At 51.4% G+C, this 140982-nt stretch overlaps 1 protein-coding gene across 3 annotated transcripts; it reads left to right on the top strand.

Annotated features, from left to right (window-relative positions):
* The first annotated feature begins 22540 nt into the window (after window positions 1–22540).
* On the top strand, window positions 22541–90802 carry PAMR1 (peptidase domain containing associated with muscle regeneration 1). 3 transcript variants are annotated; one of them, XM_054400411.1, is made up of 12 exons: window positions 22541–22578; window positions 23514–23545; window positions 32356–32532; window positions 34312–34440; window positions 43891–44005; window positions 50973–51190; window positions 57231–57338; window positions 82815–83027; window positions 84577–84643; window positions 87654–87886; window positions 88560–88855; window positions 90266–90802. In XM_054400411.1, the coding sequence occupies exons 3-12, from the start codon at window positions 32403–32405 to the stop codon at window positions 90800–90802; spliced, it is 2046 nt and encodes a 681-aa protein (XP_054256386.1). In that variant the 5' UTR covers window positions 22541–22578; window positions 23514–23545; window positions 32356–32402. The 3 variants fall into 3 exon arrangements, with proteins under 3 accessions (XP_054256386.1, XP_054256387.1, XP_054256388.1); XM_054400412.1 differs by lacking the exons at window positions 22541–22578; window positions 23514–23545 and adding an exon at window positions 32042–32053 and having other exon boundaries at window positions 32358–32532; XM_054400413.1 differs by lacking the exons at window positions 22541–22578; window positions 23514–23545; window positions 43891–44005; window positions 50973–51190 and having other exon boundaries at window positions 32364–32532.
* Window positions 90803–140982: the final 50180 nt, after the last annotated feature.

The following is a 140982-nucleotide window of genomic DNA, read 5'->3' as shown; positions in this document are numbered from 1 at the left end:
CACAGGCTGAGCATTGATTTAAGTGCTGGGAATTAGTGAGATATCAGTGGTTTGCAATGTGGTGTCTTATCTGGGAGGAGAAGAGGAGATCCAATGCCCTTAAAGAGCAGGGGACGCAGAGGTAGCAGACAGGCAGCCTCCTGCTCCGGGCTGCTGGCTTTCCTCAGAATCCCTCTGGCCACTCAGCTGACATGACATGTGGAAACTGAGCTCTCCTCCCATTATCCCTTTTTTCCCGGAGCCTCCTTCCCGGTCACGTGCTGCAGCCCTGGAGGAGGGAAGCATATCTGTGCGATTCGTTAAGCCGGGGACAGGAGGTGGCGGTGCTGCTGCTGCTGCCAAGCCAGCCGCTGCTGAGATTCCTCCCTTCCCTCAAGAGCAGAGATTCTTCTCCACTGACATCTGACTCTCTGCTAATCAACAGCTCCCTCTCGGAAACGAGGGCTGCGTGCAGGGTGTGCTGGGCTGTGCCACAGTTTACCCTGCTCCTGGGGAAAACGCTTCACAGGTCTCCCTTCACCTCCTGAATCCCTGGCAAGCAGATCATTTCCACATGCAGACCTTCTGGCTCCTATTTAAAGGAGCCCAAAGGGAGTTTTCTTCTCATTTCTGACTCAAAGATAATCATAGAATCAACCAGGTTGGAAGAAACCTCCAAGATCATCCAGTCCAACCGATCACTCAGCCCGAAAGCAATCAACTAGACCATGGCACTAAGTGCCTCATCCAGGCTTCTCTTGAACACCTCCAGTGATAGTGACTCCACCACCTCCCTGGGCAGCACATTCCAATGGGCAATCACCCTCCCTGTGAAGAACTTCCTCCTAACATCCAGCCTATACCTCCCCTGGCACAACTTGAGACTGTGTCCCCTCGTTCTGCTGCTGGTTGCCTGGGAGCAGAGCCCAACCCCCACCTGGCTACAACCTCCCTTCAGGCAGTTGTAGAGAGCAATGAGGTCTGCCCTGAGTCTCCTCTTCTCCAGGCTAAACACCCCCAGCTCCCTCAGCCTCTCCTCACAGGGCTGTGCTCCAGACCCCTCCCCAGCCTCATTGCCCTTCTCTGGACACGCTCCAGTACCTCAACATCTCTCCTGAACTGAGGAGCCCAGGAAACTGGACACAATACTCAAGGTGTTGCCTGAGCAGTGCTGAGTACAGGGGAAGAATAACCTCCCTTGTCCTGCTGGCCACACTATGATGTTTTGAGCTGGACCTTCATGCAACCCAGGGAGGTGGTGGAGTCACCAACCCTGGATGTGTTTAAAGGTGATTTAGACGTGGTGCTTGGGAGTATGGTTTAGGGGGGAACCTTGTAGAGTAGGATTCTGGGTTGGACTTGGTGATCCTGAGGATCTTTTCCAACCTGAATGTTTCTTTGATTCTCTGTTTGGGGCTATGGTTTAGGGGTAAACCATGTAGAGTAGGGTTCTGGGTTGGGCTTGGTGATCCTGAGGATCTTTTCCAACCTGAATGTTTCTGTGATTCTGTGATTCAAAGCAGCTGGAGCTGTGGGTCTTGCTCAGAGCAGGATCTGTAGTTCTGCCAGGTCAGGTGGACATGAAAAAGTTTATCAGCTCTCAGGCTTCAGGGCTTCAGGCTGACCACAAGCTAGAGGCAGGGTAAATGTGCTCTTGGTAGGAAGCTGCATCTTCCTTCTGGACATTAGGAAAATTTTTTTCTCATCAAGAGTGGTCAGGGATTGGAATGTCCTGCCCAGGGAGGTGGTAGAGTCACCAGCCCTGGATGTGTTTAAAGGTGGTTTGGATGTGGTGCTTGGGGATGTGGTTTAGGGGTGACCCTTGTGGAGTAGGGTTCTGGGTTGGACTTGGTGATCCTGAGGGTCTTTTCCAACCTGAATGTTTCTGTGATCCTGTGATTCATGGCACAGCAGTTTCTAGCAAACACCTGGAGAGGAGAGACAGGTAAAAAGTATTCTGAAAGAGGTCACTGGCAGGCAGTGGCTTTTGAAGTTGGGACAGAGATCTGCATTTAATGTGGTTGCAACCTTCCTTTTTGCTCCTTGACAAGGCTTCCCCTTTTTGCTGTGCCTCCAAGCTCTGAAATGCTCTGCTTTAGAAATGTTATCACCCACCCGGGAAGGAGCCTCTGCTGTGTGCATCTCCAGCATCCTCCAGAATGAGGCTCATGGGTGAGGGGGAGCTGGCGTGCAGTGTGTGTGGTGGGAGGTGTGTGCACAGCACTCTGCTCACAGCAGCCACCACACTGCACCACACAAACCTGCCCTCTCCTGCTGACACAACCACACAATCCTCTTGGCTGGGCAGCACCTCTAAGACCATCCAATTCAACCAGTTTCCAGCTCTACCCAGGCTGGGCCTAAACTATGCCTAAACTCAGCACCACATCTCTGCCTCTCTGAAACACCTCCAGGGATGGGGATTCAACCACCTCCCTGGGAAGCATGTGCCGGGTCTTGAGAACCCTTTCAGGGAAGAATTTTCTTCCAATGTCCTTTCCTGGTGCAACATGAGGCTGTTTCCTCTTGTCCTCTTGTCTTGTTACTAGGGAGAAGAGAGCTAATCCCACCTAGCTCCAGCCTCTTTTCAGGGAGCTGTAGACAGCCAAATCTTCTCTCAGCCTCCTTTTTTTTTTCCAGGTTAAACACCCCCAGCTCTCACAGCTGCTCCTTACCAGCCCTGTTCTCCGGAGCCTTCAGCAGCTTTGTTGCCCTTCTCGGTTCATGCTCCAGCACTTCACAGTATCAACCAGGTTGGAAGAGACCTCCAAGATCATCAAGTCCAACCTATCACCCACTCAATGTCCTCCTCAGAGTGAGGACCCCAAAACTGAACCCAGGACTCAAGCTCTGGCCTCAGCAGCGCTGAGCACAGGGGGTCAGTCACTGCCCTGACCCTTCTGCCACACAGTTCCTGATCCAGGCCAGGCTGCTGGTGGCCTTCTTGGCCACCTGGGCACACCCTGGCTCATCTTCAGCTGGTTGTCAATCAACACCCCCCAGGTTTTGCTGCAATGGGCAGATTCCATTCACTCTTCACCAAGCCTGGAGTGTTCCTGGGGTGGTTGTGACCCAGGTGCAGGACCCAGCACTTAGGCTTGCTGGCTCTTGCACTGCAGTGAGCAGCTGTCATCAGCCCCACAGCTCAAAAGTGACAGCCATGGACTGTGAGGCCATCCTGGCTTCTTTGAGTTGCATCCAGCAATGTTTCCCAGCTTTTGGAGGTGATCTCAAGAGAGGAACAAATGGGTCCAGGTCTTTAATTTTCTAACTATAAACAGAGCCTGAAAGAGTTCTCGTGTTTCAGATATTTTCAGAGACCTTTCCAGCAGATACTTCATACAGGAAAAATTCAGATCTCATCTCTGCTGTTCTTCCTGATAGGCTCCATGGACAGCTAGAGAACTAACATGAGAAATAGACAACACAAACAGCTGAGAGAGGAAGTGGGTTCTGTCTAGGCTGTTTAGGACACTGGGGGTTGTTAGCACATCTTTAGTGAACCCTCTCTACAGACAGCTGGAGAAAAAAAGTAAATATCCATTTGCTAAAGATTCAGCTCAAGTCTTCTCTGCACAGCCAATGTCACAGGGAGCCAGCAGCTTCACAAGAAAGAGCAGGGAAGAGGAGCCTTGACCTTTCTGAAGCTTCAAAGGTTAAAAATACCAAAAAAAACACCCCAAACCAAACCAAACCAAACCAAAACAATACAAAACAAAAACAAACCCCAAAACAAAAACAAACAAACAAACAAAAGAAAAAGAAAAGAATGGGATGGATCCTTTTCAGAAGGCAGGGAAAAGTCCCATTTTTCAGGCCTCTTTCTTTTTGTCTGCCTCAAGAGGAGCACAGACTCATCTTGCACTTCCTTTTGCCATTTCACCTTTTTCTGCTTCTGATAGCTCAGGAAATGCAAGAGAAGAGCCCAGTCAAGGCAGAAGTTTCTGGCTGGAAAGTCACCAGGTGGCAAGCAGCCCAGCTGTGTGGCTCCCCCTCAGCCTTGAGAAGCCAACCTTCCAACTGATCCTAGCCTTGAAACATCCCAGAACAGTTGAAGCAATGAAACAGAAACAAAAAGCAATGAAACAGGAACAAATCCACAACTGCTCAGACAGGAGGGGGGCTCTGGGACCACTGAAAGCCCCTGGACAGAGCCACATCATCCAAACAACTCTTTCAACCAGCCCTTTGCATGGCTTGTACCAAATGACACAAAGGGAAAGCTTTGCCCGGTACTGCCTCATGGTGTTTGACCAAAGGTGGGAAGCAGTGAGACCTCTGCCTTACAGCCTGCAGAAAGGAGCAGGGTTGTGGAGAATGAAATCATGGAATAGAAAGGGGTAGGGGTGTGCCTTCTGCTCAGAGAAGCAGAATCCTGCACATTTTATCCACAGTTGTGCTTTAGAGTCTCACAGAAGACCCAAACATCTCATCTGGATTCCTTAAGCTGAGCTTGTCAACTATTTCCATTTGACTCATCAAGGTTCCTTACTTGCCACCCCAAGGTTTGACCAGCAGGAGGGTGAGGGCTAACAGAAGCCAAGGGGAGTGTGCTCTGGCACTGCTGGAAGAAACAGCAGGATTTAAAAGTGAACAAACCAAGCATCTCATTTTGAGCCACAGAAACAAGTCCCCTCCTGATCTTCACAGAATCACAGCATCACAGAATCAACCAGGTTGGAAAAGACCTCAGAGATCATCAAGTCCAACCTATTACCTAATACCTAACACCTCCTGACAACTAAACCCTGGCTCCAAGTGCCACATCCAACCTTCCTCTGAACACCTCCAGGGATGGGGACTCCACCACCTCCCTGGGCAGCACATCCCAATGGCCAATTACTCTTTCTGGGAAGAACTTTCTCCTCACCTCCAGCCTAAACTTCCCCTGGTGCAGCTTGAGACTGTGTCCTCTCCTTCTGTCTCTGGTTGCCTGGGAGCAGAGCCCAACCCCCACCTGGCTACACCCTCCCTTCAGGCAGTTGTGGAGAGCAATGAGGTCCTTTGGGTTAGGGCTGAGGTGAAAGGCACATGGACAGAGGCCAGCCCTGCCAGGCAAGGCTGTGATGGACCACTGGGCAACAGGCAGAGGGAAAGGGCAGGAGAGCCTAAGAGGGAGTCCAAAGGAATCCCAAACATTTTTTCCCCTTCCATTGCTTTGCCTTTCTCTGTAGCACACTTTATGACAACGCTATCTGCTCTGGAGCTCATGAATAAATGCTTTCATTTGCAGCTGATTCTCTCCTGGCTTGAATTAAGAGCAGTTTCAAGGCAGCTGGATAATGACAAGGTGCTTTTCACCCAAGGCTGAGCCAGCTGATAAGGTGGGGTGCAGGGGATGCTTCAGTGGGCTCCCTTGCTCCCAGCATGTTCAAGCCAAGGCACAGAGAGGAAATAGCTTTTGTTACACCAAATGCAGTGGCTGGGGGAAAACTGACAAGCTTCTGCACCCACTCATGCTTGTGTGCTTGAAATTCAGCTTGCATGTTGTTTGTTTTTGTGTTTTTTTTTTTTTCCCCAGCTGTATCACTTGGCCTAATCAATAATTTTCCTCCTCCTGTGAAGTGTGTGATTTTAATCATGTTGCTTCCCTCTAGTACTCGTGGATAATATGTTCCAAAAGGGCTGAGTTAGGAGAGCAAAAAGCAAAGGATCAAAAACCCCCAGTGGCTAATCCCTTAGGCTGGGGATATGAGGCAATTATACTTCTGGAAACATTATTTGAACACTTTTTAAGCCTCACATTTGACAGGCCAGTTGGAACCAGACTAGGATCTTGATGTGACAGTTCTTCATCTAAGGATGGAGCACCAGCTGTGGCTGGTGAAGGTGTTTCAGCTCATCCCATCCATGGAAGCATTCAAGGAGCCATTCAGTTGTGAACATCACCCTTGTGAAGAGGAGCCTCTATCTGAGAGCTTTTGGAGCTGTGTATGCTCCACCAGAGGATGAGGTTGCTTGCTTCTGGTGCAGTTTCACAGCATCACAGAATCACCCAGGTTGGAAAAGACCTCAGAGATCATCAAGTCCAACCTATCACCTACTACCTAACACCTCCTGACAACTAAACCCTGGCTCCAAGGGCCACATCCAAGCTTGTTTTGAACACCTCCAGGGATGGTGACTCCACCACCTCCCTGGGCAGCACATCCCAATGGCCAATTACTCTTTCTGGGAAGAACTTTCTCCTCACCTCCAGACGAAACCTCCCCTGGTGCAGCTTGAGACTGTGTCCTCTTGTTCTGTCCCTGCTTGCCTGGGAGAAGAGCCCAACCCCCACCTGGCTACAACCTCCCTTCAGGCAGTTGTAGAGAGCAATGAGGTCTGCCCTGAGCCTCCTCTTCTCCAGGCTAAACACCCCCAGCTCCCTCAGCCTCTCCTCACAGGGCTGTGCTCCAGACCCCTCCCCAGCCTTGTTGCCCTTCTCTGGACACCTTCAAGTATCTCAATGTCCTTCTTGAACTGAGGAGCCCAGAACTGGACACAGCACTCAAGGTGTGGTCTAACCAGAGCTGAGCACAGGGCAGAATGACTTCCCTGCTCCTGCTGGCCACACTCTTGCTGATGCAGGCCAGGATGCCATTGGCCATCTGGTCCTTTTGCTTCCCCTCCCTCTCTTGCAGAGAAGCTGGGGGAGCTAATGAATGCTCACAGCCAGCCCATCCTCTCAAAGTGTTTCCCCCAGGCAGTCTGTCAGTAAGGTTTCATGACTGACACCTTCCTTTGCTGGTAGGCACTTTCTGAGATGCCCACAAGCCTACTTTCCATGGCAGAGCAGGTCTGGAAGAGGAGAATACATGAATCCTTAACATGCAATACATATACAGGAAAAATCCCCCAAAGCCTTCCCCCAAACAGACTAAACCACAAGTCCCTAGGGCTCGTTTTCTCCCCATCTGGGACTTAACATATGCCCCAGGGCTCTTTCTGAGCCCCAGACCAAGCAGCCACCTGGCAATTGATGCTCAGAGCACCCCTGGGTTAGTTTCTGAAGAGTCAGAAGAGAGTCCAAGAAAGGTAAGTGAATGCCTTTCATGGGAAAGCCACTCTCTAGAGAGTGATCTTCCATAAATACATTCCTCATCTGGCTAACCACAAAGAATGACAAAAAAAACCCCCAAACCCAAACCCCAAAGATGCAGTTCTGCTGACGCTGAAATTAGATGTTCATTGCCTGTCCTCTCCAGGGAGCTCCTATTTATTTTGTTGAATGTTTTACTAACACTGGGAAAATATTCCCTTCTCCTGAATGTTTGCCCTTTATCACGTTGCCAAAGCCTTACAGAGTGATGAATCACTCCTCAGTGACAGCAGTGCTGCTATTGCTCATTTCTTACAGAAGCACTATTTTTGGTGCACCTCGTGGTGATGGCCTGCTGGGACCCAAAGCCTGTGGATTTAAGCAGATGGGCAACAAGAGTGTGGAGCACCTGGAATATTGCATCCAGTTCTGGGCTCCCAAGTTCAAGTGGGACAGGGATCTGCTGGAGAGAGTCCAACAGAAGGCTACAAGGATACTGAAGGGACTGGAGCACTGCCTGGTGAGTAGAGGCTGAGAGCCCTGGGGCTGTTCAGTCTGAGGAGGACACTGAGTGGGTGATACGTTGGACTTGATGATCTTGGAGGTCTCTTCCAACCTGGTTGATTCTGTGATTCTGTGAGGTGCGGGAGCATGAACCAAGAATCGCATGGAAGGGGCCTCAAGGCTCATCCAGCTCCAACCCCCCTGCCATGGCCAGGGACACCTCACACTACAGCAGGTTGCTCACAGCCACATCCAGCCTGGCTGCAAAAACCTCCAGGGATGAGGCTTCCACCACCTCCCTGGGCAACCTCTGCCAGTCTCTCACCACCCTCATGGGGAACGACTTCTTCCTAACATCCAATCTGAATCTCCCCACTTCTGGTTTTGCTCCATTCCCCCCAGTCCTATCACTCCCTGACACCCTCAAAAGTCCCTCCCCAGCTTTCTTGGAGCCCCTTTCAGATCCTGGAAGGCCACAAGAAGGTCTCCTGGGAGCCTTCTCTTCTCCAGACTGAACAGCCCCAACTCTCTCAGTCTGTCTCCAGAGCAGAGCAGCTCCAGCCCTCTGCTCATCCTCATGGCCCTTCTCTGGACACCTTCCAGCACCTCCAGATCCTTCCTGTAGTAGTGGCTCCAGAACTGGATGCTGTACTCCATTCACCTTGGTCTTTAGGAACCAAGGGGTAAATTAATGAACTAGAAGGTTTCCAGTTCAAATCCAACCAGAGAAATGATTCTTGCTGCCATGTTCTTGGTGTAGTTAGATAATTGATTGCTTCCACTGCATGCCTCTGGGAGCAAAACCTTAGCAAGTCTGAAAGAGCATCAGGCATGTGTGTAGGTAGCACGAGGTAAGGAGTAGAGTTGCTAAACTATGAGCACTTAATGAGCTGAGTTATTCTTTATTCATAGAGAACAGGATAGAACAGGAACAGGTTGTCCCAATGAGTTCATCTGGTCCTGCTCATTTCTGGAGGCAGAACACTCTTCATAGAGGAGACTCAGTCTTGCCTGGCCTGGCTGTGTTTAGTGACAACATTCCAACAGACCTAGGAACCCTAGACTTAAAAGAAAAGGAAGGATTGAGAAGTGAAGCTTTTTGGTGGAGCAGTTGGGAGTTCTACAATGAAAGAACAGGGTTGGTCCTGAAGTGCAGTGCAAGAGCCATCCAGTCAGAGAAGCCATCCATTATCACTCAGGCACAAATATTTTGAGCGGAAAAACTTCTGGGCAGGGTGGGAAAAGCTGGATGGTTCCTCTGCTCATCCTAATGAGATTTCCATAGAGCAGGTACAGCACCTGCCAAGTTCTAAGCCATCCCCTGGCAGCCAGCTGCTTTATTTCGCTCCCCACGCTGCCAAAGCTGATGAGCTCAATTGTGAAGCTATGGCCTGCCAGATTGCATCCCCAGTTAATCACACTGAGCACTCTGACCTTACAAAAGATTCCTAAACTGACCTGTTGACTTCATGCTTATGTACAGATGGAGGGGGGGAAATCAAGTCTCACCATCTTCCTTTGGAGTGCTCTTTACTAGGGCAGCCTGCTTCTGCTTTCCTCCTTTTCTTTTGCAGCTGACATGCCATACTTCAAAGGGAAAGGCTGCAAAAGAGAGCAGTGGTTCCACCTGAGCTGTGATCAGAGGGAGGAAGGGGAGGATGCAATGCTAAATACACTCCAGATAGCTGAGCACATGCAGATCTGGAATCCACATCTCATCACTGCCATCTCTTTGTTTCCATTGTGGTCCAGGCGGCTTCCAGTGGCTGAAAAATACAGGAAACATTTCAAGCAGCTCCTCTCTGCTGGCCTGCAAGGCTTTCACTCTGCTGGAACAGCAAAGAAGGGCTGGCTGAAGGGCAGACCCAAGCCTGGTACTGCCTGACACCCTCCTGGATTCTGTACTCTGCAGAAGCAGACATTATTCATAGAATCATAGAATTTTCAGGGTTGGAAGGGACCTCAAGGCTCAGCCAGTTCCAACCCCCCTGCCATGGCCAGGGACACCTCACACTACAGCAGGTTGCTCACAGCCACATCCAGCCTGGCTGCAAAAACCTCCAGGGATGAGGCTTCCACCACCTCCCTGGGCAACCTCTGCCAGTCTCTCACCACACTCATGGGGAACAACTTCTTCCTAACATCCAATCTGAATCTACTAATTTCTATTTTTGTTCCATTCCCCTCAGTCCTATCACTCCCTGACACCCTAAAAAGTCCATATTCTCAGCTCAAGAAGGACCTCAGGGAACTGCTTGAAAGAGTCCAGCAAAAATGATGAGGTGAGTGGAACATCTCCCTCATGAGGAGGGACTGAGGGAGCTGAGGGCTCTGTAGCTTGGAGAGGAGGAGCCTGAGGGTGACCTCATTGCTGTTGATCAAGATGTGCAGAGGGAGTGCCCAGAGGCTGGAGCCAGGCTCTGCTGGGGGATGCCCAATGACAGCACAAGGGGCAGTGGGTGGGAGTTGAGGCAGAGGAAGTTCCATGGAAAGATGAGGAAAAATTATTTCCCTGTGAGGGTGACAGAACCCTGGAAGAGGCTGCCCAGGGGGATTGTGGAGTCTCCCTCTCTGGAGATATTCCAAACCCACCTGGCTGTGTTCCTGTGTGATCTGCTCTAGGTGCTCCTGCTCTGGCAGGGAGGTTGGACTGGATGAGTTTTTGAGGTCCCTTCCAGCTCCTAACATTCTGTGACTCTGTGATATTCATGACAAAGGACAACCTGAACCAGTGCCCTCCAGCTGATCAAGTACAGGTTTGCAGATTAAGTCAATATGGCATTTTACTTTTTTTTTTTTTGTTTTATATGGCATCCAGTCCTCACATAAGTTGATCAGACAGGGTTTGGGTTAACCTTCCCTAACATCAGAAATTCTCAGTGCCAATGTTTACAGCAAAGGCAACCATCTAAAACTCTTTCCAGTGCATGGAGAGGAACAGAAAACTCATCCTCCTGAGGATTTTTAAGTGAGTGCTAATATTGGCAGAGCAGAAGTTTCTAGTTCTCTCACTTTGTAATAGAGAGCATCTAAAGCTCTTAGGCTTAGACTTAGACATCTACCTACAACAACCTAACACAGGATTACAGAATGGTTTGGGTTGGAAGGGACCTCCAAAGGGCATCCAGTCCACCCCTCCTGCAGTCATCAGGGACATCTTCCACTACAGCAGGTTGCTCACAGCCTTGAATATCTCCAGGCATGGGACCTCAACCACCTCCCTGGGCAACCTGTGGCAGTGTCCCTACACCCTCCTGGTGCAGAACTTGTTCCTTGCATCCAATCTCAATCTGCTCTGCTCTCATTTCAAACCATTGGCCCTGGTCCTGTCCCTGCAGGCCTTTGCAAACAGTCTCTCTGCAGCCTTCTTGGAGCCCCCTTCAGGTCCTGGCAGGCTGCTCTTAGGTTTCCCTGGAGCCTTCTCTTCTCCAGGCTGAACACCCCCAGCTCCCTCAGCCTGTCCTCACAGCAGAGCTGCTCCAGCCCCTGATCATCTTGGTGGCCTCCTCTGGAGCCTCTCCATCAGGTCCATGTCCTTGCTGTGTGGAGGGCTCCAGAGCTGCACACAGCACTGCAGGTGAGGTCTCAGCAGAGCAGAGCAGAGGGGCAGAATCCCCTCTCCCCATCTTTGGCCATGCTGCTTTGGATGCATTCCAAGTTGCCATTGGCAGCTTCAGCCCCCTGACCATCTTGGTGGCCTCTTCTGAGGCCTCTCCATCAGGTCCATGTCCTTCCTGTGGCACTTGGTGACATGAATGCTCTCTTCATGTCTGAAATGGAAGACCCATGGAAGAGTAGAGCATTGTAGACACCAGGGCTGAGACGTGCCAGCTGACTTCCACCTTACATCAGGAAGAGAAGAGGAGGCAGGAGAACCAAATTTCTTTCACTCACAGCCTCCCACTGAAAGAGCAGAGATGCCATGTGTCATGGAAAGGCAAGTGATTGCTGTCTCCCTTAATCATGCCTTGTGCCATTCCACCATGCACAACAATCCCATTAAGTGGGTCATTGAGTTGCTATTGTAGACCTCTGCCTAAGATCTCTTACTCATAATGACACCTTTGACAGTTGTAGGTTTAGAGCAGAGAGATAAAAGCTGTGTGTGAAATCTAATTAAACATTTTGAGGCGCAGGTATTGGGGAGAGGGGGGCACTTGAGGCCAAGTCTGTTTCACTTGCTGAGAAGAACTTCCCTTTAAACATCTGTGTGAAGTTCAAACCTGCCTTCAGCTGAACCTTCTGGTTGGAGAATTGCATCCAGTTCTGGGCTCCCCAGTTCAGGAGGGACAGGGATCTGCTGGACAGAGTCCAAGGGAGGGCTACAAGGAGGATGAAGGGCCTGGAGCACTGCCTGGTGAGGAGAGGCTGAGAGACCTGGGGCTGTTCAGGCTGGAGAGGAGAGGACTGAGAGGGGATCTGAGCAATCTCTGAGGGCTGGGGGTCAAGAGGGAGGGGACAGTCTCTGCTCACTTGCACCCTGGGGTAGGACCACGGGCAATGGATAAAAACTCCAGCACAGGAGGTTCCACCTCAACATGAGGAGGAACTTCTTCCCTGTGAGGGTCCCAGAGCCCTGGAACAGGCTGCCCAGAGAGGTTGTGGAGTCTCCTTCTGTGGAGCCTTTCCAGCCCTGTCTGGATGTGTTCCTGTGTGACCTGTGCTGGATTCTCTGGTCCTGCTCTGGCAGGGGGGCTGGACTGGAAGATCTCCAGAGGTCCCTTCCAACCCCTAACATCCTGTGAGCCTGTGAAATTACATCTCAAAAGCGAAGGAAATGAAATGAGATGGGAAGTGAACTTGTGAAGCAAATGCAAACATCTTTAACACTGCTTTTTAAATGCTGAAGGCTTGCTCTCACTCAAATTGTATTCACAAGCCTCATGGATTTTGAGGAGAAGAAAACCCAAGACTCCTGCAACTAACTTTTCTTGAGACTAAAAATGGGAAGTGTGGTGTCAAATTCAAACAGTTTTCCAGGCTGGACAGATGGGCAGAGTCCAAGCGGATGGCATTCAACAAGTGTGAGTGCTGGGTGCTGCATTTTGGCCACAACAACCCCATGCAGTGCTACAGGCTGGGGACAGAGTGGCTGGAGAGCAGCCAGGCAGAGAGGGACCTGGGGGTGCTGGGGGACAGCAGCTGAACAGGAGCCAGCAGTGTGCCCAGGTGGCCAAGAAGGCCAATGGCATCCTGGCCTGCATCAGCAAGAGTGTGGCCAGCAGGAGCAGGGAAGTCATTCTGCCCTGTGCTCAGCTCTGGTTAGGCCACACCTTGAGTGCTGTGTCCAGTTCTGGGCTCCTGAGTTTAAGAAGGACATTGAGATACTTGAATGTGTCCAGAGAAGGGCAACAAGGCTGGGGAGGGGTCTGGAGCACAGCCCTGTGAGGAGAGGCTGAGGGAGCTGGGGGTGTTTAGTCTGGAGAAGAGGAGGCTCAGGGCAGACCTCATTGCTCTCTACAACTACCTGAAGGGAGGTTGTAGCCAGGTGGGGCTTGGGCTCTTCTCCCAGGCAAGCAGGGACAGAAAGAGAGGACACAGTCTCAAGCTGTGCCAGGGGAAGTTTAGGCTGGAGGTGAGGAGAAAGTTCTTCCCAGAAAGAGCAATTTGCCGTTGGGATGTGCTGCCCAGGTAGGTGGTGGAGTCACCATCCCTGAAGGTGTTCAAAACAAGCTTGGATGTGGCCCTTGGAGCCAGGGTTTAGTTGTCAGGAGGTGTTAGGTAGTAGGTGATAGGTTGGACTTGATGATCTCTAAGGTCTTTTCCAACCAGGGTGATTCTGTGATTCTGCTTCCCCTAACATCCTGTGACCCTGTGATTAACACTACAAAATGTTTGGGAAGCACAGCAGAGGACATCAACAAGAGAAGGATTCCCCTCAGAGATGGAAATTTCCCTCAGAGATGGAAATTTCCCTCAGCTGGATGTGCTCAGCCATGCTCTTGTCTTTGACACTGGTTGCTTCTTGAAGGCACAGAAAAACCAGCTTTGGATAGTTGTGACATAAAGATTCCACACAGGAAATTTCTTCTTAATGTTTGTTTTGGATAGTGGAGGGGAAAATGATTGTTCAGGAGCATGTTTAATACAGGAAGAAATACTCTGCTTAATTCCCATTTTGCCTACAGTCACATGGACCTAGATGATAGAAACATCTGAAGTGGTGCACTCAGAGAATCATAGAACTGGTTAGGGCTGGAAGGGACCTCAAGGATCAGCCAGTTCCAGCCCCCCTGCCATGGGCAGGGACACCTCACACTACAGCAGGTTGCTCACAGCCACATCCAGCCTGGCTGCAAAAACCTCCAGGGATGAGGCTCATATTGTCTATACTAGCTGCAAAGGATGGGCCCAGGACTGCTCCAGGAGGTGAATTGCCTATCTGTCACAGGGTGAACTTCCAGGCATGGCCTTAGGTACATCTGGAGCACCATTTCATGGAATCACAGGTTGGAAAAGACCTTAAGGATCATAGAGCCCAACCATAACCCAACTAGCATGAGCACTAAATGCTTTCCATCATCTCTAGGCTCGTCTGCATGAGCCAGGACAGGATGGCATCCAGAAGGACAGGATGGCATCCAGAGGGACAGGATGGCATCCAGAGGGACCTGGACAAGCTAGAGAGGTGGCTCAGGTGAACCCCATGAGGTTCAACAAGAGCAAGTGCAGGGTTCTGCACCTGAGCCAGAACAATCCTCACTATCAATTCAGGCTGGGGAAAGAGGTGGTAGAAAGCAGCCCTGAGGAAAAGGACTTGGGGGTGCTGGGGGATGAGAAGCTGGCCAGGAGCAGGCAGTGTGAGCTTGCAGCACAGAAGGCCAAGGGCAGCCTGGGCTGCATCCAAAGCAGCATTGCCAGCAGAGCCAGAGAGCTGATTCTGACACTTTGCTCTGCTCTGCTGAGACCTCACCTGCACAGGAAGGACATGGACCTGATGGAGAGGGGCCAGAGGAGGCCATGAAAATGCTCAGGGGGTTGGAGCAGCTCTGCTGTGAGGACAGGCTGAGGGAGAAGGCTCCAGGCAGACCTAAGAGCAGCCTGCCAGGACCTGCAGGGGGCCCCAAGAAGGCTGCAGAGGGACTGTTTGCAAAGGGCTGCAGGGACAGGACCAGGGGCAATGGTTTGAAATGAGTGCAGAGCAGATTTAGATTGGATGCAAGCGACAAATTCTGCACCAAGAGGGTGCTGGGACACTGCAACAGGTTGCCCAGGGAGGTGTCTCAAATTAAAAGTGCATGAAGAGAAAGCTAAAACAAATGCCAGCAGCCAAGAGATTGTTCACAGAGAAGAAAGTAACAACCCAATAGAAACAATGGAACTATGGACAGGAGAAAACCCCCACAGCACTCCATGCTCTTTTAGCACAACCTAAAAGCTGTCCCCTGGATCCAAGAGCAGCCCTTCTGAGGTCCTTCCTGAGAGCAGCACAGACCATATGGAACAGACTTTTCTTGCCTTGCACACTTTGGTGTGTTACAGTGCAATAGGAGTTCAGGAAGGTCTCCAGGAGCCATGAATAGGCATCAGGAGTTTAAAGCCATGCTGTCACCAGACACATGCTCTCATTTTGGTTTCAAGACAGAGAGATAATACCAAAGATGGGGCAATGTGAATTTTCTAGCAGGACAGAATGCAGTGGTGTTGACTACTCCTTCCTGCTACTGCTTCAACTTGTCCTGCTGGAGAAAACAAGAATGACTGTTATTTCTTCTCTACTCCTTTTTGTTGCTTCTCTTCCACCAAGAAATGTTCAGAGTCACACAAATCAATCCCCTGACTGCCTGCTTGCCTGCCACTGCAAGCTGGCAGAAGGGAGGAGCGACAGTGATGGGATAAAATATTTTATTAGGCTTTAACTCAATTTTTGCAGTCCTTCAAGGGGAGCAGCAGAGCTGGTTTCTAACCCTGGAGGCTGCTGCTACAGAGATTTGTATTACAAACCCTGGTGCAGGGTTTGTTAGGCTGTCTTGGTTGGAAACTCCTTCCAGTATCAGCACAGTAGTGGTCTGGTGCTAGGCTGTTGGAAATCCCAGTGGGAGGTCTGGTCTGCTGGATCTCTTTATTTCTTGTACACTGCAAAAGGAAAGGTTCATTCCTGCTTGCTGCTGAGGGTGTCAGCTGCAGTAATGACAGTGATGCTCCTCATTTCTAGAAGGACAGAAGTCCAGCAGCCCAGAACACAGCAGTAAAGCTTTCCATGTGACCCCTGACATTGTCACTTCTCCCAGTTTCAGTCACAGCTATTCACTGAGACCTTTAGGCTTCACAAATGTAAGCATCCTCCAATCACGGAAAGGTTTGGGTTGGAAGGGACCTCCAAAGCCCATCCAGTCCAACCCCCCTGCACTCAGCAGGGACATCCTCCACTACAGCAGGTTGCTCACAGCCTTCTCCAGCCTCACCTTCAACATCTCCAGGCATGGGGCCTCAACCACCTCCCTGGCAACCTGTTGCAGTGTCCCAGCACCCTCCTGGTGCACAACTTGTTGCTCACATCCAATCTCAATCTGCTCTGCTCTCATTTCAAACCATTGTCCCTGGTCCTGTCCCTGCAGGCCTTTGCAAACAGTCCCTCTGCAGCCTTCTTGGAGCCCCCTTCAGGTCCTGGCAGGCTGCTCTTAGATCTGCTTGGAGCCTTCTCTTCTCCAGGCTGAACAACCTGAAGCCCAAAGGACAAAGTATACTCCTAATACTCTTGGATACATAAAATATTCCTCAGATGTTGCCCTAAAGTCTGGGATTTCCTTCAAAAGCTCTGTTTTACGGACAAGCACTTTGTAATCTCTCCTCTCAATGCCCCCTCCCCCCCTTATTTGACAGCCCCATGTGAGGGGAGGGATAAAACATTAGTGCTGATCTTTCGTTAACTGCTCTTGCTGCTATCCTTAGAGGTCCAGGTCTGAGTTTCATTTGAACTTTATTTCCCCTCTGAGACACAAACCCTTTCCAGCCTCTCACTGAGTCCATTTTCTTTTGCAATGGCTTTCCAATGGCTTCTTCAGAGGTTGTTTGAGTGGGATGGGTATTACTGGGCAGTCACCCTGCTGGGAGCATGCTTGAGCTCAGATGATTCAAACTCTTTCTTTGGCAGAAGACTCCACAACTTTCAGTGGAATCTTGCCTGTGAGAAGAGAGAGAAGCAGGCTCCAAGTGTTCTTGTAAGAAGGCTGTCCTGTGAAGGCATCCAATCTGTAGCAGCCTAAATGAGTAACATTGAAAATCACAGATTTCCTTCCAGCAGAACCTCTGGAAAATCATCAGGGCCATTTGAGATGGAATCAGAAGTCACAAAAGAAGAAAGTTTTCTGGTAACAATCCAGTAATAGAAACAAGAGATTGCAGCAGTCTGTGAAAATGGGAGGAAAGAAAAAGTTCACTACAATTGCAAAGGGAAAAAAGTCCTTCTGTCTCCAAGAGAGTGATTTTGGTCTGAGTCCAGACTGATTTGAATGGTTCTGTGGTTGTCTGGTGGGCTTGGGGAGAACAAGGGTGAGCTTTGAGGGGGACATGGTGGGTTTAGGGAGTATGTGGTGGGCTTGGAGACAAATGGTTCTTCTTCTCTTGCATTGTCCTCTTTTGTGTTGTCCTCTCCTCTTTTTCATCTCCTTCTCCTTCTCCTTCTCCTTCTCCTTCTCCTTCTCCTTCTCCTTCTCCTTCTCCTTCTCCTTCTCCTTCTCCTTCTCCTTCTCCTTCTCCTTCTCCTTCTCCTTCTCCTTCTCCTCCTCCTTCTCCTCCTCCTTCTCCTTCTCCTCTTCCTCCTTATTCTTCTTTTTCTTTTTCTTCTGCTGCTGTGTCATACCCTTCTTGTTCTTCTGCATCATTCCCTTACACGTTGTGCCCTTCTTCTGTGTTGGACTTTCTTCTTCTTCCTCTTCTTCCTGCTGTGTCATCCTTTATTGCATTGTGATCTTCTTCTTTCACCTTTTCTTTGAGGAGAATGTGGTGGGGTTGGAGGGAACATGGGTGGCCTTTTGGGGCAAATGGGCTGCCCAGGGAGTGTCATCATCCCTGGAGGTGTTCAAGAATCTGTAGATGTGGTGCTTCAGGATATGGTTTAGTGGTCATGGTAGTTGGGTTCTGGTTGGACTTGATGATCTTAAAGGTCTTTCCCAGCCTCAGTGACTCTGCAGTTCTATGATTTATTCTTTACTGTGTCCTCTCAAGCATGACAGTCCAGAGCTTCAAGTACCAAACAAAGGTCATGCTACTGTGTTCCCTTCTTGGCTTGCCACCACTTCAAGATACCAACCTCAGCTCCTCTCCCTGCATACCAGTTTTTCCCTACCATAAAATAGGAGTGTTCTTTCTGTTCTGGCAGACTGGACCACACAGTGTTCTCATGTCTTGGATCTGATGGTAGATGATTAGCAATACAAGTGAGTGGCATTAGTTATGCATGAATGATTCACTCAATAATCAATTATTAATGATCACAGGGCTTGTTTCACTCTAAGCTGAAATGCATTGCTCAGTGCTTTGGAATGGTTATTCAAACAGGATCACTCCATTTTTGCAGCATTCTGGTTTACAGTCCAGGTCCAGGGAAATTCAAGTTTCAAGCCTTGGCATAAGGAGGAAGTTCTGTGCAAGGAGAGTGGTGAAACACTGGGATGGGTTGCCCAGGGCTATGGTTGAGGACCTGTCCCTGGAGATAGTCAAGATCAAACTTGATGTGGCCCTGAGTAGCCTGCTCTAGTTGGAGGTGTTGGAGGGGGGTTGGACCTCCAAGGTCATCAAATCCAACCTTCTAACTCAACACTTCTATGATAACTAAAACAGTGCCACATCTATTCATTTCCAAGCCCCTTAAGTGTCCTCCAAGCCTTGCATGGGACAGGATACAGCCCAAAGATAGAATCCAAACGAAACAGTCTCCTTTGGACTGAACATTTCCTCAGCATCAACATCTTCTGACAAAACATTTGCCATTTGGCCAAAGCTGCGTTTCCTGCTCTCTGTTGAAAGGTTCTGACTAGCCTCAAGCCCATGTGTGCCAAGTGATTCCTTTTGTGTCTTGTGGTTTTCCCCTGCTCTGGAGTGAACTTTGAGCAAGCCTCATTCATTCATTCATTCATTCATTCATCCATCCATCTGCCCCACCATAAAAACAATGCTTGGCTATTTTAAGCACATCACAAAGTGGAACGTTGTCACTTGGCCAGGCTTGCCCAGTCACAGGAGCATGGGCCAGGAATCCCCCTCTGCACCCACCCCAATGCCAGCCCTGGCCCTTAGGGCAAGCCCAAGGGGAGCCATGTGCAAAGTGCCTCCTCCTGGAGACATCTCTGACTTCAGCCCACCCACGGCAACTGGGATGGCTCAGCTCAAGAGCTATCTGCATTGCTTTTTTCTTCCCCCTTTACGCTATCTTTCCGTCCGAGGTGAAAATCGCTGTCTCAGAGCTGAGCCCTGAGCCAATCAACCCACCAGGAAAGGGACCGGCTGCCAGAGTCCAGAAAGGGTTAAGGCAGCAGTTGCAGAGGTTTGGGGTGACGTCGTGCTTCTGGACGCCTGAGAAGTCTCTTGAAGGTAGTTCCCCTCTGGTGAGGATGGGAGCGAGCCGAGGTCTGAAACCCGAGATCCCTCTCAGCCTGGAGCTGCTGAGGTCCCAGTAAAAAACTGTTTGCCTGCTTTCCCTTCCCGAGCAGTCAGAGCGCTGCGCTGGCCCGGGCAGCATGGAGCGAGCCCCCTGGACACATGTGGGACTCATTCTCCTCCAGCTCCTGCTCATCTGCTGCTTGCCAAGAGGTACCGTAAGCGAGCGTGTGCGTCCCGGCACGGCCGGACCAGCCCCGGCCCCTCGGCGCCGGCGGAGGGGTTTGAGCTCAAGCGCTGCCCTGGGAAGTGGAGAGGTCTGCAGAGGTCTGCAGGGATGGCAAGAAGGGGCTTTGGGGTCTTTGTTTTTCTTTTTCTTTCTTGCTGGCACGGAGTCCGCGGAAGGAGGGGTAGGGGTGAGGGTAGTGGGGGGAGGTTTGCCCAGGGATGTGATTTCCAGGCAAACTTAACAGCTTTTAAAGAGAAACAACTGGCTGGATTCCTTTGCCAATGGCCATCAAGAACAGGGTATTGTGATCGCTGAGCTTTGCCACTGCTTTCTTTCCTCAACACTCAGTGCTAAGGAAATGATGATGATGATGATGATAAAAAGAACCGGGTAAGTCTCCGAATTGGACAGCGTAATTTGTTTACTTTGGCAGGACAGGGACTTCCCAGCCCCAACACCAAGAGTGAAGGCAAGGGAGGGGGGGGAAGAAAAAAAAAAAAAAAGAAAAAGCAAAGCCAAGGAACAAAAGAAAACAAAAGCCACACATTGTTTCCAATCTGGGCTTTAGTTCTGCCAAAAGGCTTCTTTCGAAGGGAAAGCCTCTTTAAGGCAGAAGGATCTCCTTTATGCTGCAGGCTCACTCCAGTTCCTGCTGAACCAGCATCTGCAGCTTCCTCTTGATAAGATTAAGCAAAGAGCTTGAGTGCTGAGCACAGCTTTGCTGTGGGGCTGGCCACAAAGGTGGCCTCTTCACACCTGCAGCTGGCCAGGGCTCCTGGCACTGTCACAGGCTGCTTTCTGCAGAGATGGGGCCCTGAGGGTGGTGGGTGAGGTGCCCTCAGGTCACCCACCCTTGGAGGTGAGGGCAGTGCCTCTTGGCAGGGGAGCTGTCAGGGACAGGGGCACTCTGATCGCAGCACAGCAAGAAATCATCAGTGCTGAGCACGGCCCTTCAGAGCCTGCCTCACCAGAAGCCCAGAGAGGCTGTGGAGTCTCCTTCTCTGGAGACTCTCAAGCCCCATCTGGATGTGTTCCTGTGTGACCTGTGCTGGATTCCATGGTCCTGCTCTGGCAGGGGGGTTGGACTTGATGATCTTCGAAGGTCCCTTCCGACCCCTAACATTCTATGATCCTATGAAGCCATGGCAAAGGGTCTTCCCTGCTGGCATCTTGGGGCCCAGGGCCCAGGTGGCTGGTGGTGACCAAGGATGCCTGCCCACCAGGGACACAAGCACAGATAGCTTCTCCACACATCTGTCCCCCATGTGCTGAGTTGTCCCTGCAGTGGCCTGTCCCACCTTGCAGGCTGGCCAGGTGAGGTGGCTGTGTGGCACATGCAGGGCCACAGAGCAGGCAGGGCTGCTGGGGGCAGCTGGCAGCAGCCATGGGAGTGGCAGGAGGTGAGGCAATGACAGGCAATTGGAGGTGAGGACTGTGGGGCTGTGGGCTTGGAAGGGAGAATGCCTGTTCCTCCTGACACCAGCTGCTGACGTGCCTGGTGCAGTGGCAGAAGGAGCAGGGGGACACATGCAGGAGAGCCATCCCCTTCAGCTCCTCTTCTTCCTCACTGTGCATGCCCTGCCTTGCTGCTGGTGGAGAGACTGGCACAGGCACTTGCCCAGCAGAGAGCTGGCAGCATGAGAAAGGGGCTGGGAGGTCCACTCCAGCAGTGGCAGGAGAGGAGCTCAGGAGAGCAGCTGAAAAGCGTGGTGGCCTTAGCATGTCAGGGCAGGTTGGGAAATAGCATTTTGCCTCCTCCCCACAGATGTATTCAATTTTTTTCCACATTTATCACACCCAGTTGCACAGGGCCTGCTTCAAGAGTTGGGGGCAGGAGTCGGGGAGGTTTGGGAATTATGTTTGGAATAAACTTGAAGCACAAGTGACTCATATTTCCTTAAAAATATATGTGTGTTTGTGTGTGTTTCTGCCTATCTAAACCCTTCCCAACCTCCCTTCTCCTCCTCCCTCCAGCCTCTGTCTGGAGAAGTGAAGGCCAGATGCACTCAGACGCATCCAGATGCATTCAATCTTAGCAAACGGGTTACTTCAGTTCACATGCTTGGGGTCCTAGCATGGACAAAGGGAACCAGGCTTGCTTTTTATTTCAGAGAAAAGCTGGGGTTACTAATTCTTGACCCCAAGGAAACCTCGAGGGACTCTGAGGAATCCCCGTAAGCCTGTTGGTGCCCAGGATTTGGCTCTTCGTTGGCACAAGCTCCCCTGGGGGCATGGACATCTCCCTCTTTCCTGCAGGACAAGGGGTGTGGTGCAGGGGCAAATGGAGAGGGAGGGCAGAGAGGCAAGCTGCCTGCAGGGACAGCCCTGAAGGCATCTGCCATCCTTGCTTAGAGCTGGACTACATATCCTGTGGGAGATGTAAGGAGTAAAAGGGGAGCTGGAGGCTGAGGAGTTTGGCTGCTCTCTGTGTGGGTTCTCTCTAGCTGGGTGACATTAAGTGCAAGGAAACTGCCAACCTGTCCCAGGCAGCAAGCTCTCCAGACATGTCCAGCACCACTCCCCCATGTTTGTAACACAAGCACATGCTCATGTGATGCTGTCAGCAACTGCACTGCTGCAGCTGCTGCTTCTCCACATGTTCCCAAATATTCTCCCCTGTTGCCCTCTCCTGCTTCGCCCCCCAGACTCCATTAGCAAAGCCTGGGCTCTCTAACCTCATCTATGCTGTCACTCTCCTCCTGATCAAACCAGAATAAGGTCCCCTATCCCAGAAAGAAATCAAGGCCTGAAGGGATATATGGTAAGATCTGAGCTGTAGCCTTACCCTTGTTATTTTAGCCTGTCACAGCCTTTCTCAGATGAAGACACAAAGCCACAGTGCTGACAATATGATCACAAATGCCAGCTCATCATTACAGAGCAGAAAATGAAGGAGGGGGATGGTTGAGTCTTCTTTAGGTTGCTGCAGATGCTAAAATCCCCCTGGCTAGTGGTGGCCCTGTGACTGAGATCCAGCTATTACAAAAGGATAGAGTGAGGGGAAGCTGGGAGGTGTTTTAAGGGCAAGGGGAAGATGCACACAGAGGAGAACGAGGTTTAAATTGGAACTGGATATGAAACATGGTGGAGACATGAACACATGCAGCTCTCTGGGCCTGTCCCTGAAGGGAATGGAGGAGACAGAAGGGAAAGGAGGGATATGGAAGGGAATTATTGCTCATATAAGTAGAATGAAAAGGGGAAAGCAGCAGAGATTGAGCTCAGGAGGCATGCAGGGTGTTAAGCTAAGCACATCGGGAAGTGTAGAGCGTGTTAAGTTTACCAACATGGGACAAAGCCTGCTGAAGTATAGGAGGAAAAAGAAGAGGAAGATTCCAATAGGAACAAGCATCCTGCCCCAGAGCTATCTGTAAGGCCCCTCTGTAGCAGTGGGTACTGCAGTGGCTGCAGGGTATGTGGGTTTATTGGACCACAGGCTCACAGGATGTTAGGGGTTGGAAGGAACCTCTGGAGATGTCAGAGCCCAACCTCCCCTGCCACAGCAGGACCAGAGAATCCAGCACAGGTCACACAGGAACACATCCAGACAGGGCTTCAAAGGCTCCAGAGAAGGAGACTCCACAACCTCTCTGGGCAGCCTGTTCCAGTGCTCTGGGACCCTCACAGGGAAGAAGTTCCTCCTCATGTTGCCCCTTGTCCTATCACAGGGCACAACTGAGCAGAGCCTGTCCCTGTCCCCTCCCTCTTGACCCCCAGCCCTCAGATATTTATAAACATTTATTAAATCCCCTCTCAGTCTTCTCTTCTCCAGACTGAACACCCCCAGGGCTCTCAGCCTCTCCTCACCACACACTGCTCCAGGCCCTTCAGCATTCTCATAGCCTTCTGTTGGACTCTCTCCAGCAGATCCCTGTCCCTCCTGGACTGGGGAGCCCAGAACTGGATGCAATATTCCAGGGGAGGTCTCATCAGGGCAGAGTAGAGGGGGAGGAGAACCTCCCTGGCTCTGCTGGACACACTCCTCTGAATGCACCCCAGGACCCCATTGGCCTTCTTGGCCACCAGGGCACATTGCTGTCCCATGCAGAACTTGTTGGCCACCAGCACTGCCAGGTCCTTCTCCTTGGGGCTGCTATCCAGCAGATCCCCTCCCAACCTGTCCTGCTGCAGTTTATTCTTCCTTCCCAGGTGCAGGACTCTGCACTTATCCTTGTTGACCCTCCTTAGGTTCCTCTCTGCCCAGCTCTCAGTCTGTCCAAGTCTCACTGAATGGCTGCACAGCCTTGTGATGGTTTGAAATTGTCTTCCTTCTGGTGTCTCAGCCAAGCCTCCCAGTTTGGTACTATCAGCAATCCTGCTGAGCAGACTCTGTCCCCTCATCAATGTCATTGAGGAAGGTGTTGAACAGGAAGATGTGGGGATGACACAGCTTGTTGGGCATCACAAGGGAGGTACCACTGGCTGAGGGGTGGTGGATTGCTGGGGCTTTAACACAGACTGAATTGACCATCCTGGAAGCCAGTCCCCTAGAGCTAGTTGTGTTAATGCTGCATTAGCTCACCACTACAGCTCTTAGATGGGCAAAGCCTAGACCTCAGCAAGAGGCAGCACAGTTTTTACTTGGCTTTTCTTTCAGTTACACCAAGACACTTGATTTTATTTTCTTTTATCATGGGCAGAGGAAAACAAGGCAGTGTGGAAAGAGATAGAAGCTTTGGAAGTCACATGGGAAAATTCTGCTGAGGACTCAATGGAGATCCCCCAGAACATTTATTTTATTGAACTAACAGTTCTCCTTGGAGCACAAGTGTTGGGGGTTTATGATTTCTATCCCCTCCTCCCCCAGCCTGTATGGATAGTGAGGATTGTTCCAGCCCAGGTGCAGAGCCCTGCACTTGCTCTTGTTGAACCTCATGAGGTTCACCTGGACACCACCTCTCCAGCTTGTCCAGGTCCCTCTGGATGCCATCCTGTCCCTCTGGATGCCATCCTGTCCCTCTGGTGTATCAGCTTGGTGTCATCTGCACCCTTGCTGGTGGTGTCCTCAATCTCCCTGTCTATAGCAGTGATAAAAATATTGAACAGCACAGGTCCCAGTGCAGACCCCTGAGGGACACCACTGTCACTGCTCTCCATCTGGACTTCAAGCCATTGAGAACCACCCTCTGGATGCAACCACCCAGCCAATCCCTTATGCACTGAACAGTCCATCATGTGCACAATGCATTATCTGAGGCAAAATGAGGCTATGAAACACCTGCAATTTCCTTCTTTATTAGGCTGAGGGAGCTGGGGGGGCTCAGCCTGGAGAAGAGAAGGCTGCAGGCAGACCTAAGAGCAGCCTGCCAGGACCTGAAGGGGGCTACAGGAAGGCTGCAGAGGGACTGTTTGCAAAGGGCTGCAGGGACAGGATGAGGGCCAATGGTTTGAAATGAGAGCAGAGCAGATTTAGATTGGATGTGAGGAAGAAGTTGTGTGCCAGGAGGGTGCTGGAGCACTGCACCAGGTTGCCCATGCCTGGAGATGTTGAAGGTGAGGCTGGAGAAGGCTGTGAGCAACCTCCTCTAGTGGAGGACGTGCCTGCTGACTTCAGGGGGCAGTTGGACTGAATAATCCAATCTAAACCTACTCTTTTTTTTTTTTTTTTTTTTTTGGAGGACTGTAGAGCACATTTAGAATGTAAACTGTTCTCTTTTTTTTTCCCTCTGATTCCTCCACATAGCAACTAATGCCATCCAAAGATAGGGAGTGAGAATGGGATGTCAGGGGGAGAAGGGAGGCAAGTGTTCCTTCTCAGCAGCAGCGTGGGCTTGTATCAGGCTAAAGTCACTGCCTGAAAAATGTCATTCTCCCAAAGAAGTGGAAAACACAAGAGTTAATTGGTTTAATCAGGCTTGCTTCAATTCACCTTACCTCTTAGCTATGCAATTTTCCCAGCTCTCAGACCTCTCCAACAAAAATCACCTTCCTATCTAGCAAGGTGTCTATGACAGCTTCTCCCTGGCAGAAGACAAGGGTGCTGAAGCTGAAGTTTGACCACAATGTCCTACTGCTAATGGCAGCAGTGTGCTTGTCAATCTGTTCCCCTGTCACCTGAAGTTTAAGCCTGACCCAGTAAGATAAACTGAAATTGAAGGTGGTTTGCTGCAGTCTCCCAAGGTGCAAACTGCAGCTGGTGAGAAGCTCCCTGACATGTGGATTGCATTTTATTTAATGCTTCCACACACTCAAACTCTTGCACAGAGGTTCCCCATAAACAACATCTCTGCAGATGGAAGCTAGGAACATTCTCCACCACAGACTTAGAATCACAGAATTGTTCAGGTTGGAAGGGACCTCAAGGATCAGCCAGTTCCAACCCCCCTGCCATGGCCAGGGACACCTCACACTACAGCAGGTTGCTCACAGCCACATCCAGCCTGGCTGCAAAAACCTCCAGGGATGAGGCTTCCACCACCTCCCTGGGCAACCTCTGCCAGTCTCTCACCACCCTCATGGGAACAACTTCTTCCTGACATCCAATCTGAATCTCCCCACTTCTAGTTTTGCCATCTGCGTTGTCAAGCTTATAGATGTTGCCCAAAGTGTAGTACCTGAGAACTTCAAAGGGAATAGGATTGTCAGGAAGTCAGAAGCCTGTTTTCATTGTCTCTGTTGGGACAAGAGCAAGTAAGCAAACAGCATTTCTAGGTGGCAGCAACGTTATTTTCACAGTTCTTTAAAGGCCAAACTCTGCTGCTCCCATCTTAACACCAAAGGTTGCCTCAGACTCAGTTTGCACTACAAACACACCCCTTGGATTCACAGAATGTCAGGGGCTGGAAAGGGACCTCCAGAGATCATCCAGTCCAACCCCTCTGCCAGAGCAGGAGCACCCAGCACAGGTCACACAGGTGGGGTTGGAAAGTCTCCAGAGGAGACTCCACAACCTCTCTGGGCAGCCTGCTCCAGGGCTCCAGCACCCTCACAGTCACAAAGTTTTCCCTTCTGTTCCTGTGGCACCTCCTCTGCTCCAGCTTGCCCCCAGTGCCCCTTGTGCTGTCCTTGGACATCCCTGAGCAGAGCCTGGCTCTGTCCTCCCCTCACTGCCCTGCACATCTTCATCCCCAGCAATGAGGGCAGCCCTCAGGCTCCTCTGCTCCAAGCTCCAGAGCCCCAAGCTCCCTCAGCCTGTCCTCACAGGGAGATGTTCCACTGCCTGCAGCAGCTTTGTGCCTCTGGGCTGGACTCTTTCAAGCAGTTCCCTGAAATTAGGGGCTCAGAACTGGACACAATATTCCAGATGTGGCCTTATTAGGGCAGAGCAGAAGGGAAGGAGCATGTCTGTGGACCTACTCACCACATCCCAGGTTGCCATTGGCCTTCTTGGCCACCAGGACTCATGTCTTCCTCATCCCTGTGCAACTTTGCCTGTGAACAGGTCTATCATTTTAGAGAGCAATTTCTCTTGGGCACTTTAGAGCTACAGAGCAGAGGAACAGAGCCATTTTATGAATGAGCTTTAGCAATCCTGAGAGAAATAACATTTCTAACTTGAGCCTGGACACAGGAGAATTTCAGGAAGCTTTGCAAAAGCTCCTGAGTCTTGGATAGTTGTTTATTCCTTAGACTTGGGGAGTCCTTCTCCAACAAAGATTAAGATCCCTATGGCCATATAGCCCAGAAATGGCAATTTCTAGTGGGGTATGTTGAGATGTTTCAAAGTGAGTGTCAGGTCTAATAAGATAATTAGACACGTGCAATCAATTTGCCCTGGAATCTGAATCAGATACAGTTCACAGATAAATGGCTTCATTAAAAGAGAATAATGGCCACAGGTTACAAAGTCTCAGCTTGGCCAAGCTGATTGACTGCTGTTCTGGGAATTGGAAGGCATGAGGATAATTCCTTGCTCTGCTACTGTTTTTCTCTGGGACCTTGAGCAAAGTCACTTCACTTCCCATCCAGAAAAAGACTCTATAGAGCATGGGACCTGCAGACAAAAGGCTACAGAACTGCTGGACACTAAGGTCATTTTGATGCAAGAATTTATTATTGGAAGAGAAGATTGCAGAATCTTTATTGAGTGGCTGAGGTCATTGGGATGTGCTTCAAAAAGGCCAAGTGCTGGGTCCTGCACTTGGGCCACAACAAGCCCATGAATGCTCCAGGCTTGGGGCAGAGTGGCTGGGAAGTTGCCAGCAGAAAGGGACCTGGGGGTTCTAGGGGACAGGCAGCTGAACAAGAGCCAGCAGAGTGCCCAGGTGGCACAGAAAGCCAATGGCATCCTGGCCTGGATCAGCTGTGGTGTGACCAGCAGGAGCAGGGCAGGGATGGCCTCCCTGTACTGGGCACTGCTGAGGCCACAGCTGGAGTGCTGGGTTCAGTTTTGGGCACCTCAGCACAAGAAAGACTTTGAGGGGCTGGAGAGGGTGCAGAGAAGAGCAACTAAGCTGCTGAAGGACCTAGAGAAGGAGTCTGATGAGGAGCAGCTGAGGCAACTGGGAGTGGTTAGTGTGAGGAAGAAGAGGCTGAGGGGAGACCTCATCACCCTGTACAACTCCTGAGATCACAACAGAGAGGTTGGTGCTGGTCTCTTCTCACAGCTCATTAGTGATGGCACAAGAGGGAAGAGCCTCAGGCTGCACCAGGGGAGGTTTAGGCTGCACATTAGGGAAAGCTTTCCACTGCAGGAGTGGTCAAGCACTGGAACAGGCTGCCCAGGGAGGAGGTGGAGTCCCCATCCCTGGAGGTGTTTGAAGGTCCTTTAGATGTGGTGCTCAGCAGTGTGGTTTAGTGGTGACCTTGACAGAGCAGGGTTAGTGGTTGGCCCTGAGGACCTCAAGGGTCTGGCCCAGCCTGAATGGTTCTGTGAGTCTATGCTTTGATGATTTTATGACAGAAGCAGCTTTTTGGACTGATTATGGATGTGGGGAGGGGGAATTTAAAGGTTTCAGCACAAACAGCAGCCTGGGTTCCAAAGTCAGAACAGTGGTGGGACTCTGCCCAGCCAGTAACACAGGCAGAAAGGAAAGGCTCAGTTCTGAGGAGTGTGGAGGGCTGAATTTCATTTCTCAGCCAAAGGGGAAAAGTGAAGAAACAGTTTGGTGGTCCCTTGTTTTGTGGAGCCAGTAAATATCGTTAGGGGAAAAGATAAGCTTCCAGGAAGCAGGCTTCCTGAGGCCGTGGGAATCAAGTGAGCTAGAGCAGGGGTAGGGAGCTCCAGCAGGCAGGGTAATTGGCCATGAGGCAGAACGAAGCAGAAACAAGCAGTGAGAAAGAAGGGAGCCAGGTACAAGGTTACAAAGGGGAGTGCTGTGTCTTGGAGATGTATGGCTTGTGGGAATGAGAAGGCAGCTCTCTTACTCCTAGTTGAAAACAAAAGGAAAAAGGATGTTACTAACCAGAATCAAAAACAGAGGGGGGAAAAAACACTGAAAGGCAGGAGAAAGGGGAGAAGAAAGGTCGTTTAATTAAGTTTCTTTCATGTCTCATCCTTCCAGCCTGCTCTCTCTCTTTCATCATCGCCGCCCCTGAAAGCAGGCACCAGGGCTGTCGGCTGGGGAGGAGACACTCTGACAGCACCCTGCGCTCCTCACATCTCCCTCTGCAGTCCGGCCAGCGCCCTGCTGGAGGAGGGTGGGCTCTGCACTCCCTGTGGCAGCCCTTCCACGGGCTGGGGGGGGCTTCCTAAAGGGCACTTCCAGCACAGGTTAAATTATCAGCGCCTGACCTGCTCTAGGTCCACAGGCTCACAGGATGATAAGGATAGGAAGGGATCCCCAGAGATCATCGAGTCCAACCCCCCTGCCACAGCAGGACCAGAGAATCCAGCACAGGTCACAGGAATGCATCCCGGTGGGGCTTGAAAGTCTCCAGAGAAGGAGACTCCACAACCTCTCTGGGCAGCCTGCTCCAGGGCTCTGGGACCCTCACAGGGAAGAAGTTCCTCCTCCTGTCGAGGTGGAACCTCCTGTGCTGGAGTTTCTATCCATTGCCCCTTGTCCTATCCCAGGGTGCAACTGAGCAGAGCCTGTCCCTGTCCCCTCCCTCTTGACTCCCATCTCTCAGATATTTATAAACATTTATTAAATCCCCTCTCAGTCTTCTCCTCTCCAGACTGAACAGCCCCAGGGCTCTCAGCCTCTCCTCACCAGGCAGTGCTCCAGGCCCTTCAGCATCCTTGGAGCCCCCCCTTGGACTCTCTCCAGCAGATCCCTGTCCCTCCTGAACTGGGGAGCCCAGAACTGGATGCAATATTCCAGGGGAGGTCTAAGCAGGGCAGAGTAGAGGGGGAGGAGAACCTCCCTGGCTCTGCTGGACACACTCCTCTGAATGCCCCCCAGGACCCCATTGGCCTTCTTGGCCCCCAGGGCACATTGCTGTCCCATGCAGAACTTGTTGTCTACCAGCACTCCCAGGTCCTTCTCCTTGGGGCTGCTCTCCAGCAGATCCCCTCCCAGCCTGTCCTGCTGCAGTTTATTCTTCCTTCCCAGGTGCAGGACTCTGCACTTATCCTTGCTGACCCTCATGAGGTTCCTCTCTGCCCAGCTCTCAGCCTGTCACAGTCTCACTGAATGGCTGCACAGCCTTCAGGTGTCTCAGCCAAGCCTCCCAGTTTGGTATCGTCCTGCTCAGGTGGTCCTGTTCTGGCAGGCAGGTTGCACTGGATGACCTTTCAAGGTCCCTTCCAAGCCCTATTATTGTGTGATTGTGTGATAACGAGGCTATGCTAAACAATGATAAGGAATTCAGAAGGTTACCATGTGAGAAACAACAGAGAGAAGGAACTTCTGAAAGCCAGGAACAATCTTTACTTTGGCAGCAAAGCCAAGTGTAACGCTGTGTGCTTCTGAATGGAAACAGGGAGTGAAACCAGCCTCAAAATTGTCCTTTCCTGGTGGAAGGAGCAGCAAATAAAACCCCCAGGAATATGACCAAAGCATGCTATCGTGGTTGGAATGATCTATACCACACATGAGGCTGGAACTCAGCCCTGTAGCCTGAGGAAGACATTCTTATCTGACATTCTCCTCTGTGCCTTTTCCAAACTCTTTGTGTTTTCCCACACCACAGAAGTGGAAAGTCCTTAGAGAGAAGAGACTGGACTGAGCATGTCTCTTCCCTTTGATTCCCCCTCTGTGATTTCCTACTTGGTAAAAAATCAGACATGTGCAGATCTCAGCAGGAGGTGTTCAAGCAGCGTGTGGACCTGGTGCTTAGGGGATGGTTTAGTGTTGAACTTGCAATTTCTGGGTCAAAGGTTGGACTGGATGACCTTGAAGGTCTCTTCCAACCAAATATATTCTGTGTTTCTGTGTTTCTGTGTTTCTGTGTTTCTGTGTTTCTGTGTTTCTGTGTTTCTGTGTTTCTGTGTTTCTGTGTTTCTGTGTTTCTGTGTTTCTGTGTTTCTGTGTTTCTGTGTTTCTGTGATCCTGTGTTTCTGTGATCCTGTGTTTCTGTGATCCTGTGATTCTGTGTTTCCGTGATCCTGTGTTTCCGTGATCCTGTGTTTCCGTGATCCTGTGTTTCCGTGATCCTGTGTTTCCGTGATCCTGTGATTCTGTGATTCTGTGATTCTGTGATTCTGTGATTCTGTGATTCTGTGATTCTGTGATCCTGTGATCCTGTGATCCTGTGATCCTGTGATCCTGTGATCCGTGATCCTGTGATCCCGTGATCCTGTGATCCTGTGATCCTGTGTTTCTGTGATCCTGTGATCCTGTGATTCTGTGATCCTGTGATTCTGTGATCCTGTGATTCTGTGATCCTGTGATCCTGTGATCCTGTGATCCTGTGATCCTGTGATCCTGTGTTTCTGTGATTCTGTGATTCTGTGATGCTGTGTTTCTGTGATGCTGTGTTTCTGTGATGCTGTGATCCTGTGATGCTGTGATCCTGTGATGCTGTGATCCTGTGATGCTGTGATCCTGTGATGCTGTGATCCTGTGATCTTGTGATCCTGTGATCCTGTGTTTCTGTGATGCTGTGTTTCTGTGATGCTGTGTTTCTGTGATGCTGTTTCTGTGATGCTGTGTTTCTGTGATGCTGTGTTTCTGTGATGCTGTGTTTCTGTGATCCTGTGTTTCTGTGATGCTGTGTTTCTGTGATGCTGTGTTTCTGTGATGCTGTGTTTCTGTGATGCTGTGTTTCTGTGATGCTGTGTTTCTGTGATGCTGTGATCCTGTGATGCTGTGATCCTGTGATGCTGTGATCCTGTGATGCTGTGATCCTGTGATGCTGTGATCCTGTGATGCTGTGATCCTGTGATGCTGTGATCCTGTGATCCCGTGTTTCTGTGATCCTGTGATCCCGCGTTTCTGTGATCCCGTGATCCCGCGTTTCTGTGATCCCGCGTTTCTGTGATCCCGCGTTTCTGTGATCCTGTGATCCCGCGTTTCTGTGATCCCGCGTTTCTGTGATCCCGCGTTTCTGTTTGCCTCCCCTGGCTGGCACTTCAGATCTGCCTGTGTGTTCTTTAGGCACCTGAACTGAGTTGGTGTTGCAGTCACACATTACCACCTAGTTTGGAATATCCTGGGCCAAAGACCTTGGGCTAGCCTCATGCCATATGTGATCTGACACCTCTCCTACAAAGAGGGGATGAGAAAGTTGGGGTTGTTCAGCCTGGAGAAGAGAAGGTTCTGGGGTGGTCTTATAGCAGCATTTCAATATCTGAAGGGGGCTTACAAGAAAGCTGGGGAGGGACTGTCCAGAAGGACTTGTGGTGATAGGATGAAGGGCAATGGTTTGAAACTGGAACAGGGGAGATTTAGGTTGGACATTAGAGGAAGTTCTTTACTACGAGGGTAGTGAAGTACTGGAACAGTCTGCCCAGAGAAGTGTTGGAGGCCTCATCCCTGGAGACAATGAAAGTAAAATTTGATGGGACCCTCAGCAACCTGCTCTAGTTGAGGATGTCCCTGCTGACTGCAGTGGGGTGGACTGGATGACCTTTGGGGGTCCCTGAGCAACCTGCTCTAGTTGAGGATGTCCCTGCTGAGTGCAGGGGGGTTGGACTGGACGTCCTTTGAGGGTCCCTTCCAAGACACCGCACTCTGACTCCCTGAAAGAGCCAACTGTTGGCAGTGCTCAGCTGCTAAGGGAGGGTTTCCCTGTGCCCCTCTCTGTGCCCTGCTGGCAGAGTACACGGTGATCAACGAGGACTGCCCGGGCGCCGAGTGGAACATCATGTGCCGGGAGTGCTGCGAGTACGACCAGATCGAGTGTGTGTGCCCGGGGCGCCAGGAGAAAGTGGGCTACACCATTCCCTGCTGCAGGAATGAGGACAACGAGTGTGACTCCTGCTTGATCCACCCAGGTGTGTTTGAGACTCCTGCTTGATCCACCCAGGTGTGTTTGAGACTCCTGCTTGAGCCACCCAGTTGTGCTTGGGGCCATGCAGCTCACACTGCGCCTTGGGCTCCTCCATCAGCACCTAAGGGTGGCCACTGGGCATGGGGAGGGCATGGGCAGGCGCATCTCACCGGGGCGTGGGGTTGACATGCAACTCCCTCTGCCACCCTGCAATTCCCTCTGCCACCCTGCAACTCCCTCCCTCTGCCACCCTGCTGACAGCAGCAAGGCAGAGCTGCTGCCAGAAAAAACAGCCAAACTGTCTACTGGCAGTCTTGGCCTTGGGCGGTCTTGGGAGCTGCCAAAGGGTGGTGTTGAACGTGTCCAGAGTAGGGCAACAAAGCTGGGGAGAGGTCTCGAGCACAAGCCCTGTGAGGAGAGGTTGAGGGAGCTGAGGGTGTTTAGCCTGGAGAAGAGGAGGCTCAAGGGTGACCTCATTGCTCTCTACAATTACCTGAAAGGAGTTTGGAGACAGGTGGGGGTTGGTCTCTTCTCCCAGGCAACCAGCACCAGAACAAGAGGACACAGTCTCAGGCTGCACCAGGAGAGGTTTAGGCTGGAGGTGAGGAGAAAGTTCTTCCCAGAAAGAGTAATTGGCCATTGGAATGTGCTGCCCAGGGAGGTGGTGGAGTCACCATCCCTGGAAGTATTCAGAGTAAGATTGGATGTGGCACTTGGAGCCAAGGTTTAGTTGTCAGGAGGTGTCAGGTATTAGGTGATAGGTTGGACTTGATGATCTCTGAGGTCTTTTCCAACCTGGTTGATTCTGTGAAGCTGGCTACACACCAGGACTGCTTTGTGAGTGTTCTGGGATGATTTACATCCTCAAAGCAAGGCTAGAAAGGAGGAAAGGGCAAAGTGGAAGGTGACAGCAGGAGGAGATAGGATCAGGTTAGAAGACATTAGGATCACTTGGGCTGGTCCCAAGCAGCACCACCATCCACGTTCAGACCCTCAGGAGAGGCATTTACAGTCAGAACAATAAGATTCGGAGGTCTGGTGTGGTAGTTTTAGGCTATGCCTTTAAAATTTTTTTACAGACCTTGAACAGAAAGTGGTAAAATGCAAATAAATCACTACTGGGTGTAAAATGTAAAATAATGATAGTTCCAAGAAATCCCATTGGAGAGATATCTACCATAAGAATTAGTTTGGTAAATGATCTCTCTTCTCGCTTCCTTGGGCTGGGAGATATTAACTTGCTTCTGTTTGACCTTAGCTGCATTGTTTTGGCTAAGTTCTAAAGTCTCTCTGCCCTTTCCCTTGTCCCTTTTGTGTAGCAGGGGGCGGGGAGAGGAGCAGGGAGGTAGAAGCTATCAGCTTCCCCTGATCTTTGGCCAGAGGTGTCCTTGTGTTGTTCATTAATTGCAAATCCCTGTAAATATTGTCTATTTTGTACATATTCATTGCATTTTGTTGTAGATTGTAGTTTTGCTTGTAAATACAGCTTCCATTTGCTTCCAACCATGCTGGTCTGGCAGATTTAATGTTGGGGGAGAAATTTTCAACCCAGCCCATCTGGGGCAAGTCAGACTGGGAGTTTGGCTCCAGATAGCAGAGTCTGAGCTACCCAGGGTTTGTGGGTAGAGGTTGGGTATGGCTGACAGCAGGGAAGCTGTCAGCAGCACAGCAGTCACTAACGTCACTGGCATGTTTCACGGAGCAGGGAGAGGCTGCCCCTCTCCCCCAGCACACTGCTCTCCTCTCCCCTCTGCCCTCCTCTCACAGCTGCCTTCCCTTTCAGGCTGCACCATTTTTGAGAACTGCAAGTCCTGCCGCAACGGCTCCTGGGGAGGGACCCTGGATGACTTCTACATCAAGGGCATCTACTGCGCAGAGTGCAGAGCCGGCTGGTACGGAGGGGACTGCATGAGTAAGTGTCCTGCTGGGGCAGGGAGGCATGGCAGGCACAGGGAGCGCTGGGGTGGAGCCAGAGCCATGCTGTGCCTTTCTAGCTGTTCCTGTGTGGTGGTTCTTGGGAAGGGTAGAGGCAGGAGAGGGCAAACACAACCAGACCTACAGTGGGGAAAGCTTCTTTCCCAGCGCCCATCTGCTAGGGATTAGCACAGGCCCAAAGCCACAGGAGGTTACAACCATACTGAACTTCTGGTCTGTGTTGGTTTATTTTAAAACTTTAACTACTGTGACTCTGGAAATCTTCTGTCCTCTTCATTTCCTGGACACATTTCAGCATAGCTGATTCCCTAGAGGCCTTCAGCAAAGCGTAAACATTTAAAAGAAGCTATATCAAAGAGCTTCTCCTCTGTCCTCTTTCAACCCCTGGGCTGCAAAACCAGCCCCAGGGTAGTCCCAGTTCTCCTTTGCATAGCTTCAATGCACTCCAAGACAACTGGAGAACAGTGTTATGAAAGTGCTAACAGCTCTGTGATAGACCAGGAGCATTGCAGGCTCTGGTAGTGGCACCTGAAGGTTTTGCTCCTGACAGCTTACAAAAGCTCCTGCTGCTTGGATTTTGCTAAACTCTTGGTCCCAAGGCTACCTTTCAGTGATGAATTCATAAGCTAATTGGATACAATTTAATACTAGTGTTTCCTTTACAATTTCCCCCTGGTGAAGGTTCTGTTCTGCCATTATTCTCCAGACCTTAGTCTTGTCTTCTCTTAGTCACTGATTTTCAACCAACAACTGAACCTGCTTTCCTATTGCTGCCTGTGGCCATTCAGGAGGTGAAAGCAAACAAAATCATTGCTTCAGACAGCAGAGTATGGGCAATCAACACATTTCAGCAACAACCTTGTTGCTTGGGATGTTGATGAACTGAGTGCCTTGCAGTTTGTGGTGGAATTTCAGATAACACTCTCAGGTCCTGTTTGCTCTGGGTCGATGCTAGAGCTCCCCTGGCACCTTTCACAAGGGCAGAGCTGAGAAGGAATCATTAGCTCATCTAATCTTTCCTCCCTCTGCCTGAATACATCACCTGCAGTCTATTTCAGCCTGCTCTGGCTGCTTGTGTTTTAAGGCAAACACAGCCTCACACTGCAGTCTGTGTGGATATTTTTGCAGTTGTGGAACTTTGCTTTCTCTTAGAGTGTTTTTCCTGCTGCTTGCTCTTTTGAGGGGAGCAGTGTGACACTAAGGATGTGCTATTTTGGGTGCTTCTGCCACAGTTTACAGGCTGAATAGGATCACAGAATCCCAGAATGGTGGGGGTTGGAAGGGATCTCTGAAGTTCAACCCCTCTTGCTAGTGCAGGGTCACCCAGAGTATATCACACAGGAACATGTTCAGGCAGGGTTTGACTGCCTCCAGAGATGGAGACTCCACAACTTCTCTGGGTAGTCTGCTCCAGGGCTCTGCCTCCTTCAAAGTGAAGAACTTTTTCCTTACGTTCGTGTGGAACTTCCTGTGTTCCAGTTTGTGTCCATCGCCCCTTCTCCTGTCTCTGGGCACCACTGAAAAGAGTCTGTGTCCACTCTGCTGACACTTGCCCTTTAGATATTAATCAGCATTAATCAGATCTTCTCTCAGGCTGCTCTTCTCTAGGTTAAACAGCCCCAGGTCTCTCAGCCTTTCCTTTTAAGGTGGATGTTCTAGTCCCCTCAGTATATTTTGGGCTCTCTGCTGGACTCTCCCCAGTAGTTCCTTAGCATTCTTGAACTGGGGAGTCCAGAACTACACAATATTCCACATGAGGCCTCCCCAGGGCAGAGTAGAAGGGGAACAGAACTTCTCTCAACCTGCTGGCCACACTCTTCTCCAAGCATCCCAGAACACCATTTTTCTTTCTTGGCTGCAAGTCCACATTGCTGGCTCATGGTCAGCTTGTTGTCCACCAGCACTCCCAGGTCCTTTTCCTCAGAGGTACTCTCCAGGATGGGCAGATAGCATCTTCCACTCTTAAAGAGGAGCAGAGTGGACAGATGTGAACCTAGCACACTCCTGAGCTCCCCTGCTCTGACTCTCATGGCTATCTCACATTTTGAAGAGTGAAGGAAGAGGCTTAGGTTGGATATTAGAAGAAGCTTTTTCCCTGAGAGGGTCCTCAACCACTGGAATAGGCTCCCCATGGAGGTGGTTGAATTCCCATCCCAGGAGGGGCATCAGAGAGGCAGAGATGTGGTGCTGAGACCATGGTTTAGCACCAGGCTTGGTAGAGTTAGAGAACAGTTGGACTGGATGATCTGAAAGGTCTTTTCCGACTGAAACAATTCTGTGACTCTGTGTCTCTTTGACCCCTATGTGCAGGATCACATTTGGAACCTTGCAGCCTGCCATGGGCACCTCACGGTGGTGAGTGCCAATAAATCCCGGGAGCACAAAGAGCACAACCACAGAAACTGGGGGATGCAATCCGTCTGCTTCCTCCGGCACTGCCAGTGCGCTTCGCTAAGGAGCGCACAGCTGGCCCGCCGGATCTGCTTCACCCCGCGGCAGCTTGGGGGCTTCCCCGGACACGGCTGCCCTTGCCAGGCTAGCCCAGCTGAAGCTTCTTCCCCAGGCTGCACCTCCGCCTGCCAGCGAGACCCGAGTCTGTCTTGGCGGGGCTGGGGACAGGCAGGGGACAGGCAGCAAGCGGGCTGGCGGTCCCCGGGACCCGGCAGACTCCCGGGCAGATCCCGCCGCCGCCGCCCGGGAGCGCCGGGCTTTGTCTCCCTCTCGTGGACAATGGGGGCGTTGCACCTGCCGCCCGGTCCGGAAAAGAAGAGCACAGGCTCCCGGCGGCCTCCGCAGTACAGCCGAGACCTGGCCAGGCTGGAGAGTTGGGCGGAGGGAACCTCATGAAGTTCAACAAGGGCGAGTAAAAGGTCCCTGGGGAGGAACAACCCCTACAGGTGAGGGGTGACCTGTTGGAGAGAGCAGCTCTGCGGAGATGGACAGGGGAGTGCCGGGGGACAAGTTCCCTGTGAGCCAAGAAGGGTTCTTGTGGCCAAGAAGGCAAATAGTGTGCTAGTGTGCTGGGATGGATTAAGAAGAGGACGGGCAGCAGGCTGAAGGAGGCTCTCTTGCCCCTCTACTCTGCCATGGTGAGGCCACATCTGGAATATCACGTCCAGTTTTAGGTTCCCCAATTCAAGAGATTCAGGGAGCTACTGGAGAGAGCCCAGTGGGAGCTACAAAGATGCTGAGGGGCCTGGAGAACCTCTCTGAGGAGGAAAGGCTGAGAGCCCTGGGTCTGTTGAGCCTGGAGAAGAGCATCCTCAGAGGGGATCTGAGCAGTGCTCAGCAAGAACTAAAGTGTGGGGGGCAAGAGGATGAGGCTGTTCAGTGGTGCTCAGTGATAGGACAAGGAGCAAGGGGCACAAAAAATTTTGGTGTGAGGGTGCAGGAGCCCTTGCCCAGGCTGCCCAGAAAGACTGTGGTGTCTCCTTCTCTTCAGAGACTCCAAACCTGCGTGGACATTGTGATCCTGGGCAAGCTGCTCTGGGTGACCCTGCCTGAGCAGGTTGGACTTAGAATCATAGAATTGTCAGGGTTGGAAGGGACCTCAAGGATCATCCAGTTCCAACCTCCCTGCCCAAGGGACACCTCACACTAGATCAGGTTGCTTAGAGCCGCATCCAACCAAACCTCCAGGGATGAGGCTTCCCCCACCTTCCTGGGCAACCTGTTCCAGTGTCTCACCACCCTCATGGGGAAGACTTTCTTCCTAACATCCTATCTGAATCTACTAATTTCTATTTTGACTTGATGATCCCGGGGTCCCTTCCAAGCCGTACCAGGCTGGGATTCTGTGCGCGTTCTGGAGGCGATTAAACTCCCCTCCGGCTCCATCCCTTCAACACCGGACCACCCTAAGAAGCAGTCCGCAGCCCGCCCCTCCCCGGAGAAGCCGCGACGGGGGCGTGGCCTCGGCTCGCCCGCAGGCGCCAGGGGGCGCCCGGGGCCCTGCCGGAGGGCGCGCAGCGCTGCCCCGGCCTGCTGCCCGGCCCGGAGACGGCAGTGCCCGGGATGCGCTTGGATCAGCAGCCAGCTGAACGGGAGCTAGCGTGTGCCCAGGGGGCCAAAGGTAGCCCGGCATGGATCAGCAATGGTGTGGCCAGCAGGCGCAGGGCAGGGACTGCTCCCGGCGCTCAGCACTGCTGAGGCCACAGTTGAGTCCTGGGTTCAGTTTTGGGGTCTGCACTACAAGAACGACCTCGACGTGCTGGAGCAGGTCCAGAGAAGGGCAGCAAAGTGGGGAAGGGTCTGGAAAACAGGGCTGGTGAGGGGCAGCTGAGGGAGCTGGGGGTGTTCAGTCTGCAGAAGAGGCTGAAGGGAGACCTCCTTGCTCTTCACAGCTCCCGGACAGGAGGCTGGAGCCAGCTGGGGGGCGGTGAGTTTTATCTCCCTAATAGAAGCGATAAGAAGAAAGGTCTCAACTTGCACCGGGGGAGGTTGAATTTGAACATTAGGAGAAACTTCATCCCTGAAAGGGTTCTCGAAGCCTGGCACAGGCTGCCCAGGGAGGTGGCTGAATCCCCATCCCTGGAGGTGTTTCAGAGAGGCAGAGATGTGGTGCTGAGGGCCATGGCTTAGCACCAGCCTGGGTAGAGTTAGAGAGTGGTTGGACTCAGTGTCCTTAAAAGTCTTTTCCAACTGGAAAGATTGACTCTGTGATTCCATACTTTAGTCTGTTGCCAGGATTAATGCCCATTGAATACTGCACTGATGTTGATGGGGTGGGGGGCAGCTGTGGGCCAGTCCCTGGTTACCCCAAGGAGAGCACTGTGGGCTTCTGGTGCTGCTGTGGACATGGGGTGGTGGTCAGGGGCTCCCCACACTCAGGAGGGTAGGGTGAGCCCTTGGGAGCAACTTCTGGGAACTGACAGCAAAGGTGCTGATGTGCCTGGAGGGCCACGGCAAGGAAGATGCAGCATGGGCTGGCCCATGGGGCTGTCCAGTTTGCAGTGTCTGCTGGCATAGCCAGACACGTGGACATATCTGAAGGCAGCCCAAGGCCACCATGTCCTTTGGTAGAAGAGGTGTGGTATGGGATAGCCCAAAGCAGTGCTGTTAGGAAACAAAGATGCTGAACAGTGTTAATTGGGTGCTGGGACTGTTCCCCGTCGGGCTGCTGGGCTATTGTGGCCTAAAAGACACATTAGAGTCTGAAACCAGAAACAAAATAAGCCTGCAGGACCCTTTCCTATGTAGCCTGCACCCCAGCTGCCTTTGTCAACCTGAGATTTGTCCAGTGGGAGGACACATGTCCCATCAAAGTGGGGTAGAAGGTGGTGTTACCTGGGAGCTGTCCTTGCTGTGTGAATGTGATTCCTGTGAGGAACAGTGCTGCTTGTAGTTTTAGAGACATAGGCATTTTCTGTGCCACATAATACTGGTGTCCAACAAGTAACAGCCACAAGTATCACAGTACCACAGGACATTAGAGGTTGGAAGAGACCTCCAGAGATCATCAGGTCCAACCCCCCTGCCAGAGCAGGATCACCCAGGGTAGTCTGCACAGGAATGCATCCAGGTGGATTTGCAATGTGTTCAGAGAAGGAGACTCCACAACCTCTCTGGGCAGCCTGCTCCAGGGCTCTGTCACCCTCACTGTAAAGAAGTTTCTCCTCATGTTGAGCTGAAACCTTTTATGTTCAAGCTTGTACCTGTTGTTCCTTGGCTTATTAGTGCACACCACTGAAAAGAGCTTGGCCCCCTCCCCTTGACCCCCACCCCTCAGATATTGAGAGACATTGATCAGATCCCCTCTCAGTCTTCTCCAGACTAAACAGCCCCAGGGCTCTCAGTCTCTCTTCATGGGGGAAATACTAAAGTCCCCTAATCATCCTTGTGGCCCTCCCTTGGACTCTCTCCAGCAGGTCTCTGTCTCTCTTGAACTGGGGAGCCCAGAACTGGACACAGGATTGCAGCTGTGGTCTCAGCAGGGCAGAGCAGAGGGGGAGAAGAACCTCCCTAGCCCTGCTGGCCACACTTTTCTTGCTGCACCCCAGGAGTCAAGGCATGGCAAATGACAGCTGCCTTCCCCCAGCAGCCTGTTTGTGAATACCAGTAAAGTTTCTGCTCTCATTCTGCTCTGTTTCAGTGCTCTTGGGCTTTGCAGGAGCCCCACGTCAGCACTGCAGCCCTTGAACAGCAGGTAGTGAGTTCTTACCAGAGGTCTCCTCAGGACCTCTCCCTCTCTTGACCCATGGGTCTCTGTGGGCTACAACTCAGAGGTCTCCTGAATTGTTTTCTTTTCTGTTAGGAGCAAACCTTAGAGGAAATCTTACTGTGGCCCTGAAAGCTGCCTTTTTTTCAGGAACAGGAACGGAACAAGGATGTTGAGACCCTGCCAAAGTGGATTATATTTTTGTTAAGTGAGGAAGAATTGGCCAGCAGTTGTGTTTGGGATGCAAATTATTTTTGAGAGCTTTCCAGGTCTCCTGCAGATTCAGAGTGAGAAGAGGAAAAGACTCCTTTTGATCAACAGATGAGTGAACTGTTGGTCTGAGGAGTCAGCCTAACTTCTCCTAGAAGGACTGGAGATAGAAGAGTACAGATCTGACGGGATCACAGAGGTGCTTCATGTGGAGAAGGGCAATAGCAAATCTGAGAAGCTTCTTTTGGAGGTGGTCATTGAAAGGCCCTTCTTTAGCCTCTGGACCACCTGCTTTGCTGGCCAATCCTACTTCCTTGGCACTAGTGTTCAGAGAGTTCAGGCTGTACCCCTGCAAACAGAAAAACGTGTTTAGTATGCTGTGCATACCAGCATCTCTGCACCAGTTCTTTGCCTTTCCTTTGTTGAAGGCATCAGAAACTCAAAAGCCCTTTGGGACGAAAGGGAAACTTTCTTTGAGGTGGTCCAAGCTCCCTGTCAAACCATCTGAAGATTTCTAGCAGCTTTGTCTCGGGTTGTTTTTGAGGCAGGAGCCAGCAGCAGCACAAGGTCCTGTTTCTTGCTGTGGGAAGGAGCATTATCATGTGCACCACAGCAGATCCTGCTGTCCTCACTGAATCCTAATGTGCTTGCCAGGCACAGCCATCAATCCTTGCCTTTTACAGAGGGAACTAAGCAAGCCACAGAGGAGGATGAAACACTCTTGAGGAACTCTTAGGAGCTGGATTTCGGTTTCCTTGGGTCCTCCTTAATGAAGGGTAACTGAGGGTAAATGAACAAAGGGTGTTTCATTGGAGCAACACTTTCCTGAGAAGAAAGAGGAGCAACTGACCTGCAGTTTGCACGTTTCCCCACAGACCAGCTGCAGCAGGACTGATTGCCAGTTGCTCAGATAGATCAATGGGAGCTGCAGATGCTTGGTGCTTCACCAGATCAGGTGACTGTCACCCTCTTTTCCCAAAGGAAAAAGGCCCTGAGGCGAGTGTTAAAACTCATCATTGATTTCAGCAGGAAATTTTATCATAGAGTCATAGAATGGGTTGGGTTGGAAGGGCCCTCCAAAGGTCATCCAGTCCAACCCCTGTTACTGGTGAAAAGTTTGGAAGCAGATGGCAGGAGCAGGGCTTTCTGTTGGACTAAAGAGGTAAAAACAAGCCAAGAGAGTTGCTGTGGAGGTCTTTTGGGTCATTTGTCTTTGCCCTTATTGCCTGTGGTGTAGAGCATAGCAGAGCCCCCTTGTTGAGTGGTGCTGTTGGACTCAGTTGCACTTCCTGGCCTATGGATACAGCCTCATTCTCCAGCAAAGCAGCAGAAGGCTTCCGGGGAACGGAGCCATGTGCAAGGTTCCACGTGGAAGGATGGAGTCAGGGAAGCAGCAGCTGAGAAGTTAGCTCTGTTTGGTGTGCCATGACTGAACTCTGTGGTTTTGCTGCCACTTGTGTTTGCAGATCACAGCAGACTCCACAAAATGAACTGCTCAGCTTTCCTTCTCCCATAGAGGAGGACACCATTAGCCATGTTTTATAGCTGGGGTGAGGGGGAGAGGGTACTGCAGGTGAGAGAACTCTGGGCTGCAAAGGTTTGGCATCCAAGGTGAGGAACTAGGACAACGATGCCTGGACAGCTGCCTAGGGACAGTTGCAGGATACCTATGCAAAGATTCTGCTTCCTTGAGTGTGACCTTGGCTGCTGTTTGACCAAGCCATTATCCTCTGATGGCTTTCCCAGGCTGGGCACAAGTAACTGGGGTACTTCATCTTCTTCTGTTGGTGCTGGGTACCAAAGCACGTTTCATAGCATGGTGAAAAGCTGAGAGCCACATGTGCAGAGTGGGCCAGCAGGAGAGGAAGGAACTTGGGAGAGAGGATGAGGGCTGTATATTATCTGTGTGTTATACTGAGTCAGTGATGGAGGAGCTGAAATGAGGATATGTCTCCATTGGCATGGGGGCATTGACTCCTGGTGAGACCTCCCCTGGAATACTGCATCCAGTTCTGGGCTCCCCAGTTCAGGAGGGACAGGGATCTGCTGGAGAGAGTCCAAGGGAGGGCTCCAAGGATGCTGAAGGGACTGGAGCACTGCCTGGGGAGGAGAGGCTGAGAGCCCTGGAGCTGTTCAGTCTGCAGAGAAGACTGAGAGGGGATTTAATAAATGTTTATAAATCTCTGAGGGCTGGGGGTCAAGAGGGAGGGGACAGGGACAGGCTCTGCTCAGTTGCACCCTGGGATAGGACAAGGGGCAATGGAGAGAAACTGCAGCACAGGAGGTTCCACCTCAACATGAGGAGGAACTTCTTCACTGTCAGGGTCCCAGAGCCCTGGAGCAGGCTGCCCAGAGAGGTTGTGGAGTCTCCTTCTCTGGAGCCTTTGAAGCCCTGTCTGGATGTGTTCCTGTGTGACCTGTGCTGGATTCTCTGGTCCTGCTCTGGCAGGGGAGTTGGACTCAAAGATCTTCAAAGGTCCCTTCCAAGCCCTAACATCCTATGTAAGGCTGATGTGGTGATTCCTGAGGACAAGTAGACATCTCCTCCTCAACCTCAGCTGTTGTTCCTTCAAGAGTCTCCTCATGAAGGGCCTGAAATGATGATATTGGGTGCAGCAGCTCCTGCTCTCATTGTTGCTCTCACATGAGCTGATTCAAGGTTTCATTGTACCCCTGGCACTTCCCACCAGCTTCCTTGGCTTCAGTGATGGCTCAGGTCAACGTGAGCTCCATCAAACCTGCCGTGTGCTGGAGTGTCAGCCAGGCGGGTGAGCTGACCAAGGGTGGGGGCCAAAGCTGTAAGAAATGATTTCATGGGGCTGTGCTGCAAACCAGGGAGAAGCAAACAACCAAAACTTCTCTAGGGGTGCTCCTAGCCTGGACAGTTAAGAGAGCCCTGGCATGGCTGTCCCCTTGGTTTGTACAGTGCCTTGTAAGCAAGCCTGTGCCTTCCTAAGCCACTTTGCCTTCTCATTCTGCTCTTGTTTCTACAGGAATTTTCTTCAGATGCCTCTTGAAGGTCCCTCACACAGATTTCTTTTTTCTTCTTTTGCTGCCCAGGGTGTGGGCAGGTTCTTAGGGCTTCTAGAGGGCACATTCTGCTGGAGGGGTACCCCCTGAACGCACGATGTGAATGGACTGTTCACGTTCGAGCTGGATTTAACATTGAATTAAGGTAGGTCACACTGCCTTGCAGCCAGCACTGCTTGCAGGTGAACACTGGGGCATGTGGATAGCCAAGAATCAGTGAGGGCCAATAGCTGGGAGCCCGGGGCAGTGAAAGTCCTGCCACCACTTTGCATTTGGCACCTCAGCTCTTTCCCCTGGGTCTAGCCTGTGACGGGCACCCACTGCAAAAATCGTCAATGCTGTGCCTTCAATTCCCATTTAGGATAGCTGGATACTAAGAGTCTCTCACATGTTGGGCACAGTCTGTTTCTCTAGAGGTCTCCTCAAGGCCTTGACACCAAAGCACCCAGTATTCTCTACCAGACTGAATGAAGATAGTCTTTGAATGTAGGAACATTTTGATCTGTTGTCTTATGCCACGAGACAGCTGCCCATAGGACCTGCCCTGCCTATGGCCTATCTTTTCCCTCTCAGATTTTTCTTTCCCTCCTCTTACCAGCCCTGTCCTCTCCCAGCCTCAGCTGTTCCTCCTACAATTCTTATGGCTGCCAGATGTGATCAGCTCTCCTGCCAAGTCATTGCTCCTCTGACCTGTGGATGCTTAAACCTGTTAACCCCCACTGCTGACTCACGCTCACAGTTCTCCACTGGGTGTTCTGTCCAGTGCAGAAGAGCCCCAGATGAGGACAGTGGACATTTTCCACTGCATGGAGCAGGGAGATCCCACAGGCAGCAGGAAGCTTGTCAGGGATTATGTTTCTGTGTTATTTAGTATCTTCAATGATGAGTTGGACATAGTGGACTCTCAGCCAGTTTGCTGGTGATACCAAATTGGGAGAAGTGGCTGACACCCCATCAGGCTGTGCTGCCATTCAGCCACATCTGGCCAGGCTGCAGAGGGGAACCTACATTTGGCTGGGTGTGGGTGTGGGAAGGGATCCTGTGCAGGTACATCACAGCTGGCAGCAGGCTGGCAGCCAGGTGGCACCAGGCACAAGGTCCAAGGAAGGAGGAAAGGCTGTTTTCAGCAAGGAGTGTGTGGTCTGCTGGACTCACCTGAGGGCAGGGATCCATCCAGAAGGATCTTGACAGGCTTGAGAAGTGGGACAGTGCCAATTGCATGAGGCTCAACAAGTCACAGTGCAAGGTCCTGCAGCTGGGTTGGGCCAAGCCCAGGCACAAATCCAAGATGGGTGCAGAGTGGGTTGAGAGCAGCCCTGAAGAAAGAGACTTGGGGATGTTGGTTGCTGAGCAGCTCCCCAGGAGCCAGCAGTGCCCTCATGCAGCCCAGCAGGCAGCTGTGTGCTGGGCTGCAGCCAGAGGAGTGTGGGCAGCAAGGTAAAAGAGGGGATTCTGTCCCTTGACTCTGCTCTGCTGAGACCCCACCTCCAATCCTGTCTCCAGTTCTGGTGTCCCCAGCATAAGGACACAGAGCTGGTGGAGAGAGTCCAGAGGAGGCCACAAAGATGATCCAAGGGCTGGAGCACCTCTGCTCTGAGGACAGGCTGAGGGAGCTGGGGGTGTTCAGCCTGGAGAAGAGTAGACTCTGGGGGGACCTTAGAGTGCCTGCCAATACCTGAAGGGATCCTACAGGAAATCTGCAGAGAGTCTTTTCCTGAGGGTGTCCAGAGACAGGACAAGGGGGAATGGTTTGAAGCTGAGGGAGAGCAGGGTTAGACTGGAGCTGAGGAAGTTCTTCAGGAGGAGGCCAGTGAGACTCTGGAACGGCTGCCCAGGGAGGTTGTGCTCTCTGGGGGTGTTCAAGGCCAGGTTGGATGAGGCCTTGAGCAGCTGAGTCTAATTGAGAGGTGTCCCTGCCCATGGCAGGAGGTTGGAGGAGATCATCTCTGAGGTGCCTTCCAACCTGAGCCATTCTGGGATCCTATGAAAACTGTAACAGTCTCAGTTCTCTTGGACGTTAGGAAGCTGAGCGTAGCAATTCAGTGCTACAGGTCATCAGATACAAAACGGAATGCTAAGTATTGTCTTGATTTCATCAGCTTCCACAGCATGAATACATTCTCCAACCCCTCTGAGGAAAGCTCCCAGCCAAAGGAAAATATTTATAACTGCATCTCTGCTGAGGCATTAAAGAAAATGACTAAAAGCTGGGAGCTGCTTCTGCTGTGCTGTGACCTCTTGCTGGGGGTGGCTGGGGCTGAGGGCACCTCTGCATCTGCTGTGCTGTGACCCCTTGCTGGGGGTGGCTGGGGCTGAGGGCACCTCTGCATCACAGCCTAACAGAGAGAGAACAACTCACCAGCACCAGCTGAGCACCATTCATCAGAACACCTCTGCCTAGCCACCCCCAGGGGGGCTGTGTGGCACGCAGGAAGATTTATCTGTGCTCCTAAGAGTTCTCCTGCCCTGTCTAAGCAGAGACAAATCACTTTGCTCCCCATCTGTGCCACACAGCCCCCACCCCTGCCCTTGCGAGCCGTCAGAGCGGCAGCAGGCGGGAGCTGTGCAGAGAGAGGATGGAGACAGGAGCTGCTTTGTGAGCAGTTGTGCTGACTCAGCACCACCCTGGCTGTGTGTGCAGCCCCGAGCAGTTAGCACCCACAGAGGAGATCCCTGCCTTTCTCTGCAGATGCACCATGGATGGCAGACCCAGCAGGAAAACTCTGGTGGGCTGCTGAGTGGTACCTGCCCTTCTGTGTAGGAAGGGCCTGAAGGAGAAGTTCTAGATGCAGTGTATCAGTTTTCCACAGGATCTAACTGCTGAGACACCTCAATGGCCACCTTGAAAGGTGGTCTACCTTGAAAAGCTCAGCTGATTCGGAACATACTCCAGGATTACCTTATGGGAGGTAGATAGAGGTCCTCATGGTCTGTGTTTGCCCTGCAGGCTTTCTCCTGTGCCTCCTGACTTGCAGGATGGCAGGGGGCAGAATCCCCTCTCTTGCCCTGCTGGCCACACTCCTCTGGATGCAGCCCAACACACAGCTGCCTTCTGGGCTGCATGAGGCTGACCATGAGCCAGCAATGTGCTCTTGTGGCCAAGAAGGCCAATGCCATTCTGGGGTGGATCAGAAGGCGTGTGGTTAGGAGGTCCAGAGAGGTTTTCCTCCCCCTCTACTCTGCCCTGTGAGGCCACATGTGGAACTTTTTGTCCAGTTCTGGGCCCCTCAGTTCAAGAAGGACCTCAGGGAACTGCTTGAAAGAGTCCAGTGCAGAGGCACAAAAATGATTAAGGGAGTGGAACATTTTCCTCATGAGGAGAGACTGAGGAGGCTGGGGCTCTGTAGCTTGGAGAGGAGGAGCCTGAGGGGTGACCTCATTCATGTTTATAAAGATCTAAAGGGTTAAAGTGCTCAGAGGCTGGAGCCAGGCTCTGCTGGGGGATGCCCAATGACAGCACAAGGGGCAATGGGTGGAAGTTGAGGCAGAGGAAGTTCCATGGAAACAGGAGGAAAAAGTTTTTCACTGTGCAAGTGAGGGAACAGTGGAACAAGCTGCCCAGGGGGGTTGTGGAGTCTCCCTCTTTGGAGATATTCCAAACCCACCTGGCTGTGTTCCTGTGTGATCTGCTCTAGGTGATCCTGCTCTGGCAGGGGGGTTGGACTGGATGATTTCTGGAGGTCCCTTCCACCATTCTGTGATTCTGTGTCCTTGCACTGTGACTTGTTGAACCTCATGCAGTTGGCACTGGCCCACTTCCCCAGCTGCTTCACAGCTGGGGGAACAGAGATCACAGCACTGGCTGTACCTGGGGTTTAAACAGCAGCAGACCTCGTGCTCTGTGAAGGGTCCTGTCTCCTGGGCCCTAGCCAAGAGGTTTTTCAAAGCTTTGGCAGGTTTCCTGAACTGCCAGCTCTGATGTTAATGCTGGGATCCCATGTCATCAGTGCAGGGTATCTGCGTCTCTGCTAAGTTAAACAGAATGCAGGCCAGGACCCCCTTTGCCTTTCACATCTTCCACTCTGGTTTCAAACCCTTTTGAAGCAGAGTGAGCAAACAATTAAAACCAACATGATGTGTATGGCTCCTTCCTTCTGTGACTCCCCTGGCTGTACCTCTTGATAGTCTTGGTTCAGAAACATGCTGCCACACAGAGCTCATCTTTCCATCTATAAATAACACTGCTGCCACTATAGAGCCATCATGGAATTGTTTGGGTTGGAAAAGACCTCCAAGAGCATCCAGTCCAGCCATCAACCCAACAGCATCATGGCCATTAAACCATGTCCCCATGTGCCATGGCCACACATTTCTTGAACAACTCCAGGAATGAGGACTCCACCACCTCTCTGGGCAGCCTGTTCCAATCCCTGACCACTCCTGCAGTGAAGAAGTTTCTTCTCATATCCAACCTAAACCTCCCCTGGTGCAACTTGAGGCCATTTCCTCTCATCCTGTCACTTGTTACTTGGGAGAAGAGACCAACCCCCACCTCACTCCAACCTCTTTCAGGGAGTTTTAGAGAGTAATGAGGTCTCCCCTTAGCCTTCTTTTCTCCAGGCTGACCAACCTCAGCTTTGTTGTTCCTCACCAGCCCTGTTCTCCAGACCCTTCCTCAGCTTTGTTGCCTTTCTCTGGACCTGCTCCAGCTCCTCAATGTCCTTCTTGGAATGAGGGCCCCAAAACTGAACCCAGGACTCAAGGTGTGGCCTCAGCAGTGCCCAGTACAGGAGGACAATCCCTGCCCTGGTCCTGCTTGGCCACACCACTGCTGATCCTGGCCAGGATGCTGGTGGCCTTCTTGGCCACCTGGGCACACCCTGGCTCATGTTCAGCTGCTCTCAACAAAGCTCTCCAGGTCCTTTTTCACCAAGCAGTTTCCAGCTGCTCTGCCCCTAGCCTGGAGTATTGATGGGGTTGTTGTGGCCAAAGGGCAGGACCAGGCTGCATTCCCTGTCACACCAGACCCAGATATCATAATTCTTACATCTTCCCTTCTGTCCTTCACTTCATTCCCATCAGAAAGGTGCTGGTGCAGAGAACTGGGCAGTGTTTTGGGGGCTGAGTGAGGATAAACTGTAGCCTCCTAAGTGTGACGAGGATGAATGGGTTAATTTGTATGGCTCTGTAGCTTCCATCAGGGTAGGCCCCTGGGGTATGTTCTGCCAGTTAAAGAGTGTTTTGGAGATGTAGTGTATAACCTGATGTCTGTGAGGATGTCTCTGGCAAGCCTGACAGAACTAGAAGTCAGCTCATGCATTTTATGCAAAGCTACGTTGAATTAATCTCTCTTCAATGCATATTTAAAGCAGATGTCATTTTGTTCTTATTCCACATTCCAGCAGATGATTTCAAGAATGGGAGGCCCTGCTGCACTGGTGCAGCTGCCTGTGACTGCTCATTCATTTCTCTGTGTGCTCCTGATGCTCTAAACCCAACCATATAACCTGAACAAAGGGCTCTGAGTCAAGAGGCCTCTTAAGTCAGCTCAGGAGCTGTCAAAAAAAGGTCATTTCATGTAACATGTGGCCCCCTTAGCAAGGAGACCTGAGTCCCAGGAAGGGAAGAGCAGGAAATGGGCTCCAGTACTCCCTTGCCACTTCAGACTGAGAGATCCAGCAGTGGATCTAAAACTTGTCTCACCTCTTTGGTGTAAAACTGCAGTCTTTGCAAGTCCCTGAGCCCACGCTGCACCAGGCAGTGTGGGAGACTCATCCTGATGCCAGAGATGACTGTCAGTGGCACTGGGAGCTCTGGGGCAGGCTGAGCACACAGCTGGCTCTATTTGAGAAACATTCTGCTGAGCAGTGCTCACAGAATCACAGAATGTTAGGGGCTGGAAGGGACCTCCAAAGCTCATCCAGTCCAACCCCTTGCCAGAGCAGGATCATCTAGAGCAGATCACACAGGAACACATCCAGGCAGGTTTTGAATATCTCCAGAGAGGGAAACTCCACAACCCACCCTGGGCAGCCTGTTCCACTCTTCCCTCATCCCCACAGAGAAAAAAAATTTCCTCCTGTTTCCATGGAACTTTCTCTGCCTCAACTCCCACCCAGTGCCCCTTGTGCTGGCATTGGGCTTCACCCAGCAGAGCCTGGCTCCAGCCTCTGGGCACTCCCCCTGCACATCTTGATCAACAGCAATGAGGTCCTCTGTCCAGTTCTGGGCTCCTCAGTTCAAGAAAGATGTTGAGATGCTGGAACGTGAGAAGGGCAACAAAGCTGGGGAGGGGTCTGGAGCACAGCCCTGTGAGGAGAGGCTGAGGGAGCTGGGGGTGTTTAGCCTGGAGAAGAGGAGGCTCAGGGCAGACCTCATTGCTCTCTACAACTACCTGAAGGGAGGTTGTAGCCAGGTGGGGGTTGGGCTCTTCTCCCAGGTAACCAGGGACAGAAGGAGAGGACACAGTCTCAAGCTGCACCAGGGGAGGTTTGGGCTGGGTGGTAGGAAGAAATTCTTTCCAGAAAGAGAGATTGGCCATTGGAATGTGCTGCCCAGGGAGGTGGTGGAGTCACCTTCCCTGGAAGTGTTTAAAAAGAGACTGGATGAGGCACTCAGTGCCATGGTTGAGTTGATTGGATGGTGCTGGGTGAGAGGTTGGACTTGATGATCTCAGAGGTCTTTTCCAACCTGGTTAATTCTGTGATTTTGTTCCTCCTGCTTTGCTTGTACTCCTGGTTGCTGATTTCTGACCATGACAATGGAAATAGCTTTTGAGCCTTCTTCATCTTGGCTGCTGTTTCTTTTAGTACTTGGAGCTTTATTTAGGGGAAGTGGAAGAACTTTTACCAAACGTGCCCCAGACAGCATCTGACCTTAGGTGAACCTTCTAGCACTTTATGTGATGCACATGAACAGACTGCATGACTTCAACCTAGCCTTCACTGTTCTTCCACTTAAATGTTCTCCTGGAGCAGCTGTGTAGAGCTGAGCTGGCTTCCAGGGATCACACTGCAAAATATGAGATGAAGTGAGGAGGACTTTGTGTGATTAGGGAGTTGTCGCTTCCCCGGGTGGAGGGGAGGCACTAACACAACCAAACACCTGAACAAATCCAGTCAGTGTGCACGGAGGGGAGCGTGCAGCCTGTCTCCCTGTCCCTGTTCCCCTAGGTTCTCCATGCTGAGCCTGGAGTTTGACTACATGTGCCAGTATGACTATGTGGAGGTGCGTGACGGGGACAACCTGGACAGCAGAATCATCAAGAAGTTCTGTGGCAACGAGAGGCCGCCGCCCATCCGAAGCACCGGCTCTGCCCTCCACGTCCTCTTCCAGTCTGATGGATCCAAGAACTTTGATGGATTCCATGCTGTCTTTGAAGAAATCACAGGTAAAGCAAGCCCCCAGCGGGTTCTCCTGAACTCCCTGTCGCTTCGTCTCCCTCCCTGGTTCGCTTCATTAAAAGCTTCCACGCCGCGCTGCCAGCAACAGCCTACAGCAAGGCAGCACAGGGGAGATTGGAAAGCTGCCGGGTGGCACGAGGAGTGTGAGGGCTGAATTCCTTCTGCCTGCGTGAGGAGCAGGCACACCAGGCAGCAGAGGAAAGCTGCTGCTGCGTGAGGCTTTTCTGCCTGAGAGCACAGAAGGAAAAAGGGAGGAAGGGGCGGGGTGTGTCTGTGATCGTGGGGTTGCTCCACGCTGCCTGCAGGAGCAGGGTCACTCCCTTCGTGCAAAGCCTCATCATCAGCTGAGTGAAAATGCCCTGATGTGACTCTTGGGTTGCCTCATGTATCACAATTAGGGCTTAAAAACCAAGGGCTGTACAAAGAACAGTGGCATTTCTCATTCTGTGATGAACTCAGTGTTATGAATGACAGAAGCAGGGCTCCAGAATTATTTTGGGTTTGGTAGTACTCAGTGCTTGAGTCCCCCACACTGCTTCCCATCCTTCCTTTCTGGCTGCAAAACAACCCTGGAGGTGTAGCTGGCTCCTCATTTTGCCCTTGCGTTGGTAGCAGGCTCTACACTTCTCCTGGATCTTCCTTGTTTAGCTGTGTAACAAATTTTGGTCAGATCTGCCCACAGTTCAGCACAGCAGGCTGAGCAGAGCCTGCAGCTTTGCTGTAGGTAAATTCTGCAGGATCCTAACTCACCTTCATCACCTGCCTTCCCTACACCTTGCTGACCCCCATCTCTTGGCATCATCCTGGGTGTATCTGGCTTAGGATATCACAGAATCACAGAAACATTCAGGTTGGAAAAGACCCTCAGGATCACCAAGTCCAACCCAGAACCTTACTGTACAAGGGTCACCCCTAAACCATATCCCCAAGCACCACATCCAAACCACCTTGAAACACCTCCAGGGTTGGTGACTCCACCACCTCCCTGGGCAGCACATTCCAATCCCTGACCACTCTGTGATTTTTTTTTCCTACTGTCCAGTCTAAACCTACCCAGTCGTAGTTTGAGGCCATTTCCTCTTGTTCTATCACTACCTGTGAGAAGAGACCAGCACCAACCTCTCCACAACCTCCTTTCAGGTTGTTGTAGTCAGCCATGAGGTCTCTCCTCAGCCTCCTCTTTTTCATGCTAACCATCCCCAGCTCCTTCAGTCACTCTCCATCAGATTTCTTCTCCAGGCCCTTCCCAGCTTCCTTGCCCTCCTCTGCCCTGGCTCCAGCACCTCCACATCTCTCTTGGATTGAGCTGCCCCAAACTGGACACAACACTCCAGGTGTGGCCTCCCCAGAGCTGAGTCCCAGGGGACAATCCCCTCCCTGCTCCTGCTGCACACAGCATTGCTGATCCCAGCCAGGATGCCTTTGGCTTTCTTGGCCACCTGGACACACTGCTGGCTCCTCTTCAGCTGCTTGGCCCTTAGCACCCCCAGGTCCCTTTCTGCCAGCAGCTTTCCAGCCACATTGCCCCAAGCCTGGAGCCTTGCTTGGGGTTGTTGTGCCCCAAGTGCAGGACCTGGCACTTGGCCCTGGGGAAGCTCAGGTAGTTTCTATAACCCTTCTGCAAAGACACAGAGCTGTTAGCAATGATCGGTGGGGTGTGTGTGTGTGTGTGACCAGCACCCTGCCAGCTGTGAAGCGTTGGGTGCAGAGCCTCCAGGTGTAACCCTTCCTACCTGTTAGTAGCACGGCAGAGCAGTTAGCTACGGACGGCTGGGCCGGGCTGGCAGCAGGAGAGGCGATAGAGAAGCAGTGGCTGCGGTGGGGGCTGCGTTGCGTAAGGGCTGCCTACACTCCGGGAGCTAAGGTTCTCCATCTGCTGGGAGCTGCAGCCGGCCTGCTTCCCCTGCCCAGCAGGGAGCACTTGGTATTCAAAAGCTGCTCGGCGCTTTATTTCCGCCCCATTTTCAGCCGTAATTATTCTGAGGCTGGGTGGCTGCGAGTGTGGTAATCCACACAGAGCACGTTGCAGAGGGCTTCTTAGGGTTTGTGAGGAGCTCTTATTGTGCACTTCATTATGAGGCTGTTCTGGCCCCGTGTGAAAAGCTTTTAAAACACTCCCAGTGTCTTTTTATGTGGAGCATTAACCTGGCCAGCAGGACAGTTTAGGGGGAGAATACAGCGTGCATGGAGCAGCACAGAATGAAAAGCAGGGGCAGCACAGCACTGAAAGCTCTGGCAGCACACTGCAAGCTTAGGCATTGCTCCTGAAATTTCCTTCTGTGCACAGCACTGTGGAAAAGCTGAGATCCTTGGAACTGGCTGCAGAGATCTTGCTAGAGCAACTCCTTGTGCTGCAGGTGACAGGAGCAGCAGCAGCTGCTGCTTACAGGATGTGGACCAGGCCACAGAGGTGATCTGATGTCCCCAGCACCATAGTGGTATGATGGAGAAGGCTGAAGAATTGTCTTGTGCTGTCAGAGTCGAGTTCCTTCCCTTTCTGTCTTCCCTTCCTCTGAGCCATGTGCTGGCTGATAATTCTCAGCTTGCTGAGGCAGGGGCCCTGACTGCACAGGCGTTGTTGGTTTGACTGCCTGGAAGGTTCTGTTGCTACAAAATAAGCTGCAGAGCCCCTCTAGGGGAGGCCACTGCACCTGGACTTACCAAAGGACAGCACCACACAGCTTGCTGCACTGCCTACTCTGGAAGCAGGTCCTACTTCCCATCCCATTCCCAGGGTCAAGTGGCACCCAGTAATTGGCATGAGTGAGTAGATTTCCCCCAGCAGACTTCAGATGGGTGGCCAGATGGGGAGGGTCTCTCGGAGATGTCTTCTGGATCTAGTTAGATGAAAGCCTGCTGCTGCTTTCAGCAGCACTTTCCTTTGTGTACCCCCAAGCCAGTGATCTTTGACACAGCCTTTGGCAGTGCTGTCCCATGTGGTTTGACTGGAGCCAGGAAATCACCACTCCCCTCAAAAAGAGAAGTATTTAGTGCTCCTGAGCACCAGGCCTTTTCAGGGAGTGTCTGGCACTCATTCTCCTTCCCTTGGCCATGCTCACTGTCACAGAATCAGGAGACAAAGCTGAAAGTGCCCTGGCTTCAAACCATCAACTGCAACATGTCAGCCTGTACAGGTTCTTCTGCTGCTCCTTCCCTCCCTTGGTGAGATTTGATGTCAGCTGGAAGCTGGATACAGTACAATTGCCACATATTTATTCCCTGTAACAAAGGAATTCCTGTCCTTAGTCAGGCCTCAGTCCTCAATGAAGTCATTCATTGCCCAACCATGTATGAATTGCTGTTTCAGCCCCCCCCTGAAAACTCCAGAGAAATCCCTGTGTGGCAGCTATATAATTCTTGCCTCTTGCCATCTGGATATAAGATGAAGCAAAGTCTTTGCAGGAAAGACTGAGGATTCTGCTCTCTGTCACTCTGGACTGCAGCAGAGGGAATGCTTTAAGTACAGCAGTAGACAACCTCAGCACAGGTGCCCCAGGGAAGGTTTGTTATGCTTGCAAACGCTCAATGGCTGCTGGCAAAGATTCATCTCAAAGTATTTGGGCTGTTTAGTGTAGAAGGACAAAGCTGCTCTGCAAAGGAATTGGAATGCAGACCCTGCTAGCAAGTCCCATTTCCAAATTGAATCTGGAAGTCACCAAGCATACTTGGATTGTTCTTTAAGAGTATGTTTTTGTAGTCAGTCTGAGCTGGAGCACCTCTGCCATGAGGACAGGTTGAGGGAGCTGGGGCTGTTCAGCCTGGAGAAGAGAAGGTTCCAGGCAGGCCTAATAGTGACTTTCTGGTACCCAAAGGGAGCTACAAGAAGGCTGCAGAGGGACTGTTTGCAAAGGCCTGCAGGGACAGGACCAGGGACAAAGGTTTGAAATCATAGAATCATAGAATCAGTCAGGGTTGGAAGGGACCACAAGGATCATCCAGTTCCAACCCCCCTGCCATGGGCAGGGACACCTCACACTAGATCAGGCTGGCCAGAGCCATATCCAGCCTGGCCTTAAACACCTCCAGGGATGGGGCCCCAACCACCTCCCTGGACAACCCATTCCAGGCTTTCACCATTCTCATGGTGAAGAACTTCTTCCTCACTTCCAGCCTGAATCTCCCCAAATGAGAGCAGAGCAGATTTAGATTGGATGTGAGCAACAAGTTCTGTACCAGGAGGGTGCTGGAACACTTCAACAGGTTGCCCAGGGAGGGAGTTGAGGCCCCATGCCTGGAGATATTCAAGGTCAGGCTTAACAACTCCCTGGACAACCTGCTTTAGTGGAGGATGTCCCTGCTGACTGCAGGGGGGTTGGACTAGATGCCCTTTGGAGGTCCCTTCCAACCCAAACCATTCTATGATTCTATGATTCTATGAAACTGAACTGCTGTGGATCAAGATGTGAACTTTGCTGCAGAGTCTTGTTCTGTTAAGACAGAGTTGAAGCAGGGCACTAGATCTTGAGATCCCTGGTGTTGGAGATACTTAAAAACTGGTTCTAAATCTAGAGATTTTAGGTTTGCTTTCTGATTGCTAAAACTCACACTCAGTCTGGAAAATAATCCAAGTGGAACTGCTTTCTTCATCTGTGTTTTTGTGGATCAGTGCTGCTCTAGCTGCTCATCTGCCCAGAGAGCAGGCACACAAAAGAAGCCTGGCTTAGTGCACGCTGGAATCTGCTGGTGTTCAGTGGCACCACTGCACATTCTGGTAGTCACTCATCCTCGTTTGGACAGGTTGATCTGCATCACTGCTAGATTTGTGGTGTGCAAAGGCTTCTCTGGCAGGCTTGGGGTCAGCATGGCCAGTCAGAGCTTCCTTAAGCTCTTCCACACCAAAGAAGTGCTCCTCAGGGGCAAAGCAACTGTCAAAGTCTGTGATGAGAGAGCACATGTGTGATGACAGGGTCTGAGGCTCAAAAAACCCCCACCAGAACCGTGGGTCCCAGAACTTATCCTAAGCTCTGGGGTGAATGGCAAGAAGATAATATCTGAATATGTGAAGGGGGTCTGCAAGAAAGCTGGGGAGGGACTTTTTAGGATATCAGGTAGTGATAGGACTGGGGGGAATGGAATAAAGCTGGAAGTGGGGAGATTCAGGCTGGAAGTGAGGAAGAAGTTCTTTCCCATGAGGGTGGTGAGAGACTGGCAGAGGTTGCCCAGGGAGGTGGTGGAAGCCTCATCCCTGGAGGTTTTTGCAGCTGGGCTGGATGTGGCTGTGAGCAACCTGCTGTAGTGTGAGGTGTCCCTGGCCATGGCAGGGGGTTGGGACTGGCTGACCCTTGAGGTCTCTTCCAACCCTGACTGAATCTATGATTCTATGATAAATTGATGTTAAGCTGCTTTAGTTTAGGTGAATCTCTAAACACTGTTGGAGCTTGCTGCAAATTGTTTTTCTTCCACAAACCTTACTCACCACTTGACTCAGTTAAAGGGAAATGTTAAGAGTGAGTGAGGAATGTGGGGAAAAGAACTGCCCAGCCCTGTAAGATCCCCTCTCCAGTAAGCAAGAAGAGCAGAAGGCTTTTGGGCATGCATTAGGCCCTTTACTGTGTCTTAGAACCATAGACTTATAGGGGTTGGGAGGCATCTCCAGAGATCATCCAATCCAACCCCCCTGCCAGAACAGGAGCACCCAGGGCAAGTCACTCAGGAACACATCCAGGTGGGTTTAGAAAGTCTCCAGAGAAAGAGACTCCACAACCTCTCTGGGCAGCCTGCTCCAGGGCTCCAGCACCCTCACAGCAAAGAAGCTTTCCCTCATGTTGAGGTGGAATTTCCTGTGATTGAGTTTACATTCATTGCCCCCTGTCCTGTCCCTGGGCACCACAGAAAAGAGCCTGGCTCCATCCTCCTGACAGCCACCCTGCAGAGATTTGCAGGCATTGCTGAGGTCTCCTCTCAGCCTTCTCTTCTCCTCGCTCTTATCCAGAAGGTGTGCTGTGAAACACAGCTGTGGTGAGGAAAGCCAGACAGGCCTCCCAGCCTACAAGAGCCCCCATGGATGTTCTTGCTTTTGTCTTCTAGCCTGTTCCTCATCTCCATGCCTCCATGATGGGACATGCATCCTGGACAAAAGTGGTGCCTACAGATGTGCCTGCCTGGCTGGCTTCACCGGGAACCGCTGTGAGAGCTGTGAGTACAGGCCCCCTGTGCAGGGGCTGGCACTTCCCATCAGGGGCATTGATGTGTAACTTAGGTCAGGCATGGTGCCAGAGAGCACATTCTGCTTCATGGGGCCCACTCTGGGACGTGTAGATTTCCACTCAGTAGTTCCATTCAAGAGCCTTGTAGAGCAGAGTTGGGGCTGGGAAACAGCATGCCAGTAATCTGGTGATGGTCTGGCCTCATCAGACAGAGATAAGCCTGCCTGCTGTGTTCCACTCTGTGGCTTAGAACACCCCCCAGCTGAGCTCTGGGCAGAGGCAGTCACAGTATCACAGTATCACAGGATATCAGAGGTTGGAAGGGACCTCCAGAGATCATCCAGTCCAGCAGGACTGCCAGAGCAGGAGCACCCAGGGTAGTCTGCACAGGAATGCATCCAGGTGGGGTTGGAAAGTCTCCAGAGAAGGAGACTCCACAACCTCTCTGGGCAGCTTGCTCCAGGGCTCCATCACCCTCACTGTAGAGAAGCAGGTGAAATCTTCTCTGTTCAAGTTTGAACCTCTTGTTCCTTGGCTTATTACTATGCACCACCCAAAAGAGCCTGGCCCCCTCCGCTTGACACAGTCCTAGGAAGGTTCTCTTCCTTCACAGCCACCTGAAAGGTAGGGCTCTGGCACCGTGGGTGACAGAGACCTGGGATCAAAGGAGATGAAAAAGAATAGATTCTGTGCATACCCCACTACATCTGGTTCTGTCCTGCTGAGTGAATTGTAAAGTATCTGAGTTCAAATGAGTTCAGATCAGTTGTCTGTTCTACTGATTTAGTTCTTCATGCTTGAGCAGATGTCTTTATCTAACAGGCCTTGAAAGAGCAAGAAGGGGTAAGAGTTGTGCACTGTATGCTATGATAAAGGCTGTGTCATCTCTGCTAGCTGAAAGGAGCTTTGTGCAGCATTTAAAGTCACTGAGCTAAAGCTTCAGCTGCCCCTGGAGGATTTCAGTGATGCTAGTCAAGTCCACTTGGGATCATATATGGCCCAAGCCAGAAGCATGACTTGCTGTGGCATCACTCTGGCCACAAGGCACACAGTGCCTTGCCAGCTTCCAGAGTGTTCAGTTCTCTGTCAGGAGCAGCCAACCTCAACCTACACCAGCTCACTGCTTCAGAATCTTTTCCCTGCACGTGCCTGTGTCAGGAGTGGGTTAAACCACAGTGACAGTACCTCCTTGCAGGCATCACAGTGAGATAAAAGCCCTTGTGATACCTCCAGATTCAGAAGCAGCTCCTCAGACTTGACTTTTCTCCCAGCAGACCAGAGGTAGTTTGACATTCTCTGTAAGGCTGAGAAGGTTTGGGTTCTGCATGCCACATTCTGCCACACTTCACAGATTCCTGGTATGGTTTCTACAGGGCAAGGGCTGCTGAACACTGAGGGTTCCAGCCCTCCAGGACTGGTGTGGCTGACTCTTCTGCTAACCCCCTCTTTCCTGGCAGTTATTTAGGCACTGGGAACTCCTGAGCTCTCTGCAGCTGCTCAGTGAGATTAGGAGAGAGTTAAAAAAGGTTTCTGTCTGCTTCAAACCCAACCTTCAATTTCAAATGAATTGCATTTCCAGCAAGCCTCAGCCCTAGCTTTGGCAGGCTCTGCACTACAGTCCAGGCAAGAAATGAAGCTCACATTCTTTTCCTAGTTTGCTTTTGTGGCTCCAGTGTAGAAACTTCATGCATGCAGCAGGCAGAGCAACCAACAGAGGAGACAGGCACAAAAGATTAGGATGAAACTCCTGTCTTAGTGTAAAGCATGCAGGGTGTCTGTGGCACCAGGATAGAAGGGAGGAGACACTTCAAAAGCTGCACAGTGAGATTTTTAACTTGACAGGCATCCTGTAGTTTGGTTTGTGAAAGAACACTTTAGAGGGGATAAAATGCCTCCTGATGCTTGTGGCTGTGGGCTTGCAGTTTGCTGACCTTAGAAAATGCTTTTTCCAGCACCTATGTTGCTGCCTTCCATAGCACAGGGAAAGGCTGGCTCTTGTCTCTTGTATGTGGGAAAGCACCATGGCAAATCTCTGTTCCCCCTGGCTCGAAAGAAGCTTTTCCTTTAAGATTTTTCCTTCAGTTTTGCCAAAGCGTATCCTAAGTATTTTCCAGTGTATGGGGAGAAAGAAGTAGAAAAAAATTTTGAATTATTTTTAAGAGCAAAAGGAAGACCTGGGGGAAAAAATAATATCTATGGCAGTAACTCTTTAAAAGTTGGTGGTGTGATTTCTTGAGCAGCATTTCAGGTTAAATGCTACAACAAGGAGATTGTGGCATGCTCAGAATCCCTCTGTCTGCAGCACCAGGGCTGCCCTGGGAGGTGGAAGCAAGGGAAATCCATTTCTTTCCGCAGAAAGAAATCATCAAATCATAATTTAGGGAGTACTGACTACAGCTGTGGGCATTCTGTGGCTGATTCTCTCAGTCTGGTTTTCTTGGAGCAAGTCAGGTGCCATCCCATGAAAATCAAGGGATGAAAAACAGATGTAAGGAAGGGAAGAAATGGAGCCCCCCTTAATGGAAAGTGCATGTAGAAGATTTGAGGTGCTGCAGCAGAAGGTCCTCAGAAAGATAGGAAGGGGTTAAAGAAATCCAAGGGCCAGAGGGAGGCTGTGGGATTATATCATTATGGAGTGAGTTGAGGGTGAATTACAGAACTTCAGCAATGGACATTTCATGACAGAATCAGAGATCTTCCAAGTCCCTCACCAACCCATTGCAGCTTTGTCTTTTTTGTCTCTTACTCAGATTAAAGATGTGGGAATCACTGTTGGAATTATGGAAAGCACCACAATCAGATAAACCACAAGGAGCCTATTTTTTTCTGCTATTACACTAAATTCCATGTATTTACCAGGATGAGCAGCACTGGTCAAGCTGCTTTCCTGGAGTAAGATTAAATCTTCATTGCTCTGTCAGTTACAATCTGCAACACTAATAAAATAATTAAAGGCACAGGTTGCTTGTAATGAGCAGTCTGGTTTGTCCTCTGGGATGGCAGCTTGGAAATGGTCTTTTGCTTTGCAAACTGAGGGGCTAACCATAGAATGATACAATGGTTTGGGTTGGAAGGGACCTCCAAAGGTCATCCAGTCCAACCCCCCTGCAGCCAGCAGGGACATCCTCCACTACAGCAGGTTGCTCACAGCCTTCTCCAGCCTCGCTTTGAGCATCTCCAGGGATGGGGCCTCAACCACCTCCCTGGGCAACCTGTTGCAGTGTTCCAGCACCCTTCTGGTGCAGAACTTGTTCCTCACATCCAATCTAAATCTGCTCTGCTCTCATTTCAAACCATTGCCCCTGGTCCTGTCCCTGCAGGCCTTTGCAAACAGTCCCTCTGCAGACTTCTTGGAGCCCCCCTTGCAGGCTGCTCTTAGGTCTCCCTAGAGCCTCCTCTTCTCCAGGCTGAACACCCCCAGCTCCCTCAGCCTGTCCTCACAGCAGAGCTGCTCCAGCCCCCTGATCATCTTGGTGGCCTCCTCTGGAGCCTCTCCATCAGGTCCATGTCCTTGCTGTGTGGAGGGCTCCAGAGCTGGACACAGCACTGCAGGTGAGGTCTCAGCAGAGCAGAGCTGTGGGGCAGAATCCTCTCTCCCCATCTCTGGTCATGCTGCTTTGGATGCAGCCCAGGCTGCCAGCCACTGCTGGCTCCTGTCCAGCTTCTCCCCCACCAGCACCCCAAGTCCTTCTCTGCAGGGCTGCTCTCATTCTCATCATCCCCCAGCCTGGACTGATCTCTAGGATTGCCCCAACCTAGGTGCAGGACCTTGCACTTTGCCTTGTTGAACCTCATGAGTTTCTCTTCAGCCACCTCTCCAGCCTGTCCAGGTGCCTCTGGCTGCACCCATCCTGTCCTTCAGACTTAGCAACCACAGCACCCAGCTTGGTGTCATCTGCAGACTTGCTGAGCGTGCCTCAATCCCACTCTCTGTGTCACTGATGAAGACATTGAAGAGCCTTGAGGGTCACCACTTGTCACCCATCTCCACCTGGACACTGAACCATTGACCACTATCCTCTGTTTGCCATCATCCAACCAATTCCTTATCCACTGGACAACCCACCCATCAAATCCACATCTCTACAACATCTGCACTGGAACACAGTGAAGGTAGATGCTACAGACCAGCAACAAATCCCTTCTTACAAGCAAGCATGCTCTGTGATGGTGCTGCAGTAGGTAACCAATTCCTATTTTTCAATACTTGGGCTTCCTTCTTGTCGTAAACTGAATTTCCAGTGTACCTGCATGCCCCTGCCAGTAAGCCCTTGGTCATGCTGACAGTCACAGAATCATCATTTAGGCTGGGAAAGACTTCTATGGTCATGACTCCAACCATTAACACAACACTAGCAAGTCCACTGCTAACCCATGTCCCTCAGGACCACATCTACACCTTGTTGAAACACCTCCAGGGATGGGGATTCAACCACCTCCCTGTGCAGCCTATGCCAATGCTTAAGAACCCTTTCAGTGAAGAAGTTTTTCCTAAAATCCAACCTAAACCTCTCCTGGTGCAACTTGAGGCCTTTTCTTTTCCTCTTATCATTTGTTACTAGGGACAAGAGACCAACCCCAGCCTGGCTCCAACCTCCTTTCAGGGAATTGTAAAGAACTAGAAGGTTCCCCCTCAGCCTCCTCCAGAATAAACAGCCCCAGGTGCCTCAGCTGCTCCTCACCAGCCCTGTTCTCCAGACCCTTCCCCAGCTTCACTGCCCTTCTCTAGGCACGCTTCATCCCCTCAATGTCCTTCTTGGAGGCATTAAAGAACCCCAAACCAACAAGTCCAGCTCATCCTGTTCTTGTAGCCTGTGAAAGCCTGCCACAGAGCAGCAACTCCTTCAGGAGATGCACCTTAGGGACAAAGTACCAAACTGAGTGGGCTCATCCCAGCTCTCTGCATGCTAAAAAGCATCCACTCAAGTATCACAGCCTGAGTGACTCTGCAGAGGCTGACAGCTGCTTCTTCACCTCCTGCTCTGAAGGGTCTTTGCCAGAGGCTCAGCGCTGGCTTTGCCTGCTGAAGATGCAGCTGTAGCGAGACAGTACTGCTGGTGCCCCATGGCAAACGCTCTCCCCCTCTGCTTGTCCTCCTGCTAGGACAGGGTGTTCTGACCCCTGAGTCCTCCCAGGGCTGGCTGGCTGCAGAGCAGGGCCCTTAACCTCCTCCTGCCCTGCGGCTTCCTGTTACCTCTCTTTGGAACAAAGGCGGCGAAGCGGAGCTGCTGCGGGAGCAGGAGGAACTGGGCTGAATGGGGAGCTCAGGGCGCAGATCCCAGGGCCATTCTGATCCTCTTCCTCGCTCCTGCCTGCCAAGAAGAGGAGGTTTGTTCTGCATCCTAATGAAGGATCCAACCCAACAGGCTAAGCTCTATAATACAACTCCTTGTTGCAGCCTTTGATGTTTCTAGGGCTGCCCTTACCCTGTTCCAGGGGGCCTCTGAATATAGCTTTAAGGCCCTGCCCCACTGCAGGTCTAATCCCTGTCCATCCTTCTCGGTCCTCCAGAGCTGTGGCCTGGGCTGGTTCTTCAGGATGCCCTCATCCTCAGCAGACTGAGTGGCATATTTCATAGAATCATAGAATCATAGAATCATAGAATCATAGAATCATAGAATCATAGAATCAACCAGGTTGGAAGAGACCTCCAAGATCATCTAGTCCAACCTATCACCCAGCCCTAAGCAATCAACTAGACCATGGCACTAAGTGCCTCATCCAGTCTCCTTTTCAGACACTGCCCCCCCTGCCTTGCTCTGCTATGGGAGAAATGAGCCCAGCTGTCAGGCAAGGCAGAGTTTCAATCCCAGCAGAGGCTAGGGTGAAGCACTGGGCAAAGGCTCTGGACATTAAACGTGGTTTTGTTACCTGACCATGGGCATGGCCTGCAGTCTTCTAAGGGAACGTTTGGACTTTGTTCCACCTTTGCCAGAAGACTCTCAGTAAACAGGTTTCAGGCTGGGGGCAGAGTGGGTTGAGAGCAGCTCTGAAGAAAGACACTTGGGGTGTTGGTTGCTGAGCAGCAACTCAGGAGCCAGCAGTGCCCTCATGCAGCCCAGAAGGCAGCTGCGTGCCTGGCTGCAGCCAGAGGAGTGTGGCCAGCAGGGTAAAAGAAGGGATTCTGCCCCTTGACTGTGCTCTGCTGAGACCCCACCTCCAATCCTGCCTCCAGTTTCTCAGGAAATGAAAGGCTGTAACCCCCTCATGGTATCCTCCCCACAGCACAGCCTCAGGCATTGCTATCAGCTAAATAAATCAGAAGCTGTATCTCTGTTCTTGTCATCCATCCCAGAACAGCCCTGACCCAGGAAAAGAGGTGTGTTTCTAAACCACATGAATTGATTCATAGGGAATCTCCACTTGCCCCACCCCAAAACCATCCTGAGCTTTTCACCCAGTCTGCTACCAGGCCTTGGAGACAAAACCATCCACAGGATTCTCCTTGCAGAATCTCCTTGCAGTGTGGAACGATGGGTGTCCAGAGAAGGGCCACGAGGATGAGCAGAGGGCTGGAGCTGCTCTGCTCTGGAGACAGACTGAGAGAGTTGGGGTTGTTCAGTATGGAGAAGAGAAGGCTCCCAGGAGACCTTCTTGTGGCCTTCCAGGATCTGAAGGGGGCTCCAAGAAAGCTGGGGAGGGACTTCTGAGGGTGTCAGGGAGTGATAGGACTTGGGGGGATGGAGCAAAACTAGAAATGGGGAGATTCAGACTGGATGTTAGGAAGAAATTCTTCCCCATGAGGGTGGTGAGAGACTGGAACAGATTGCCCAGGGAGGTGGTGGAAGCCTCATCCCTGGAGGTTTTTGCAGCCAGGCTGGATGTGGCTGTGAGCAACCTGCTGTAGTGTGAGGTGTCCCTGGCCATGGCAGGGGGGTTGGACCTGGCTGATCCTTGAGGTCCCTTCCAACCCTGACAATTCTATGATTCTTGATAATTCTATGATTCTATATGTCAGTGTTGCTGGAGGACAGGTTGGGCCCAGGTATTCTTGCCATGCTGTTTACAGGTCACTTCCTACCCAAACTGTTCTATAATTCTATGCTTCTATGACTTTATGAATGTAAGGTTATTTTTATACTAATGCAATAAACATTTTAATATTAAAATACAAAAACTCCATTAATCCAAAACATATGCACAAAACTCCTATGTCAAATATAGAAGTCCAGAGAAGGGCTATGAGGATGATCATAGAATAGAATCATAGAATCAAGAAGGCTGGAAGAGACCTCAAAGATCATTGAGTCCAACCTGTCACCCTAAACCTCATGACTATCTAAACCATGGCACCAAGTGCCACGTCCAATCCCCTCTTGAACACCTCCAGGGATGGTGACTCCACCACCTCCTTGGGTCAGAGAAAACTGCCCTGTTGTTTCATCACTCAGTCACTGTCTTCCTGACAGGTCTGCTCTGCAGTGTGGCAGAAATCAGCTCTTCAGTACAGAACAGCTGCACACAGAGGCCAAACCCCCAGCACACATCCCTGCCACACTTGGGGCTTCACCACACCTCTTGTCAGAAGCTGCTCCTGGAGGTGTTGTCTGCCTCCCAGCTGAGGGGCAGGAGACATAGCTTTTGGGGTCTTTGGAGCTAGAAGAATCGAGAGAAGGGCTTGGAGCAGATGCTAGGTTTGGAGTCTTGCCTCTGTCCGCTCCTTGTTCTCTCTGAAGACCACAGATTGCTGTCGATATCTTCTGGGGTGCCAGCACACAGACTGCTTGCAGTGCTTTGGGGCAGCCTTAAAACCGCTCTGCAGGTATGCTAGAATCACAAAGCACCTTTCAGTGCTGGCTCTTTCATTCTCTTCCCCCTCAAAGTTCATTCCAAGGCTTTGTTCCTCCAGGAGGGTTTGTCACTGACACATCCCTGAGCAAGCTCCCTCGCAGGCTCCCCGTTACTGTTCTCATGGGCACAATTTCAGTGTCCTACACATTGTTTGAAGCTGGAACACACCACTGCCAGGGCAGAATGGCCCCAGGAGGTAGGAGTGATGACATAAACAGCCAGCCACTATCCCACTTGCTCTTTCTTATGGCTCCCATACCCCTCTTTAGTTTCTTCACAAGCTCAGGAACTGCGTTTCACAACCAACCAAATTGCCCTGCTGCTTCCTTAGTACTCTCCTCCTCCTTAGTTCCCTTAATTTTCTTTTTCCCTACTCTCTCATCTCAACACTTGGTAATTGCCATCTCCTTTTCTTAAACAGGCAATGCCAGGCCTTCCTTTCTGTCTGAACTCCAGCTGAGATCCCTGCAAAAGGCTGGAGGAGCTGTTGTGTCAGCTAGGCGAGGGTGAATCCCCCCCATGAGGTGATGTTCTCCCGTTCCACTTCATGCACCTTCACAAACATGGCCTCACAGCAGCAGCCACTGCCTCAGAGCATCTTTCTCATCAGTGCCTGAGCACTGTCCCTCTTTAGCTAGATGCTGAAACATCTTGAGTTGGCCATGAAAATGATGAGGGGGCTGGAGCAGCTCTGCTAGGAGGACAGGCTGAGGGAGCTGAAGGTGTTCATCCTGGAGAAGAAAAGGCTTCAGGCACACCTAAGAGCACCCTGCAAGGGGGGCTACAAGAAGGCTGCAGAGGGACTGTTTTGCAAAGGCCAGCAGGGACAGGATGAGGGACAATGGTTTGAAATGAGAGCAGAGCAGATTTAGATTGGATGTGAGCAACAAGTTCTGCACCAGGAGGGTGCTGGAACACTTCAACAGGTTGCCCAGGGAGGTGGTTGAGGCCTCATGCCTGGAGATGCTCAAAGTGAGGCTGGAGAAGGCTGTGAGCAACCTGCTGTAGTGAAGGATGTCCCTGCTGGCTGCAGGGGGTTGGACTGGATGCCCTTTGGAGGTCCCTTCCAACCCAAACCAGTCTGTGATTCCATGATTTACTCTCCTTTGTAATTTGATGTCATAATGAGCACAGCAGCAGCAGTGTTGCCCTGCAGTCCCCCTCCTGAGCAGACAGTGTGACACTGTGATGTCTTTCAAGGGACACATTGGGGAACTTCTTCTAAACGTTGATCTTTTTGTCACTGCTACAGAAGGGGGTTGATGAGGACATGCTTGGGATTTGACTCACTGCAGCATCGCATGCACAGGCAGGGCCAGTTGTGTAATTAAATAGGCCAAGCAAGGACCAGAAAGGTTGTCCCCGGGGGACACAGCTTTCTGAGAGCTAAGAACAATGCTGATAAAGATCGAGTGGCTAATTGTGAGCAGCAGCCTCCAAATTGCCTCCGGATGAATAACCCACAGTGGGTGATCCAAGCATATTTTCACATGGATACGGTCTCATTCACAGGAGCAGGGAGCTGGAAAACACCAGAGGTGAGCTCCCATTGGCTGGAAGGGAGTGAAAAGATTTGAGTTTCAGAAAGGATTACATCATAGTTTTGTGTGAGTATTCCTAGCTGCTGGAGCCACTGCAGAAGTAAAGAGGCTCAGCAAGCAGGGCTGGAAATGTGCTGTCTCTGGTACCTGGGGCTGGCTGGTCAGCTGCTCTCCTGATGATTCCCTGTGACATTTCCAGCATCCATGTAAGGAGTGGCAAAAGGAAAGGGCCAGAGATTTGAACTTCCAGGAGTCCTTCATGGCAGGAAATCTTTGTGGTGAATTGTCTGCCCCAGCATTTCTGCCTGAGCTGTGGCTGGAGCTGGGCATGGAGCTGGGAGAATATGTCCTGAGGCATCACAAGAGGCATGGAGGAAGGTGCAGTTTCCTCTCTTTTGAAACACGAGGGAGGGCAGAGATATTTATCCAAAATCCTCCCTTGCTAGCAACCTGAATGTACTGCAGGAGGGCACTTTTGGGGAATAATCCTTTTTGCCCCTCTAGGACCTGTATTTGATCCTGAAGGCCAGCTCCTAAGTGGCATCTAGGCACCTATTTCACACCTACTTCACACCTATTTCGCACCTGTTTAGGCACCTTTTCACCATGACATGGCCACCTTTGTGGTGCTGGCTGTTAGCACCTTAGCTTTGAGGGCTAAAGTGCCTCAGATCAGGTAGATGTTGGAGCTAGCTGTGAGATCCCTGCCTCAACCCTCCCCCACCCCGTGCTGAGTTTGTGGTGACAGGCAGGACCAAGCCAGAGCAGTGCTGCTCGGGTGTGTGACTGTTCTGCAAGCTCCCAGAAGCTCCTTGTTCCAGAAGACACTCCGACTGCCTTTGCACCACACTGGTTTCCTGTGCAGTGTTTGCATGCATTTGTTCCCTGCTCTGAGAGTCTGGCTTTACAGGCATCATTTCCAAACCCAACCTTGCCACTCTTGGCTTTCCTTCTAATTTCTGGCTGTAAAAGTTGCAGCCACTCTGTTTTTGTCATCCAAACTGCAGAGCCTGCCAGCCTCGAAAGGTAAAAGTTCTGAGGGACAACAAGGAAGGCAAGCAATCAGCCCCCTGGGCCACACACCAGCCCAAAAAAGCTTTTCCTTCAGAGTTCTGACTGAGACCACCTGTCCTCCAGAGCAGCTCAGCTGCCAGCAGGCTGTTCCTGCTGTGGAGAAGGGTGGTGGTCACATAGCAAAGCTAATGGCACTGAGCATTCCCCTGCTCTCCTTCACAGCCAGCTCTTGACAGGCTCTGGAGGAATCACAGAAATATTCAGGTTGGAGAAGACCCTCAGGATCACCAAGTCCAACCCAGATCCCTACTCTACAAGGGTCACCCCTAAACCATATCCCCAAGCACCACATCCAAACCACCTTGAAACACCTCCAGGGTTGGTGACTCCACCACCTCCCTGGGCAGCACATTCCAATCCCTGACCACTCTTGCTGGGAATTTTTTTTTCCTACTGTCCAGTCTAAACCTACCCAGTTGTATCTTGAGGCCATTCCCTCTTGTTCTATCACTAATGACCTGTGAGAAGAGATCACCTCTCTACAGTGTCCTTTCATGTAGTTGTAGAGAGCCATGAGGTCTCCCCTCAGCCTCCTCTTTTTCACGCTAACCATCCCCAGCACTTTCAGTCACTTCTCGTCAGATTTCTTCTCCAGGCCCTTCCCAGCTTCCTTGCCCTCCTCTGCCCTGGCTCCAGCACCTCCACATCTCTCTTGGATTGAGGTGCCCAAAACTGGACACAACACTCCAGGTGTGGCTGGAAAACAGCTGAGTTCCTTCTCAGTGTGTGGCTTCCTAGTCAGCAGTGCTCAGGAGAGATGGGAGGTTGGGGGAGGTGGTGGCAAGAAGGTGAATGTCTTTGTGGTGGATCTCACAGTGTTTGATGCCACTTATTCAGGTAATGATAGAACTGGAGGGAATGGAGAAAAAAGTAGAAATGGGCAGATTCAGATCGGATGTTAGGAAGAAGTTCTTCCCCATGAGGGTGGTGAGAGACTGGCAGAGGTTGCCCAGGGAGGTGGGGGAAGCCTCATCCCTGGAGGTTTTTGCAGCCAGGCTGGATGTGGCTGTGAGCAACCTGCTGTAGTGTGAGGTGTCCCTGTCCATGGCAGGGGGGTTGGAACTGAATGATCCTTGAGGTCCCTTCCAATCCTAACAGTTCTATGATTCTATGATTCTGTTCAGGAGAGCTTGAGCTGAGTGTTGATCTTGAGAGCAGCAGCAGCAGACGCCAGGCTCTTTGCTGAGGGTAGCTACCAACACTCTGAATCCAGCTCCTTTTGGGAGGAACAAAGCCTGTGCTGAAATGATGGCAGGCTCAGGAGAAGCATCAGCAGTGTCACAGTGGGAAGGACATTCCCACCACCATTTGCACAGCCTATTCTGTCAGGCTCTACAGGACTCTGCCAATCCAGTGCTGCTACCAGCAGGCTTATGATGCGATCCCAGCGTGGAGGAACACCTGGAGGCAGGCAGGAGCCAGACAAGAATGCTGGGACTTCTGAAGACTCAGTCTGGAGCCAGGGCTCCTGCCACACACAGAGGGTGTGCCCTGAGACATCCAGGGCTGGCAGCCCTGAAGGGGCAGAGCCACCCTGCCTCAGGATGGCCTGATGCCCCTTGGAGCTTGCAGACGTGGGTGATAGGTTGGACTAGATGATCCTGAAGGTCTTTTCCAACCTGGTTAATTCTGTCATTCTGTGACTGTCTCATCCAGCCCATGGCCAGGCTCCTATACTTGCTTGAAAAACAGAAAGAGAGATTAGCCATTGGCATTGGGCTGCCCAGGGAGGTGGTTGGAGTCACCATCCCTGGAAGTGTTTAAAATCAGACTGGATGAGGCATGCAGTGCCATGGTTTAGTTGATTAGATGGTGTTGGGTGATAGGTTGGACCTGATGATCTTGAAGGTCTTTTCTAGCCTGGTTAGTTCTGTGATTCTGTGTGAAAGCCCTGCCCACTGCTTAAGGAAAGGAATAAAAGAGCAATTCTCCTAAGCACTCTGAGGCACAGCTTCCAGAAATCCCTCACCTCATTCCCTCCTTGAGGACACAGCCATTCCAGAATCATTTGACAGCCAATGGTCTTTATGCTGTTGGCTAAAGTTAGGCTCTGTGGGCTTATGTGTTAGGCATTAATCCTCTCCAGGCTGCTCTGCCAAGCTGCAGAGGGTTGATGTCTCAGGAGAGCCATCTGAGTCCTCCCCCACATCAGTTCTTTCCTGCCAGCAAACTCTGGGAGGACCTGGGGCGTCCTCAACTTGTGGATGAATGTTGGGGAGTGAAGGGCTAAGCGTAGGAGTAAACAGCAGCAGTCAGAGATTCACATGGGCTGGCAGAGCTCATGGGCCAAGCTCAGCTCTGTGATGGGTGAAGACAATAACTTCTGCCAGTCTGAATTCTGAAGAGCTCTGGGCCCAGAGGGCTTTGCAGAGGGCACCCCAACAGCCAGCAGGAGCTGCTAAGCTGCTGGTGCTGGCTCTATCCCTAGCTCCTGTGCGCTCTGCTCCCACACAGGAGCTCCAGCTTCTGCCAGCACAGCACCGCTGCCCACTGGCTTTCGTGGTGGGAGTCACTCTTTAATGCTGATTTCTGCACAGAGCTGGGCCACTTCACATCTAAACCTGCTGAGAGTGTCAGGAGATGACAGAGTTGTTCCTAGCTCTCTGCCCCTCACTCACTGCTTGCCTCCAGCTGAATCACCTGACAGCTTCCCCAGCAGTAAAATGCAGAGGACACCGCTTCTCTAAGAACTTTGGAAATACAGGGATGCTACACTGCCAGCACTGTTCTCTAGGGATGCTCAGGTAGCCACATAATCAGACCTGCCCTCCAGACTAAAGTTCAACCAAGAAAAGGAATGGGATCAAAGGAGAGCCCAGAAGGCAAACCTGATGGGACTTAGCTCTGCTGGCTTCAGCAGGCTGGGCCTGAGGCAGCAGCTGCCAATATTAGTGAGCTGCCTGCAGTTTTTTTATTAGGATGGGTTCACAGCAGTCAGTTTTAAAAAGAAATGTCTGTTCTCTGCTGGATCTGAGGTTTCACTATTATTTTCTTAATCAGAGAGAGAAAAAAACCAAGCAACCCAAGAAACCAGAACTTCCGTATATACTGCATGGTGTGCACCCTCCAGCAGCAGCATCTTGGAGCTGTGATTATCTGGGGCTTCCACCTGTTCTGGCTCCAGAGTTCCTGCCAGCCATTGCCCTGAAGCCAGGAAACCTCAAAGCTCAGCATCCAAACTCCTGTTGCTGAGGTTCCCTGTGCAGCATTTCTCTGGTTCAGGGGCTGCTGCAGTGTTTAGCTGCCTGCTGGGGCACAATTACATCAGCTGGAGAAAAGATGGCCAGGCTCTGCTCAGGGATGTCCAGTCACAGCACAAGGGGCACTGGGGACAAGCTGGAGCAGAGGAGGTGCCACAGGAACAGAAGGGAAAACTTTGTGACTGTGAGGGTGCTGGAGCCCTGGAGCAGGCTGCCCAGAGAGGTTGTGGAGTCTCCTTCTCTGGGGACTTTCCAGCCCCACCTGGATGTGTTCTGTGTGACCTGCCCTGGGTGCTGCTGCTCTGGCAAGGGGGTTGGACTGGATGATCTCTGGAGGTGCCTTCCAGCCCCTGACATTCTGTGATTTAAGCTTTCTCCTGACAAAATGTCACTTTTCTGAGAATAGTTATTTACCTTTCTTCAGCTTCAGGCTCCATCAGGCTTTCTCTGACAGACTGATTTGGGTAGGATGGTGGCACCTGGTGCCTAGAAGCAAGCCTACAGCTCTCTCTTCTGCTGCAGAAGACATCTGCTAGTATTCCCAAGACCAGAAGCTGCTCTGCCTGTTCCCAAGTGCAGTTTCTATGGCCATTTTCAGTGCTGGGTCTCCACTGAGCATGCCAGCACACGTTACATGAAGCAATATTCTGAGTGTGTAGCAAAATGTTCCCCAGAGCCACTACTCAACGGCCAAAATGTGCTAAGAAATATCAGCATAGGTCAGCCTCTGCCCTGGGAATATGCATCAAGAGAAATCCCTTTAGCAGGAGCAGAAGCATTCAAAAAACCCTGTAATCAGGCTGAGAACAAAACCCCAGCCAGTGAGAAGCTCTTGAAGCTCCTCTGTCCAGAAGGGATAAAAATGGAAGTGCAAACTTTTATTAGTAGCAGCAATGAGAAATGAAAATTGATTTCAGGCATGCAATTTATTATTGAAAGGATGTGCAGAATTTAGAGCTGATGTCTGATAGATGTGAGGGGCTGTCTGGAATGGAACAGGGGAACTGGGGAGAGGAAGGCAGAAGAAGGAAATGATCTTCATTTAATAAAGGGACCCGGGGACAGAAGCAAATGATAAATTGGTCAGGAAGGACTGGAAGGATGTTGAATCAAAGAATGGTTGGGTTGGAAAGGACCTCCAAAGGTCATCCAGTCCAATGCCCCTGCACTCAGCAGGGACATCCCCCACTACAGCAGGTTGCTCACAGCCTTCTCCAGCCTCACCTTCAACATCTCCAGGCATGGGGCCTCAATTCCCTCCCTGGGCAACCTGTTGCAGTGTCCCAGCACCCTTCTAGTGCAGAACTTGTTCCTCACATCCAATCTCAATCTGCTCTGCTCTCATTTCAAACCATTGGCCCTGGTCCTGTCCCTGCAGCCCTTTGCAAACAGTCCCTCTGCAGCCTTCTTGGAGCCTCTTTCAGGTCCCAGCAGGCTGCTCTTAGATCTGCCTGGAACCTTCTCTTCTCCAGGCTGAACACCCCCAGCTCCCTCAGCCTGTCCTCCTAGCAGAGCTGCTCCAGCCCCTGATCATCTTGGTGGCCTCCTCTGGAGCCTCTCCATCAGGTCCATGTCCTTGCTGTGTGGAGGGCTCCAGAGCTGGACACAGCACTGCAGGTGAGGGCTCAGCAGAGCAGAGCAGAGGGGCAGAATCCTCTCTCCCATCTCTGGCAATGCTGCTTTGGATGCAGCCCAGGCTGCCATCTGCCTTCTGTGCTGCAAGCTCACACTGCTGCCTCATGTCCAGCTTCTCTCCCACCAGCACCCCAAGTCCTTCTCTGCAGGGCTGTTCTCATTCTCATCATCCCCCAGCCTGGACTGATCTCCAGGATTGCCCTGACCTAGGTGCAGGACCTTGCACTTTGCTTTGTTGAACCTCAGGAGGTTCTCCTCATCCTGTCCAGGTGCCTCTGGCTGCACCCATCCTGTCCTTCAGACTTAGCAACCACAGCACCCAGCTTGGTGTCATCTGCAGACGTGCTGAGGGTGCCTCAATCTCACTCTCTGTGTCACTGATGAAGACATTGAACAGCACTGGTCCCAGGACAGAGCCTTGAGGGTCACCACTTGTCACCCATCTCCATCTGGACATCATTGATGAAGACATTGAACAGCACTGCTCCCAGGACAGAGCCTTGAGGCTCACCACTTGTCACCCATCTCCACCTGGACACTCAGCCATTGACCACTACCCTCTGTTTGCCATCATCCAACCAATTCCTTGTCCACTGGACAGGCCACCCATCAAATCCACATCTCTCCAGCTTAGAGAGAAGTATGCTGAAGGGAGCAAAGTGTAGCTGAAGAGATCATCTATCTCAATGGAGATAAAATGGGCAGGAAAACTATTTCTAGATGGCAGATAATTCTGACCTGAGGAATGGCTCCTGCATAAAAATTAAAAGGGAGAGGAACTGGCACTGTTAATAATGAAACATTGTACTTAAAATTGCAGGGACTCACTGTTCCTCTAGTCTAGTTTTTCTCAGATTGGGGAATGTTGTCTGTGACATGTGGAGCCATTTTAATGTTTCATGTGGGACAGAAATAGTCAGAGAATCACAGAATGGTTTGGGTTGGAAGGGACCTGAAAGATCACCCAGTTCCTACCCCCCTTCCATGGGCAGGGACACTTCTCACCAGCACAGGTTGATCAAGGCCTCATCCAGCCTGGCCTCGAAGCCCTCCAGGAAGGGGGCATCCACAACCTCCCTGAGCTACCAGTTCCAGTGTCTCACCACCCTCACTGCAAAGAATTTCTTCCTCATCTCCAGTCTCAATCTCCCCTCTTCCAACTCAAAGCCATTGTCCCTCATCCTGTCACTCCCAGCCCTTGTCTAAAGTCCCTCCCCAGCTCTCCTGGAGCACCTTCAGGTACTGGAAGGCTGCTCTAAGGTCTCCCTGGAGCCTTCTCTTCTCCAGGCTGAACTTTCTTTGAAAGACTTCAAGGTAAGAAGCAAGAAAGGTAGTAAGTTTCCTTGGGAATCTGTGAATTTGTTATGTGGACACCTGAGGCAGCTCTGGATTTTGTTCTGTTTGTCACAGCCAAGCCTTTCTGCCAGAGGTGCCTGTAGCCACCTTGTCTTACACCTTCCTCCTGTGCTCTCCTGGGAGCTGTACTGAGCTGGAGCACATCAAACCTGCAGCAAGGTTTAGACTGGATCTTAGGAAGAAGCTCTTCAGTGCCAGGGTAGGGAGACTTTGGAACAGGCTGCCCAGGGAGGCTGTGGATGCCTCCTGCCTGGGGGTGTTCAAGGCCTGGCTGGATGAGGAGCATCCAACCTGGAGCAGCTGAGCCTGATTGAGAGGCCTCCCTGCCCATGGCAGGAGGTTGGAGGAGATGATCTCTGAGGTCCCTTCCAACCTGAGCCCTTCTAGGATTCTATGATTCTATGAAATCTCCCCTCAGAGCCTGCAGTGACAAGTGTTGCCTTCATGCCTTTATAGACGCATTGCGGAACTCCCCAGGAACAAGGTAGTGTAGCAAAACATGGAAAAATGAAACCCAAGAAGATCTCTCAGCTCACAGTGGGCTTGCCAGTGCCTTCCTGTTCTCTCCAAAGGCTCTTCCTTGGTTGTTCATTATTTGTTACTTACCTGGAGTCCCAGCTTTCAAAGGATGAAACTCATACAATTTCCACTTGTGTCCTACTCTGCCTTTCAAATGTTTGCCAAGCAGTTTCCCTTGAATAAGTTCTCTTGATTTTATCCTGCCTGTGCACACCTCTTTTCCTTCCTTTCAGTATTTTTCTGCATCCCTGCTGATCTGAGCTGCTAGATGATTATCATGTTTAGCTTTTGCTAACCAGGGTGCTTGTTCTCAGCTCTTAGTCACTCTCAAGCTTGTGTTTTCCTCACACTGGTTTCCCTTTTCCCTGAAATCTTTTCTGGTTTCCTATTGCTTTCTAGCTATAAATCCCCTGGTATCTTTAGAGGTACCATGGCATGAAGAATGGGATCAGCCTGACCTTCATGGAGTCTTTGGGTTGCTCAGATATTTTTTTGGCAGACCTTGAGCTAATGTCTTTCATATTTGGCTGTCCATTGCCATCTCATTGTAGAATTCTGCAGCCACTTAGTCCATTTTCTGGGTTCCCGGTGGCTTTGTTCTTCTGTTTGTAGAGAGTAGGGTGCAGAGCCTGCAGAGCTGAAATCCTTGACACTCCTAGTTCCATTTTGGCAGGGCTGTCTCCAACCTTCCAGTTTGGGGTGAGCCCTGCTGGCTTCGTGCTATGATCCATAGCTCATTCTGTCTGAAGCTCTCCGCCTTATCTTTTGCTTCTTCCTCTGTCTGCCTTGCAAGGTGCACTGAGAGAAGAGGTGAAGCATTCCTCCTGGGAAAAGCTGGGCAGGGACTGCTCTTCAGAGGGCACAGCACTAGCAGAAGGGAAATGTTGGTCAGGCCTTTAAGTTGGGTAAGAGCTATGGATGCCAGCTCTCACTTTTACCCCTGCTGTGGCAGGCAGAAGGTCCTCCTGTGGCTTACCAAGACAGATTTGTTATGGCTTCCAGGCTAGAGAACCTAGCTAAAAACAGGGAGCTCTGCTGTGGCACTGAGAGTCAGGGAACATTGCAAGACTCAAACCCACATTTAATTTGTAGAGAGAAAGAACAAACTCACAAAAGGCTCCAAAGGGGAAAAAAAAATCCAGTGAGTGGCTGTGCCTCCAGTGGCAAGGTTTAAACAGGACAGAGCATGAGGGAGGATCTTGTGTCAGAAGAGAGAAGAGAAGCAGTGGATAAAGGTGTGGGTAACAAGAGGGACACATCTCTTAGTAATACTGAACTGCTTTGTCCTCTGAGAAGCCCCAGAGTGACTCTGTGACACAAGTGAGGGTCAGCTAACGCTCATGGAATCCCTGCAAGGAAAGGGTGCTCCCATTCCTTAGATGCAGCTGATGAAGCAACTTACCCATGGCCACAGTTCTATGGCTATGATTAGATCCCACGACCTTCTGCCTCTATATCCTCTACTCTAGGCCATAGTTCCAGTGCTAAACAAATGTGTGCAGGAAATCCTGAATTCCCATCATAAATAGAACCAGAGCTGTTCCAGCTGGGCCATGCTGGCACAGAGAATCCACGTCTGCTCTGGCAACCAGAGCAAAGCAAGAGGACCAAGCCTCTGAACAGCTCAGGAGACTGAACAAGAACACATACAGTTTGGGGAGAGGGGGCAGGAAAGGAAGTGTAACTTGGTGACATTTTTTCCAAGATAGACCTAGAACACAAAAGCACCAAAACATTTGTTCTGCAGAGCTGAACTGGACCACAATCAAACCAGAAAACCTGTACTTAGGACAAGAACTCTGAGTGGTGCATAGATGGTTCTGATCATCTTCTCATTTAATGAGCTGAGTGTGACTTTACACTGAAAGAGAGAAGCAGAAATCACAGAATGGGTTGGGTTGGAAAGGACCTCCAAAGGGCATCCAGTCCAAACCCTGCAGTCAGCAGGGAAATCCTCCACTAGATCAGATTGCCCAGAGTCCTGTCCAGCCTCACCTTGAATAGCTCCAGGCATGGAGCCTCAACCACCTCCCTGGCAACCTGTTGCAGTGTTCCATCGCCCTCCTGGTGCAGAACTTGTTCCTCACATCCAGTCTAAATCTGCTCTGCTCTCGTTTCAAACCATTGCCCCTGGTCCTGTCCCTGCAGGCCTTTGCAAACAGTCCCTCTGCAGCCTTCTTGGAGCTCCCTTCAGGTCCTGGCAGGCTGCTCTTAGGTCTTCCTGCAGCCTTCTCTTCTCCAGGCTGAACACCCCCAGCTCCCTCAGCCTGTCCTCCTAGCAGAGCTGCTCCAGCCCCCTGATCATCTTGGTGGCCTCCTCTGGAGCCTCTCCATCAGGTCCATGTCCTTGCTGTGTGGAGGGCTCCAGAGCTGGACACAGCACTGCAGGTGAGGTCTCAGCAGAGCAGAGCAGAGGGGCAGAATCCTCTCTCCCATCTCTGGCAATGCTGCTTTGGATGCAGCCCAGGCTGCCATTGGCCTTCTGTGCTGCAAGCTCACACTGCTGGCTCATGTCCAGCTTCTCCCCCACCAGCACCCCAAGTCCTTTTCTGCAGGACTGCTCTCAATCTCATCATCCCCCAGCCTGGACTGATATTTAAGGTCTCTTCCAAGCCAAACTATTTAGTGAGTCTGTGGGACTCAGGGTTTAGTATCTACACAGTGATCCATCTCCTTGTGTGTCTCTCACTTAGCCTGGCCATTCATTATGGAACGTGGTGCTGAGGGACATGGTTTAGCCTTGGGAGAATTAGATATTCAAGGCCAGGCTTGAGAAGGCTGTGAGCAACCTGCTCTAGTGGAGGATGTCCCTGCTGACTGCAGGGGGGTTGGACTGGATGCCCTTTGGAGGTCCCTTCCAACCCAAAGCACTCTATGGTTCTATGATTCTGTGGTGTGCTGCTTGCAGTAGTGAAGCAGAGCCTTGTCTGTAAGTGCTGTCCCAGCAGACAAACCCTGTGGACAGGGTAAATATCAAGGTTGATGTTTAATGTCATGCTGCCAGTGTTTGATGCACACAAATAATTGTGCTTTACCATTTCAGTGAGGTTATCTGGAAGGCTCCAGATGCAGGTAATTGGAAGGTATTTCAATGTTTAGACTTTTCAAGGATCTAAATTTCTTTTCTTGCCCCCAAGCATGGTAGCTCATTCAAAACTCCTGTTGAGATGGGAAGGGCTTCAAACACCAACATTGAGAGCAGCTGAGCCCTGCTGATAGGGACACACCTAGATGAGCACTTTGCCCTCCTGAGTGGCTCCAGCTGTGCTTGGCCAAGCAATGTCTGTGTCAGAGGGTGCAGAACTGGTGGTCTAAGGAGCTTTGCTGAAGATCAGCATATTCCTGTCTGGTAATCTCAACTCCTCTGCCCAGTTAATTGTGGTTGGTTGTTTTTTTGTTGTTGTTTTGTTTCTTTTCAATGTTCTAAGTAAAGAATCACCTTAACACAGTCCTGTTTTTGTAATAAAGTGGATTTTTTTGAAATATCTGAACTGTCAGTGGTGATGTGTAGGACTCCAGGTGCTCCTGCTCATGGTATTGTGGAAGGAGATGACTTTAAATACGGGGCCCAGGTTTACTTCAAGTGCCACGCAGGTTACAGCTTAAAAGGCAGCCGAGTTGCCTCCTGTCAGCTTGATGGGATTTGGTCAGCACATCATCCTGAATGTGGTAAGGTCACTTTAAGTTTTGATTCTTATGAACTGTTTCAGCCAATGTATCCATGTGAAGCTCCAATATCCCACTCTGGGGTGGAGTTTGGCAGATCTCTGCCTTAACCTGATGCTCTTTTGCCTTCCTGTCTCTAAGAAGCAGCCAGGGATTCTTCCGTTTTTGTTTTTCCCCTCTGCTGGAGGCTTGCTTGCCTAAAGGGCTGACTGAAGCATCAAATGACTGCAAAAGAATCTCCTCAAAGACTTCAGGCCTGCAAGCTTCTTGCACACAGAGGGAGAGTGTCTAGGACCAAAACCAAGGGAGGGGCATTGTGCAGCAGGGAACGGCTGCTGCCATGACTCTGTACCTCTGATATCTGCTCTGCAGGTGGCTGCTGCACTCTGTGGAGGTGATCAGGGGCTTACTGCATGAAGGCTAGACTCCTATTTTGGCACAATCCCCCATTCTAGAGAAAATTTGATGTCAAAAAAAGAAACTTCCATTCACAGAATCACAGAATGGTTTAGGTTGGAAGGGACCTCAGAGCTCATCTACTCCAACCCCCTGCCATGGGCAGAGACACCTCTCACCTAGACTCAGCTGCTCAAGGCCTCATCCAACCTGGCCTTGAACACCCCCAGGCAGGAGGCATCCACAGCCTCCCTGGGCAGCCTATTCCAGAGTCTCCCCACCCTCATCCTGAAGAACTTCTTCCTCAGCTCCAGTCTAACCCTGCTCTCCCTCAGCTTCCAACCATTCCCTCTTGTCCTGTCTCTAGACACCCTCAGGAAAAGTCTCTCTGCAGCCTTCCTGTAGGATCCCTTCAGGTACTGGAAGGCAGCTCTAAGGTCTCCTCAGAGTCTTCTCTCCTAGCTGTGCAAGTTTGCTTCCATTCACATGAATTCTGCTGTGTCATTCCAAGCCCCTTCTCATCCTTAGAGGCTTTTACTTTTTCTTTAATTGCACAAGTTTGTTTCCATATTCCAGCATAACTTGTATCAATTGGAAAAGTGCTTTCACATGTGTGTGGTGGCAAACAAGGAACACTTTAGGGGGGAGGAAGTGTTGTGAAACAGGTGTGAAACTTAGGTTCATCTGAAAGAGCAAGCAAGAGGCATTCTTCTACCTAGAGAGAACATCTCTAGCTGCAGTAAATGCAGTGTCAGGGTTGTGCTGGCGTCCCTGCTGCATGACGACCCTGGCTAAAAGATCTATTGAAAGGTTTGTCTCTAGAGCTGGCTGTTACTGAACTGCTGGGTGCTGTAATTTGGATCTCTCCTTCCCAGATGTTTTTTCTTTCCTTTGGTTTTAATCCATCAAAAAAGTCATAACCCTGAGCTTAGGGAAGAAGAGAAGTACTGATCAAGTTATTGATAGGCATAGGCTAAGAGAAAGCCTTCACTGACTGACTTGCTCAACCTTTGTAGGTTTGGAGGCATGCACTCTGCTCACCAACTGATGCCTCTAGGCTAGGTCACAGTGCAGAAAGCAGCTCTCAAATAGAGCACTGTACTGTGGGTGATGTGCCAGAGCTGAGCAAACAGGAGGATAATGAGGTATTGGCACACAGGTCCCTAGAGTCAGTGAAGCTGCCACACGTGGTTTTGTGCAAAGAGAAAGAGAAGGGGAAAGGTTCAAGAGGTGAGCCCTTGAAAACACAGCCCTGCTGAGAGTTTCAGAGGAGGGTGAGGCTCATGTCTCTGAGCATCCCTGCCAGTGTTTTCCAGGAGAATATGAGCAAGTTAAAACAGAGAAAACAAAATATTCTTCACTTAATAAGTGATGGCTGTTAAAGGCAAGGACAACACAGATCGCTGCAGGCTGTGTTCCTACAGTTGTCACCACCACAGCCAGGACTGATCCCTGCCAACAACAAAATAATCATCTAGCTGGACCTCTGGCAGAAGGGAACGTGTGACCAGGAGAGTCCAGGAGCAAAGGGACAGAAAAGGATGCCCTGAGGGACTCAAGGATCTTTTCCAACACAAACAGTTCTGTGATTCTCTGTAGCCTTTAGCTGATACCAAGTTATCAGTCTCTTGTGTTTCACAAGTGAGAGAGCCTGTGGGGTACAGAGAAGAAAAATGGAGCCAAATTTGAAGGAGACAGGGCTTTTCCTGGTTCCTGGATCAGATGTCCTCTTTGTCTCCTGATTGTGACTCATGGAGAAGTATTGAAGTGCATATATATAACCTTCAGCACCTGCTGAAGTGCAGTGTTGTTAAGGAAAGCACTGAAATATGTGCTTAGATTGAACCCTGCACTCAAGGTGAAGAGCTCCTCACTGAGCTTGCACTGCTGGAGGTAGCTCTGTGCTTACAGCTGAGCTGAGCTGGGCTCTGCCTGCTGACAGCAGGAGATGGAGCAGGACAGGGCCATACCTCTGCACTGCAACTGTGCTGATTCCACAAACGTGGAACTGCTTTGTTCCATGGTGGTGAGCTTGTGAAGCTGAAGCCCAGCCCAGCTGAAGGCAGCTGAGGCTGAAGCCAGGATGTGGAGAAGTCATTTCTGGTCAGTTACAGAATTGTCAGGGTTGGAAGGGACCTCAAGGATCATGTAGTTCAAACTCCCTGCCATGGGAAGGGACACTTTCCACTGGATCAAGTTGCCCAGAGCCACATCCAGCCTGGCTACAAAAACCTCCAGGGATGAGGCTTCCACCACTTCCCTGGGCAGTGTTCCAGTGTCTCACCACCCTCACAGGGAACAACTTCTTCCTAACATCCAATCTGAATCTCCCCACTTCTAGTTTTGCTCCATTCCCCCCAGTCCTGTCACTCCCTGACACCCTCAAAAGCCCCTCCCCAACTTCCTTGTAGCCTCCTTCAGATCCTGGAAGGCCACAAGAAGGTCTCCTCAGAGCTTGTATGACCTTAAGCAAAGCAGCACCAACACTACCTGTCCAAACTGGATGTTCACTGGTGAGGGTGCAGTGAAGCAGCAGACAGAGGGCCTGAACAGAGTTGCCTATTACTGCCAGCCTGACAGGAAAACCCAGATGAAATCCAAAAGGAAAACCAAACCAAAACCAGCAATAGCCACCAAACCAAACCAAACCTAAAACAGCAACAAAACCAACAAGAACAAAACAAACAAACCCCCCACAAACAAAAAAAACCCCAAACCCAACAACAAAAAAAACCAAAAAACCCAAACCAAACCACAAAACAAACAAAACCCCAACAAAACAAACAAACAAAAAAACCCCAAAACACAAAGAAAAACAGAACAAGCAGAAAACCCCCCACCAAAATCAAAGGACCATTGCAGCTGCTAAATAGAAAGAGCAAAAGAGCTAAAAAATAGAAGGCAAAGCATTTATTAGCATCACACAGGGGATACTGACATCCAGATTTAGGCCAAAAAATTCTGTCTATTGAGAGAAAAAAAAAAACACAACAACAAATAAGAAGAGGAAAATACTGGGAAGGAGGAAGCAAAGGAAGTTTTCTATGCAGAACCCAGCATGAGGAAGCTTTCCATACAAACTGGTTAGCAGAAGTAAAAGCAACTCTGTAAGTTCTCTCTCAGGTCCCATCCTCCCCTTCCTCTCAGTGCTGGGAAAGCAAAATGCAAGCAGACATAAACCCAGAAGGAGAGAGTTTGCTTTCATTAGCTGAGTCCAGGCAGACATTGGAAGTGGAGAAAAGGGAAGAGAATGCCAAGGGCCTGCTCCCTGCAGATAGCTTAAGTGCATCCTTTAAGGTGTCCCTTCCAACCTAAGCCATTCACTGAACCTTTTAGCCCTGTTAATGTGAAGGGGATACCAACATCATGTTAAGCCCAGGTTCTTTTTCAGGGTTGCCAGCTGCCTTTTATTTTTTTTTAAATAACAGTTTGAGCATCTTAACACTTTTAACAAACTGAGATTCTTTGGATGAAGACTTGTGGTGGGTTGAAACCCCCTTCCCACATGAGCCACTCCAGACTAGCTCAGTTTGGAAGCAAATGAGGCTGTATTTACAAGCTAAAACTACAGTCTACACTGGAATGCAATGAATATATACAAAACATACACTGTTTACAACATTTACAGATATGTATAATTAACAGAAACAGCACAAAACCTTCCTGGCCAAAGCCAGGAAAGCTCTCCTCTGCTTCCCCCTTCCCTGCCTTCTCCATACCCCCCTTGGCAAAAGGAAGAAAAACAAGAAGCAGAGAAGTTGTTAGAACTTAGCTTTCAAGGTCAGTACGTTACCTTCTTCAGTGAATAAAGCAAGAAGAGAAACACAGAAGCACTCTGCTAGACTGCCCAGCAGAAAAACACCAGACAGACTGAACTTTGTTTTGAGAACTGAATCTTAAAGGTTTCTATCTCCCCAATGGAAGTGTTTAGAATAATCATTATTTTGCTTTCTTACACCCAATTGTGATTCATTTAAATTCTTTCACTTTTCTGCTCAAACTCTGTGAAAAGAAATTAAAGGCATAGCCTGAAAACCACCACAAAACTAAAGGGTGTGTTGTCTGTACAGACATGTATATGTTAGCCTTGCTGCCCTCATATTTCATCTTCTCAAAGGCAGAGCTCCCAGGTGGGTCTTGAAAAGACATTTTGGATGGAGTGGAGGTTGTGTGGTAATGTCTTGAATGAAATGCCAAGCAATCTGGTGGGTGGAAATTATGCTGTGAACCTGATTAAATGGTTGCTTTTTTTTTTTTTTCCCCCCTTTTCACCTTCCTTATCATTAGTTCTAGATGAAAAAACCTGCTCAGATCCTGGGGGCCCACTCAATGGCTACAGAAGAGTGTTAGAAGAGACCGGGCTCATAAATGGGCGCTATGCAAAGATTGGCACAGTCCTTGCTTTCTTCTGTAACAACTCCTATGTGCTTAGTGGGAATGAGCAGAGGACCTGCCAAGATAATGGAGAATGGTCAGGGAAGCAGCCCATCTGCATCAAAGGTACTTCCCAATCTTGTTTTTTTATGATACCACAGCTCACCAAAGCTGCTGGGGTTTTACTGGAGTTTGGGTTCTATCAGCATTGCTGAGAAGAAACTGACTGACACCTGATACTGAGGGATGGGCACTTTGCCAGCTCTGCTGGCTGCTTAAGCTCAGCCAGGCAAGATGCCAGTGATTCTAGGAGATTTTTTTCATCTTTAAACATGGAAGGGAATGTTCCCTGAGACCCTTATTACCCTCATTCTGTGTGAGATCAAAATCAAAGGAGATAAGGAGGGAATTGAAATAGAAGGAAATAATTGCCTGAGAGCTGCTGTCATAGGGCCCAGCTCTCCTCTCACAACTCTTTTAAGCCAATGGGACCGGTAAAAGACCAAGCCTGGGGATTGCAGCCTCGAAGCTTTGGTTCAGAAAACCACTTGAGGACATGCCTAAGCTGTCTTCATTTATCAAAACACAGCATTAGATATTTTGCTAGAAAGGGAGTGACACAGCTGACCTGGAGGCACTCTGGAGCACGGCTGGAGCTCGGAAAGGATGAATGGATTCAGGCTGGGGAGCTGCCAACTTCATTTTTCCCAAGCAATTGTTCAACACAGATTTTAGTGGATTGCTTGTTGAAACTCGAGTCCTGCTAATACATCCCTGTCCCTTGGGGAGTTAGCTTTGTTCTCTTCCTTGAGGTGGAAATGCTGTCTCCCTGGGGCATGCCATGCTCTGGGGAAAGCAGCACCATTATGGATGAGAATCATTTGTGGAAAGTATCTTTATTGATGTTAGCCTTGATAGTGACACAGAGGCCAACACAGGCAGTAACCACAAGGAGCTGGCTGCTGCTGGGTCCCATACAACACCAGTGGTTATGCAAACAGATAAACCCCATCCTGCAGGATTCCACTGTCTGGAGCAGGAAAGAGAAGCTGGGAGAGTTGCTTGAACTGATAAACCTGAATATTCTGTCCTGCTCTTTAAGTAAAACAAACTGAAACACAAAGTTAGAAATCCTGGACCTTTCTTGTGTTATTCTGTGCATATTCAGGTAACTCTGAGGTGTTCCTTTGAATCTCAGTCTCCAGCTCCTTCCAATGAGTGCTCAAGAAACAGACTCTTAAAAGTCTGTAGCACCTTGCAGCCTTCCTCTGCCTGCCAAGGACTGAGATAAGCTGTGCATGGCAATTAACTACTTTTAATATAATTCCATGATTACAGAAGTTGGCTCAGGTTTCAAACCACCAGCTGTGGTGGTGCAGATCTGGCATTCACTGAGGGGCAAAAATCTTCCTCTGTGGCTGGAAGTGCCAGTGCAGAAGACACTCAGTCACTCCTGCCACTATAAATGGGATGGGTCTGGTGGACTGTGGGGAAGTATTTTTGCAACGCTTTCCAGTTTAGGGCCTAGCTTTGTTTTAATGCATGCAACTGGTTACCTCTGTTCTTAATCCAGTGCACTAAAGGTAGTGAGAGGACAGAGTGGGACTGGGTATGAATCATAGCACTTGAGCTGTGCATGTGCAAAAGTCCTGTGCAACCTTGTGTTTTTTCCTAGCCTGCAGAGAGCCAAAGATCTCTGACCTGGTGAGACAGAAAGTGCTTCCAATGCAGGTTCAGTCCAGGTGAGAATGCAATATCTCAGCTACATCTGAAAGAAAAAAAAATATGATTGCTTTCCCCCTCCTCTCCTTTCCAGCTGTTCCCACAACTCCACTGGCAACAGAGCAATGCTGGGAGGGGAGGTGTGGTGGAGCTGCTGGATGCAGCCAGCAGAAAATGCGCAGCTACAGGTGTGCAAACTACTGGGTGATGCTGGAAGCAGGATTGCAAGCTTGTGACAGGCAATGAGCACAGTCTGAGAAAGTTCCTTGGGGCTAATGATGTCATAAAAGAGGAAAGAGTGTCCTGAGTGAGGAGAGCATCAAGAGGGAAGGGGGCACAGCCGTGCAAGCTGCTCCCTTTAGGTTCTCCTCCCAAAGCAAAACAATATAGCTGTGTTTGGGCTGGCCATGGGGGAGAGGAGGAAATAAAGGAGGAGGGGAGGAAGGAATGAAGGGCTGAATCCCATCTGGATGTACCCTTCTGCTGGTTTCTTGAAGCAAGTCTGATCTGAGTCAGTTATGCTGCTATCTTCAGGTTCTTTTTTTGGCCAAGCAGCAATTTCTCATGTCAGGTTTTTCTTTTTTGGAGTACATGACTCATTTATCTTTAGATGCAGTGCAAGAACTGTCCTCATCTTTGGTCTTAAGAACCAAAGCTCAGGAGTGAAAGGAAGCACTTTGGCTGCACTGGGAGCGTGATGAGGAGGACAGCAGAGGGGTCTAACTGTCATCTGTCACTTCCCTGTCTCAAAATACATTAGTCAAAGTTTTTCAAGAGTGCAAAATCTGCATGTTTTAAGCCATAAATGAGACCAAAATCCAGGAATCACTACAAAAAAAAAAAAAAAAAATCAACCAACCAAACAAAAAAGCCAGGAAGGGACTTCTGACAAGGGCTTGTAGTGATAGGATGAGGAGTAATGGATTGAAGGTTGAGGAGGGGAGATTGAGACTGGAGATGAGGAAGAAATTCTTTCCAGTGAGGGTGGGGAGACACTGGAACAGGTTGCCCAAAGAGGTTGTGGATGTCCCCTCCCTGGAGGTGTTCAAGGCCAGGTTGGATGAGGCCCTGAGCAACCTGGGCTGGTGGGAGGTGTCCCTGCTGACTGCAGAGGGAATGGACTGGATGACCTTCAGAGGTCCTTTCCAACCCAGACCATTGTGTGATTCTATGATTCTTCCAGAACACAAGAACCCTGCCATTGCTCTTGTTCTGAGCTTCCCTGTCCTTGAGTGCTCTTAGGAAGTACCTCTGTCTGTGTCTCTCTGCAATCCATAGTGGGACTGCCACGTGAAAAACGTTCTTAGGGCTTTTCTGCACTGCCAGAAATCTCAATGGAAATTCATTCCCTGCTCAGTTTTTCAGACAGAAATATTTTTTTCCCCCTATAGATAAGTGCTCTTAAGCATTAGAGCAAGGGACATGCTTGACATGATGAAGGTTTAAGCATGGCTGTAGTCGGGCTTCTGGTCCACATCTAGGCTGGTGCATGTATTTATTCCTGTAATAATGTGCTGTGTGTCAGCTAATCAGTACAATTTCTAAATGGAAGGTTATTGCCATTATGAAGTCTCTGTGGTGAGGCAATTAGCTCAGTTAATTGCTAAATCAAGCAAATTTATCACCAGGATTTAGTCTGACTCGATTCCTACCGCTGCCTGTTCAAATACTCACTGGAGACAAGCGGTGCCTGACTCCTCTCTTCTGAGAATTCCTCACACAGCAGTGTCAACTCCCCCCTGGCATGTCTTTAGTTAAAAATGTGGTGTCCCTGGCCTTTGGGGAACAGCAAAAACTCTTCCACGTTCAGAGGCAACTGGTTGAGCTCCAGAAACTGTGAAATGAAAACAAAAAGAAAACAAACAAACAAACGAGACACAAATAGGAACTTTGTAGCCACGGGTGCACTGCTGTGTCTGTGTGTGCAAATGCAATGGCTGGGAGGTGAGCAGGAGGGCTGCTAAATGATGGTGGAACCACAGAATGGCTTGGGTTGGAAGGGACCTTAAAGATATCAACTTCCAAGTCCTTCCCACTGAGGCTGCTGAATCCTTCCAGCAGACATTTGGCCTTCACCTCCAGCTAGTGCTGTGAGATGGTTTGGTCACTCTCATAATCTGGAAGTCCTGCATATTTCAGGGTGTTGTAAATGACTTATCCAAGAGCTGTTACTGATTCATAGATTCATGGAACAGTTTGGGTTGGAAGGAACCTGAAAGATCATCCCCACCATGGCCAGGGACACCTTCCACTAGCCCAGGTTGCTCAAGGCCCCAGCCAGCCTGGCCTTGAACACTTCCAGGAAGGGAATATCCACAATCTCCCTGGGCAACCTGTCCCAGTGTCTCCCCACCCTCACTCTAAAGAATTTCTTCCTCATCTTTAGACTCAATCTCTCCTCTTCCAGCTCAAAGCCATTGTCCCTCATCCTGTCACTCCCAGCCCTTGTTGAAAATCCTTTCCCAGCTCTCCTGGAGCCTCTTCAGGTACTAGAAGGCTGCTCTAAGGTCTCCCTGGAGCCTTTTCTTCTCCAGGCTGAACAGCCCCAACTCTTCCAACCTGTCCCCATAGGAGAGGTTTTCCAGCCCTCTGATCATCTTTGCGTCCTCCTTATTGTTTCACAAGCAAACTTTGTGTGTTTTTAAAGGATGCTTAACACAGCTGGGGCTAAAGCTGTGGCACTGATGCTTTTTTTAATTTTATTATTATTATTATTGTTGTTGTTGCTGTTACTGATTCTTTCATATCATTATTATTATTGCTGTTGCTGTTACTGGTGCTTTTATATTATTGTTGTTGTTACTGATGCTTTTATATTATTAGTATTATTAGATTTGTTACTGATGCTAATATTATTATTATGTTTATTACTGATGCTTTTATATTATTATTAATGGTTGGTTTGTTACTGATGCTTTTATATCATTATTATTATTGTTGTTGTTACTGATGCTTTTATATGATTATTATTGTTGCTGTTGTTGTTCCTGCTGCTGCTGTTGTGGTTATTATCTTTGTGCTTTGGAACAGGGAAACACCTCTGCATCAGCTTTACTCATCTGCATTCAGCAAACAGAAGCTCCAGCTGTACCCAACCAAGAAGCCAGCGCTGCCCTTCGGGGAGCTGCCACCAGGGTACCAGCACCTGCACACCCAGCTGCAGTATGAGTGCATCTCCCCTTTCTACCGCCGCCTGGGCAGCAGCAGGAGGACCTGTCTGAAGACAGGAAAATGGAGCGGGAGAGCACCTGTGTGCATTCCAAGTGAGTCAAGGGAAAAAACAAACAAACAAACAAACAACCTTGCAGATAAGCTGTGTGTGCACTGGACTCGCTTGAGGGCAGGGATCCATCCATAAGGATCTTGACAGGCTTGAGAAGTGGGCCAGTGCCAATTGCATGAGGCTCAACAAGTCACAGTGCAAGGTCCTGCAGCTGGGTTGGGCCAAGCCCAGGCACAAATCCAAGATGGGTGCAGAGTGGGTTGAGAGCAGCTCTGAAGAAAGAGACTTGGGGGTGTTGGCTGCTGAGCAGCTCCCCAGGAGCCAGCAGTGCCCTCATGCAGCCCAGCAGGCAGCTGTGTGCTGGGCTGCAGCCAGAGGAGTGTGGGCAGCAGGGCAAGAGAGGGGATTCTGTCCCTTGACTCTGCTCTGCTGAGTCCCCACCTCCAATCCTGCCTCCAGTTCTGGTGTCCCCAGCATAAGGACACAGAGCTGGTGGAGAGAGTCCAGAGGAGGCCACAAAGATGATCCAAGGGCTGGAGCAGCTCTGCTGTGAGGACAGGCTGAGGGAGCTGGGGGTGTTCAGCCTGGAGAAGAGAAGGCTCCGCAGAGACCTTCTGGTGGCCTTCCAGTATTTGCAGGGGGCTATAGGAGGGCTGGAGGGGGAATTTGATGAGGAAATGAGAACACCACCCTCCTGGTTCCCCTTTCTTCAGTCTGTGGGAAAGCAGAGAACGTCACCCTTCAGAAGACTTCGACCCCTACCAGGTGGCCCTGGCAAGCAGCGATCTACCGTGCGGCCAGCGAGGGGAAGGAGAACAGCCTGCGGAAAGGGGCCTGGATCCTCATCTGCAGCGGGGCCCTGGTCAACGAGCGCACTGTGGTGGTGGCAGCTCACTGTGTCACCGACCTGGGCAAGGCCATCGTGCTCAAGACAGCAGAGCTCAAGGTGGTTCTGGGCAAATTCTACAGAGATGATGACAGGGACGAGAAGAGCATCCAGAACCTGCGGGTGAGTAAGCCTGCTGGCAGCAGAAGGTGGCCTCTGCTGTGGGCAGGGAAAGGCTGGGCTCTGAGCAGGGCCTTGTTTTACACCTTGCTCTTTGAAATGCACAGCTGCAGGCTCAGCTGAGGGAACCGGCATGGCAGAAGAGGGATGCATGTCCTCTGGCACTGCCCAACACCTATGTTCACCTCCTAACACAGATCCTTGAGGGAACAGCTCAGCTTCCAGGAGCTGTCATATCCTGAGGGTTATTGCCAGAAAAGACAAGCAGAAGGGATGCCAGCTACTGTCTGAGGTCATTAGCATAACTTATGAGGGAAATGCTTGGGCTCTAGATCCTGGTTTGATGCCATGAGCACATTTCATATCTCAGCCCCAACGCTGGACAGCTCCAAAGTTTATGTCTGATTCCAGCTCCAAAAATAGCACCTCAGGGAGTTGATTTTTTTCTCTTTTATCTCTTTTATTTTCTTTTTTCTTTTCTTTTCTCTTCTCCTCTTTTCTCTTCTCTTCTCTTCTCTTCTCTTCTCTTCTCTTCTCTTCTCTTTTTTCTCTTCTCTTCTCTTCTCTTCTCTTCTCTTCTCTTCTCTTCTCTTCTCTTCTCTTTTCAAGTAGAAATGAAATCTGAAGTAAAAATGAGGAGAAATACAGCAATTTTGTCTGTGTCTCCTTTTTTGAAGTGGAGGGTATGTCTCAGATTTCTTGGGTTTAGGCAAGGAATCACAGTTAACATTATTATTCCCCCATGCCCCCCTTTTTTAAGTTTCTTTGTCTAATCCCAGCTTTTCCAGACTTTTTCTGTAAGGAAATACCTTTTATAACATTTCCTTGTAGGAATACTATTTGCTCTTGGACCGTTTCATCAAGGTAGCTAGCAGGAAAGGTTTGTCCCCAGTATGATGTAAGGCATTGCTTCTATTCTATTTTTGATGGGAAGATGGTTGATTTTCCATCAGAACAGGACAATTTAATTCAAGGGCCCCACTCTCTTCAGGTTCTGCAGGCTGAAGGTGATGTGACAGATAAAATCTCTTCAGAAAACAAGTGGCAAAACTCAGACTGCCTCTTAACTGCCCATATTGCTGAGAGTGTCCTCAACTTGCTTTTCATTAGGAAGAGTTTCTTGCCATGAAAGCTTGTCCTGAAACCCAAGCCCAGACCACAAGTCAGAAGATGCTGGAGCTCTTTGCATGCTTCTCGCTGGACTGTGCGCCCTGGTGAAAGGATGGTTTGGGAGCGGGGGGGTGGAGGAGAAGCAGGGGGGTTGGAACTAGATGACCTTTAAGGTCCCTTCCAACCTAAGCCATTCTATGAATCTTTGCAAAATAAATGAAGGTGTCATGGCAGCACAGGAAGAGCGCTGCTGACCTGCCATGGCTGTCAGCCCCACGGTTCTCCCTTGTGTTTCCTCCCCAGATCTCTGCCATCATAGTGCATCCCAACTACGACCCTATACTACTTGACTCTGACATAGCCATCATAAAGCTCTTGGACAAAGCCAGAATCAGCAGTCGTGTTCAACCCATTTGCTTGTCATCTTCTCAAGACTTGGTTTCCCCTCCAGAGGATTTAAGGATAATGGTGACTGGCTGGAAGGTGCTGGCTGAGGCCCGGGACGCAGGGTACAAGAACGACACGATCCGCATGGGAGCCGTTCGGATGGTGGATTCCCTGCTGTGTGAGCAGCAGTATGAGGAGAATGGGATACAAGTCAGCATCACTGACAGCATGTTCTGTGCCAGACAAGACCACACAGCCTTCTCCAATATTTGCCCTGCTGAGACCGGTGGGATCGCAGCCATCACTTTGCCAGGAAAAGCGTCTCCTGAGCTCAGGTGGCACCTGATGGGATTAGTGAGCTGGGGTTACGATAAAACCTGCAGCCTGGAACTCTACAGTGGCTACACCAAAGCTCTTCCCTTCAAAGACTGGATTGAGAAGAACCTAAAATAAAAAGCTGTGCCCGGAAATGATCTTTTATAACTCTCATCATATCTCTCTCAGTCTCTGCCACTTTAGGCTTCTCATCCCGGCGATAAGCTGGGATAAGTTTAAGGCAGAAAACCTGGTAATTTGTCCTAGGACCAGATGTTCCATCAGGCTACTTTTGCTTAACCCAGGACAGAGGGTCTTAGTGCATGAGAAGTGTTGCCATATTTCACCTGTCTCCCCTGGAGGGAGGACAATGCTCTGCTCCCCAGTCTGACCTACAGACACAGGCCACCAATTCCGACTGAAACCAGCCTGTAGCGAGGGGAGGGGTCCCCTGGGGAAATGGAGAGCAAGCCTCTCCTGGAGATCTGTGTGGCTGAGGGGATTAGCAGTCTGGAACAGAGCAGCCTGCATTCATTAGGATGGATGAGCTTGTTACAATCTGTCCTGTCTATTGCCATACTCCAATGTAATCTTTCACACATTTAAATAAACCGTGGTTTGGGTTTTTAACCTCCACACCTATGTCTGCCTCTATTTGGATTCCTCACCGATGCTTTAGTGGCCACCTTGCAGTGCTGGACTAGATGATCTCGAAGGTCTCTTCCAACCAAAGACATTCTGTGATCTGGGTCATGCTCCAGGGACTCTTCTATTGCCCTTATCTGTTTGCATGTGACTCTCACCTGGGGCTTTTCATGCACACTGAAAAGCAGAAAGGACACAAAATTTGATGACTGCATAACAAGAGGGTTTGTTTCTGAATACATCCAGTGCTGCTCTTGTTGTACATGAACCAGTGGAGGAAATGAACAAGGGAGGTCCTTCCCACCCTGAATTCTGCACAGGTGACACCCTGCAGCATACTTCAAACAACATTTTTCCATGTGGAGTATTCCAAAGACCTCTGAAAGCCTCAGGAAAACAAGCAGTTTCCATCCCTTCACATACTTCTGTGGCAAACCAACTCCTCTGTACATCTTCAGGATGAAGAATAATGTCCAGGTCTCACACTTGGCAAAGGCTTTTCATGACTGGACTGGCATTGAAGTGTTAAGATTCTCCCATTGGCAGGTTGTCCAACAGAGAAACTTTGGTCTCCTCATGGTCCTTCATCACTGCTCTTTCACTGAATCATTCTGAACTGACCAGAGATGAGCCTTTCAAAAAGCTGAAGGACAAGGGAATGTCTCCCATCAGTACCTGGAATTGTATAAAGTGCTTAACACTGTCCTCATGACATCCAGGTCACCAAATAGGAACAGCATGGACTTGAGGGGAAAAGGAAGACCCCATGGCCACACTGAGAGAGTTGCAGTCAACAGCTCAATGTCCAAATGGAGGCCAGTGACAAGAGATGTCCCTCAGGGGTCTGTAGTGGGACCAGTGGTGTTTAACATCTTTGTCAGTGACATGGACAGTGGGACTGAGGCACCCTCAGCAGCCTGGAGAAGAAGGCCTTGGGGGTGTCAGTTGGTGACAAACTCCCCACAAGACAGCAATGGTCTCTTGCAGCCTAGCAGGCAGCTGTGTGCTGAGCTCCATCCAAAGCAGGGAGAGCAGCAGCACAGGGAGGGGATTCTGCCCCTCTGCTCTGCTCTGCTCAGACCTCATCTGCAGCACTGCCTCCAGTTCTAGGGCCCCTAGCATAGGAGGGACATGGAGCTGCTGGAGAGGGTCCAGAGGAGGCCACCAAGATGATCAGAGGGCTGCAGAATCTTCCCTTTGGGGACAGGCTGAGAGAGTTGGGGCTGTTCAGCATGGAGAAGAGAAGGCTCCAGGGAGACCTTAGAGCAGCCTTCCAGTACCTGAAGGGGCTCCAGGAGAGCTGGGGAGGGACTTTGGACAAGGGCTGGGAGTGACAGGATGACAGGGAATGGCTTTGAGCTGGAAGAGGGGAGATTGAGACTGCAGAGTAGGGAGAAATTCTTTGCAGTGAGGGTGGGGAGACAGTGGAACAGGTTGCCCAGGGAGGTTGTGGGCACCCTCCCTGAAGGTGTTCAAGGCCAGGCTGGTTGGGGCCTTGAGCAACCTGGGCTAGTGGGAGGTGTCCCTGGCCATGGTGGGGAAGTTGGGTCAGGACCCTTCCAACCCAAAATGTTCCATGAATCTATGAATCAGTAACAGCTCCTGGAGAATTCACATATGACAGCCTGGAATTTGTAGGACCTCCAGATTATGAGAGTGACCAAACCATCTCACAGCAGTAGCTGGAGGTGAAGGCCAAGTGTCTGCTGGAAGCATTCAGCAGCCTCAGTGGGAAGGGCTCAGATCCTGTAGCGGTGTTCTGCCTCAGCTCTTGTGTGGCTGTTGCAAGTGGAAGCTCACAAGTCCGGCTCCAGCCTTGATTCTCTGAGGCTGTGAAAGTTTGTCAAGAGCTTCTTAGCATTCAGTAGGTTCCACCTGCTTCTGCATTGCAAATTGCTGCTAAAAGAGCAATTAGTCTTGGAGGTCATTCCTGGGCAGAAAGACCTCATGTGCCCTGCTTTTGCACTTTCTCTGTTTTCACTGGTGATAGGACCAGGTGGTGTTCTTTGCATGAAAGAGTTCGAGGGCCACAACCTAAGTGTGTTGCTGCTTCTTCTCTTGTTTGTCTGTCTTATCCTGCCAGGAGATGTTGCTTGGCTGGCAAACTGCATGGCAACAACAGCAAGAAAAATCCTAAATGACGTGAAAAATGAGAGGTGTTCCATGCCTCTGCACCACTGTCAGTGACCATGTGGTGCTCCCCCACTGACAGAAGGGTTAAATGGAAATTAAGAGGCCAGACCTAAACTCCTGCATTCAGTTTTGGGGCTCTCACTCCAAGAAGGACACAGAGGTGCTGGAACAGGTCCAGAGAAAGGCAACAAAGCTGGGGAAGGGTCTGGAGAACAGGGCTGGTGAGGAGTAGCTGAGGTTGTTTAGTGTGGAGAAAAGGAGGCTGACAGGAGGTCTCCTTTCTCTCTACAGCTCCCTGAAAGGAGACAGGAGTGAGGAGCTGTTGGTCTCTTCTCCCTGGTAACAAGGGACAGCACAAGAAGAAATGGCCTCAAGTTGCACCAGGGGAGGTTTAGGTTGGACATGAGAAGAAACTTCTTCACTGAAAGGGTTCCCAAAGACTGGAACGCCTTGGAGGTGTTTCAAAGAGGCAGAGATGTGGTGCTGAGGGCCATGGTTTAGCATCAGCCTGAGTAGAGTTACAGAATGTTTGGACTGGATGGCCTTGAAGCTCTTTTTCAATCAAAATGATTCTGTGATTGTCTGATAGCTCTGGAGAAGGACAGAGTTGCAGGCAGCCAACAAGTGTTTGTCCCTGCCATTGCTGTCCAGTGAGACAGGAATAAATTGTTGGTTGAAAGCTGGCTTGCCTGCCCACAGCCTGTCCATGATGGCATTTAAAAGTGACAACCTCTGTGCTCTGAGGGGAAGAGACATTTTCTTCTCAAACAGAAATCAGAGAGGTCTGGGAGCTGCCTCTTTCCTCAGCTGTGACACCACTCTTGCATTGCACTATTGTTCCCTACTGCTACAGATGAAAGAGAAGAGGCTCTACATGTTGGGATTTTTCCTCCTGTAGGACCTTTCCAGCAGAGAAGGGTGTGAAATAACACACCATGGATAGCAACACATCTTCCCTCTGAGGAAAGAGCTGTGCCTTCTGCAAAGGCTGTCAAGATATAGTTCTGAAAAAAGAAGAGAGCAAACCAGTCTGCACTTGTACTCACTCCAGTGGATGTAGACTTCTGCCTCGGTCTCTTTTGGAGGTTGAGGGGGTATTTGATGGCTTCCAAAAGCCAAGGTACTTAGCTGGAAACCAGCACTGTAAGGAAATGGACATGGTGGAGTGCACACTCCCCTTGGGCACACCTCCAGCGACAAGGAGGGAACTGCCCTGCTAGCGTGTCCCTGGAAAACACAAGCCCACGGGAAGACTGCAAGAACAGACGGTCATTAGGACTCGGGAGCAGCGGGCAGGGTCAGGCGCTTGGCCATGTGTCCTCTGCGATCTCACAGTTCCTTATGGGGGCAGGGAGCTGCCCGCATGGCTGCCGGGTTTCTGCGACACCTCCTTGCTGTAGAAGGAACAGGCCACGGCAGAAATGTTTGTCCCTGTCAAACAGGGCATCGAGTTGGGGAGATGTGGACGGAGAGATCACCGAGGCTGGCAGGCAGAGCCTCAGCAGGGGACTCTGCAGCGAAGGTGTCTGACAGCGTCCTGACACAAGTGTCCGTGCTCCTTGGCGGTATCCCCACAGGACATGAGTGTCCGTACCCCTGGCGGTGTCCCCACAGGACACGGGTGTCCGCGCCCCAGCACAAGGGCGCAGGGAGCGGACAGGACGGGACCTCCGGCCCCAGGCAGCAAGCAGGGTCCGCAGCAACTCGCAGGACCCGGAGAGTACCGGCATAACCCCTGCTGCGGTGCCCGAGAGTGCTGGGGTGAGAAGGGGGTCGCGCCAGGTCACCCCGGCGCTCTGCTCTCCCGGAGCCGAGATACTGCCCGTTGTCCGTCCGACCCACCGAGCCTTGCAGCAAGCCCTGCCTGTGCCCTGCTGCCCCGGGATGGCCGGGGCCACTCCAGCAGCTGCCGTGAGCTCCGCCCCGCGGCCCCGCCAGCGGCGTCCCACCCATCCCCGATCTCCCCCGGCCCCCGAGCCGCTACAGACCGCGGCCACGCCGGCGGGGCGGTGCCGAGGGGCGGCGGTAGCAGCAGGCGGTGCAGGTAGGGACGCGCCACGGGGCCGGGGGAGGGCGGTGCGAGCGGGCAGAGCCGCGGGGGAGGCGCTGCGGCCAACCACGGGATAGGCGGCCGCTCGCCGGGGCTGCCCGGGCCCGCCGAGCTCCGGCTGCGCTCCGCCGCCAGGCCGAGCCTGTGCGGAGCCGCCGGCGGTCCCGCCGCCCCGGCAGGTGTGGCCATCCTGCACGCCGCCGCTCCGGCAGGGGGCAGCACTGCTCCGCGCCGCCGCCGTGTCGTGCCCCTCGTACTCGCGGCGGCCGCGCCGCACCCCGCTCGTCTTTCGGGCCGGGCGGCCCTTGTCCGCCGCGGCTTTGCGGGTCTGCCGCGCCCGGCAGCCAGCTCCGGGCGGCCCCGGCCAGACGGGGCGGCTCCCGCGAAAGGGCTCAATGGGCACGGCCCGCTGAGAGGCGCGGCCGCCCGCCGCCCACCGCCGTGGCAGCTTCGGGAAGCCGGGCAGGTGCCGCGGCTGCCGGGAGGTGCGGTCCCTCGGCCAGGCGGGTCGGGGGAGTCTGCGCTCGCCGGAGTGCCGGGCCGCTCGCCGGGCGGTATGAGGGGCGTTAGCCCGCACCCGGACACCCGCGGGGTGGGATTCGTTCCTTCCCGTCGCTCCCGGCCGGCTCCCTGGGGTCCCGGCGGGCGTTCTCAGAGCAGGGGGCCGGGCTTGCTGCGGCGTAGGCGGTGGCGGTCCGCGGCGAGCGGGGCAGGTCGCGATCGGCATCGCCCGGCCCTCCCCCTGCGAGGGGCTCGCCGCCCCCCCCTCCCCACCTCCCGGCTCCTGCCAAGGAGCGGTTGGGGGGATTTATAGGAGTAACAACGGCTCGTGATGTCAGCCCGTGCCTAAAATAGAGAGGGATAGACCGCAAATCCACGGCTCCAAGGCTAAAGCCTTCCAATCCCGCCGCAGCCAGCCCCGCGCCGATGTGAAGTCACCCCCCCCACCTCCCGCACACCCCCGCACACGCAGAGACACACAACACACACACAGGCACACAAGACACACACAGACACACAGACCCACACAGACACAGGCACCGCACACCCCCCGGCACCGCACGCCCCCCGCACACACGCACGCCCCCTTGGCGAGGGGAGGGCGCCGGGGACCGCAGCCCAGGTGCCAGCTCCTCCTCGCCGCGCCGGCCACTGCTGGGCCGGTCCCCAGGGCACGGACAGACCTTGCTGGAGCGGCGGCGGCTAGGGGAGAGCCGAGGAGCTGCCGGCCGGATTCTCGCCACGCGGATCCCTCTCCCTTCCCCCCCCCCCCCCCTCCCGGATTACAAGGAATTGCCTGCTCCTTCCCAGAGGCGAGGAAGGGTTATCCCAAAGAGCCAACCTCCTTCGCGCCCCGCGGTCCGAAAGAATCCCCGTGGACTCTTAAGAAGACAGGGGGGCTTTCGGGAGCATGGCATCGACAGAAGGGTGAGGAGAACCGTCTCTTGGGAAGGAGGAACGGGAGGATGATGGGAGGGGGTCCGGCATTGTGCTTTTGGTAACAGTTTCCTGTCATCTGCTTCATTGTTAATCCTCGCCCCTCGCCGTTCCCTAACAGAATAATTAGGGAGCGAGAGGAAACGAGAAACAGACGAGCCCCATTTAGGAGAGGGAGAGAGAAAGGGAAAAAAGAATTTCAAATATGAGCCACTGGAAAGGTTTTGGTTTTCCTTCCATCACTTCTTTATTTAACCCCTGGAGGGCAGATCGAGCTTAAACCACCTGCCTGAGAGAAGAGTCCAAGTGAATGGTTAACTAGGGGGTGGAGGGGGCAGCGGCTTCCGAAATATCATAATAATGATTCAGAAAGAATCGTGGAGCTGTCCCTGCAGCCGCCCCTGGGAAAGGCAGCAAACACATCCAACTTCGTGCAGAGTTTTGCAATTTTGCAGTTGGTGCCAAACACATTACAGTGCTAGCGAGAGAAACGTTGGGAAGGGCGAAGGGTTATACAAGAGGCTTTAAAGAGAAGCAAACACTCTGCAGTCCTGCCAGTGTCCCTCGGAAGGAAACCTTTCTCCCTGCCAGTGACAGGGTGGTGAGGATCAGTCGCTTCCCCACTCTGGTGGGGCTGGGAGCTTGTTTGGTTTACAGAGTTAAGTGGTTGTAGGGAAGAAAAGAAAACGTTTCTTTGATCTCTGGTTGTCCTCTTCTAATACTGGCTTGTATTAGACTACGTCTGGTGTGAGCCTCTCCTTTATCCCTGAATGTTGTCAGGTTGTATCAGCGTGATCTGCTCTGGATAGGACTCTCTGAGGACAGAGTGCAAAAGGAAGCTCTGTTTATGTTGCTTTGGTGTCTCTCTGGCTGAAAGCCTTGCTGAGCTGGTTTAAATAACCTGACACATGTCTGCGAGGGGGCGCAGGCATGTGTCCCCTCACCTGGGCAAAGGAAGGGCACCTGGCTGGCTGCAGGAGGAGTGGAAGGGTTAGTTCTGGTCGCTGGAGGAAAGAGACAGTCTCCCAGGTCTGAGAGACGACAGCTCCATAGAGCTCTACACGGGAGGGCGACAGAAAGAACTTAGCCTTCAACTGTGGCCTTGCCTTCGCTGGCAGTTCCTGCTCCGCATGTGTGCGTTCTTGTTTTGGTAGCAGCCCAGCAGTTCCATCTGCCCTGTAGCATTTCCTCTGACAAGGAAATCACTTCATTAGATACTATCAGAGAATAATAATTGGAGCCACGAGGAAGAAGCTGGAGATGGAGGAAGCAGCCTTCATCTGTAGGGTTGCAGCTTGGTCTTATCTGTCCCTTCCGTATCCTTGGGCTATCCCAACTTTCACTCTCCTCTGGCTGCTCCAGCCACCTGCTGTTTTCATTCCCACCTAAGGCTGCTCTAGAAGTCTGTGCTTGTTTTGGAGTGGTGTGGGGATGTGGGATCTGTTGTGCAGGGGGTTTAGTAGGAGGAAATGTGACCAGAGGTGGCCGTGTTAGAGGGATTTTTCAGCTTTGGGTGAGAGGAGGTTTGAAATGTGTGTAGAAAGAGAGGTGCTTTTAAAAGGAGCTGGCTGAGCAGGTGAGCTAAAAACAACCAGGGCACCAGACACAAATAAGTGCTTTTGCTGTCTTACTGGACAGAACTGCGTTGTCAGGATGAGAAAAGAAATAAAAAGTTTGAGGCTTTGCTTTCCAAGCTCAGCAGACTTACCCAGACCAAGGCAAGCTGAAGCTGTTTGCTGTGTGTGCTTCAGCTGGCGCTCAGCAAGGGCTGCACAGGAGGTGTGCGAAACGGGTCGAGTGGGAAGCCTTTCACTTGGCAATCCCTTGTGCCACTGAGAACCTCTGACTGAATTGTCACCTTTTCCCTCCCCTCAGGTCAAAAGCTGAGGATGGAGATAAGCTTTACACGTTGGTCTAAAGGCCAGCAAACTCAGGCACAGTTAAGGACCATCAGGGAGAGGGGATCCCAACCAGACCTTCTTCCAGAAAGGCTTTCCGCCAGCACCGGCGCAGCGGCAAGGAGGCAGCAGAAAGTGCCTGCTGCTGCGAGCGGAGCAGTGTGTCTCAAGCACACACAGGTACCTGGAGAAAGACCTGCTGGAGTGGGGGACAAACCTGTATGCCCTTCAGCTTCGTGTCTGGTGGCTCCTGGGGATGTTCAGGTAGATACTTTAGCGGAGACTGAAGTATCTAAAGGCTTGGCTTTGTTGTGGTAGAACCATTCCAACCATGGTCGTTTCTTCAGGGTGGTATTTCTCCTTTAATAGGGAAGTTTTCCTGAGCTGTCTGAAATGGGGGTCCCAGGGGTGTGACAGGACACTTGTGAACCACGAAGGTGCATACACAGAGGAAGGCAAACCTGTGTTCCATGCTTAAGAAGCAGCAGGCAGGATTTGCTAGGAAGCCCCTAGCCCCTTTCCCACTCTTTTTTTCTCTTTTAGTGTCTTACTTGGTTAAGTTTATCCATGTGTGGAAATACAGCGCCCAAATCAGTCTGTTACAAGAGGGTGGTAGCCAATGGAAGACTTCAACTGGTACAAAATGAGAAGGGAAACTTCCCTCCAGCATGGCAAAATCAGACCTGTGTGCCTTCTGGGTCTACCTTGCTGTAGTTCCAGCTAGCAGGGCTCTGGCTTACTGTTGAATATGCTGGGGGTATCTTGACTGCTTAGCCTTCGTTTCCCAAAATCCCCTGATACAGAGGTGGATTTTTGGTGGTTAGCTGGTGCTGACAGTCCAAAGAGAAAGGGCTAGAGCCAGGCATTGGTACTGTTGAGGGTTGCTTGTTTGGAAGTCTCTTTCTAAGCATTCTCTACTGGCCATGAGTGCAGGCAGGGTGTTGTGGGGAGAAGTGGCCTCCTGCTTTATGCCAGCATCACCTCTCCTAAGCCCTCAGCATGGTTCAAAGCTCCATTGACATGAGTTGATAGTCACGGGTGGTGGTGTCAGCTGCAGGGCTCAGTCTGTGGTAGGTGAAGCCTACAGATGCTTCTTGTAGCGGAGCATTTAGTGCTTCCTTTGCATTGGCAGGCTCTGAGAGACCTAAAGGTTCAATGAGATTAGCTCTGATCCAATTGGTGCCCATGTTTGCCTTCAGACCTTGAAGCTAAATCCTGAACACCTTGCTTCACATGACTTTGTTCACATGGGGCTCTCATCCCTTCCTTTCCAGAAAGGAAAGAGTGCAACATCTTGCTCCTGGGGCTTGGGGTTATATTTTGGAAAAGAGGAGGTTTGAGGGGAGACCTCACTGCTCTCTACAACTACCTGAAAGAATGTTGTAGAGAGCCTGGTGCTGGTCTCTTCTCACAGGTAATTAGTGATAGAACAAGAGGGAATGGCCTCAAGCTACAACTGGGTAGGTTTAGACTGGACATCAGGAAAAATTTTTCCCAGCAAGAGTGGTCAGGGATTGGAATGTGCTGTCCAGGGAGGTGGTGGATGTGTTTAAAAGTGGTTTGGATGTGATGCTTGGGGATATGGTTTAGGGGTGAACCTTGTAGAGTAGGGTTCTGGGTTGGACTTGGTGATCCTGAGGGTCTTTTCCAACCTGAATGTTCCTGTGATTCTGGGATTCTGAGATTTATTGTCATTTATTTATTGATTTATTGATGTATTTTAACCCCCCACCCTTGTGTACCTGGAGATAGGTCTGAGATGACTTTGTAACTCGGGTGTCAGACCCCGAGTGGTTCCAGGCTTTCCTTCACCTGTGTGGCTGATGCTGGGGCGGACACTGAGGGTCCAGAGATGTCTGCATTCTGCACACCTTTGGGCAGGGGGGAGTTGGAGGCATGAGGGTTGGGTCGGGTCTGTCCCTTCAAGGCTGTAGCCACTAGGAGACACTCTCAGCGCATCCACACGACTCAGTCCCAGAGCGTCGGAGCCGGCGCGGAGCAGGGAGCTCAGCGCCGTGTGTGCGGCGCAGCCTGGCAGCAGCCCTGCCCGGCCTTGGCCGGTAGCTCCTCTGCCAGCTCACAGGCATAGCCAGGGAGCCACTGGGGAGCCAGTCCTGGTGGCAGTTTGAATGTCATCACCACGTTTTGGGCAGCTTAATCGTGCTGACGTGTGCTTTTCACGTCCCCTGGGCACGGGGCTACGGAGCAGTCTGAGGGCAGGTTTGTGGCAGGACAGAGATGTTTCCCTGTGAGGAGAGGCTGAGGGAGCTGGGGGTGTTTAGCCTGGAGAAGAGGAGGCTCAGGGCAGACCTCATTGCTCTCTACAACTGCCTGAAGGGAGGTTGTAGCCAGGTGGGGGTTGGTCTCTTCTCCCAGGCAACCAGCAGCAGAACAAGAGGACACAGTCTCAAGCTGCACCAGGGGAAGTTTAGGCTGGAGGTGAGGAGAAAGTTCTTCCCAGAAAGAGTAATTGGCCGTTGGAATGTGCTGCTCAGGGAGGTGGTGGAGTCACCATCCCTGGAGGTGTTCAAGGGAAGATTGGGTGTGTCACTTGGGGCCATGGTTTGGTTAGGTATTAGGTAATAGGTTGGACTTGATGATCTCTGAGGTCTTTTCCAACCTGGCTAATTCTGTGCTTCTGTTGCCCCAGGGGGGCTGGCAGGCAAGGGGCTGTGCCTGGGTGCTTACTCCTTGAGCAATGCAGGGGAGCAGTGCCATGAGGCACTGCTGGAACCAGGAAGCTGAGGAATGACTGCAGGCTGTGCTTTGGGTAGTGACAGGCTTGTGAGTGCTTCACAACTTGAGATGCTCCAAATATGAATCAGGTTTCTGGTCCACGAAATGGCAGGGATGCAGATTTCCCATTCTGCTCAGAGCAGCAAGCTGCAGAGGTGCCTGTCTTGATATTTGACTTCATCAATTACAGGAGAAAAGACCCCAAAACAAACCCCATCTGTGGCCTTTCCCTTCTCCCCAAACTTGATTGTTCCTGCATCCTTCTTCTGTAGATACTCTTCATCCTCATGTTCCCTGTGTCTGAAGCTGCATTTCCACAGGGAGGAAGATGCTTCCTCTGTGCTACCTGATCACCAAACCCCACCACTGGGGGCCAGATCAGGGACTGTGTGATTTGACATCTCCAAAATCAGCCACAGCATGTAGTGTGGAGCTTGCACAGGTTTGGGACTAGCTGTGGGAAGTTAACACAGGAGGCACAAATAATAAACACCCTACCTGGCATTGGATCATCATGGAATCATAGAACTGTTTTGTCTGGAAAAGACCTCCAAGAACATCCAGTCCAGCCATCAACCCAACACCACCAAGCCATTAGATCATGTCCCCGAGCACCATGGCCACACATTTCTTGAACACCTCCAGGGATGGGGACTCCACCACCTCTCTGGGCAGCCTGTTCCAATCCCTGACCACTCTTGCAGCGAAGAATTCTTTCCTCATCTCCAAACTAACCCTCCCCTGGCACAATTTCAGGCCATTTCCCCTCATCCTATCACCTGATACTAGGGAGAAGAGGTCAACTCTCACCTGGCTCCAGCCTCCTTTCAGGGAGTTGCAGAGAGCAATGAGGTCTCTCCTCAGCCTCTTTTTCTCCACACTAAACACCCCCAGCTCCCTCAGCTGCTCTTCACCAGTCCTGTTCTCCAGACCCTACCTCAGCTTTTTTGCTCTTCTCTGGACCTGCTCCAGCCTCTCAATGTCCTTCTTGTGCTGAGATGCCCAAAACTGAACCCAGGATTCAAGGTGTGACCTTACCAGTGCTGAGTACAGGAGGACAATCCCTGCCCTGTCCTGCTTGGCCACACCATTGCTGATCCAGGCCAAGATGCTGGTGGCCTTCTTGGCCACCTGAGCACACACTGGGCTCATCTTCAGCTGGCTGTCAACCAACACCTCCAGGTCGTTTTCTGCTGGGCAGTTTTCAGCCACTTCTCCCCAAGCCTGGAGCCTTCATGGGGTTGTTGCGATCCAAGTACAGGATCTGGCACTTGGCCTTGTTGAACCTCATACAGGTGACCTTGGCCCATCAATCCAGCCTGGCCAGATCCATCTGCATCCAACCTTGTGGATGCAAGTTGATCTGTCCAGCATTATATGAACAAATTTGAACCTTAAGAAGTGATTTATTAGAGAGGGTTGGTGGCTGTGGTGGGTTTGATTTATTAGAGAGGGTTGGTGGCTGTGGTGGGTTTGGATCATGGAGTAAGAGTGCTAAAGTCACATGCTGCATTCGTTGCAGCAGGTTGAGAGAGGTGATTCTGCCCTACTGCTCTGCTCTGCTGAGATCACACCTGGAGCATTGTGTCCAAGTCCGGAGCCCTCCACACAGCAAGGACATGGACCTGATGGAGAGGCTCCAGAGGAGGCGACAAAGATGCTCAGGGGGCTGGAGCAGCTCTGCTAGGAGGACAGGCTGAGGGAGCTGGGGGTGTTCAGCCTGGAGAAGAGAAGGCTTCTAGAGAAGGAGACTCCACAACCTCTCTGGGCAGCCTGCTCCAGGGCTCCAGTACCCTCCCCATACAGAAGTGTCTCCTTGTGTTGAGATGGAACCTCCTGGGTTCCAGCTTGTACCCTGTTGTTCCTTGTCCTGTCACTGGGCACCACCAAACAGAGCCTGGCCCCTTCATCCTGACACCTACCCTTCAGATATTTATAGACATTGATCAGATTCCCCTCTCAGCCTTCTCTTCTCCAGACTAAACAGCCCCAGTTTCTCTACACAGCAGAGATGTTCCAGTTCCCCAATCACCCTTGTAGCTGTCCCTGGGACTCTCTCTATCACATCCCTGTCTCTCTCTTGAACTGGGGAGCCCAGAACTGGACACAATGCTCCACGTGTGATCTCAGCAAGGCAGAGTAGAGGGGGAGGAGAACCCTTCCCCCAGTGCAGTGCTAAGGAGGGAGCCTTCATCTTCAGTGCCTTCTCATTTGCTGTGGGTTGGCTCCCTTCCCCAGCCCCCTGTGCTGTGATCCCTGCGACTGAGAACATTTCATTGTCTGAGCTCTTGGCAGCACTGCCTGGGGCTGTCATGTCCATCCTCTGTGGCTGTCCACCTGCTCATAAAAACTCCTCTCTTGCCAAGTCAGTACAGTAGGAAAGGCTGAGAGACCTGGTGCTGTTTGGTCTGGAGAAGAGAAGGCTGAGGGGGGACCTCAGCAATGCCTACAAATCTCTGCAGGGTGGCTGTCAGGAGGATGGAGCCAGGCTCCTTTCTGTGGTGCCCAGGGACAGGAGAAGGGGTGATGGATGTAAACTCAATCACAGGGAATGCCACCTCAGCATGAGGAGACACCTCTGTGAGGGTGCTGGAGCCCTGGAGCAGGCTGCCCAGAGAGGTTGTGGAGTCTCCTTCTCTGGACCTGTTCCTGTGTGACTTACCCTGGGTGCTCCTGCTCTGGCAGGGGGCTGGACTGGATGATCTCTGGATGTCTCTTCCAACCCCTACCATTCTGGGATACTGTGAACATTTCAGACTTTTATCTTCCACCTGCTTAGTTTCAGAAGCTCTTTGCAGAGCCCCAGGCAATAAAACTAAGTGTGCTTTTATATATTTAATCCTACTTCTATATTAATTTCCAAGCCTCTCAGTGTACTTAAAGCTTTAAGACAATTAGCTGCAATCCATGCCTCAGTGCTGGGAAGGTAACAGGCTGGCTTCCAACAGAGTCTTGTTGTCCAGCTTTTATATACAACACGTTGGCTGGCTCCAAAGTGGAGATCCTTGCAAGGAAGAGCAAACAAGAACCAAGGCATAAAAGAATGAAGGAACACTTCTGCTAATTACAGGCATCTTTATAAGGGCAGGAAATCCACACAAATGTGACAGTTCAGCTTCACTGCCCTGTCTGAGCAATCGGTTCAAGTGTTTGAAAGGAAAGAGGGGGGAAGGGGAATTGGTTTTTACTGTTCAAAGAGAAATGCTTCGTTTGACCTCAAAAATTTTCATTACAGATAGGCTGAGGGAGCTGGGGGTGTTCAGCCTGGAGAAGAGAAGGCTCCAGGCAGACCCAAGAGCAGCCTGCCAGGACCTGAAGGGGGCTCCAAGAAGGCTGCAGAGGGACTGTTTGCAAAGGCCTGCAGGGACAGGATGAGGGACAATGGCTTCAAACTAGAGCAGAACAGATTGAGATTGGATGTGAGGAACAAGTTCTGCACCAGGAGGGTACTGGGATACTGCAACAGGTTGCCCAGGGAGCTGGTTGAGGCCTCATGCCTGGAGCTGTTCAAGGTGAGTCCAGAGAAGGCTGTGAGCAACCTGCTGTAGTGGAGGATGTCCCTGCTGTCTGCAGGGGGTTGAACTGGATGCCCTTTGGAGGTCCCTTCCAACCCAACCCAACCCATGCTGTGACTCTACAATATATGTTAGAAAAGACTCTCCAAGACAGAAATGCTTTGAGGTCTAGTTGGGAATGGTTGCTCATTCTCTTCCTGGTCACTCCCCTGGGTTATATTTTCTTGTCTAAACTGCTGCACCTGTTCTGTGTTATTTAGTAGATTGAACCCATACAGTACTTAGCAACTCAAAACCAACCAAACTGACAAGGAGCCCAGCAGCCATTCAACTGTAAATGTTACATGTCCACTCAGAAATTGACTTTCAACCCAGCAGTTTGAAACCCACATGGCAAATGTGTCAGACATCAACAAGCAAACAAGTATCAGAGTTTCACCCCCCCCAGAGCTCAATGTTTTTATTCACTGTTTGCTTTGCACTGGCCTCTTATGTCCAGCAGCCCAGGCTACAGCTGTGGCTTTGCCTCTGCTAAGTATGAAATCACAGAGACTCACAGAATGTTAGGGGATGGAAAGCACCTCCAGAGATCATCCAGTTCAAGCCCCCTGCCAGAGCAGGAGCACCCAGGGCAGGTCACAGGAACACATCCAGGTGGGGTTGGAAAGTCTCCAGAGAAGGAGACTGCAGGGACAGGACCAAGGACAATGGTTTGAAATGAGAGCAGAGCAGATTTAGATTGGATGTGAGCAACAAGTTCTGCACCAGGAGGGTGCTGGAACCCTGCAACAGGTTACCCAAGGAGGTGATTGAGGTCCCATCCCCAGAGATATTCAAGGCTGTGAGCAACCTGCTGTAGTGGAGGATGTCCCTGCTGACTGCAGGGGGGTTGGACTGGATGCCCTTTGGAGGTCTCTTCCAACCCAAACCAATCTATGACTCTATTTTTCAATTAATAACATATTTAGTCAATGAGAGAAGCCTCAGGAGGATCTGCTCTATGGTTTTCTCAGACACAGAGGTGAGGCTGACAGGTCACTATTTCAGGGTCCTCCTCTCAACTCTTGTTAAACATGGGTCCAATGTTTCCCCCTTCCAGTCTCCTGGGACTTCTCCTGACTGTCAGGGCTTTTCAGAAGTCAAAGAGAGTGGTTTGGCAGCTGACTCATCTGGCAGTTGGCTTGGCAGCTGCATCAATCAACATCACTCTGTTGTCTCCCATAGACTTAAGTTTGTTCAGGTTCCTCAGGTGGTCATGAACCTGATCTTCTCTTACACTGGGAGGGACTTGGTTCCCCTGGTCCACAGGGGTCCATAATCTTGGGAGGGATAGGACCAGGGGCAATGGTTTGAAATGAGAGCAGAACAGATTTAGATTGGATGTGAGGAACAAGTTCTGCACCAGCAGTGTGCTGGAACCCTGCAACAGGTTGCCCAGGGAGGTGGTTGAGGCCCCATGCCTGGGATGTTGAAGGTGAGGCTGGAGAAGGCTGTGAGGAACCTGCCCTGGTGAAGGATGTCCCTGCTGAGTGCAGGGGGTTGGACTGGATGCCCTTGGGAGGTGTCTTCCAACCCAAACCATTCTATGATTCTCTATGTAACATGTAACTGGAGAGGCCTAGAGGGTCTCCAGAGGGGAGCTGCAATGTTCTGAGGGTCTGTACCTTACAAACACACACCATGCACCTTTCTCCACCCGGTGCCTTCATGTCTCAGCTCTGGAGTGCAGCTGAGGAGTGCTGCACACCACACAGTAGTGTGCCACATCCCTCTGACTGATTTCTCATCAGGCCACCTTCAGGCTTTGTGTGCATGAATAGTAATCCAGCCCAACAGAGACAGGTTGACTCCCCATACCTGGAGGTGTTTCCACAAGGCAGAGATGTGGTGCTGAGGGACATGGGTTGGCACCAGCTTTGATGGAGCAGGTTGGACTCTATGATCTTAAAGGTCTTTTACAAGCAAACCCATTCTGTGGCTCTGCAAGCGCTCAGTCCTGATAAGTCTACACTACCCTGCTGAGTCAGTGGAGAGCCTGAGCTGTGCTCCTAGAGTACATTTCATGGTGTAGCTTCATTCAGAAGTCACTCAGTGTTGTCTGCCCCAATGCAGCCCTGCACAGCAGCTGGGAATTGCCAGGAAGTTCACTGCAGAAGCTCACTCCTGTTTCAGACTGAACTGCTCACAGCAGTTTGCCCTTAGCTGGTTGCTCATACTCCTCAGGGAAGTGCTTCCCCCCAGGCAGGTTCCTGGCAGGCTTTTGTCATCTTCTGGGTTCTTTCTGGCAGCTCAGCCACTCCTGTGGCCACAGAGCATGGTGATGGCAGTGCCTGGAGCTAAGCCTCCAGTGCCTGGGCTGCTGGCCACAAGGAGCAGGGGTGGGAGCACAGCGTGGCTGGAGCTGAACTGTAGCCTCCAGTGGTGCAGAATGTGGAAGCTTCCTTTGCAAACACCTGCTGGCCATGCAGAGGGCTCCTGGCCCACAGAGTGGCAGGTTGCAGGATGTTGTGGCAGTTGTTGGATGCTTCTTCTGAGGCAGAATCACAGAAGGTTTGGGGCTGGGAGGGACCTCAAAATCTCATCCAGTCCAACCCCCCTGCCAGAGCAGGAGCACCTAGAGCAGGTCACACAGGAACACAGCCAGGTGGGTTTGGAATATCTCCAGAGAGGGAGACTCCACAACCCCCCTGGGCAGCCTCTTCCAGGCTTCTGTCACCCTCACAGGAAAATAATTCTTCCTCATGTTTCCCTGGAACTTCCTCTGCCTCAGCTTCCACCACTGCCCCTTGTGCTGGCATTGGGCATCACCCAGCAGAGCCTGGCTCCAGCCTCTGGGCACTCCCCCTGCACATCTTCATCACCAGCAATGAGGTCACCCTCAGGCTCCTCCTCTCCAAGCTCCAGAGCCCTCAGCTCCCTCAGGCTCTCCTCCTAAGGAAGATCTTCCACTCCATCATTTTTGTGGCTCTGTGCTGGACTCTTTGAAGCAGTTCCCTGAGGTCCTTCTTGACCTGAGTGGCCCAGAACTGGACACAATATTGCAGATGTGGCCTCACTGGGGCAGAGTAGAGAGGGAGAAAAAGAGGTCTTGGTGATGGAGCATCTGGCCCTTATCTGTGTAGGAGCTTCTTTTGCTATGGGCTCTGAGCAGAGCTGTGTCCCTGAGAGCAGACATGCATCTGAACATGTGGCATGTGAGGGATTCAGTAACACCTGGCTGCTATTCCTACCACAGCAATCTAGGACAGGCAGTGACAGCCAGATCGGGATCCCCCACCCCACATGAAGCAGGCAGATGGCAGCAGCCCATGGCTGACACTACAAGGAAGTGTTGCTGATGATAGGAGAAGTGCCTGAGAAACCTCCCCAGCTCTGCAGGCCAAGAGCGTGGCAGAACCTGCAAAGCACCTGCAGAAGAAACCTTCCACTGCTCCCAGGAGCAGTTGTTGCCTTCCTTCTTGCATACCCTGCCCCTTCTGCAGCCACACATTCCCTGGTGGGCTGCTAGAGGGCTCCCAACAGCCCCTTTCTGAGGGGAGCCTGAGGGACCCTCTGAGAGGGATGGTACTGGGCTTGAAGTTAAGGACAGAAGGACCCCACAGCAGGCACTGACTCCGCCTCAGCAGCGAGCTGCTGGAGTGCCCTGGAGAGGACCTTCCTGTCCCCCTGCCCTGGAAACAGGTTTGTGTCACATGGTGGCAGCCTTGCAAACCAAATAAAGCTTGGACTGCTCCTTCAGCCTCTTCCTAGGGGAGTCTTCATCCTGGCTCAGTAGCTGAGGCTTTGGATGTCTCTTGGGTGTTGAAGCCCTGATTGTATCTGCCTAGAAATCAGTGAGCAAGTCAAAGTGTGGGAAACAGATGAAACCCAGAAGGACTTCGTGGTTGTGTCAAGCCCAGCTCTGGACATAGCCTGGCAGGAGATGCAAACTGAGAGTGCAAAGAGCAAAACCCCAGCAGGCTGCTTGGCATTGATCACACCTGGCTGTCTTTGCCAAGGCATTTTCACCCCCTCAGGGACTCTTAGCAATGAGACATTAACTGCCAGGAGCACTCAAGGGTTTATAAAGCAGGAATACACAGAGCTAAATTCAGACCAAAGAGATCCCACTCTGGGCACCTGGATTCTCACCAGCTTCCTGCCCTGCATTTGTAGATTCATAGAATGGTTTGGGTTGGAAGGGACCCAAAAGATCATCCAGTTCCAAGCCCCCTGCCATGGGCAGGGACACCTCCCACCAGCCCAGGTTGCTCAGGACCTCATCCAGCCTGTTCTTGAACACCTCCAGGGAGGGGGCACCCATCCACCACCTGTGGGAGGAGGTCCCTTCCAACCCAAACCATTCTGTGACTCTGCAAGTCATGTGTCCTCATCTCTATAGATGGAGAGCTAAGCTGTGAGACTTAGTCCCTGTCAGGCAGGGATCTGTGGCTGCAGCTGGACAGGAGCTGTCCTGTCACCATTGCCAGGAAGTGCACAACTATTTACTTCCCACACTTCTCATCCCAGCTGATGCTGGTTGCCCCTTCACTGCCTGCTGAGAGCTTGAGTTTGATGGCTTGAGTTTGCTTCTTGGTGTGGACCTGCAGAGCCTTCCTTCTTCTGGTGGAAAGCAAATGCCAGGTTGTCTTCAGATCTGTGCCATGTTTGGGAATGCTGAGGTTCTCCTTTTGCTTTCTCTCAGTTTTGTTGGGTTTGGCTTGGTTTTTTGTTTGGTTTTTTTTTTCTTTTTTTTTTTTTCTTTTCCCCAGTGAAGCTTAAAATATCTGACAACAGCTCCTTATTTTTAGAAGCAGGCTGCACTTCCAGCACTGCAGTCTCTAAGCACCAGTGTGCAATTGATGTGTTTATTAACAGTGGCTGCTTTGGAAAGCTCAGCTTTCAGACAGCACAGGTTTGTACCTGAAGGACAAGGGATGGGAGCTGCACAGAGAAAGGCAAATGGGAAGACCCTGGGGGGCAGATGACCACCAGCTCAGTGCATCTCACAAACCTTCCATCCCTGTTTGTTTGAGGACTACAACAACAGCAACAAAAGTTCTAGGGGAAAAGAAGGTTGAAACCCATCAGAAGCCGCTGGCTTCTGTAACAGTTTCAACAGGCAGATTCTCATGGCTTCTGCTCTCCACACAACTTCAGCTTCTGCTTAGCAAGACAGAATAGAAGGAAACAGGAAAGATGTGGATTTGATGGGTGGGCTGTCCAGTGAGTAAGGAATTGGTTGGATGATGGCATCCAGAGGGTAGTGGTCAATGGCTGAGTGTCCAGGTGGAGATGGGTGACAAGTGGTGAGCCTCAAGGCTCTGTCCTGGGAGCAGAGCTGTTCAATGTCTTCATCAATGATGTCCAGGTGGAGATGGGTGACAAGTGGTGAGCCTCAAGGCTCTGTCCTGGGACCAGAGCTGTTCAATGTCTTCATCAGTGACACAGAGAGTGAGATTGAGGCACCCTCAGCACATCTGCAGATGACACCAAGCTGAGTGCTGTGGTTGCTAAGTCTGAAGGACAGGATGGGTGCAGCCAGAGGCACCTGGACAGGATGAGGAGAACCTCCTGAGGTTCAACAAGGCAAAGTGCAAGGTCCTGCACCTAGGTCAGAGCAATCCTAGAGATCAGTCCAGGCTGGGGGATGATGAGATTGAGAGCAGCCCTGCAGAGAAGGACTTGGGGTGCTGGTGGGGGAGAAGCTGGACAGGAGGCAGCAGTGTGAGCTTGCAGCACAGAAGGCCAATGGCAGCCTGGGCTGCATCCAAAGCAGCATTGCCAGAGATGGGAGAGAGGATTCTGCCCCTCTGCTCTGCTCTGCTGAGACCTCACCTGCAGTGCTGTGTCCAGCTCTGGAGCCCTCCACACAGCAAGGACATGGACCTGATGGAGAGGCTCCAGAGGAGGCCACCAAGATGATCAGGGGCTGGAGCAGCTCTGCTGTGAGGACAGGCTGAGGGAGCTGGGGGTGTTCAGCCTGGAGAAGAGAAGGCTCCAGGCAGACCTAAGAGCAGCCTGCCAGGACCTGAAGGGGGCTACAGGAAGGCTGCAGAGGGACTGTTTGCAAAGGCCTGCAGGGACAGGACCAGGGCCAATGGTTTGAAATGAGAGCAGAGCAGATTGAGATTGGATGTGAGGAACAAGTTCTGCACCAGGAGGGTGCTGGAACACTGCAACAGGTTGCCCAGGGAGGGAGTTGAGGCCCCATGCCTGGAGATGTTGAAGGTGAGTCTGGAGAATGCTGTGAGCAACCTGCTGTAGTGGAGGATGTCCCTGCTGCCTGCAGGGGGGTTGGACTGGATGCCCTTTGGAGGTCCCTTCCAACCAAACCCATTGGTGGTTCTGTGCTGGCCTCTAGCAATGCATGGACTTGCCTGCTCTGGAGGCAGCTGCTTGTCTGGGCTGGACCCTGGCTGCTGTGCGGTCACTCCTCACGGAGATGCACTCACCCCAAAGCAGAGGTGCAGGAGTGGCTGACTTGGCAGTGTATGCTGGGCAGCATGGTGCCTTTGCCTGCACTGCCCCTGACCCCCAGTGCAGGCAAGCCTTGGAGTTGTACAGAATTTGCTGTCCTGAAAGATCAGCTCAGTGCCTCCCTGCGAACTCCAGCAGCTTTGTTTGCCTTGGCTGGGCTGGGGATGTGACTGCCCAGATGAGGCCAGGAGATGGGGTTAAAGAATTGATTTTGACTCTGCTGGTTCCTCCCAGCTAGCAGTAGGCAGGGCCCTCCTCTGCAAGCCTGAGCCTGGCAGCTAATGAACCTGCCAGGTTGGATGCACAGCACAGCTTTGACTCAACACTGACCTGCCTCCAAAGCAGGATGCAGCTGTGCCAGCAACAGGCCTTGGCTTGCTGCAGCCTCTGCCTTGTTCCCTCTGTGGGTGTAAGAGCAGCAGCACACTTGTGCAAACAAGTGATGTGCAATTGCCTGTGGCCCTTCTGGAGAGAAAAACAAGAGGGTAGAGCTCAGAAACACGTCTGTGATGTGCAGAAATAGGGGCTGAAAAGCTGGTGTTGCCAGGGCTCCTCTCACAGGGCATCCTGGGAGGTTGGACTCCATAGAATCAGAGAATTGTCAGGGTTGGAAGGGACCTCAAGGCTCAGCCAGTTCCAACCCCCCTGCCATGGCCAGGGACACCTCACACTACAGCAGGTTGCTCACAGCCACATCCAGCCTGGCTGCAAAAACCTCCAGGGATGAGGCTTCCACCACCTCCCTGGGCAACCTCTGCCAGTCTCTCACCATCCTCATGGGGAAGAATTTCCTGCTAACATCCAATCTGAATCTCCCCACTTCTAGTTTTAGTCCATTCCCCCCAGTCCTACCACTCCCTGACACCCTCAAAAGTCCCTTCCCAGCTTTCTTGGAGCCCCCTTCAGATCCTGGAAGGCCACAAGAAGGTCTCCTGGGAGCCTTCTCTTCTCCAGACTGAACAGCCCCAACTCTCTCAGTCTGTCTCCAGAGCAGAGCAGCTCCAGCCCTCTGCTCATCCTCATGGCCCTTCTCTGGACACCTTCCAGCACCTCCAGATCCTTCCTGGAACAGAGGCTCCAGAACTGGACCCAGAGCTTCAGGTGTGGTCTCAGCAGAGTGGAGCAGAGGGGGAGAATCCCCTCCCTGGCCCTGCTGGCCACACTTCTCTTGCTGCAGCCCAGGCTCTGCTTGGCTCTCTGGGCTGCAAGTGCTCACTGCTGGCTCCTGGTGAGCTTCTCCTCCCCCAGCACCCCAAGGCCTTTTCTTCAGGGCTGCTCTCCAGCCAGTCCCTGCCCAGCCTAGATCAGTGCTTGGGATTGCCCTGACCCAGCTGCAGGACCTTGCACGTGGTCTTGTTGAACCTCATGAGGTTGTCTTGTGCCCAGCTCTGCAGCCTGTCCAGGTCCCTCTGGATGGATCCCTTCCCTCCAGCCTGTCAGCTGCACCACACAGCTTGGTGTCATCAGCAAACCTGCTGAGGGTGCACTCAATGCCACTGTCCATGTCACCAACAAAGATGTTAAACAAGCCTGGTCCCAGGACTGATCCCTGAGGGATTCCACTTGTCCCTGGCCTCCACTTGGACATGGAGCCATTGACAGCCACTCTTTGGGTGCAGCCACCAAGCCAGTTCTTTATCCACTGAATGGTCCATCCATGGAACCCAGATTGCACCAGCTTGTAGACCAGGATGTGGTTCAGGACAGTGTCAAAGGCTTTGCTCAGGTCCTGGGAAATGATATCAGTTGCTCTACCTGCATCTATTCATGTTGTGACCTTGTCATAGCTCCCTTCCAACCCTTAACATCCTGTGATCCTGTGGTCTTGTGCACAGAAAATGCTGCCACACAGGGATGCAGAGCATGAGAGGCTGTCAGTAGCACTGAGAAGAGACTTGAGAAAGGCCAAGCAAGCCAAGCAGATGCTTCCCTAATGAGGCTGTGTGGGGGAAGTGCCATAAGCAGGCTAATGAAACTGTTCAGGAATACACTGAGAGTGCTTGCTGCTGCCAGGTTGCACTGGGGCACTGACATTCTCCTGCCTTAGGAAAATACAGACCTGGGATTGCATTCTGCCAGCAGATGGGGAGCCAAGAGAGCATGAAACAAAACAGGCTGTGGAATACTGGGAGCTGCTTTGTGCTACAGAGGAGGATGTGCTGAAAATGGCATCTGGGATTGTCTGTGTGGAATGGAGGAGAGGGGAGGAGAGGAGAGGAGAGGAGAGGGGAGGAGAGGAGAGGAGAGGGGAGGAGAGGAGAGGAGAGGAGAGGAGAGGAAAGGGGAGGAGAGGGGAGGAGAGGTGAGGAGAGGAGAGGAGAGGAGAGAGAGGAGAGGAGAGGAGAGGAGAGGAGAGGAGAGGAGAGGAGAGGAGAGGAGAGGAGAGGAGAGGAGAGGAGAGGAGAGGAGAGGAGAGGAGAGGAGAGGAGAGGAGAGGAGAGGAGAGGAGAGGAGAGGAGAGGAGAGGGGAGGAGAGGGGAGGGGAGGAGAGGGGAGGAGAGGAGAGGAGAGGGGAGGAGAGGGGAGGGGAGGAGAGGGGAGGGGAGGGGAGGAGAGGGGAGGAGAGGAGAGGAGAGGAGAGAGGAGGGGAGGAGAGAGGAGGAGAGGAGAGGGGAGGAGAGAGGAGGAGAGGAGAGAGGAGGAGAGGAGAGGAGAGGAGAGGAGAGGAGAGGAGAGGAGAGGAGAGGAGAGGAGAGGAGAGGAGAGGAGAGGAGAGGAGAGGAGAGGAGAGGAGAGGAGAGGAGAGGAGAGGAGAGGAGAGGAGAGGAGAGGGAGGAGAGGGAGGAGAGGAGAGGGGAGGAGGGGAGGGAGGAGAGAGGAGGGGAGGGAGGGAGGGGAGGGGAGGAGAGGGAGGGGAGGGGAGGGGAGGAGAGGGGAGGAGAGGGAGGAGAGGAGAGAGGAGGGGAGGAGAGAGGAGAGGAGAGGGGAGGAGAGAGGAGGAGAGGAGAGAGGAGGAGAGGAGAGGAGAGGAGAGGAGAGGAGAGGAGAGGAGAGGAGAGGAGAGGAGAGGAGAGGAGAGGAGAGGAGAGGAGAGGAGAGGAGAGGAGAGGAGAGGAGAGGAGAGGAGAGGAGGAGAGGAGAGGGAGGAGAGGAGAGGGGAGGAGAGGGGAGGAGAGGAGAGGAGAGGAGAGGAGAGGAGAGGAGAGGAGAGGAGAGGAGAGGAGAGGAGAGGAGAGGAGAGGGGGAGAGGGAGGAGAGGAGAGGGGAGGAGAGGAGAGGGGAGGAGAGAGGAGGAGAGGAGAGGAGAGGAGAGGAGAGGAGAGGAGAGGAGAGGAGAGGAGAGGAGAGGAGAGGAGAGGAGAGGAGAGGAGAGGAGAGGAGGGAGGGGAGGGGAGGGAGGAAGGGAAGGAGGGAGGGAAGGGAAGGGAAGGGAAGGGAAGGGAAGGGAAGGGAAGGGAAGGGAAGGAAGGGAAGGGAAGGGAAGGGAAGGGAAGGGAGGAAGGGAAGGGAAGGGAAGGGAAGGGAAGGGAAGGGAAGGGAAGGGAAGGGAAGGGAAGGGAAGGGAAGGGAAGGGAAGGGAAGGGAAGGGAAGAGTGGTTCATATCACATTCTTTGAAGAAGAGAGAGCTCAGTCTCTGTGCCTCCCTATTTGCTGCACGCTGCTGTATCTGGCCGTAGAGTAAGATGCCAGTAAAATTCAGGTTGGGATTTGCAGCTGGGTGCTTGAGGTACAGAAAGAGCTAGGCCTGGTCAGATGTGGATTTATGGGAGCTGAGACTCTGCTATTGCCCCTAAGCCTCCTGTGGCAAACCCTTCAGACCCTTGCTGTTCAGAGGTGAGTGTCTGAGCTGGGAGGATGTGAGGCAGGTCCAGCGGAGGAGAGCCCTGAGCTGGGGCTGAACTAGCTTGGCTCTCTGCTGGGATTACTGGACTGTGTCTGCTGTCATGCTAACCCTTCTGGCCAGCCTGAGCAGAGGGACTCTGCTTCTGCCAGCCCTGGGAATGCACCAACCCTGCTGCCAGGCTGCCCTCAGGCTGGGGGAGCAGGAAGGACAGGGGTGTTGCAGAGCTGAGGTCCGGTTTCCAGCAGATCTACAGACTAGAAGCTAAACCCAAAGGCCAACCCTCCTCCAATAGCTCCCATTCTCTAGGAAACAAAAGTCCTGCCTGGACAATCAGAGACCATTCTTAGTGCATTGGATAGAGTGCTTTAATGTGGATAACCATATTCTAGTGCAACAGCAGAGACCAGGACTTCACTTGCTCTCACCTCTTGCCCACTTACAATGCCTTGTTCACAGCTCATCCCAAACGCTGAGCTTCTCTTTCCTCTTCCTTTGCATTTCAGAGCTGAGTCATAGGCAGCTTCTCTGATTTGTTTTCTTTCCTGCTCACACATTTGCCCCTCTACATACCACTTATTGGGCCACACCTTGAGTGCTGTGTCCAGTTCTGGGCTCCTCAGTTCAAGAAGGACATTGAGACACTTGAATGTGTCCAGAGAAGGGCACCAAGGCTGGGGAGGGGTCTGGAGCACAGCCCTGTGAGGAGAGGCTGAGGGAGCTGGGGGTGTTTAGCCTGGAGAAGAGGAGGCTCAGGGCAGACCTCATTGCTCTCTACAACTGCCTGAAGGGAGGTTGTAGCCAGGTGGGGGTTGGGCTCTTCTCCCAGGCAAGCAGGAACAGGAGGAGAGGACACAGTCTCAAGCTGTGCCAGGGGAGGTTTAGGCTGGAGGTGAGGAGAAAGTTCTTCCCAGAAAGAGTAATTGGCCATTGGGATGTGCTGCCCAGGGAGGTGGTGGAGTCACCATCCCTGGAGGTGTTTAAGAAGAGACTGAATGAGGCACTCAGTGCCATGGTCTGATTGATATGTTAGGGTTGAGTGATCAGTTGGACTTGATGATCTTGGAGGTCTCTTCCAACCAGGTTGATTCTGTGATTCTGTGATTTGCAGAGCTCCTTTGGTTCCCTGGAGCACGACAGTAAGTGAGGAAGAGTTCTGACTGATGCCTGTGCTGCTCTGTGGTGCTGCCCATGATTTCAGAAGGGAGGTTTTTAATCTGAACTGTAGTTACCTGCTGGCTTTACTCTCTGTTAGCATGCTTCTTGTCTGCTGGAGGTCAGAGTGGACTCAGTGCTGATGAATGGTGCTGAATGAGCAGATTTCAGTCAGTAGTTGTCTGTAGGTATCAAGGGCTCAGTGCTGCTTCAGACATTCTTCCAGGGAGGCCTCCAAATAGTCAAGCATCTGAGTTGTGCATGCTTGAAAAATCTCCTCCTGTCTCTTGCAGGGAGTGGTTCTGGTCCCAACAGGCTATCCTTTGGCTTCTCCCTGCTGTGTCTCCCACAAGTAATATTGCTGTGGTTTGTGGGGCTGTCCCTTAGAAAGTGCTATCACTCCTTTCAGCTGGGTCACAAAGCTGCCATTAGTGGTGGTGCCTGTGGATCACAGCTGAGGGAAGCTGGACTGGCTCCAGGGGTGAGCCCAGCTGCCCTCCCTTCCAGTTCCACTTGCTGGCAAAACCCAGGACCTGCACTATGGAAGGTTCACTCTACCTCTCCCAGAGTCACTGCCCTGCTTTTACCCCCCTGTGCTGTCACAGCAAGCTGCTGCTGCACACACCAGAGAGGAGTGGCCCTCTGCAAGGCTGGCTGCACAGCTCCTGCAGTGCTGTGATAGTGGGAATTACTCCAAGCTGCTCCAAAGGGCCTGAGCTGCAGGACCTCCCCTCTGAAATCATGGCCAGCACCACAGAGCAGCCCAGACATCAGTCAGCACCCTCCCTCGCTGTTGTTGTGCTCCAAAGGAGCTGTGCAGATGTCTGGCACAGACTGTGATGGCCAAAGGACATGAGGACACAGACTGGAGACGTGTGGGTGGCCCCCTGAGGGTGGTTGTACACAGGCATGTCTGGCACAAGCCCCTGGTGCTCCGTTAGGAGGAATGGCTCACAGAATCCTAGAAGGGCTCAGGCTGGAAGGGACCTCAGAGCTCATCTCCTCCAACCTCCTGCCATGGGCAGGGACACCTCTCAGCTAGACTTGGCTGCTCTTGACTTCCCCTTTTCAGAGATTAAGAGAATGGTTTGGGTGGGAAGGTACATTAAAGACCACCTAGTTCCAACCCCCCTGCCATGGGCAGAGACACCTTCCACTAGACCAGGTTGCTTGAGGCATCATCCAGCCTGGCCTTGAACACCCCCAGCAAGGAGGCATCCACAACCTCCCTGGGCAGCCTGTTCCAGAGTCTCACCACCCTCATCCTGAAGAACTTCTCTCTCAGCTCCAGTCCAACCCTGCTCTCCCTCGACTTCAAACCATTCCCCCTTGTCCTGTCTCCAGACACCCTCAGGAAAAGTCCCTCTGCAGCCTTCGTGTAGGATCCCTTCAACTATTGGAAGGCAGCTCTGAGGTCCCCCTGGAGTCTTCTCTTCTCTGGATCCTGTTGTCATGTGGACATGAAGCCCAGCAAGTGCTTCCCAGGAAAGTGAGTGGGAAAGCAAATGGAAGTGCAGAGTTATTTCCTGGTCCTTTCTCCCAGCCAGGACACCCTGCAGGCAGGGAGATTTACTTTCTGCTCATCACCCTGCTGCCTCCAGAGCAGTTTCTGTCGACTCACATCAGCAGGGATGTGACCTTTCTGCTTGTCCCAGCTTTCCCCAGGCAGTGTGGCTCCTTCCTTCAGCCAGCTGCAGGCTGTGATTGGTGGGGCAGCCTGGGCTGCAGTGTGTACACATCTCCCCCAGGGCAGGACATGCTCTGCTGCTGCTGCTGCTGCTGCTCAGAGCAGCCCCACCACGTTTTTATGAATAGAGAGCTCAGTCAGTGCCATGGCAACCCAGGGCTGCCAGTCAGGAGCTCAGCAGCAGCAGCAAATGCAGCATCCCCCTCCCCAGGGCTGTGCTCTGGTGTGTGCCTTGTTGAGAAAGCAGAGTGGGACCTCTGCAGCACAGGGATTCCAGAGCACACTGCAAACTACAGCATCTCTCTGCTTTGCTTGAAGAGCTTTGTCATCCACTCTCAAGCTTTAAGCAGCTCTAGCAGTTCATCCAACCATGAACAGGCAGAATGGGTTGGGTTTAGAAGGGGATTCCTGCCTCTGAGCTTCAGGATTCTGAAGCAAGGCTCCTTTGTTTAAAATGTTCTGTAGGAATCCCCTCTTGACATTGATGTTGGCATCCATGAAAATGAAACTGTATGGGGAAAAAAAAATGTGTCTGGTGCCTGCTAGGGTTTGACACAGCTTTTGTCTGCAGAAATAGCAGGGCTGGAAAAGGATTGCAGAAGATTGTAAGGTTTTTTTTGTGGGTTTTTTTGGTTTTTTTTATGCATTCACACAGACTCACAGAATGTTAGGGGTTGGAAGGCACCTTCAGAGATCCTCCAGTCCAACCCCCCTGCCAGAGCAGGAGCACCCAGGGCAGGTCATACAGAACACATCCAGGTGGGGTTGGAAAGTCCCCAGAGGAGACTCCAGAACCTCTCTGGGCAGCTTGCTCCAGGGCTCCACCACCCTCACAGTCACAAAGTTTTCCCTTCTGTTCCTGTGGCACCTCCTCTGCTCCAGCTTGCCCCCAGTGCCCCTTGTGCTGTCCTTGGACATCCCTGAGCAGAGCCTGGCTCTGTCCTCCCCTCACTGCCCTGCACATCTTCATCCCCAGCAATGAGGGCAGCCCTCAGGCTCCTCTGCTCCAAGCTCCAGAGCCCCAAGCTCCCTCAGCCTGTCCTCACAGGGAGATGTTCCACTGCCTGCAGCAGCTTTGTGGCTTTGTGCTGGTCTTTCTCAAGCAGTTCCCTGAGGTCCTTCTTGACTGGGCACAGTACTCTAGATGTGGCCTGACCAGGGCAGAGGAGAGGGGCAGGAGAACCTCTCTGCACCTACTATCCCCACAGGCAAAGACTGCAGTGTTCTGATTTTTCTAAGCAAATGGAAGCTAAATGGATGAGCTCTGAAGTTCTGCTTTTGCAGTATTTAATAAGCATTTTCCTTGCTCAGATCCACCTTCTCAGAGCATATTTCAAACGTTTTCTTTGATAGAATTTCCTGGAAATTCTTGGAAGGGTTTTAGTCTGAAAAACATCAGGAGGCTAGAGGGCAGTCAGTTGGAAATGAAGCATGCCAGTGACCTGATTTGAGGGCAGCATATTTTCCATCTTTAATATCAAGATCAACATCAACTTCTGCCTTCTGGTCTTGGCAAAGAACAGCAGCTGTTCTCCAAAGGCACAGGCAGCTACAGGCCTGTGGGGGAAGTAGTAAGATGACAGGTCCAGAGGAGAGCCACAAAGATGATCAGAGGGCTGGAGAACCTCCCCTGTGGGGACAGGCTGGGGCTGTACAGCATGGAGAAGAGAAGGCTCCAGGCCTACCTTAGAGCAGCCTTCCAGTACCTGAAGGGGCTCCAGGAGAGCTGGGGACGGACTTTGGACAAGGGCTGGGAGTGACAGGATGACAGGGGATGGCTTTGAGCTGCAAGAGGGGAGATTGAGACTGGAGATGAGGAAGAAATTCTTTGCAGTGAGGGTGGGGAGAGACTGGAACAGGTTGCTCAGGCAGGTTCTGGATGCCCCCTCCCTGGAGATGTTCAAGGTCAGGCTGGATGAGGCCTTGAGCAACCTGGGCTGGTGGGAGGTGTCCCTGCCCATGGCAGGGGGTTGGACACTGGGTGATCTTTAAGGTCCCTTCCAGCCCAAGCCATTCCATGAGTCTCTCAATAAGTGCTGCTGTAGGACTCTGTTACTGCTTTAAAGCTAATGAAGGATGTGATGCTGTTCAGCATCCTCAGCTGTTCACAACCTGTGCTCCTTGGTTCTTCAGACTCTCTTTGTACTTACCCTTTTCCCAGTGATGGGTTTGAGTGGTGGCTCCAGAGGAGAGTTGTACTGTGGCTAGTGTTGAATGTTGTGTTAGAAAAATGACAGCAAGGCTCCTCCTTCCAGCCCTAACTGCCTGTTGTGATGGCAGCTGTAGTCAGGCATCACTCCAGGCTGATAGTTCTTCTTGTAGTCTTCATTAGTGCAGAGTTTCCCACAGCTCTTCTCCTTCCCCTCCTCACACTCCAGCTAGGCTTAGATATCACAGACTCACAGAAGGTTAGGGGCTGGAAGGGACCTCCAAGGCTCATCCAGTCCAACCTCCCTGCCAGAGCAGGAGCCCCTAGAGCAGGTCACACAGGAACACAGCCAGGTGGGTCTTGAATATCTCCAGAGAGGGAGACTCCACAACCCTCCTGGGCAGCCTCTTCCAGTGTTCTGTCACTCTCTCAGGGAAATAATTCTTCCTTCTGTTTCCATGGAACTTCCTCTGCCTCAGCTTCCACCACTGCCCCTTGTGCTGGCATTGGGCATCACCCAGCAGAGCCTGGCTCCAGCCTCTGGGCACTCCCCCTGCACATCTTCATCACCAGCAATGAGGTCACCCTCAGGCTCCTCCTCTCCAAGCTCCAGAGCCCTCAGCTCCCTCAGGCTCTCCTCCTAAGGAAGATCTTCCACTCCATCATTTTTGTGGCTCTGTGCTGGACTCTTTGAAGCAGTTCCCTGAGGTCCTTCCTGACCTAAGGGGCCCAGAACTGGACACAATACTCCAGATGTGGCCTCCCCAGGGCAGAGTAGAGAGGGAGGAGAACCTCTCTCAAGGTTCATGCAGGAATGAGGCCAGAGAGAGGTTTGGTGTGCAGGGTTTGAAATACAAAGGTGCTGATCTGCAGCCCCATCAGCTGAACAGACAAGAGCTGCATCTGCCTGCCTGGCTGTCACAGGACCTTCATGAGTCCTTTGGAGAAAAGAGAAGGCCAAGAAATCAGAGCTGAGGGATGCCTCACATTGCTGAGACACCTGGTAAAGTGGTACTGATGGTGTCTGGGAAAGGCAACCAGCTGAAGAGGAGGCAGCTTTCTGGCCAACTGTTCAAGCCAGATCATGCTTCCCTGCAGCTTTATGGAGGCACCTGAGTGATCCCATGGCAGAGGGGATGGCACACCTCAGCTGCTCACCTGAGCTGCCAACAGAGAGGGCTCTCAAACATCGGAATGGTCTGCCCAGGGCAGTGCTGGAGGCACCATCCCTGGGGGTGTTCAAGCAGCATGTGGACCTGGCACTTAGGGACATGGGTCAGTGCTGACCTTGCAGTGCTGGGTTGAGTGTTGGCCTGCAGGAGCTTGGAGGTTTCTTCCAACTGGATGTTTTGTGAGATTCAGATGGGTCCAAGGAGTGGCAGCAGGCAGGCTTCTTGGAGAAACTCAGAGTGCAAAGCAAAGGCTCCTGCTTCCTGTTAGAAGTTTTCTGTGCTGCAAACTGGAGGGAGAAGCAGAGCCAGCCTTTAGCCTTACTGCCAGGGGCAGGACAAACAGGGAGTTTAGGGAAATGAGTTGCCTCTGCCAGTCTGAGGATTTTCTGCTGGGCTCTGAGCTGAGATCATGGAATCATAGCCTGGTTTTGGCTGGAAGGGACCTCCTAAGGGCATCCAGTCCAACCCCCTGCAGGCAGCAGGGACATCCTCCACTACAGCAGGTTGCTCACAGCCTTCCCCAGACTCACCTTGAATATCTCAACCACCTCCCTGGGCAACCTGTTGCAGTGTCCCAGCACCATCCTGGTGCAGAACTTGTTCCTCACATCCAATCTCAATCTGCTCTGCTCTCATTTCAAACCATTGTCCCTTGTCCTGTCCCTGCAGCCCTTTGCAAACAGTCCCTCTGCAGCCTTCTTGTAGCCTCCCTTCAGGTCCTGGCAGGCTGCTCTTAGGTCTGCCTGCAGCCTTCTCTTCTCCAGGCTGAACAAAAACAAGAAAGAGAAAAAGGGAAAAGGAAAAGAACAAAACCTAAACAAAACCAACGAACCAAACAAAGCCCACCAAAAACCCCAAACCAAACACAAACCAAAAAACAAACAAAAAACATCCCAAGAAACAAAACAAAAGTAACAATCAGCAAGCCTTCCTGAAGGTCCCCAAGGCTTGGGGACAGTGTGGATTGTTGGCCTGCTCTGTGCTGGTTACCATTCAGCCCATGGGGGAGCTGTGGCTGGGGTAGACCTCCCAAAGGAAGGCTGATGGTGGGGAAGGGCAGAGCCTCTGGTGTGCTGAGCCTGCCAGTCTGGATATAGACATTGCTTCATGGAGTACTGTACCTGGAGCACTGTGTCCAGTTCTGGAGCTTCCACTATAAGAAGGATCTGGAGGTGCTGGAAGGTGTCCAGAGAAGGGCCATGAGGATGAGCAGAGGGCTGGAGCTGCTCTGCCATGGAGACAGACTGAGAGAGTTGGGGTTGTGCAGTCTGGAGAAGAGAAGGCTCCCAGGAAACCTTCTTGTGGCCTTCCAGCATCTGAAGGGGGCTCCAAGAAAGCTGGGGAGGGACTTTTGAGGGTGTCAGGGAGTGATAGGACTGGGGGGAATGGAGTAAAACTAGAAGTGGGAAGATTCAAATTGGATGATAGGAAGAAGTTGTTCCCCGTGAGGGTGGTGAGAGGCTGGCAGAGGTTGCCCAGGGAGGTGGTGGAAGCCTCATCCCTGGAGGTTTTTGCAGCCAGGCTGGATGTGGCTGTGAGCAACCTGCTGTAGTGTGAGGTGTCCCTGGCCATGGCAGGGGGGTTGGAACTGGCTGATCCTTGAGGTCCCTTCCAACCCTGACAATTCTGTGATTCTATGACCAAGTTCAGGGTAGAGACTGAGCAGACCCCCCAGAAGTGCTGCTGTACCAAGAGCAATGCTGCTTTTTGCTGTTCCCCACCTATCCCTCCCCTTTGTAGCTTCTCCTGCAGGCTGCAGCCAGGCTGCCCACCCCTTGCCCAGCCATGGCTGATGGCCACTGGGCTCTCCGTGGCTTGCCTTGTGCTAAGCCCTACCTCACTCAGCTGATTTCCCTGCAGAGGTGTTAGGGGGATTGCCCAGGGGATTTAAGAGCTGGAATTCATACCTCAAGCAGGGCTAAAGGCTACACAGCTAGAGCCTCCTTTATAAGGTCTGGTCAAGTATTTGCAGAGACATTGGCTTGCCCTTATTTAATTGGGTGCTCCACTGCCTTGAGCTCAGCAAACACCTCCAGCTGAATAGTGCCAGGTATCATCTCACCAGAAATGTGAATGATCCAGGGGGGGGTTGTGTGCTTGTGTCTTCCCTCCCTGAAATGGAAAGCAAAGGAGGATTACTTAAGCATGGGGCAGGAGAGTTCAAGCCTGCTTTTGCAATGCCTACTCTCCTAAGCAGCCTTTGTGAGCTGACTTGGAAGAAGAAAGGCTTCCTTCTGCCTGTCTCAGAGCACATCCAAAAGCTAAAGCCAAAGGTTTGTTTTCCTGCTGAAGAAGATCCAAGTAAGAAGATCCTGTGCCTGAGACATGGTGAGATGGGGAGGTGCCTGCCAGAGCTTCTCCATTTTCCAGGTGGCCAGAGTTCAATAAACATCTCCAGCTGAGCAGTATTAGGTGTCACCTCAGCACAAAAAAAAAGTTCCAGTAGGGATCAGGAGAACTTGGCTCCAGCTGGGACTAATCCAAGGTCTAGGCTATCACTTCAGGACAGGGGGAGTCAGCTCTTTGTGTGTCCTCCTCACAGCTCTGGTAAGTGTGAAGTGGCCTTTGCTGTACCCATGTGCCCCCCTAGCCACATGCTGTGCATCTGTTTGTGTTTCTGCCTCTGGGATCTTCCTCAGCCTGGAGAAATCCCTCCTGGTTAGGCCACACCTTGAGTCCTGTGTCCAGTTCTGGGCTCCATGTTTTAAGAAGGACATTGAGATACCTGAACATGGCCAGAGAAGGGCACCAAGGCTGGGGAGGGGTCTGGAGCACAGCCCTGTGAGGAGAGGCTGAGGGAGCTGGGGGTGTTTAGCCTGGAGAAGAGGAGGCTCAGGGCAGACCTCATTGCTCTCTACAACTGCCTGAAGGGAGGTTGTAGCCAGGTGGGGGTTGGGCTCTTCTCCCAGGCAACCAGCAGCAGAACAAGAGGACACAGTCTCAAGCTACACCAGGAGAGGTTTAGGCTGGAGGTGAGGAGAAAGTTCTTCCCAGAAAGAGTAATTGGCCATTGGAATGTGCTGCCCAGGGAGGTGGTGGAGTCACCATCCCTGGAGGTATTAACAAAAAGCTTGGATGTGGCCCTTGGAGCCATGGTTTAATTGTCAGGAGGTGTTAGGTATTAGGTGATAGGTTGGACTTGATGATCTTTGAGGTCTTTTCCAACGTGGGTGATTGTGTGGTTCTCACATGGTGGCCAGCTGACCCTTACCTTTCTGCCACCTGCAGTAACCACACTGCATACCTCCAGTGTGAGCTGTCCCTGCCCATGGCAGGGGTGTTGGAACTGCATGATCCTTGAGGTCCCTTCCAACCCTAGCAATCCCATGACACCACCAGCAAGCCCAGGCCAAGGGAGAGGGGCAGTGATAACTCACAGCTGCAAGGCTGGGAACAGAGAAGAGCAGTGTCTGTCTGTCTGTCTGTCTGTCTGTCTGACAGGTTGAGGCTGTGGAGTTGCCAATCACAGGCTGCCCTACAAAGGCTTCAAAGCCTGTTGGTGGCTTTGGCACTGAGTTTGTTATGCAGTACAACAGCACACCAGCATGCATCCAGAAGTGCACCACTCTGGACACTGAAATGCCTTTCTCCTTCAGCACTTCTTCTTCTCCAGCATCCTAGAGAGAGAGGCTCCCAGCAAAGTAAAAAGCTCTGAGCAAGTCAATGCCATCTCTGGGAAATGCAGGGAGTAACTGCAGGCAGAGCAGACAAATCCTGCCTCCTAGAGCTGCTAAAAAGTCCATGGTTAGAAACAGAGGGCAACTAAATGAGCCCTCCACACAGGAAGGATGTGGACCTGATGGAGAGGCTCCAGAGGAGGCCACCGAGATGATCAGGGGCTGGAGCAGCTCTGCTAGGAGGACAGGCTGAGGGAGCTGGGGGTGTTCAGCCTGGAGAAGAGAAGGCTCCAGGGAAACCTAAGAGCAGCCTGCCAGGACCTGAAGGGGGCTACAGGAAGGCTGCAGAGGGACTGTTTGCAAAGGGCTGCAGGGACAGGACCAGGGGCAATGGTTTGAAATGAGAGCAGAGCAGATTGAGATTGGATGTGAGGAACAAGTTCTGCACCAGGAGGGTACTGGGATACTGCAACAGGTTGCTCAGGGAGGTGGTTGAGGCCTCATGCCTGGAGATGTTGAAGGTGAGTCTGGAGAAGGCTGTGAGCAACCTGCTATAGTGGAGAATGTCCCTGCTGAGTGCAGGGGGGTTGGACTGGATGCCCCTGGGAGGTCCCTTCCAGCCCAACCCATTCTATGGTTCTATGTGGCTCCCCACCTTTTCCAGGCTTCACTAGGATCCCAGGGGATCACTGCATGCCTTCTGGCTCCTTTGTGTGTCTTCCTTACCTTCTTCTATGGGGAGAAGTAAAAGAGAATTAATTGAAAAAGCATTTGGTGTCTTCTTGCAGCTCCCCCCCCCAAATCTAAGGTGAGATTTCTTAAGAGATCAGCCTGCTCTGTGGCACAGCAAAGATTAGTCAGGCTTTAAAATAAAACGCTTTGTAACAAAGTTCCTAAAAATAAACCATTCCTGCTTCTGCCCAGGGAGAGGTACAGGGGCTGCACACAGGCACCACCACAGTGCTGCCACCAGCATGGAACCACCACCAGCAAGCAACAAACACCTCTCTTGTTTGGAGGAGGAGCAGAATACAAACTTGAATCACAGAATGTCAGGGGCTGGAAGTGACCTCCAGAGATCATCCAGTCCAACCTCCCTGCCAGAGCAGGAGCACCTACAGCAGGTCATACAGGAACACAGCCAGGTGGGTCTTGAATATCTCCAGAGAGGGAGGCTCCACAACCTCCCTGGGCAGCCTGTTCCAGGCTGCTGTCATCCTCACAGAGAAAAAATTGTTCCTCCCTCTGCAGTGGGTGAGGTGTGGTGGTGGCCTGGCTTTGTGAAGAAAATTCAGCCTCCTTTTTAATGCTTCAATGGCATCCTGTTGTTAAACCAGGCCATGGCTGGATGTGCCACTGGGAATCTTCCCACTAATGAGCACTGCTGAAATCTTTGGTGCCTGAAAGTGCTTTGCTGTTTGGGAAGTGGCAGTCTGCTCTACATCACACAGCCCTGACACAGCATCACAGCATCACAGAATCATAGGAACATTCAGGTTGGAAAAGACCCTCAGGAGCACCAAGTCCAACCCAGAACCCTACTCTACAAGGGTCACCCCTAAACCAGAGCCCCAAGCACCACATCCAAACCACCTTTAAACACCTCCAGTCTTGATGACTCCACCACCTCCCTGGGCAGCACATTCCTATCCCTGACCACTCATTGCCTGCAAATTGTTTTCCTAATGTCCAGTCTAAAGCTGCCCAGTGGCATCTTGAGGCCATTCCCTCTTGTCCCATCACTAATGACCTGTGAGAAGAAACCAGCAGCAACCTCTCTACCATGTCCTTTCAGGTAGTTGTAGACAGCTCTGAGGTTTCCACTGGTAGGGATTCAGCACCATCCAACCTGCCTCCCAGAGAGCATTGTGGCTCCTTTGCCAGCACTAACTGCAAAACCCATTCACAGTCAGGCAGACTGATGATTAGGAAGAGATTAAATGCAATCAAGCAACCCAATCCCTTTACTGTTTGTTTGTGTTGATGCTCACAGCACGTTTGTGGAAACCAAAACAGTGCAGCAAGCCAAGCATTAGAGTGGCAGGGAATAAAGCTGTGAGGGACCTAGGGAGCTGTTCCACATCAGTCATAGGATGGTCTGGCTCCAGGCATGGGGCCTCAACCACCACCCTGGGCAACCTGTTGCAGTGTCCCAGCACCCTCCTGGTGCAGAACTTGTTCCTCACATCCAATCTAAATCTGCTCTGCTCTCATTTCAAACCATTGTCCCTGGTCCTGTCCCTGCAGCCCTTTGCAAACAGTCCCTCTGCAGCCTTCTTGGAGCCCCCTTCAGGTCCTGGCAGGCTGCTTTTGGGTCTGCCCTGAGCCTCCTCTTCTCCAGGCTAAACACCCCCAGCTCCCTCAGCCTCTCCTCACAGGGCTGTACTCCAGACCCCTCCCCAGCCTTGTTGCCCTTCTCTGGACACATTCAAGTATCTCAATATCCTTCTTGAACTGAGGAGCCCAGAACTGGACACAGCACTCAAGGTGTGGTCTAACCAGAGCTGAGCACAGGGCAGAATGACTTCCCTGCTCCTGCTGGCCACACTCTTGCTGATGCAGGCCAGGATGCCATTGGCCTTCTTGGCCACCTGGGCACACTGCTGGCTCCTCTTCAGCTGCTGTCAACCAGTAAGAAACAACCCAGAGTAGCTTCCATCTCCACAGGCAGTTGTGCAAGGGCAGGGTGTACTGCCACCCACACTCCAGCTTACCTTGTGTGACCTTCCCATGTGGATGCTGTGTGAGGTCTCTGTGAACTTTATAAAACAAATGCTGCCTAGAAGTGACGTCATTGTCAAATCCAGGGGAGCAGTTTGAGACAGAAGGTCATAAACCAGGGAGAAGTCATTCTCAAGGAACAGCAGAAATCCTCAGCAGCATCTGGTGATGCTTTAGCATTCTCCAGACAGGTCTTGGAAATCTGTTTTCCCTGTCAAGGCAAAAGGAGGGTAGCATAAAAGGGTTTGGATGCAAGTTTGCAGGGACCTTATCTGTACTTCAGCTGGGGAAGATGTGCTACAAACTGATTTACTGTCTGGAAGTCTGCTGGGAGGAAGGGAAGGGTGGAAAAAACCCACAGTGGCTTTTAGGTGATACAGTGAGAGCCATGAAGAGATGCGGTGCAGGGGCCTGGAGTGCAGTGGTGGTCAGGGGAGGCTTTCCTTGGAAACAGCTGAGAACAGGGAGGATGGGGACACACTGCAGCCTGCTCAGGGAGATCCTGGCTGCCCCCTCACTGAGGGTGTTCAAGGGCAGGTTGGATGAGGCCTTGAGCAAGCTGGGCTGGTGAAAGGTGTCCCTGCCCGTGGTCTAGGTTGGAACTGGATGATGTTGAAGGTCCCTTCCAACCCAACCCATCCTATGAATCTCTGAATGGCTGACAGGGCTGCCTTGCCTGCTGCCATCAGCCCAGCATACAGAGCATGCTGTGAAATGTGAGCCTTGCTTCTAGGTGCCTGTTCTGAGGCAGCTCTTCCAGCAGCATCCTGGGGTGCATTAGAAGGGCTGTGGTGAGTAGGTACAGAGAGGTTCTCCTGCCCCTCTGCTCTGCCCTGCTGAGGCCACATCTGGAATACTGTGTCCAGCTCTGGGACCCTCAGTTCAGGAAGGACCTCAGGGAACTGCTTGAGAGAGTCCAGCACAGAGCCACAAAGCTGCTGCAGGCAGTGGAACATCTCCCTGTGAGGACAGGCTGAGGGAGCTTGGGGCTCTGGAGCTTGGAGCAGAGGAGCCTGAGGGCTGCCCTCATTGCTGGGGATGAAGATGTGCAGGGCAGTGAGGGGAGGACAGAGCCAGGCTCTGCTCAGGGATGTCCAAGGACAGCACAAGGGGCACTGGGGGCAAGCTGGAGCAGAGGAGGTGCCACAGAAACAGAAGGGAAAACTTTGTGACTGTGAGGGTGCTGGAGCCCTGGAGCAGGCTGCCCAGAGAGGTTGTGGAGTCTCCTTCTCTGGAGACTTTCCAACCCCACCTGGATTTGTTCCTGTGTGACCTGCCCTGGGTGCTCCTGCTCTGGCAGGGGGGTTGGACTGGAGGATCTCTGGAGATGCCTCCCAACCCCTGACATCCTGTGGGTCTGTATTCTGTGATTCACTGCTTCCCAGGCTCAGGACCCTGTCCATGAGCTCGGTGTGGCAGAAGCCCTGAGGCTCTGCCATGGGTCTCCCAGTGCTTGGTGCCACATCAGCTGCTTTGAGTCACTGCATTGCTGCCTCTCTGCACTGACCCCCAGCCCATGCACTGCTGGCCTCCTTTGCCAGGGAGCCACTCCTGTGGCCCTTCAAAGAGGTTTCCTTGTGGAAATAAAACAGCACTGCATGTGATGTGTTCCTGTGCTGACCTCCAAAGATGCTTCTACATCTTAACAGCATTGTTGTGGGCATTAGGGTGAGCAGAGGTATTGAGAAGTTCTGCAGGTCACCAAAGGAGCAGTCAGCCTGTGGCAGAGTCAAGGACGTATCTACAGGAGGTAGAGCTCTAAACAATGCTCATTAGCTAATTAATTCATCATTAACCAGCTTAGCTCCAGTAGAGTCAATAAAGCTGAGGTGGCTTCACTCCCTGGGAAGCCTTCCCTTAGGAGTGCCCAATTTTGCTGATAGCTGCTGCTGTGACCAATATCCTGAGTCAAGCTCAGAGTGGAAGCTGAACACTGATCAAAGAGCTGCAGTGGTTGTCCTTCTCTTTCAGCAGCTCTCTTGTCTCCTACAAAGCATGTGGTGGTGCCTGCAATGGACCATCCATTGAAACAGCTGCCAGGTACCAGAAAGGTTTCTGGGGCAAGATCAATCCTTCAGGCAAGCCTGCCACAAGGCTGCTTCCTGGCTGCTTCACACTTTTCCCCAGGGCTCCTCACTTACTAGTGGGACTTGGGGTTTTTTTTTTTCATGGCTAGATTTCAAAAGGCTAGACCTGTGGGCAGAGCTTCCACTGACATGAAAGGAGAAATGATTTGGCCAGGAATGTAGCTCCTCTGCGTTTGCCTGTAGCCATTGGAGGTCTGCTTCAAAATGTCATAGAATCATAGAATTGTTTCAGTTGGAAGAGCCTTCTGAGATCACTCAGTCCAACCATCAACCCAACACCACCGTGCCACTAAACCATGTCCCCAAGTCCCATAGCCACACATCCCAGGGATGGGGACTCCACCACCTCCTTGGGCAGCTTCTTCCAATCCCTGACCACTCTTGCAGCAAAGAACTTTTTCCTCGTTTCCAGCCTAACCCTCCCCTGGCACAATTTCAGGCCATTTCCTCTCCTTTTGGCACCTGAGACTGGGGAGAAGAGCCCAACCCCCACCTGGCTCCAACCTCCTTTCAGGGAGCTGTAGAGAGCAATGAGCTCTCCCCTCCTTTTCTCCAGACTGAACAACCCAGGTTGTTTCTTGGACTGTCCCCAGTTTCTTGGACTCTTGCCCCCACTTTCTTAGACTGATGGTTTCCCTGTCTCTTTCAAAGTGACAAGTAGATATTGAAATACTTTTTAATACCAATGCTTTTAAAATTTTTTTCATATACTCACAAATTTGTGTTTCTGCCTTGAGAAAGAAGTAAACAGACACAGAGATCCTGTTTGACATTCAAGCCTGGGCTGGGAAAGTTGAAGATCCTGTCAGCACACCAAAAAAAGAAAAAAAAGAAAAAAAGCTGTGATGAAAACCATTTCTGCAGGCAAATATTTTGAACAACCTGCACACTGGGTGTGGAAAAGTAAAGGGGATGCCTTCAGTGTGTGTGAGCTGGCAGTGAAAGGTGCAGGCACCTCCTGCTGCTCCCTTTGCAGGAGCACTCCCTGGCACAAGGGACCTGCTTCTTCTTGCCAGTCTATTTCAGCTCCCCCTAACCCTGCCTGCTTTCAACAGAAATCTGCTCCCTCATGTGGAGCTAAGCTCCCAAAAAGTCAGAGGGGGTTCTGCTTAAGGTAGCAATTAAGCATTTGTTTGAAGGTACTGCATGAAACCTTTTCCTCCCCCAGACACTGCAGGCCTGTGCCCGGTATGCCCAAGAGGAGCTTGCACAGCCAATTATTCCCATGCTCCAGCACCACAGGTTTGGTGCTGGGAGTATCCTTTGATGGCAGTGCAAAGCCTAATTGCTGGGGAAAGAAAAAAGATGGGAAGCTCCCCTGCACAGTACAGCAACACAGAATGTGAGGGGGATTGAACTGCTTGAATGCTTCATAAGTGAGCTAGGGGGAACTGAGCTGGGGAGGAGAGTGTGAGTCTTGGGGAGGGGAGTCTTGGTAGGGGAAAGAATGGATCAGGATCTGTGAGGGAACAGCTTCCACTCTGGACAGGAGCAGACTGGCTGCTCCTGCCAGTTGAGTTGGTTTGCCTTTTTGGCCAGAGCTCCATGGAATGGAGCCAGTAACGTGTGAAGGGGAGGAGGAAATTGGCTCTCTTCCCACATGGTTGTGTGTGAGGGAGTGCTAAGGCACTGGTCTGCACCGACTGCAGCTGGTGCACAGTGCTTGAGAGGAGTGCAAGGAGGAGGGGAAGGCTTCTCTGTGCTGTGTACCCTCAGCTCTGAGTGTGCTGGGCTTTGTTGTAAATGCCAGGATGTTGCAGTTGCCATCCTGTGTAGCCTGCCGAGAAAGAACCTGACGTTGTCTGGCTGTGACAAAGTGTGCCGTGAGGCACAGCCAAACCTCTGAGCCATCTTCCCACCATCACTGTCATTCTTTTCTGTCCACAGGTAGGGTGGCATGCTCCCCAGATGTGCTAGCATCTGGGCTGTCTTGTGGGGTTTTTTTTCCCTAAGCAAGATATAAACCAAAATCCATTGCCAGCTCCATTGCTCTGCTCAAGCAGTTGAAGAGAGATTGTGCTGGAAACGAAGGAATGAGATTTCTGTCTCCAAAAGCAGGAGTGGGAGAGCTTCTTCTTCCTACTCAGGTAGACCTCTTTCCTGGTATGCAGCTCAAGATCGTCAGAGAGCCCACATCCTCCTGTCAGGCAGCCCTGAGGTTTCATAGAATCATAGAATTGTTAGGGTAGGAAGGGACCTCAAGGCTCATCCAGTTCCAAACCCCATGCCATGGGCAGGGACACCTCACACTGCAGCAGGTTGCTCACAGCCACGTCCAGCCTGGCTGCAAAAACCTCCAGGGATGAGGCTTCCACCACCTCCCTGGGCAACCTCTGCCAGTCTCTCACCACCCTCATGGTGTAAAACTTCTTCCTAACATCCAGCCTGAATCTCCCCACTTCTAGTTGCTCCATTCCCCCCAGTCCTATCACTACCTGACAGCCTAAAAAGTCCCTCCCCAGCTTTCTGGTAGATTTGAGCACCTCCTCAGCAAAATCCCTAAAAGGAAGAAGAATCCTCCATTAACATTGGCATGGTTTGCTTCAGGTTCAACAGCAGGGAGTCTTAGAAGAAGAGAGGAGGTCTGGGTTCTGTCTCAACTTGTCTAAAACCTTTGGCAAGGCACTGCTGTTGGAGCCTTGTGGCTCTAGGTTGATTGTGCAGTTCTGGACAGCTGGAGCCAAGGGAAACATGCTGTGCTCACACACGTAGGAGGAAGCATACTGTGCTGCCTGCTGCACCTGGTCTGCTTAAGCTGGGTGGCAAGAAATGAAGGGGCCCTTTGTTCAAGTCCCTCTCTGCTTCCTTTGGAGAAGCTGCTGCTTGCAAAGAACTCATGTTGTGCAACCTTGGGGTTTCCAGTACAATCTAATATGGTTAATTGTCATGCAGCTGATTCAGGAGTCAACCACTGGCTGGGTGATGCAATGGGATGATGTGCCTCAGAGGGCAGGACCACAAGACTAGCCTGGGGGTGGCAGGATTTGGACCTCTTCTACTCCTGTAGTATCCTAAGTGATGCCAACTGACCCAAGTCCCATCACTTTTAATGTTGTGATCTCCAGTTGCTTTTCCTGCCTGTAGCACTTTTGTTGGCTGTGGAAATGGGCTCCTGAGGCACCTGCTCAAGGGGGGATGCATCCAGTGGTAGCTGAACTATCTTTAAGACAGTTTGGGTCCAGCAAAGTAAGCAGGCAGGCTCCTTCTTTAAAATCTTTATCATCTCACAGTATGAGAGTACATTAGAGGCTGGAAGGGACCTCCAGAGATCATCCAGTCCAACCCCCCTGCCAGAGCAGGAGCACCCAGGGGAGTCTGCACAGAAATGCATCCAGGTGGGGTTGGAATGCATCCAGGGAAGGAGACTCCACAACCTCTCTGGGCAGCCTGCTCCAGGGCTCTGGCACCCTCACTATAAAGAAGTTTCTCCTCATGTTGAGGTGAAATCTTTTATGTTCAAGTTCCATCTCAGAGAAGCCCCTGAGGGTGCTGCACATCCCACACAGCCCAAGCACTTCAGCACTTGGGCTTCTACCTGCTGAGCTCGGTCTGTAGTGACTATCAGGAAGAGCTTCCAAGGTATGTCTTGCTCCTCTGGAATCAGAGGGGAAACTCAGAGGTTGCCAGCATGAGTGGAAGCTTAGAAAGTAGATCACAGAGCAAAAGCATCCTGGTGGAAATTACCCATCTTGTCCTTTCCTCGTCCTCTGAATGAACCCATGGAAGTCTTAGAGCTCAGCAGGGCTGGACTAGGGCAGACTCAGACTTGCAGCAGTCTGCATCAGCCCAAAGGCTTCACAGGCCCCAGCAAATCCTTTTGGAGCAGCATTGTTTCTCCCGTTGTTTGTTTTGAGGTGTGAATCAGGGTTGTCCTTGGTTCTCCATCAACGTCCAGGCCAAGAGGGAAATGTACAAAGCCCAGCAGCTGGGCAGGGAGAGAGCACAGCAAGGGCTTGCTGTTTGCTGTCTGCTAACCTTCATCCTGGGTGCCAGTCACAGATCCACCTCCTGAAACTTCAGTAAAGCAGGATCTAAACCAAAGCTGCCCCGTCACAAAAATGACATTTAGTTAACCCCTGCACTTCCCCATCAGGCTGTGCTGCCATCCAACATGACCTGGACAGGCTGAGAGCTGGCTGCAGGCAAACCTCATGGAGTTCCATAAGGACAAGGGCAGGGTCCTGCATCTGGGGAGGAATCACAGCAGGCACCAGGACAGGTTGGGGGCTGCCCTGCTGGAAAGCAGCTCCATGGAGAAAGACCTTGGAGTGCTGGTGGGCAGCAAGTTCTGCGTGGGCCAGCAATGTGCCCTTGTGGCCAAGAGAGCCAATGGGATCCTGGGGGGCAGCAAGCAAAGTGTGGCCAGCAGGGCTGGGGAGGTTCTGCTCCCCCTCTGCTCTGCCCTGCTGAGACCACAGCTGCAATCCTGTGTCCAGTTCTGGGCTCCCCAGGTCAAGAGAGACAGAGACCTGCTGGAGAGAGTCCAAGGGAGAGGCAGGAGGATGCTTAGGGGACTTGAGCATCTCCCCTGGGAAGAGAGCCTGAGAGCCCTGGGGCTGTTTAGTGTGGAGAAGAGAAGGCTGAGAGGGATCTGATCAATGTCTATCAATAGCTGAGGGCTGGGGGTCAAGTGGAGGGGGCCAGGATCTTTGGGGTGGTGCACAGCAATAAGCCAAGGAACAATGGAGACAAACTGGAACAGAGAAGGTTTCAGCTCAACATGAGGAGAAACTTCTTTGGTGTGAGGGTGCCAGAGCCCTGGAGCAGGCTTCCCAGAGAGGTTGTGGAGTCTCCTTCTCTGGAGACTTTCCAAACCCACCTGGATACGTTCCTATGAGGACTACTCTGGGTGATCCTGCTCTGGCAGGGGGTTTGGACTGGATGATCTCTGGAGGTCCCTTCCAACCTCTAATGTTCTGTGACTCTGTGATTCTAACTGCAGAGCAGGACAGGCTTTGTGCCCCTCAAAGCTTGGGGGTTGGAGTGCTGGTGCTTCTGGAGAGCCTATTTTTTCCTTGCACGTTAGAAGTCAAAGAAGAGAAGGTGTCCTTCATGAGGTCCTGTCCTTACATTTCCAAGGTAACAGCTTCCACTCCAGGTTTGTCTCTTGCTGTTTTCCTTGTGTGCATGTCCTCTATGTCAGCATGGGAAGTTATGAAACCAGAGTTAGGACACTGGCACAGGCACAGGCACTGACCAAGAACAAAGGTGGCATTCATTGAAGCTCTTCATGTTGTTTGATTTCTTACTTCTTCATTAATCTCTCATTTGGAGTCCTTGTCCCACATTTCATACTCCTCTTTGGTCACAGATTGCTTGGCATGGGTGCAGCAAATTCAACTGTTAAGAAAAATAAAATGTTCCCCCCCACACACACACTCCCTCCCCTGTTTGATGGCTGATTGCAGTGAAACAAAAATGTTCATTCAGGCTCTAGGGCTGTTAGGGCTGAAAAGCTTTAGCAAGGAGCAGGAAGAATGAAACACCTTTGCACTGTGAGACAACTTCCAGGCAGCACAGCACCAAACCACATCCCCACCTTCCTTCAGACCTGTGAGTGCTGCAGCCCCTGCTAGCCAGAGATGTCACTTTGCCTGCTGCTGCAGATACCACCTTGAACACTAAAAACTCCTCAGGTGGAGAAGCTTCACTGGGAATGCTTCATGGTCTCAGGACCATGCCCTAGTCAGAAGGCTGATTTTTAAAGCCCTGTGGTGCCTAGGTCTGGGTGAATGGAAACAGAAGAGGAAGCACAGGTGAGCTGCTGCTGCTGCTCTCTTGGTGTCTCAAATCATTGCAGGAGAGACAAAAGCAAAGACAGCAGAGGAAAGCAGACTCAGTACAGCTGCAGTGCTTCTCTAAGACCATACTCAGCACTGGGGTGCCCTCCATCCTCTTCTAGCAAAGGGCTTTAGGAATAAGCTGTCCTGCCCCAGCAGCACCTCCTTCAGCTGTCACAAAAAGGCTGAATATGCAGAATATCTGCTTGCCAAAAATGGCAACAGACAAGGAGTGTCTGGTCACTGCTTCTCCTTCCTTCACCTCTCTGTGAGGCTCATTTCCTCCCTGCTGCCAGGCTGGAGCCTGTCTGTCACTACAGAACACACACTGAAGCCATGGGCCCCTGGCAAGGTGATGTTCTGGCCAAACTCTGCTTGAAGCTAAGTGTTGAGGTCCAATTTCACAGCACCATTCCCACTATGTTGAGAAAAAAAAAAAAACAACACACATTGAAAGTGTCAACATTTCTGTTCCAAAGGTTCCCCTCTGGGAGGAACCTTCCACATTGAGGTCAGAAACTCTACTTGGGGACCTGCATCTAGTGGAGTCCTCCAGGGGTCAGTACTGGGACCAGGACTATTCAATATATTCATTGGAGACCTGGATGAGCATGGGCAGGACAGAGCCAGAGATGCTCAGGCCAAGGACAGGACATCCCTGGGATCCCAGGGAGCAAGCTGGAGCAGAGGAGGTGCCACAGGAAGAGAAGGGAAAACTTTGTGACTGTGAGGGTGGCAGAGCCCTGGAGCAGGCTGCCCAGAGAGGTTGTGGAGTCTCCTTCTCTGGAGACTTTCCAGCCCCACCTGGATGTGTTCCTGTGACCTGCCCTGGGTGCTCCTGCTCTGGCAGGGGGCTTGAACTGGATGATCTCTGGAGGTGCTTTCCATCCCCTAACATTCTGTGAGTCTCTGTGATTTCATACTTAGCAGAGGCAAAGCCACAGCTGTAGCCTGGGCTGCTGGACATAAGAGGCCAGTGCAAAGCAAACAGTGAATAAAAACATTGAGCTCTGGGGGGGGTGAAACTCTGATACTTGTTTGCTTGTTGATGTCTGACACATTTGCCATGTGGGTTTCAAACTGCTGGGTTGAAAGTCGATTTCTGAGGGGACTGTGTCTGTATCTATATATCTATATCTATGTCTATCTATCATCTGTATCTCTATATCTATCTCTTAATATTCATATCTATCCATATCTCTATATCCATATCTATATCATCTATACCATCTATCTCTATATCTATATTTCTCTATCTCCATCATCTTTATCTATATTTATATCTATATCTATAAATATATCTATATAGATCCTGTGATCCTGTGATCTATCATCTTTATCATTACTCTCTCTCCCTCTATCTTTATATCTGTATCATCTATATATCATCTGTATCTATATATCTACCTCTATCATCTCTATCATCTCTCTCTATATATATCCATATCTGTATCATCTATATCATCCACCTCTGTATCTATCTCTCTCTATCATCTCTAACTCTATCATCTTTATCTATATCTAATCTATATCTATATAGATTTTGTGATCCTGTGATCTCTATCATCTCTATCATCTTTATAATCTCTCTCTCTCTCTCTCTCTCTCTCTCTCTCTCTCTATCTCTATCTCTATCTCTATCTCTATCTATATCTATATCTATATCTATATCTATCCATATCTATATCTATATCTATATCTATCTATATCCATATCTATATCATCTATCTCTGTATCTCTCTATCATCTCTATTTCTATTATCTTTATCTATATCTAATCTATATCTGTAATTATATCTATATAGATCCTATGATCTCTATCTCTATCATCTCTATCATTTCTCTCTCTATACATATATCTGTATCATCTATATATCATCTGTATCTATATATCTACCTCTATACCACCTCTATCATCTCTCTCTATATATATATCCATATCTGTATCATCTATATCATCCCTCTCTGTATCTATATCATCCATCCCTGTATCTATATCATCCATCTCTCTATCTATATCTCTCTATCATCTCTATCTTGAACTCTATCATCTTTATCTATATCTAATCTATATGTGATCCTGGGATCTCTATCTCTATCATCTCTATCATCTTTATCATCTCTCTCTATCTGTATCTCTATATCCCTATCTATATCAATATCTATATCTATGTCTATATCCATATCTGTATCATCTATCTCTATATCTCTCTATAATCTCTATTTCTATTATCTTTATATCTGTATCTATAACTATGTCTATATATCTATATAGATCCTGTGATCTCTATCTCTATCATCTCTATCATCTTTATAATGTCTCTCTCTCTGTATATATATATCTGTATCATCTATATGTCATCTATATCTATATCATCTATATCATCTATCTCTATATATCTATATCATCTGTAACTACTATATCAAGAATCAAGAATCAAGAAGAATCAAGAATCAAGAAGGCTGGAAGAGACGTCAAGGATCATCGAGTCCAACCTGTCACCCTACACCTCATGCCTATCTAAACCATGGCACCAAGTGCCACGTCCAATCCCCTCTTGAACACCTCCAGGGATGGTGACTCCACCACCTCCCTGGGCAGCACATTCCAATGGCCAACCACTCTCTCTGTGAAGAACTTTCTCCTCACCTCCAGCCTAAACCTCCCCTGGTGCAGCTTGAGACTGTGTCCTCTTGTTCTGTTGCTGGTTGCCTGGGAGAAGAGACCAACCCCCTCCTGGCTACAACCTCCCTTCAGGTAGTTGTAGACAGCAATGAGGTCTCCCCTGAGCCTTCTCTTCTCCAGGCTAAACAGTCCCAGCTCCCTCAGCCTCTCCTGATAGGGCTTGTGCTCAAGGCCTCTCCCCAGCCTCGTTGCCCTTCTCTGGACATGCTCCAGCAATTCAACATCTTTCCTAAACTGAGGGGCCCAGAACTGGACACAGTACTCAAGGTGTGGCCTAACCAGTGCTGTGTACAGGGGTACAATGACCTCCCTGCTCCTGCTGGCCACACTATGCCTGATGCAGGCCAGGATGCCATTGGCTCTCTTGGCCACCTGGGCACACTGCTGGCTCATGTTCAGCTGCTGTCAACCAGTACCCCCAGGTCCCTTTCTGCCTGGCTGCTCTCCAGCCACTCTGACCCCAGCCTGTAGCTCTGCATGGGGTTGTTGTGGCCAAAGTGCAGCACCCAGCACTTGGATTTGTTGAATGCCATCCTGTTGGACTCTGCCCATCTGTCCAGCCTGGCAAGGTCCCTCTGCAAAGCCCTTCTACCTTCTAACAGATCAACACCTGCTCCCAGCTTGGTGTCATCTGCAAATTTACTGATGATGGACTCAATCCCCTCATCCAGATCATCAATAGAGATATTGAACAGGATGGGGCCCAGCACTGATCCCTGGGGGACACATCTATACTATATATCTATACATATCTATATCTATATATCTATATACCTATATCATCTATATCTACATCTATATATCTATATATCTATATATCTATATATCTATATCACCTATATCTATATCATCTCTATATCTTTATCTATATCTCTGTATCTCTATCTGTATCTACATCTGCAGTGCTGTGCTTGTGATGTTGAGCTGCTGTGGCTGTGATTCAAAGAGAAAAGCATCCCCTTGTGTCAGTGCTGCTGTAAATCACAACTAATCAGAGGCTTTCCTTTCCTTCCCATTGTCACAGAGGCACGGCCCCGGGGATGAAGGCTGTTGAAGGCAATCAGGGGGATTTTGTGGGTCTGATGTTCCAGCAGATGTTTGAACTGCCTGCAGAGCCTGTGTGAGCAAGGGCTGTGCAGACAGAGCTCTTGGGGAGTGCTTGCTTTTCCTCCTGTGGCCATCTAATCACTGCAGGCTAACCTCAGATCAGAACTGCTGTGGCTGCAGTTGTCAGGCTGCCACACTGTGCTCTGCTGTTGTCTTGCCCTACTAGTTGCAATTCGGGTTCCCAGATGGCTTCCCATTCTTCTTAATAGGCTGGGCTAAAGGTCATGTTGTCTTCTAACAGGAAGAGTGAATGATGTAGCAGAAGACATGACAGGAGGAGTGAATCCAGCTGGCAGCTGCTGTTCCTCAGGGCTCAGCATTAGGACCACTTCTGGTTAATGTCTTTGTTGATGATCTTGGTGGAGGGCACCATTAGTACATTTGCAGATGACACCAAGTTAAGTGGGGGTGCTGATCTGCTTGAGGGTAGGGAGGCTCTACAGAGGGACTTAGAGAGATTGGATCAATGCACCAAGGTCAATGGGATGTGCCTCAACCAGGCCAAGTGCCGGGTCCTGCACTTGGGCCACAACAAGCCCATGAATGCTCCAGGCTTGGGGCAGAGTGGCTGGGAAGTTGTCAGCAGAAAGGGACCTGGGGGTTCTAGGGGACAGGCAGCTGAACAAGAGCCAGCAGAGTGCCCAGGTGGCACAGAAAGCCAGTGGCATCCTGGCCTGGATCAGCAGTGGTGTGACCAGCAGGAGCAGGGCAGGGATGGGCTCCCTGTACTGGGCACTGCTGAGGCCACAGCTGGAGTGCTGGGCTCAGTTTTGGGCACCTCAGCACAAGAAAGACTTTGAGGGGCTGGAGAGGGTGCAGAGAAGAGCAACTCAGCTGCTGAAGGACCTAGAGAAGGAGTCTGATGAGGAGCAGCTGAGGCAACTGGGAGTGGTTAGTGTGAGGAAGAGGAGGCTGAGGGGAGACCTCATCACCCTGTACAACTCCTGAGATCACATCACAGAGAGGTTGGTGCTGGTCTCTTCTCACAGCTCATTAGTGATGGAACAAGAGGGAAGAGCCTCAGGCTGCACCAGGGGAGGTTTAGGCTGCACATTAGGGAAAGCTTTCCACTGCAGGAGTGGTCAAGCACTGGAACAGGCTGCCCAGGGAGGAGGTGGAGTCCCCATCCCTGGAGGTGTTTGAAGGTCCTTTAGATGTGGTGCTCAGCAGTGTGGTTTAGTGGTGACCTTGACAGAGCAGGGTTAGTGGTTGGCCCTGAGGACCTCAAGGGTCTGGCCCAGCCTGAATGATTCTGGGTCTGAGTCTATGTTAATGCCCCTTACATGGATAAAAATATATGGACCTGAGGCAACCAGAGACTGTTAGCATATTTGAAGTGTGTTGTACTGGGAGTATGTTCTGAGTTCTCCTTTGCTGGATTTTTATCAAGCCCTGAGTTTTGAGTGAGCTCTGAGTGAGGAACAAAGGGACTCTCAGTTGAGAGGCATGGAGAAGTCCCATCTGATAAACTCCTTTGTACTTGGGCAAAGAGATTAGCCCTG

This window comes from Indicator indicator, chromosome 4 (assembly GCF_027791375.1).
Source record: "Indicator indicator isolate 239-I01 chromosome 4, UM_Iind_1.1, whole genome shotgun sequence".
In the NCBI taxonomy this organism is placed as follows: domain Eukaryota; kingdom Metazoa; phylum Chordata; class Aves; order Piciformes; family Indicatoridae; genus Indicator; species Indicator indicator.
Note: the sequence above shows the minus strand (reverse complement) of the source record. Positions and strands in the feature narration are given on the sequence as shown.

Coding starts and splice junctions, on each gene's coding strand:
- PAMR1 (XM_054400411.1), top strand. CDS start 32,403: ATGTGCCGGGAGTGCTGCGAGTACGACCAGATCGAGTGTGTGTGCCCG. Junction 51,191..57,230: donor TGTCTTTGAAGAAATCACAG/GTAAAGCAAGCC, acceptor TTTGTCTTCTAG/CCTGTTCCTCATCTCCATGC. Junction 88,856..90,265: donor AGAGCATCCAGAACCTGCGG/GTGAGTAAGCCT, acceptor TTTCCTCCCCAG/ATCTCTGCCATCATAGTGCA.